This window comes from Bubalus kerabau, chromosome 4 (genome assembly GCF_029407905.1).
Source record: "Bubalus kerabau isolate K-KA32 ecotype Philippines breed swamp buffalo chromosome 4, PCC_UOA_SB_1v2, whole genome shotgun sequence".
In the NCBI taxonomy this organism is placed as follows: domain Eukaryota; kingdom Metazoa; phylum Chordata; class Mammalia; order Artiodactyla; family Bovidae; genus Bubalus; species Bubalus kerabau.
This window is the reverse complement of record NC_073627.1, coordinates 147,463,703-147,607,881: the sequence shown is the minus strand read 5'-3', so window position 1 is coordinate 147,607,881 and position 144,179 is coordinate 147,463,703. Positions and strand designations below refer to the sequence as shown.

At 40.5% G+C, this 144,179-nt stretch overlaps 1 protein-coding gene, 3 long non-coding RNA genes and 1 pseudogene across 6 annotated transcripts; 3 read left to right on the top strand and 2 right to left on the bottom strand.

Annotated features, from left to right (window-relative positions):
* The first annotated feature begins 45,318 nt into the window (after nt 1-45,318).
* LOC129651919 (uncharacterized) lies at nt 45,319-45,421 on the top strand (annotated as a pseudogene).
* Nucleotides 45,422-54,191: 8,770 nt separating this feature from the next.
* On the bottom strand, nt 54,192-80,273 carry LOC129650467 (uncharacterized). 2 transcript variants are annotated; one of them, XR_008713779.1, is made up of 4 exons: nt 75,528-80,273; nt 74,048-74,112; nt 58,521-58,674; nt 54,192-54,458 (listed from the first exon to the last, which is right to left on the bottom strand). It is a non-coding gene; the product is annotated as an uncharacterized LOC129650467 (long non-coding RNA). The 2 variants fall into 2 exon arrangements; XR_008713780.1 differs by lacking the exons at nt 74,048-74,112; nt 75,528-80,273 and adding an exon at nt 71,402-74,041.
* Nucleotides 67,631-69,675, bottom strand: LOC129650466 (uncharacterized). The gene is made up of 2 exons (XR_008713778.1): nt 69,435-69,675; nt 67,631-68,174 (listed from the first exon to the last, which is right to left on the bottom strand). It is a non-coding gene; the product is annotated as an uncharacterized LOC129650466 (long non-coding RNA).
* On the top strand, nt 70,465-86,825 carry LOC129650465 (uncharacterized). Of its 2 annotated transcripts, none has more exons than XR_008713775.1 (4): nt 70,465-71,506; nt 82,852-82,940; nt 83,134-83,242; nt 86,689-86,825. It is a non-coding gene; the product is annotated as an uncharacterized LOC129650465 (long non-coding RNA). The 2 variants fall into 2 exon arrangements; XR_008713776.1 differs by having other exon boundaries at nt 86,680-86,814.
* An 8,866-nt stretch (nt 86,826-95,691) lies between these two features.
* Nucleotides 95,692-96,998, top strand: GAS1 (growth arrest specific 1). Its single transcript, XM_055578981.1, has one exon. It carries the CDS (start codon nt 95,703-95,705, stop codon nt 96,744-96,746), a length of 1,044 nt encoding a protein of 347 aa, XP_055434956.1. The 5' UTR covers nt 95,692-95,702; the 3' UTR covers nt 96,747-96,998.
* Nucleotides 96,999-144,179: the final 47,181 nt, after the last annotated feature.

Here is a 144,179-nt window from a genome sequence, read left to right as displayed (position 1 = left end):
TTGCTGGGCCTGAAGTTGAGTTATGTTTCCTAAAGGGAAAAGAAAGTTATGAAATAAATCATCCCCTCTTTAATTAGCAGCTTTGGCTAGCCGACTTGAAATGACTGAGCAAAGTGGGAAAATAAGCCAGGAGTTTTGTCAGAAACCCAAACATGGGTCTCATTTGCTGCTCACTGAGAGATTTATGCAGTTTGGGGTGAACATGTTGGGAGATCCGAGTCAGTTACGTGAAGCACTACAATGAAATGCTCTCCTTCTACCCTGGATAAACCTTAAGTGAGGTTTCTTTCCATTTAATTCCAGTGTTATGTTAAGAATGAAAAAGGACCAAGAACATTAGGGAGGAGAGGCAGCAAATTAGCACATCTTCCAATATTTTCCAACACCCTCCTACCTGCTTATCTCTACCAGTAGGTTTTCCTCCCATGTATCACTTTTACTTTCTCCTCCAGAATGTGTTTTCTCTAATCTCAACAGCACAGGCTGTTGGCCGTCACTTCATCTAAGCCATAGGCATAGCACTCTGTATATGATCAGTACATTGAAAACACATGTCATTTCAGCTCAGGTCAGTTTCTGCAGAGCCTTGTAGAACGTGTCAGGTACTGGGCCAGAGGGATATGAAAACAAGTCTGTGATGTAAAGGGTCACAGATTATGTTAGAGGAGAAGAATTTTTGAGCATTCATGGGAAAAAAGAGAATTGATTTTGGACAAATTTTGACTTGTTTACCATGCTAGTTAGAGTACATTTACATTATTTTCTTCACTTCACAGTACAGATCATGCTCAAAAGCTCAAAACAACTTTGGCTCATTGCCCCCCAACTACCTGCACTTAAAAACTACACAAGTGAAATGAACATGTTCTTCGTCCTGATATTTCTCAGCAAAGCCCAGTCATGCCCTGGGGCTGAGTTTGAACCTGGCCCTCCTGGGGTTAGTATCCACCTTCTGTGGCCTAAAGTGGTTTCCTGCCTTGAAGAAAAATGACTTAACAAGCTTTGTGTACATGACTGCCCAAAACATTTTGGTAAGCTAAACGTGAAAGAATCAAACACATATGAATTACACTTTCTTGAACATACATGTGATTTTAAGAGAAATGAATTTGTCCTCAAGCATTTTGTTCTCCTGAACTTTCTGTCTGGACTCCAAACCTTACCATGATCCCTGGAAGGAGAGAGTGCAGCCTGGTATTTCTAGGCTGACAGTGTGAATCTATTAGAAACTGTAACTTCTTTCCTGCCTCCTGTTGACAGATTTTTGTGAGGGATCAGCCCAAAGGAGCCCACACTTAGCTTCTAAATCATCCTTCCCCGGAATGGTTGTTCTTCACTGCTCCCACCCAACCCCCACCGCCGAAACTCAGAGTAAGCAAAGATTTCCCATACTTTCCTGGAGAGTGCTCATTCCCCTAACTCAGGCCTCAAAGAAAAAACTTTACCCTAACAGCCCCCATTTTAGAAAAATGAAAAGACAAAGGATCTGAGGCATTTTCTCCGGCTGCAGAGTTGTCATGAAGTCTGTAGGTCACATTTTTCTCTTTACACACATCCTGTCCACTTTGTCAGCTAGTACTTCATATTCATGAAATTCAAACCGTGATATTCCAGGCCCTTCCATGCCTTGCTTTGGAAGAAACAAACTGCTTTCCCAGAGGCCAATGTCTCTCCCACTCCCTTGATTAAGGCTGCTATGCCCACCTGCTGCCGAGAAAGCAGAGGTGATTCAAACATGGGCACGGCCTCCTGGAGCTGGGGGCCAAGGGCTCATTTGAGGAAGAACAGACCACTAATAAATTGCACGGTCATTACCCTTTATGCATACTTGTTCTAATAGGTGTCGCAGATTCCTGCCTCCTAATAAGGAAAGGAAGTTGAAAAACACATAAATTCTCTCAAGGGAGTCAGACAGCCCGAAGCCACGTTCAACAGCTGCGAACGTTACCATGAGCACAAAAGCAAAACAGGGCTTAAAAAAGTGATACATTGCCAGGGATTTTGGCAAGATTTCCTTGGATCCAGACTATGTTTTGCGCTGTTTCAGTTGAAAAGAAGAGCAGCGCGCCTGCCTGCCACATGTGACGGAATTCAGAATTAAATAAACAGTGGTATTAATTGATCTAAAAGGGAGTCATTGAATGCAGCCCAATGTTTGCCTTTACACCAAAGATTTGTTTGTTTGCTTATTTTAACTTTTTCTTTTCTCTCTCTTTCTCTTTTTTTAAGTCTCAGGAGTTCATGTTTTGGCACAAGATGGAAGTTTTTTTCTGTTTGATTGGTTGTTTTTTGCTTTTTTATTTTTGTCCAATGCCACAGTGTCCCTAACTCTAAATTTTGAATGTTTGAAGGTTTGCTTGGGTCATGGTTCTTTCTCCTCTCTCCTTTCTTCCTTTCCTTCTTTTCTAGGATTTAGTTTCTCTAAGATGATCTAGAGATTTGCTAGAGATGTGCTTTGCTTATTTATGGTGATGGCAAAGGGGAATTCAGATGCCTCTTTAAGAGGCCATTAGTCTACCCCCCTGAGAGTTTATGGGCTTAAGAAGAAAATCCATGAGAATATATAGGACTGGAGTTCAAAGTAGATTCCAAAGTCCAGGGCAACAGATATGAATTTCTTGTGTATTTTAATTTGGTCCAAATTTGCTTTTGAGTTTTGTTAAGACCCAGTCTTTCCTATGAGCTACAATTTGTTTTTCACAAAGGATGTGTTCCAAACTTTATTTCATAACAACTATTTTGTTTCATCTAGTCTTGCTCACTCTGACTTTGAGAAGTTACTTTTGAGAAGAATGTGTGATTCTGATTTTCTTTTAAAGTGATTTGTTTCATCCACTTTTGTACAAAGTAATATTGGGGTATTGAGTTCCTGGAAGGTTTCTTATCTGAATACAGAACCCCACAAAACTGGATCACTTTCATTTTTTTCCCTCTGTTACTTCCCAATTTTTTTTAATGGTTGTTCTGAAATGCAGAATAAATGAAAGTCTCCTTTTACCCCCTTCTGGGGACCATTTTTCCTTTGCCAAACTAGAAAGTAAGTCCAAGAAGATAGAAGTCAGGCTTATACTCAATTCACTAGTATCCAGCCAGGCAGTTTGTTTATTTGTCCATTTTTATGTCATAGACAAAGAAACTAAGATATTTTACAGAGCTCTACATTTAGCTAAGGACACATAGGCAATCATGGCAGAAACATAATGACTAAAATCCCAAGGCCAGTAGTCTTCAAAATATTCTAGAAAATTAAAGATTTTTAAATAGTGTTTCAGATGTAGAAACCTTCAATTCCAAATAAATAGCTTTTAGACAACTATCTGGCAATATCTATTAACATAAACAATACATGTAGGCTTTCTATACATGCACACATCATCTTTCTACACACATATGTAATCTACACATGTAATCCACACAGTACATGGGATCTTTTGGCATACACACGTTCTTTGCTGTTTAATGAATCATTCAGTTCTGTGGTGTTCTGCATAAATGAGTTAGGCATAAGGCTTAATTAGAGAAGAAAGAAAAGTCACGCCAGGTGGTGACCCCCTCAGAGAAGGAAGGGTGTAGCAGAGCAAGGGCTATGAATATCTCATCTGTATTTGTAATGTTTTGTTTCTTCAGGTGGATGGTTAGTACAAGAGGATCATCATGTTATTATTTACACTCTTATATGTCTGAAACATTTCAAAAAGGCTTAAAGAGTATTGAACTTGACAATGTTTTGAAGCCTAGAGGTTAGTAGGTTACTACAGAGTAATAATTCCAGTGGGAACCACTGGGTGATAGAGATGGAGAACAATATTCCCAAAGATGTCACACTTACCTTCCCACAACTGGGCCTCGCAGCTGCCCTCTGTACGAAAGCATCATGACATTCCAAAGAAGAAAACATTTTAATTTTTGAATACATGATGGTCCATAAATCTTTATAGTATGTGAATTAGCACTGGCATAAATTGATCAAAAAGAGATTTGATTACAATTATTATAAAACATAGGTCATGTTTCTATTTGCTCATGTAAACTTTCTAACTGTTAGTCACAATAGAAACTACAGTGAACATCATCTCATAGAAAATCTGCTGTCACTACTGATAATCAGGTCAATTAGATGTGCTGTCCCCCTAGCTCTACCATAGCGACCAAGTAAGCACTTAACCACGGACTTCAGGAGTAAACAAGATGCCAGAGTCATCTGGTATAACCCTTTGCTTCTGCAGGGATTTTTAAGGAAGCAGATTCAGAGAGTCTGAATGCCTCTTCTCCATTCCTACCTTCTGCATTTTGGACTGTATCACACCTGACACCATAAATCACAGGATGTCTTCCCAACACACTTCAATTAAACCATCATCCTAAAACATCAGCTTGCTTAATTATATTTAATTCCCTAAACTTTCTCCTGTGGTAGGACATGAAATGCAACTGGATATTGCTTTCTCTTATAAATATTTGGAAGAGCTGTACTGGAGTGTTAGAGTAAGTATCTATTCCCAGTCAGGGGAAGCTGCCTTTCCGTGGTGGTGAAGCATGGCCACTTGCCACCAGAACCAGGCATCTATCTCTTTACTGCAGAATGAGCTGTAGCATCTAGAATGTGCTGCTCCTCTGAAGACTCAGAATATTACTCAGAAAGTTACTTCAAATACAGTTTATTGTCATGGTCAGATCAACTCAATGTGGCTACATATAACTGCCAGGTTATTTCAATCTTTGTTTACATATAATGACTTATTTTGCATTAACATGGGTGTTTTGTGTTATAAAATGCTCTGACTTCTGACAGCAGCAGGAAAGGGAGCAATACTGTGAAGTGCACTAAAGCTGTCCCCAGGAGGGAGGTTGAATAGGAAACACTGAGGCAGACATGCTGGCCTCCTATGTGTCTACTCTCAAAGGGAAAGGAAGGCAGGAAGAGGAAGCTGGCCCCTAAAGACAAAAAAGAGAGGACCAAGCAAGGCTGGATACAGCAGGCTCATGGAGAAAGGTCATTCGATCAGACAACTCAGAAAGCGTGATCCAGGAGCTTTGACTGTTGGCGAGATGTAGACCTGTGTTTGCTTGTTTTCTTTTATCTCACAAGACCTCATTCTTCTCAGCTGAGGTGGAGCACAAAGATTAAGCAGAATTAAGGCAAGAATAATTCTAGGATATATATGCAATGACAAGTTGGTTTTATGTTTCTTCCTACCTGTGTGCAATGTATTTGTTTACTTACTTTTGGAATGGAATACAGTAATTTGTCATATCTTTAATGCACAACTAAAGTCATCTTTTTCCTCCCTGAACCAGCATCTCCCCTTGAACCATCATCTCCTCTTTAATCACTACCCTATGTAGCAACGCCCTCCAACCCATAACCATTGAAACTCAAGAACTATGATCCTGCTCACTCCCCAACAACACCACCTAAGCATTCCTTCTTGAGAAAATAAGATATGATTGGCTCAAGAAGCAATTATTGGTTTTTATAATGTCAGTTTATTAAGATACATTTACATATGTTGTATATATACATATACTTTATATATAGATCTATCAAATAAAATTCACTATTTTTAAGTGTACAATTCCGGAGTGTTTAAAATACTCACAGAATTGTGCAACCATCATCTATTTTTTTCACTGTACATCTTTATCACCCAGAAGTGAAAGCCTATGACATTTAGAGGTCATTCATAATCCATCCTCAGCAACCACTAATCTATATTTTGTCTATGGATTTGCATATTATGGATATTTCATATACATGTAAACATACAACATGTGGACTTTGGTGTTTGGCTTCTCTCACTGAACATAATATGGTGAAGGTTCAATCATGTCATAGCATGTATGAGTGCTTCAGTTCTTTTTCTGGCTGAATAATATTCTACTTTATAGCTATACCACATTTTGTTTATCTACTCAACAATTGATGGATGTTTTTATTGTTCTACTTTTTGGCTACTGTGAACAATGCTGCTGTGAAATTTTATTTACAAGTTTTTATGTAGACATATGTTTCAGTTCTGTTCGGGATACACCAAGGAATAGAATTGCTGAGTTATAAGGTAGCTCTATATTTAACATCTTGAGATATTTCCAAACTGTTTTCCAAAGTGGCTGCACCATTTTACAACCTTACTAGCAATGCATGGCCCTGAAGGAGGGCACGGCAACCCACTCCAGTATTTTCCCCTTGAGAATCCCATGGACAGAGGAGCCTGCTGCTGCTGCTGCTGCTAAGTCACTTCAGTCGTGTCCAACTCTGTGCGACCCCATAGATGGCAGCCCACCAGGCTCCACCATCCCTGGGATTCTCCAGGCAAGAACACTGGAGTGGGTTGCCATTTCCTTCTCCAATGTATGAAAGTGAAAAGGGAAAGTGAAGTCGCTCAGTAGTGTTCGACTCTTCACGACCCCATGGACTGCAGCCTACCAGGCTCCTCCGTCCATGGGATTTTCCAGGCAAGAGTACTGGAGTGGGGTGCCATCGCCTTCTCCAACAGAGGAGCCTAGTGGGCTACAATCCATAGGGTCACAAAGAGACATGACTGAAGCAACTGAGCAGCAGCAGCAGCAATGTATAAAGGTTCCAATTTCTCCACATCTTTGTCAACATTCTATGTTACCTATCCCTTTTATTTTAGCCATCCTCATAAGTGTGAAGTTATATCTTGTTATGTTTTGATTTGCATGTTCCCTAATGATATTAAACATTTTTTTGTGGGCTTGTTTTCCATCTGTATATACTCTTTCCGGAGAAGGCAATGGCACCCTACTCCAGTACTCTTGCCTGGAAAATCCCATGGATGGAGGAGCCTGGTAGGCTGTAGTCCATGGGGTCGCTAAGAGTCAGACATGACTGAGAGACTTCACTTTCACTTTTCCCTTTCATGCATTGGAGACAGAAATGGCAACCCACTCCAGTGTTCTTGCCTGGAGAATCCCAGGGACGGGGGAGCCTGGTGGGCTGCTGTCTATGGGGTCACACAGAGTCAGACACGACTGAAGCGACTTAACAGTAGCAGCAGCAGCAGCAGTATACTCTTTCCAGAAATATCTATTCAAAAAAATTAGTTATTTTTAAATTGAGTTATTTGTCCTTTTATTGTTGGATTGTGAGTTTATATATTATGCATTCCCATGCTTTATCAGATATATGATTTGCATATAAGATATAAGTATTTTCTCCCATCCTGTGGATCATCTTTTCACCATCTTGATGCTCTTATTTGTAGCATAAAAGTTTATAATTTTGATTCAGTACAGTGTATAAATTTTCTCTTTCATCACCTGTGCTTCTGGAGTCATATTCAAGAAACCATTGTCTAATGTAAAGTCATGAAGATTTATCCTTTTTTTCCTAGGAGTTTTACAGTTTTAACTTCTACATTTAGGTTTTCAACTTATTTGAGTTAATTTTTATATGGTGTGAGGTAGGAGTTCAACTTCCATTTTGTACATGTGGGTATCAAATTTTCCCAGCACCATTTATTGAGAATTTCCCCCATTGAATTGTCTTGGTACACTGTAGATGATCAATTGACCCTAAATATTAGGATTTATTTCTGTATCTCAATTTTATTCCATTGAACTATATGCCTGTTTCCACACCAGGACAACACTATCTTACTATCTTAAAGACCCTGATACTGGGAAAGATTGAAGGCAGGAGGAGAAGGGGACGACAGAGGACATAATGGTTGGATGGCATCACTGATTCAAAAACGTTTGAGCAAGCTCCAGGAGATGGTGAAGGACAGGGAAATCTGGCATGCTACAGTCCATGGGGTCACAAAGACGTGGACATGACTGAGTGACTGAACAACAACAAAGTAAATTTTGATGTCAACAACTTTAAGTCCTGCTACTCTGTCCTTTTTCAACATTGTTTGAGCTATTCTTGGTCCTTTCTATTTCTGTGTAAAAAGAACTTGGCTTACCTTTATCCCTAAATCCTGGGTGGTAACCTCTAAACCCTTGGAATTTATTGAGTGAAAGAAGTATCTTTTATTCACGTTGAGTCCCTTGGACCACAGCTGATAGTTTGTGCAAATGTAGTGACTTATGGTGGTCCTCTAGATAGTTTATGCTAAGGAGATGACTTGCGATGGGGATCAGTCATTTCAGAGAGACCAACCACGTGATTACAGTGTCGGGGCTTCAAGCCACATGATACAGCACAACCTCTGGGAAGGGGAGGGGAGCAGAAGATTGAATTTAACCACAGAGGCAATCATTCAATCAATTTTGTCTTTGTAATGCCTCCATAAAAACTGAATACTGGAGCTTCCCTGGTGGATGATGCTCTTTGAGTATGGTCACTCTTTGATGTTAGGAGGGTGGTATATACCCAGGGACAATGAAAACTTTCCATTTGGAATCCTCCCAGATTTCACCTGATGTGTCTCTCCCTTTAGCTGGTTCTGATTTGTGGCTGTGACTTAAAAATAGTACTTCCCTGAGTCCTGTGAGTTGTTCTAATGAAATTATCAAACCCCAGTATGGTTGTGGGAACCCCTGAATTTGTAACCAGCTCACCAGAGGTGGAGAAGGAAATGGCAACCCACTCCAGTGTTCTTGCCTGGAGAATCCCAGGGACAGGGGAGCCTCATGGGCTGCCATCTATGGGGTCGCACAGAGTCAGACATGACTGAAGTGACTCAGCAGCAGCAGGCCAGAGGTAAGAAATCTTGGGGATATCGGTCACAAGTCCAGGGATCCCCAAGACTATCCAACGTGGATGTATTTTAATTTCCATTTCTTTTAAACAACTCTGGCTAGAGCTTCCAGTACAATATTGAATTGAGGTCCCAAGAATAGACATTTTTGTCTTGTTTCTGATCTTCGGAGAAAGCATTCACTCTGGCTTTTTCATAGATGGCCTTGATCAGCCTGAGAAAGTTTACTTCTCTTCCTACTTTGTTGAGTCTCTTTATTAAGGTGTTCTAATCTAAATAGGAATTAAATAAGAATCGAGAAAAGATCAACTTCAGGCTACAGAAAAACAACATATTCTTAAGAGGGGCTGAAAAGGGATAGGGGGAGAAGGCAATGGCACCCCACTCCAGTACTCCTGCCTGGAAAATCCCATGGACGGAGGAGCCTGGTAGGCTGCTGTCCATGGGGTTGTGAAGAGTCAGGCACGACTGAGTGACTTCACTTTCACTTTTCACTTTCATGCATTGGAGAAGGAAATGGCAGCCCACTCCAGTGTTCTTGCCTGGAGAATCCCAGGGACGGGGGAGACTGATGGGCTGCCGTCTATGGGGTCGCACAGAGTCGGACACGACTGAAGCAACTTAGCAGCAGCAGCAGCAGCAAGGGGATAGGGAAGAAAATTCAGGAAAAACAGAAAAATATGCTTTTCCTTCTCTAGCAACAGGAGCACTTGGCCAGTTCACTCGGCACCCCATTGGGGCCTAGCTGAGGAATCCTGGTGTGGCATAAAGTCTGCACCACTGGGATGAAAACCTTCAGCTGGCAGAGGACCCACTGCAGGGCCGAGTCTCACTGAGTCCTCGGAAATTTTGACATGTTCCTGCTGACACAACTGATGATATACTCACGGGCTTGCTTGACATGTAAACTTCTTGAGCTTTTTTTCAACATTTGTGAAAGAGTGACTGAATTGGCTTCAGTTTCAAAATGAAAAAGATAGAGATTAGGTGCTCTGTGTTAACTGTCCCCAGTCTGAGGCTGAGCTAAAAGCTCCCAACTTTCAGCTAGAAGGAGCTCTTGATTTACAATCACACCAGGATGGATTACCTGAAAAAAGCAACCTTCAGGCAAACTGTGATTAACTTGACCAAAGACATCTGGGAGAGCCATCGATGGCCTGAAATTATGACCTTAGTATTCTGGCCTGAAACTAGACACCACTGGAATTGCCTTCCTGCAAGACTCCAGCACAGGGGCCTTTGTTTGGTATTCCAACAGCTTTTTTTTTCTTGGAGCAGTTTAGTAAAAAAACACCTCCACAGGGACAGTCCATGAAGAAACAATCACGACTTCCCAGCTTAGCAGAAGTTGCTTTTCAGAAAACAAACTGCAACTTGCTCAAACCATGGGAGCAAAACAATGAATGCCTTGATGATTAGCTACTGCTGAATTTGTAGGTTTATCAGAGCAGTGAACTAAATATAAAATTTGGTGCTTGAAAAAAATCATATGCTCACAATTAGCTGGGCTTTCCTGTTGGATACTGTAAAATCGCAACAGGCTGTCAGGATTCATTTTCAGTTGCTGTTATCAGCCGTGAATAAAGTTTGGAGTGAAATGTGAAACAGACTTACAGGTGCTAACACCAGTAATTTATCAGCATGAGGCAGGCTCCTTTTTGTTCTCTGAAAAGCCCTGGGAACCTCGGTCCCTTCTTTTGTGTTGGGGAGTTGATGACCCAACAACAGTCACACAACTAGGACTTGGAAAGAAACTAAAGAAATAAGAAAAAAACCCATGAGTCCTCTCCCACAAAGATGCCTTTCAAGAAAGTATTTGGGCTTAAAACTAAAGTTTTAGAGATCTACCAAATATTTCCTTCTGTGCTTTCTTCTCTCTCCTGGCTATTGCTGTGCCCTCTTATCTGGATCTTTTGGTCCTCAGGGGATTTGAACTGATTTTTGTCTTAGCAGGGTATAAAACCTCATGCCAGAAAGGGCAAGAGGCCTGCAAAGCATGTGCCCTTGGGCTGAGAGGATTGTGCTTACTTTCATAGAACAAAAATCAACAAATTCACCCATTCCCTTTCTAGTTGGGCCGCCTTGAGGGCACTGAAAATGGGTGAAATGAGAATATCTAAATTTATAAAATTAAGTCAGTGTTCAAAAAAATAACTACAGAGCTAATGAAGCACATAAAAAAAAAAAAAAAAAAAAAAAAACTATTTGTGTCCATTAACTTTCCAAGAAAACTGCTATGCTGGATTTTCACACTTAAGAAACCAGAGGAAAATAAACATAAATTAGGGGATTATACTGATCTCAGAAGAATAACAGAGAGTATCAAGTAGCTTTGGAAACACTGAAAATTTTACTAGAGTTTAAATCCCTGAAATGAATAGAAAATCTTTTGTTTTAATGAGAAACAACAAATGGACATGGTTGGTAACAGATAGCCTCACTTCTTGGATGAAGTTCTCATATAGGAAGGGACAAGGGAACAGGTGTAGAGAGATGAGTTTTCAGTAGCTCAAAACTGTTGCGAAGTAAGCTCATCAATTTAGTTTTTCCCTCAACTTCCCTTAATTTTCCCACTATTTCATTCTTAGTATACCTTTTGTAGTACTTAAACTTCCCTCCCTAAAGATTTTAAACATGAAAATCATTTTTGAAATAGAGATTTGTTTTTCTATGGGATTACGAAGATTTTTGTGTAAATCATCTAACTGAGAACCCCTTTAGTTTGAACCCTTAGAGGTTTCAGTAATTTACAAGGAATGGAGAATATTTTCCTAAACGAAAATCACCATTGAAATATAGGCATACCTCATTTATTACATTTTGCAGATATTTAATTTTATAAAATGAAAGCTTATAGCAACCCTTTGGCATTGAGCAAGTTTATTGGCACCATTTTCCAGCAACATTTGCTCATTGGGTGTCTCTATCACATTTTGATAATTCTTGTAATATTTCATCATTATTACATTTGTTATGGTGATCTGTGATCAGTGATCTTTGATGTTACCATTGCTACTTATGGAAGGCTCAGATGATGGTTAGCAATGAAATATTTTTAAGTTAAAGTAATACATTGTTACAAAGGTCTGTCTAGTCAAGGCTATGGTTTTTCCAGTGGTCATGTATGGATGTGAGAGTTGGACTTTGAAGAAAGCTGAGCGCCAAATAATTGATGCTTTTGAACTGTGGTGTTGGAGAAGACTCTTGAGAGTCCCTTGGACTGCAAGGAGATCCAACCGGTCCATCCTAAAGGAGGTCAGTCCTGGGTGTTCATTGGAAGGACTGATGCTGAGGCTGAAACTCCAATACTTTGGCCACCTCATGTGAAGAGTTGACTCATTGGAAAAGACCCTGATGCTGGGAGGGATTGGGGGCAGGAGGAGAAGGGGACGACAGAGGATATAACTTATTGAACACTTAATAGTCAACAGTTCAGTGTAAGTATTACTTTTATATGTACTGGGAAACAAAACAATTTATGTGATGTGAATTATCATGATATGAGCTTTACCACTAGGATCTGAAACAGAGCCTGTAACATCGCTGAGATATGCTGGTACAAAACTGACAAGCGTAAATATGTTTCCAGAGAACTTTAATTTGTTGGATATATGTTAGAAGTGCTAACTTCAAATTACAGATTATCAGTAAATTTTGGTGATGTTTCAAAAACATATTCAGGCATCATCCTCTGAGGTTTATTTTCAGGACCACATGTTAAGATTTTTCCAGTCTTAGAGCCTCTTTAAAGGCCCCAGTATCTAAACTGACTTCCTCATCAGCCCCTTCCCTTTTCCAGTCCTGTGGGCTTCCTGAGCTGGCAAGGGTAAAAAATGGGAAAGAATCCTTGGAAGAAAAGTGTTTCTGCAATTGATTATGGTTGCCCCTCATTCTTTAAATAGCTTAAACAATATTATTAGGCTTTTAAATCTTAGATAATTTCTAGCTAAAAATGTGTGATTCATTTGGCATAATGTTAAAAGAGCAAAGCCAGGGGTGGGTTTTGTTTTAAATCACAGATTCATTGGGCAAGATACCATGGTAGCAACACTTTGCTCATCTACAACCTGGGGATAATACACATTACATCACAACATTGTTGTTGGAACCCAAATAAACAATATTCATTGGAAGGCACCTCACAGAAGGTAAAATGCCTTCCAAACAGGAGCTGTTATCAGAGCTATTTGTGTGAGGCAAGTGAGGGAAGTATATCAGAGCTCACTTGTAATAGAAATGAGCAAAATTTGCAAGTTGCATCAGAGCTCCAGACTCTTCTTTTTGACTGTCACTGGATAACTCCAGCTCTTACCATGGATACAAAGGGTGGTTCCTACAGACATGATCTGCCTCTTTGGTGATGAAGTGACACACAGATTTCCAGCAAATGTTCAGTTAGGCCTTTATTTCAGGTTCATGTGGTCTTTTCTTAACATACAAAGTCCACAAAGGATGCAAGTCTGGTCATCTTTCTCTAATCCATTCAGCTCCTTCCCCTGATTCTTGCCAAGAATGTGGCAGGACTGGCAGTCAATTGGCACACACTGGGAAGGCCATACTGGTTGTTAAATATTGAAATGCTGACATAATGGTTGATAAATAATGGTCACTTCCTTGAGCCCCACAGAGTGCTCCCTTGATGCACAGACCTGGAAGCCCAACCATCCCTGAGGTTTGACAATTAGGATGACACTGTTATGGTTGAGTGAGTGAAGTCGCTCAGTCGTGTCTGACTCTTTGCAACCCCATGGACTGTAGCCTATCATGCTCCTCCATCCATGGGATTTTCCAGGCAAGAGTACTGGAGTTGGTTGCCATTTCCTTCTCCAGAGGATCTTCTTGACCTAGGGATCAAACCTGGGTCTCCCACATTGTAGGCAGATGCTTTACTGTCTGAGCCACCAGGGAAGTCCTACCTGTTACGGTTGATCAGGACCAACTGGTTAAATTTTTTAACATGAACTGTGGGGTGAAAGACCTTAGTCTTTGACTCTTGGCCTCACCATTCCCAGTCCTACAGCTGGCAGTTCAGTTCAGTCACTCAGTCATGTCCGACTCTTTGCGACCCCAGGGACTGTAGCACACCAGGCTTCCCTGTCCTTCACCAACTCTCAGAGCTTGCTCAAACTCATGTCCATCAAGTCGGTCTTGCCATCCAACCATCTCATCCTGTGTCCAGTGTCTGTCCTAATCCTCAGACCTTATTCCTTATTCCTCCTCTCAAAGGTCCAGCCTCTTTGTGTCTGGCCTTCGTAGTAGGTTTTTTTCAGTCATTCTCTGTTTAGTCGGATTCTACTGATGAATGGAGGACAGGAAGAGAGAGAAGGAGGTGAGAGTCAGAAGCATTCTGCAGAGTAGCACCAGGAGGAGCATCCAAAGTCAACAAGATCCCATGAAAATCAAAGACTGAGCCTCTCAAGGTTACAAATATTTTAAGATAACACTCAAAATACTGCTGAAAGCAGCTCTTTTTGCCCCTTTCCTATTTTCTCATTTCTGTTCCCCTCTAAGCTTAAAAGAAACTAATTATAGAGATTAGATCATGAGGTACTTTAACCTAACTCCTGACTTATGCTCTCCTGAATGCACAGCACGCCTTGCCTAACCTGTGGATTCTTTCCCTGGGTTAAAAGAAGTAGGAATGAAGGATCAAGCAGTTAAAGAATGACTAGCTGTCTACCCTCAACATTGCCGTTAACAATCCTCAAGAAGATCATGTGGGCAAAATAACATCTGAAGCAAGAGTCAGCCAGTTTGCACTCAATGGAGAACAATGCAGAACCTAACCTCCTGCCTGGATGAGTCACTGTGATTCTTCCCCATTTTCCCCTTTAAAAACTGCACTACACCGTAGGTTCTCATTAGTTACCTATTTTATACATATTGTCAATGTTGTATGTATGTCAATCCCAGTCTCCTAATTCATCCCACTGCCCCTTCTTTTCCCCTTGGTATCCATACGTTTGTTCACTACGTCTGTGTCTCTATTTCTGCTTTGTAAAAAAGATCGTTTATACCTGCTTTTTCAGATTCCATATATATGTGTTAGTATGCTAAATTTGGTTTTCTTTTTCTGACTTACTTCACTGTACGCAATGCTCTGTGGTGACCTAAATGGGAAGGAAATCCAAAAAAGATGGGATGTATATATATATATATATATATATATATATATATATATATATCTTCCTATAATTGATTCACTTTGCTGTACAGTAGAAACTAAAACAACATTGTAAAGCAGTGACTATACGCCAATAAAAATAATAATATTTTAAAAATACAGAAACTGTTATGGCTGAGCAGAATCTTTGGAGTTGCTCTCAGGACATGAGTTCACCTTCTCTCCAGTTTGCTGGCTTTTCTAATTAAAGCACCTTTCTTTTCTATTAACACTTGCCTTTCAAATTATTGGCCTTTTGAGAGGTGAGCAGGCAACCTGAGTTCAGTAATAATGTGTCTCCTTCCTCATCTTCTGCTCTACCTGAAAGCCTTCATTCTATTTCCTTGGCTGAAACAGATTTAATGAAGGGATAATGGAGGAGAAATCTATGTGGAATAAAGATTTGCTTTCCCATGGAATTGTGAAAGTTTTTATATGCATAACTCAATTTAGGACACTTAGTTTGGACACTGAGAGGTGTCCATCACTTATAAGAAATGCTCCTAAAAAGAAAGCACTGTGGAAATACAAAACCTGCCTCGCTCCCCTTATACCTGCCTAACAAAAAGTCATATACTGTTGAAGTTCAAGTACAAATCAAAATTGTAAGTCTTTACCTGGATACATTTGATATCTTCCTATTTATTAAAAGAATACTCTTATTCATCAGAAAGTTTTCTTAAGTTAGTAAAACATTCCTTCCCTCTTCTGTTGGATCTAATACAACATCAGACTTTTTCACTAGGAGGCCCCTATGGAAAATGTAGGGGTAAAGGAGAAGAAGGGAAGCAGGAAGTGTTCTTGTTTGTGGCCATTTGTAGCCACATGGTAATGCTCTTTCTCCCAGCTCCCTTTCCTCTAACTCCTTCTGATCAGTTTGGGGGCAAGGAGAGAGAAGGAGGACTTTGTTTCCTTTGTGAGTGCACAAGGTGGCTCCTGACTACTCTTGTTCTTGCCACTGATGCATGGATGAGTGCTTTTCTGTGACTAATGAGGACATGGTAAAGCTGGAAATCTATAAATTATCTTTTTATTTTGGTTTCTGTTATATGATAAAATAAGTGTGGTAGATATAAAATCATTTGTATAAAATCATTATGTAGTTCCAACTATACAAATATGTAATAGCTATTAACGGTAGTATTGCCATTCTTAGAAAGCTAAAGATCCATTACATTTGAACAAGATAAGATCTAACTAATGATATTAACCAAGCCGAACATTGATGAAGCCCAGGAACCTCTCTGTCTTTTTCACCACTCTCAGTTTACCAGAGTTCTTCATGTAGCAGAGCTCAATAATTGTTGCTGTTGGATTAAGGGACTAGAATTTAAGATGAAGGCCACATGATAATGTGTTTTTTGTTTTTTTTTTTTTGGTTGTTTTTTTCAGAAAATAATGTTGGCTGTTCTTTGAAGAAAATAAAGTTACTTTCATACCTCATACTATATAAAAAGTATTCAGATGAATATACCTCATACTCGGAGAAGGCAATGGCACCCCACTCCAGTACTCTTGCCTTGGAAATCCCATGGACGGAGGAGCCTGGTAGGCTACAGTCCATGCGGTATCGAGGAGTCAGACACGGCTGAGCGACTTCACTTTCGCTTTTCACTTTCATGCATTGGAGAAGGAAATGGCAACCCACTCCAGTGTTCTTGCCTGGAGAATCCCAGGGACGGGGGAGCCTGGTGGACTGCCGTCTATGGGGTTGCACAGAGTTGGACACGACCGACGCGACTTAGCAGCAGCAGCAGCATACCTCATACTATATAAAAAAAATTCAGATTGCCAAATGTAAAAACCAAAATTATTAATTTATATATAATTTATATACATAATTATAAATTTACTATAAGAAAGTAAAGGAGAACTTCTGTTTTAAATTAACTGCTGTGACTTTTTTTTTTAATTGAGTGTACAAAAATGGGATAAATGAGTGCATAATAAAAAGTTGAAGAGTTCTAATATTTAGTTGAATAATCTAATAGACATAAATATAATTAAATAGCATAAAAGTAACTTAGCAAAGGGAATAAAATCTGAGGTCCCTCTTAAGGAAAAGCTCTTTACAATCTTCATATGGAGAAGTTTTCCTATAGAAGATTAAAAAAAAAAAACAACCAGAACCCAGAAAGGAAAATAAAATTGGATTTGATGACTTAAAGAGGAAAATATACCACAAAAAGATACCACAAAAAACATTAAAAAAAAAAAAAGTGAAAGTGAAGTCGCTCAGTCGTGTCCGACTCTTTGTGATCCCATGGACTGTAGTCTACCAGGCTTCTCTGTCCATGGGATTTTCCAGGCAAGAGTGTGGAGTGGGTTGCCATTTCCTTCTCCAGGGGATCTTCCTGACCCAGGGATCAAACCCAGGTCTCCTGCATTGCAGGCAGATGCTTTACCCTCTGAGCCACCAGGGAAGCCAAGCAAATTTTAAAAGCCAACTTGGGAGGAAATATTTGCAAAATATACAACTGTTAAAGGAAAGGCAGACAAATTTACCCAGTAGAAAAGGGGTCAAAAGATATGAGTAATTAATGCAAAAAAGAAAATACAAATGGCCAGGCCTTCCCTAATGGTCCAGTGGTTGAATCTGCGTTCCAATGCAAGGGACACGGGTTTGATTCTTGGTCGGGAAGTAAGATCCCACATGCCACAGAGCAACTGAGCCTCTTCACCACAACTAGAGAAGCTTGTATGCCACAAAGAGCCAATGCAGCCAAATATATAATTTTTTTTAAAAAAGAAATACAAATAGCCAGTGAACATTGGACTGAAATGTTCTGTCCAGTCCAATGAACATTGGACTGAAAACAGACTCAGTCTCACCAGCAGGGAGAAAAATGCAGATGAAAAGAAAATGAGATGCTGCTTCTGCCTACCTGGCAAAAAAGGAACAGATTGTTAATCTCTAGTGGTGGCAGGCTGCAGCTTCCCTTGGAGACCGCTGCACGGAGTGCACATTGGTAAACTTGTGTAAATAAATATTGAAATGTAGAACATGTGAGTCACTTTGTATCAATAGACAAGCACCTATAGCAAGGCGCTCAAAAGCATCTAGGACCTGGGTGCTTCTTAAGGAGTAGGAAGAGTCCAGAAATTATGTAGGATGATGAGTAAGAAGCACCAACAATGAATGGGACCAAGAGAGGGCTGTCGGAAGAACCAAAAAGTTAGCAGAAGGGGGAGCATTCAAATGACCAAGAGAAGGTCCTAATGGGACTACTCTGATGCCCAGGCCAGGGACTGGAGAGGAGTTCATGAGTTCTGATCAGAGCACATGCATGTATAGCTTATTCTACGTACATTTCCACACAGCAGCAATTACCTGGGACTCTGGTTTGCTGCATCAACACCAATTACTCTATTGTTTACACTGGCCAGTGTCGGGCACTGATGTTACTGGACGAGCCCCTTAAAAAGCTTCAAAAGTGTTTTTCCCGTGTCCTCTGGATTAAGTCCATGCTGCCTTGCAGCAAGAGAACAAGATAGTTAGAGCACAAGTGTGAACTGATCTTCTTCCCCTTCCTCCATCTATCTCTCTGGACTTGCACCTGTTGAAAAAGTATCCTGTGAAAATCAGATGATAAAATAATATCTGACTACAGAGGAAGAAGGGCTTCCCTGGCAGCTCAACTAGTAAAGAATTCGCCTGCAATGCAGGAGACCCCGGTTCAATTTCTGGGTCCAGAAGATCCCCTGGAGAAGGGATAGGCTACCCACTCCTGTATTCTTGGGCTTCCCTGGTAACTCAGATGGTAGAAAATTTGCCTGCAATGTGGGACACCTGGGTTTGATCCCTGGGTTAAGAAGACCCCCGGAAAAAGGAGCAGCTGCCCACTCCAGTATTCTGACCTGGAGAATTCCACAGCAGATGACAAGGTTGAACATTGACATCTTTGGGATCAATGAACTGAAATGGACAGGAATGGACAAATTTAATTCAAATGACCATTATATCTACTACTGTGATCAAGAATCTCTTAGAAGAAATGGAGTAGGCCTCATAGTCAACAAAAGACTACAATAAATGCAGTACTTGGGTGCAGTCTCACAAATGACAGAATGATCTCAGCTTGTTTCCAAGGCAAACCGTTTGACATCACAGTAATCCAAGTCTATGCCCCAACCACTAATGCTGAAGAAGCTGAAGTTGATCGACTCTATGAAAGCCTACAACTTCTAGAACTAACACCAAAAAAAGATGTCCCTTTCATCATGCCTGTGTGCATACTAGGTAGCTTTTCTCGTGTCCTACTCTTTGTGACCCTATGACTGTAGCCCACCAGGCTTCTCTGTCCATGGGGTTCTCTAGGCAAGCATTCTGGAATGGATTGCCATGCCCTCCCTCAGGGAATCTTCCTGACTCAGGAATCAAACCCCTGTCTCCTGCAGCCCCTGCATCGCAGGCAGATTCTTTACCTCTGAGCCAACAGGGAAGCCCCACTTTCATCATAGAAGATTGGAACGCAAAAGTAGGAAGTCAAGAGATACCTGGAGTAACAGACAAGTTTGGCCTTGGAGTAAAAAATGAAGTACACCAAAGGCTAACAGAGTTTCATTAAGAGACACACTGGTCATAGCAAACAATCTTCTACAACAAACCAAGGGACGACTCTCATATGGACATCACCAGATGGTCAATATCAAAATCAGATTGATTACGTCCTCTGTAGCTGAAGATGGAGAAGCTCTATATAGTCAGCAAAAACAAGACCTGAAGCTGACTGTGTCTCAGATCATGAACTCCTTATTGCAAAATTCAGGCTTAAATTGAAGAAAGTAGGGAAAACTACTAGGTGATTCAGGTATGAATCAGGTATAAATCAAATCCCTTACAATTATACAGTGGAAGTGACAAGTAGATTCAAGGGATTAGATCTGATAGACAGAGTGCCTGAAGAACTATGGGCAGAGTTTCATATCATTCTACAGAGGCAATGATCAAAGCCATCCCCAAGGAGGGGAAAAATGCAACAAGGCAAAATGGTTGTTTGAGGAAGGAAAAAAAACAGAAGTGAAAGGCAAAGGAGAAAGGGAAAGATATACCCATCTGAATGCAGAGTTCCAAAGAATAGCAAGTAAAGATAAGAAAGCCTCCCTAAGTGAACAATGCAAAGAAATAGAGGAAAACAATAGAATGGGAAACACTATAGATCTCTTCAAGACAATTGGAGATACCAAGGGAACTTTGCACGCAAAGATGGGCACGATACAGGATAGAAATGGCAAGGACCTAACAGAAACAGAAGACATTAAACAGAGGTGGCAAGAATACATAGAAGAACTGTATGAGAAAGATCCTAATGACCCGGATAACCATGGTGATGGTGTGGTCACTCACTTAGAGCCAGACATCCTGGAGTGTGAAGTCAAGTGGACCTTAGGAAACATTACAACAAATAAAGCTAATGGAGGTGATGGAATTCCAGCTGAGCTATTTCAAATCCTAATTCAAAAGATGATGCTGTTAAAGTGCTGCACTCAATATGCCAACAAATTTGGAAAATTCAGCAGTGGCCACAGGACTGGAAAAAGTCAGCTTTCATTCCAATCTCAAAGGTCAGCTTTCATTCCAATCCCATTCTTTGAGAATGGTCAAACTACCATACAGTTGCACTCATTTCACATGCTAAAAAGTGTATGCTCAAAATCCTTCAAGCAGTACATGAACCAAGGACTTCCAGATGTACAAGCTGGGTTGCAAAGAGGCAGAGGAACTAGAGATAAAATTGCCAACATTCATTGGATCATGGAGAAAGCTAGGAAGTTCCAGAAAAATATCTACCTCTGCTTCATTGACTACACTAAAGCCTTTGACTGTATAGATCATAATAAACTGTGGAAAATTCTTAAAGAGATGGGAATACCAGACAACCTTACCTATCTCCTGAGAAACCAGTATGCAGATCAAGAAGCAACAGTTAGAACCTTACATAAAACAATAGACTGTTTCAAAATGGGAAAGGAGTATGACAAGGCTGTACATTGTCACCCTGTTTATTTAGCTTACATGCAGAATACATTATGCAAAATGCCAGGCTTGATGAATCACAAGCTGGAATCAAGATTTCCAGAAGAAATATCAACAACCTCAGATAAGCAGAGGGTACCACTCTAATGGTAGAAAGTGAAGAACAACTAAAGAACTTCTTGATGAAAGTGAAACAGGAGACTGAAAAAGCTGGCTTGAAACTCAACATTCAATAAACTAAGACTCATGGCATCTGGTCCCATCACTTTATGGCAAATAGAAGGGGAAAAAGTGGAAGTAGTCACAGATTTTTTTTGAAAATCACTGTGGAAGGTGACTGCAGCCATGAAATTAAAGGACGCTTCCTTCTTGGAAGGAAAGCTATGACAAACGTAGACTGTATTGAAAAACAGAAATATCACTTTGCTGTCAAAGGTCTACATAATCAAAGCTATGATTTTTCTAGTAGTTGTGTACGGATGTGAGAGTTGGACCATGAAGAAGGCTGACTGCCAAAGAATTGATGCTTTTGAACTGTGGTGCTGAAGAAGACACTTAAAAGTCCCTTGGAATGCAAGGAGATCAAACCAACCAGTCAATCCTAAAGGAAAAAAACCCTGAATATTCATTGGAAGGACTGGTGCTGAAGCTGATGCTCCAATACTTTGGCCACCTGATGCAAAGAGCAGATTCATTAGAAAAGATCCTGATCCTGGGAAAGACTGAAAGCAAATGGAGAAGGGGCCAGCAGAGGATGAGATAGTTAGATGGCATCACTGAGTCAAAGGACATGAATTTGAGCAAATTCCAGGAGATAGTGGAGGACAGAGGAGCCTGGCATGCTGTAGTCCATGAGGTCACAAAGTCAGACATGACTTAGTGATATAACAACAAAAATAACAAATGAAGTTTACAAGACACTGGTCCCTGTCTTGCAGAAGTTTACCGTTGAGTCTCTGAAACAGAAACACAAACTCACTGGAAGGCAGCCCCACCTTTCACATCGCTGAGCTGGCGAGTCCTTGGACGACCTGGTTTGTCTCCTGTCTTCCCCTCACACCTGCCTCCCATCCATTAGCAAGCCCTGTTAGCTCCACCTGGACAATAGGGTCAGTCTGACCATTTCCCATTGCCTCCTCTGCCACCAATCTGCTCTAAGCAGCTCCATCATAAGCACGCTGATTGCTTCTTATCTAGTATCCCTTCTCCTAAACTTGCCCACTTCAATCCAGTCTCAATATTGCAGCCAGGGTGATCCCTGGAAGTCAGGTCAAGTCCTCCTCTAAAATTCTGCAATGGCTCCCCTTTGAAAGGAAAAGTCAAGCTCTCCGTGGTGGCCTAGGAGCCCCTACACAATCTCTAACCCCTCCCCCACGCTCTCTCTGAGGTCACCCTCCATACCAGCGCCCCTGCCCCCTCTCTCTCCAGTTGCACCGCTGTCCTGTGCCCAGCCCCTTCTCCCTTTCTCCTCCGCTTCTCAGGACTCTTGCACCATTTATTCTGCCTGCCTGGATCACTCCCTTCTTTTGACTAACCTGCTCCCCTTTGCAAGTCTTTACCTAAAAGTCACCCTCTTAATGAGATTGACCCAGATCCCCACCCCCCCTTCCCCATCTCAAGTTGCTGTCTATTTTCTCCTCGTCTCCCCTGTGCTATTCTGTTTTTTCCATAGAACCTATCATACCATATATTTTACTTATGTATTATGTTTATTCTGCACTGACTAGAATTTAAGCTCCATAGTGACATTTTTGTTTGTTTTATTTTCTGATGTAATCCAGAAAGGTTAGAATGAATGAATGAATAAATGACTAAAATGGTCATTAACAAAGACTGTTTATTAAATCTTGAGGCATAGATTAGTGTTTAAAAATTAACAAAATGGGGGTCTCATGTTTTCTTAAATAAATGTATATCAACAAGGTACAAGAGGACTTAATTTGGGGATCATTTCGGCCCTTTCAAGATGAATTCAGACAGTTCAAGGACAAATGTGTGCAATTTAAAGACTGAGCTCTTCAAAATAAAAGACAACACTCAACTTTCTGACCTTCTCCTGAACTTTGGCATTTGTTTATCCAAGCAATCAATCGGCTCTTAAGTATTTTGAGTTCCACTTCAGTAATTCATAAATGCTTTTGATTACTGTGGTGATTATTTAAGGACAAGAAAATAAAATGCCCCAAAAAAGAAAATTAAATAGGTATTAAGTACTTTTGAACAGTGGATTCACATGCTGTCAGATCTAATGCATGTCAAGTCATGCATTTTCCAGCTGTTTTAAGTCTCAGAGCAGAGCTAACTCTGTCCTGAAAACTGTGTTCTTACAAAGAAGATAATGAGCACCAATTGGGAATACTCAGGTTGGCTCCAAACTAGCTAATCTCAGAGCTGCTGCTCCAGGAAAGACTTTTTCCCATAATTACAGGAGATTGCAACCATGGAAAAATAAAAGGCAGGAGAAATGGAGAAGTAGATATTCTGGAAATATAATCTTGGTTAAAGACAGAGAAACAACTGACACAGCAGGAAACAAAGTTATCATGTCTCATCCACAAAAAGTTCAGTCCTGCTAGTCTATTCTGTAAATATCTGAAAATGATAATAGCTCACATCTTTAATTTGAATTAAATTATCTTTTGTGATTTCTGACAACCTTGATTTGTTTGGGATTTTTGTACATAAGCACATACTTAAAGTATTTTACTGTGTTCAGGTTTTGGGTACATATTTTAACATTATTTTTAGTGGTTTTTAAAACACATGCTTATTGTAGAGAATTTTGCCAAGAGTAAAAGGAGATCACCTGAAATTTCACCATATAGTTAAATTTTCTACCTTATTTCTCTTCAGCCTTTTTTCTGTGCCTGTGTAGTGACTCCAGCTATCCAATCAAACTGTTAAGAGGTTGTCTTTCTCCTCTTTCCAGAGAACTCCAAACCTTCTTGAGGTGACCAAGAGGTCAGGCCCCTTTCATTGTCCCTTGAGGGACAGAAAACCAGGAATTTAAACCATTGACTAAAAGGCTCCTTTTGGGGGACTGTTGCTTTTGTTGTAGCCAGATTCAGGAAGTCTGGAGCCAGGCCAGTGCAATGCAGAGACCCTGCAGGGAGAGAAGCGGGGGCCTCAATCAGGTAAGTGTGTCTGATGGTCTAGACCATCCACCACCAAAGGAAACATGAATCTCTCTACCATGGTCACTGCCATTCTGGTGGAAGCTTCTCTGGAGGAGAGCTCAGAAGCAAAGGAAGCCTCCTTCACTGGTATTGCTCAGGCCATGCAATTGCAGCCTGGAGTCCCCTAAAGTCATGTCAATCTTTCTATTGACACCCACATCCCCACCCCCACCCCAAGAGATACACTGTGTTTCTTTAGAGGCCTATTCATATGCAGCAGCATTTGGTCAGGAAGAGGCAAATATCAGCTACACACTGTGTCTCCTCCTACTGGTCTGTCTCATCCAGGACTACAACTCTGCTACTGGGCTCAGTCTCAAACATCCAATCTAAAAACGGTCTTGTTTGCTCCAAACAGCTTATCAGTGGAACCCTCTAGTGGGAGTAACAGAGGGCTGCCCCACCACATCCCTAAAAATCTGACCATGCAGTGAGATATTATAACACTGGAAATAAAGGAGGATGGCTTCCCCACTTGCCTTGTAAATATCATTGACTCCTAGTTTTCAGAGAACTATAGAGACAATTCAACTCTTCTGCTGTCTTGATTTATCTGAAATGATTCACCCCAAATTGCTGAAAGCCAGTTACTATAAATTGTTTTTCACTTATTAAAAACAGTATCAAAGATCATATTATAATTGAAGGCCATTTTTAAAAGAACCAAAAAGGCAAGCAATGAGTGAACATCATTGTCAGCACCAATGGTTCGTTATCAAATGCAGTTTAGCTGTGGGTCATTCATGATGGTATAGTGTCTCTACTCTGTGATTGTGCACTCTGAGCAGAAAACCATTTTGAACATCAACAAATTACACTTACAAAAACCACTGAACAAAAAACTTGAGTGTTTTGAAATATATACAAAATATATATATATATATATAGAGAGAGAGAGATTCATTTTGAAAACTACTTGCTAAAGAGTATACTTTCTACCTTTAAATAGGTTACAACTGAACATGGGCATTATTGACACACAAGAGAATATTTCTACAGAGAACATCTAAGCCATGCATGCAAACAACCAATACCTATGAATAAATAATAAATACACAAGTAGGGTAGGAACACAGTTTATGTACAACATTTGATTTCATATCTGGAGGTTCTGTAGAAGAAAAACAATAAGGAGGAAAAAAGCTTTTATTATTCAGGGAAATCATGGTGCTTCAAGAAACATGTGAAAGGAGGAGCGGAAGTGCTGGACAAAGCCTTGCTGGGATCAAATTCCTGACATGAGAGAGGGTGGGTGAAGACTTGGTCTTGTGAGCGAAAAACCACATGAAAGTGTAATGCAAACACCAGATGGCCTGAGGTAGGGAGAGTGATTTCGTAGGTTCTAGGAAGAGAAAGGATATTTGCAGGACACTTACGGCCCATCATCTTTCTAGATTATTGAGGAAAACAAGAGCCAAGTCTCAATCTATATTTACTCTTTATAGAGATCCTTCAAGTTATGCTGCCTCAGACTAATTCTCCCAGAAGGAATAAATGCAAATTTGCTGTCCAGTAAAGTTAACTGTATTTTTATCAGTGACTTCCTTGCTTTGAGAGGAATAATTATCCTGGGAGTTAGAGAGCACAGCACCGTGGTATGTGAGGCATTAGTAACTTTGCAGACAACTTGAGTTTTCACAATACGGATAGACGGCATCAGGAGGGACCTTTTAAAATAGTTGGGAGCAAAGTTGGGAATTCCAAATCAGGTTTTTCTACTCTAAATTTATGAATCCTTCTTCTTAGTGTTAATTGCTCTCTATCTTTGGTCACCACTGAATATGTTTATCCCACTATCATAAAATGTTCTTGAAAATTATTCCTGGAGGCATCACTCCTCCTCCATGGCTCTACCCATTCCCTTTCCCTCTTCATGAGAATCCAACCAGCATGGTGACCTGCAATGAGGTTTATTGGTCCTCCAGAGGGCTCTGCAGGAAGGGCACAATTCCACTGATAACACACTAGCTCCATCAAACTTCTGGAACTTTTCCCAAAATGTCTCCACTATAGGCATCTGGAGCATATTGACTTTCTCTCTTCAAATGTTTAAGTTTTCTTCTGCTTGGTGGCTTCTTTCTCCTCCTCATTTCCTGTCTTAGGTCAAGATAAATGAATTTTTCACTGGGAAAGCCATTTTGATCTCTGAGGCTTTAACTCCTAATTCATGTTGTCTTTTGGAGAAGGCAATGGCAATCCACTCCAGTACTCTTGCCTGGAAAATCCCACAGAGTCGGATACGACTGAAGCGACTTAGCAGCAGCAGTCCATTGCCTTTAGGTTTTCGCCAGCTCACTTTACCCTTGTCTTGACTGTTGTCTTCTACAGTTTTGTATCCGCCCAAGCTAGAAGTCTTCTGAAAGCCCCTCCTATGTGAATAGCTGTCTTATTGTACCTCTTCAATATTCACTCCACAGATAGAAAATCAAATGGTAGGAACTTCTGACCAAGCAAAGAAGAGAATAGATTATATGGGAATTAATTATGTACTTATTTATTTTATTCTATAGAACATGCTTTCTGATATTAAGCCACTCTGCCCCATCATCCATGCAAAGAAAGGATCTTTCAAAGACACTGTAGGAAGGTTTTTAATCCTCAGTCCTGCTTTAGATGTAAGAATATGACAGAGTGATCTGAGCAATCAGTTTCCAATATGATAGGATCTGTGGGTTTGAAGAGGTCTTGTTTGTCTATCCTAGTCCTTAGAGTAGTGTCAATAAAGATTTATCCTTTTGGATTAACTTTATCATGATAATATATTTGAAACCTAAAACTGGGTTTCGAATGACACACAGGGACAGAATAGATCACGTTCAGATGAAATGCTCAAAGAAATGTATGTCCTTATTCTGTAAGTATGAACAAATTACTTGAAGAGGTATTCCTCGAAATGCTATCAGTCATTCTTACCTTTCTGTGAATTAATCTTGCTATGAAATTACTTTCCTGCTTTCAACTACTCACAATAAAGGGAAGAGCATATTTTTTTAAATGAAGATAATCATGAAATACAGAGTTTTGTCCCCCAGTAGACTTACCTTGGCAGAGAATATAGTCACCTGGGTAGATAATGGTTAGGAAGTCAGGAGGCAGGCTCTACCAAAATAGGCAAACGGTGCCTTCACGCCTGCAGACAAAAACCTCCAAAGATCAGGAAAGCTGCTCCCCATGTTGTTTCTTCCCCAAGGAAGTACTCAGGGTATAGCCTTGTATCCATTTCATCCATAGTCTTGGTCAAGAGCAACAACCTCTGAAGAGTACTTCCTGTTTCAAGTGACTATTGCAGACAAAAAGCTGAAAACAAATAACATGGAAACAAATAAAAGGGGCCACTGACTCAGGAAGCAAGACACTAGCCAGCTCCCCCAACAAACCAATGGTAGGTTAATAGACTTCTTAAAAATCACTTCTTTATGGGATTTATTTAATAAAGATGAAAACACAGTACACTTATACAAGGCGTTTTTTCTTCAATTGTGTCATTTACAGTGCTGCTTAAGTCGCAAACTCTTTTATATTCTTGCCAAAAAGAAAAGTAGGGGGAGGACTAAGAAAGAATGTTGTATTTTGGATTCTCTTCTGGAGAATCCAAAATGAAAGAATTGGCAAAATGTTCTGAAATAATGGCAGATAATTCTGCTGGCCCCATATTGGACTTCATCTTGAAAAGACTGTGTATTAAATTATACAGGGCTCTTAAAAATTCAAAGAACTCTTACTTTGACAAAACATTTTTCTATCATCTGGTTAGAATTCTTGCCCAGTTAGCTCCGATCTGCTATTTCCTCCCCATGTGTTTTGCAAACCATGGGAAGAAGGGGTCATTTTTTTTTTTTGCAGGAGTCAGGAATGAGATGCAATTATGGGGGCCTGTGTACGGGATGGATGATATTGTCCCCCAAGCCAGCCAACATAGAAGACCACTTGTCTGCATGCAGGGACTGCTGATTGAATTTGGCCTGATGTACCTATAAAGGGCCTTATTGACCAGCTCTCCTCTGTTTATTTAGAAAGAAACCATTGTGTGATATGGTTGTTCTAACAAGGACTGCAGAGCAAGTACTGCTTTTGACATGATGAATCTTCAGTGTGCATGTGTGTACGCACGTGCACGCACACACACACAGTCCCAGAGGCCCTCCTGCCTGGTATGTATGGAAAAGCCTCAGATCGGAGCTTACATATCTGAAGCTCCAGCAGACAGATTTGCAGTCAGTCAGAGGATTTGCTATCCTCAGTCTTAACCAACAATATTTTGGGGGGACAGTTTATATTCAGAAATCCTGTGTGTTGGAATGCTGGAATAACAGCAATTTTTGGTAATTTGCCTGGGTTTGCATTTGTGCTTTCTTTGGCCTAATCTGCTTAATTAAGACCTGAACTCTGGCTGGCTGCCAGCATTCACAGAGCATGTAGGCACCAGATTGACTTACCTATATTTCTGTCGGCTGAAAAATGACATTCCTTCTGCTTTGTGAGCCTCTCACCCTGGGGAAAGGCATATATTGAATTCACTTGCCTGAAAAGAAAACTTTAAGTAAATAAAGATACAAAGTGAATATACCCATTTTTCCATTTATCCCTCACCCTCTAAAAATCAAGATGTGTTAATAAGGACTCCATCTCAAATGGAAACCAGTAGTGAGCACAAATTAGTTCTTACCGAACAGATGAGAGTTCACTTGGAAAGAAACATTCAGGCATATGTTGACATATCTGCTGAGCAGCCCCCATGTTCAAGCACCGATGGGAACTCTAGACAAAGGTCCAGAAAGGGACAGAGATGTGCTCATAGCAAGCTCTCACATGAGCCAGCATGGAAGAAAGTCTGTTTTGGAAATGTAAGCAATGTGCCCAGAAAGGGACTTTGTTTTGTTCTGGGAGGTGGGGTTCCTGTAGAGGCCTCATCTGAACTGAAACTCTTTCCCATCAGTAGCAGTCACATACATATGCCCTGACATGGAACAGCACAAAATGAAACACACTTTCCTTCCCAGTGATTTGGAACATCCATATGTATATGTATGTCTATACATATGTGTTTATAGGTGTGTATGTTTGTGTGTGTGTGTGTGTGTATTAGTCATTCAGTCATGTCCAACTCTTTGTGACCCATTGGACTGTAGTCCACCAGGCTCCTCTGTCCATGGAATTCTCCAAAAAGAATCCTGGCATGGGTAGCCATTCCCTTCTCCAGGGGATCTTTCAAACCCAGGGATCGAAATCTGGTCTCCTGCATTGCAGGTGTATTTGTATTCTTTACCATCTGAGCCACAGTGATAAATTATGGAGAAGAAAAATAGTTGATAATTTTTGATGATATATATATTGCCGCTGCTTCCCAGGTAGTGAAGTGGTAAAGAATCTGCCTGCCAATTCAGGAGACACAGAAGACGTGTGTTTGATTCTTAGGTTAAGAAGATGCCCTGGAGTGGGAAATAGCAACACATTTCAGTATTCTTGCCAGGAAAATTCCACGGACAGAATAGCCTGGTGGGCTACAGTTCATGGGGTCGCAAAGAGTCAGATATGACTGAGCTTGTATGCATGCACAAATGTTGCCTTAACTATTTTTCTATATTCTAAATTCAGTTCAGTGCAGTTCAGTCGTTCAGTCATGTCCGACTCTGCAACCCCATGGACTGCAGCATGCCAGGCCTCCCTGTCCATCACCAACTCCCAGAGTTTACCCAAACTCAAGTCCATTGAGTCGGTGATGCCATCCAGCCATCTCATCCTCTGTCATCCCCTTCTCCTCCCACTTTCAATCTTTCCCAGCATTGGGGTCCTTTCCAATGAGTCAGTTCTTTGCATCAGGTGGCCAAAGTATTGGAGTTTCAGCTTCAACATTAGTCCTTCCAATGAACAGTCAGGACTGATCTCCTTTAGGATGGACAGGTTGGATCTCCTTACAGTCCAAGGGACTGTCAAGAGTCTTCTCCCAACACCACAATTCAAAAGCGTCAATTCTTTGGCACTCAATTTTGTTCATAGTCCAACTCTCACAACCATACATGACTACTGAAAAAACCATAGCCTTGACTAGACGGACCTTTGCTGGCAAAGTAATGCCTCTGCTTTTTAATATGCTGTCTAGGTTGGTCATAACTTTCTTTCCAAGGAGTAAGCGTCTTTTAATTTCATGGCTGGAGTCACCATCTGCAGTGATTTTGGAGCCCAAAAAAATAAAGTCTGACACTGTTTCCACTGTTTCCCCATCCATTTGCCATGAAGTGATGGAACTGGATGTCATGATTTTAGTTTTCTGAATGTTGAGCTTTAAGCCAACTTTTTCATTCTCCTCTTTCACTTTCATCAAGAAGCTCTTTAGTTCTTCTGCACTTTCTGCCATAAGGGTGATGTCATCTGCATATCTGAGGTTATTTATATTTCTCCTGGCAATCTTGATTCCAGCTTGTGCTTCATTCAGCCCAGTGTTTCTTATGATGTACTCTGCATTTAAGCTAAATAAGCAGGGTGACAATATACAGCCTTGACGTACTCCTTTTCCTATTTGGAACCAGTCTGTTCTTCCATGTCCAGTTCTAACTGTTGCTTTCTGACCTGCATACAGGTTTCTTAAGAGGCAGGTCAGGTGGTCTGGTATGCCCATCTCTTTCAGGATTTTCCACAGTTTATTGTGATCCACACAGTCCAAGGCTTTGGCATCGTCAATAAAGCAGAAATAGATGTATTTCTGGAACTCTCTTGCTTTTTTGATGATCCAGTGGATGTTGGCAATTTGATCTCTGGCTTCTCTACCTTTTCTAAATCCAGCTTGAACATCTGGAAGTTCACGGTTCATGTATTGCTGAAGCCTGGCTTGGAGAATTTTGAGCATTACTTTACTAGCATGTGAGATAGTACAATTGTGTGATAGTTGAGCATTTTTTGGCATTACCTTTCTTTGGGATGGAAATGAAAACTGACCTTTTCCAGTCCTGTGGCCACTGCTGAGTTTTCCAAATTTGCTGGCATATTGAGTGCAGCTCTTTTACAGCATCATCTTTCAGGATTTGAAAGAGCTCAACTGGAATTCCATCACCTCCACTTGCTTTGTTCATAGTGATGCTTCCTAAGGCCTACTTAACTTCATATTCCAGGATGTCTGGCTCTAGGTCAGTGATCACACCATCGTGATTATCTGGGTCGTGAAGATCTTTTTTGTACAGTTCTTCTGTGTATTCTTGCTACCTCTTCTTAATCTCTTCTGCTTCTGTTAGGTCCATACCATTTCTGTCCTTTATTGAGCCCATCTTTGCATGAAATATTCCCTTGGTATCTCTAATTTTCTTGAAGAGATCAGTAGTCTTTCCCATTCTATTATTTTCCTCTATTTCTTTGCACTAATCACTGGGGAAGGCTTTCTTATCTCTCCTTGCTATTCTTTGGAACTCAGCATTTAACTGTACATATATTACATATATGGTGGTGTTATTGGTGCTAAGTCGCTTCAGTCGTGTCTGACTCTTTGCAACCCTATGGTATGTAGCCTGCCAGGCTCCTCTATCCATGGGATTCTCCAGGCAAGAATACTAGAGTGGGTTGCCATGCCCTTCCCCAGGGGATCTTCCCAACCCAAGGATCGAATCTGCATCTCTTATGTCTCCTGTATTGGCAGGTTGATTCTTTATCATTGGTACCACCTGGGAAGTGGGATCTGGGTGGGCTATCATCCATGGGGTTGCAAACAGCTGGACATGACTAAGAAACTAAGCACACAAATATATATACATTATAAGTTTACACAAACATATATAAGCATATATATATGCAATTATTGGCTAAGTTCCTATCTTTTTAGATGTCTAAATTACCTGTTTTATTCAAGAATAATTGACAAACAATACTATGTTAGTTCCAGGTGCATAATAAAGTGATTCAGTATTTCTTTACATCACAAAGTGATCATACATGGCAGTTACATGGCAAGCGCAGAGCAACCAATCATAATGGAGTCTAACTTTTCTTGTTCAAATCCTGGCTCTTCCCCATCCACCATGCCTAATCATGAAGTTACTTAAAGTATTAATTTTATCCTCTACAAAATAAGGATGATGACCATACCTGTGTCATGGGATTGTTACAAATCTTTAGTGAGACGATATATACAAGACGCTTAGCATATTCTTCGGTACGAAGTGTCATTCAATAATGTCATAGACTATGATATACAAATGAAATAAATACACACATCATGCAACTTAGACAATAGAATTGGTTTCCTTATAATTAGTTTACTGTATTTCACTAACCTGTATAATAATTGAATTATTAAAATATCATAGAGAAAGCAATAGGCCAACACTTTCTTTTCTACTTGTATTGATTTTTCTTTCCAGATCTGCCATAATTCAAGTCATGTTCATGTAAATGCAAGGGGATTTGTAAAGGTCAATAAAGGTGGTGATTCCCAGTTGTTACAGCTCATCAAGACAGACTTAACATCTATGAGAACTGTATTTTGAGAGTCCTGTTATCCATAGTGCCTCTGTGTGATGAATCGCCACAGATAGGTCCTCATAACTATAAAAGGCATTCTTGTTAACACAACAGAATCAGGTCATTGCTAGATATTTTGGTTTGTAACTCTTCCTCACAAGACTGACCTTTCTGAAGATGGCCATATTTATCACAGCCTCTCCCACAGCAAATGGCAGCACATTTGGCTTATCCAGGACTGTTGCTGGGCTTCCCAGGTGGCACAGTGGTAAAGAATGTGCCTGCCAATGCAGGAGATGCAAGAGACACAGGTTCCATTCCTGGGTCAGGAAGATTCCCCTAAAGTAGGAAATAGCAACCCACTCCAGTATTCTTGCCTAGAAAATCCCATGGACAGAGGAGCCTGACATGGGGTTGCCAAGAATCAGACATGACTGAGCAACTGGGCACACACAGAGGACTGTTGCTGTGAATAGGGAAGAAACAAACACCTCCTTATTTTTTAATGTAGGGCATATGACATGTGACTTCATCAATTTGATTTAATGGCACAAAACTACGTGGCCTTTGCCTGATTACAAATCTTCAAAGACTATCTCTAACCAAAGAATCACATTCAAAATTTTAATCTGTGTAGGAAATGGAAGATATATGCAGTCTTTCTGTAAGAAAGTATGTTAGGTTCTGAGAACACAAATGTTAGCTACTCTATTTATGTTAAGCAACAGTGTTAGTGCCACAGGGCTTAGGAATGTTATCTTATAGAAATTTGTGAGAAAAAATCCAGAACTTTAGAAAAAATAAAAAGCATAGACACTTAGGCCAGTGATGATAGGGATCATCTTCTTGAGAAGTGCTCAAAAAGAAATTGAAGTATTCATTTATTAAAATTTCCATTCAATACTAGTTTCAAGATATTCCCATTTACACAATGAAGATTTTCTTGATCACCCTGGCCACTGATGAACCAATTCTCCACCTTCTAAATTTCTAGAGCAATGGCTGTTTGTGTGCACCTCCTGCCATAGGACATGGTAGAGTATAGAGCTCATAATGTTTTCTGTGAAAATTCACCAGCTCCCAATCTTGATTCTAAGCTGAGTCCAATCCTGAGCTCTATTCCCCTGTGACTGATCATGACTTAATTAACACAATTCCTTGCCAATTGAATACTTCATCCAAAGTAGGATGCTTACAGATTAGAGCACTTGATATGTGGAGTTTTCATGTTTCTTCACTTCTTCAGGAAACACTGAACTTTATTGCCATGCAAGAAATTCCCTCAATGTAGGTGAGTCTACTTATGCTGTATGCCAGACAAGAATCACTTGAGTTACTTGAGCTGAGTTACCAGCTGCCCAGGGGTTAATCTGAGTGGGAGTGTTCCCAATTTATGTTGTATGTCTGTGTAAAGATACTGGGCCAATCAGAAAGTAGATAATAAAAATAAGTGAAATTAGTAACATAAGTATATAAATAACATATTATGAATAAACCAACATACCATAAGGAGATTTCAGAAAGACAAATGTGGGTTATTTGAAAATACTAATAAAATTAACAAACCTCTGGTAAGATTGAACAAAAAGTTTGTATAAAAAAAAAAGAAGAATTTTCATACTTCCATTCCCAGCCTAGATGGAGTATGAGGAACAGGATCTACAAAATCACCTGAAAAAACAAACAAACACAATAGAAAAAATATTTGAAACAATGGTTTTCAACACTTTGGACATCAGAGACAAAAGACAGTGATCCTTAAGAGACACAGAAAAAACAAGATAAGGCCTAGGATTGTTTCATATTTGTACCTTGCAAGAGATTCTAAGCCACAGCATGGGAATGGAGAGCACAGGCAGGTCCCCAAATCGAAGAGCTGAAGATAAACATCTGGACAGGGTAAGGTGGCTGGAGTTCACAGGCAGCATACAAAGAGGGTAGCTACATAGACAGAGAACTCCAGAGTTCTCTAGAGGTTTCCTTTATGTATTCAATATAGTGAGCAGTGCATATCTGTGAGGAAACTACTCAAGTCTGGGGAAAGATCTTCCCCAAAGACTCAAATACAACAGTACTTGGCACGCACATAAGACTGGCAGCAGTGTCTGTTACCACCAGGAAAACAATATAACTTGTCTAGCATTGAATAGAATATTCAGAAATGGGGATTATTAGCACTAGACTAAACACTACCCTGGTCCCAACTGACGGATATTAAAATCAATCTGCCTCCAAGTAACTCAACAGCATCCCATAGAAAAAAATAAAGAATATTTAAAAGAATTCAAGAATATCCAGCATCTTTGGCATCCAATCAAAAACTACCAGGCATACAAAGAAGCAAGAAAATGCAAGCCATAATGATGAGAAAAAAAATCAATCAAAAGATTATACATTGCAAAAGGAAAGAACAGTTGACTTGAGAACATAGCAAGAGACACCATCTAAAGTCAAATACAAAGGAAAAAGTTTCTCAAAACAAAAACAAGAAACAGAGCTTCATTAAGTTGTGAGACCACATCAAGTGACCTAATATGCACAAAATTGAAGTCTCCAAAGGGAAGGATGCTGGAGAAGACTCTTTAGAGTCCCTTGGACAGCAAGGAGATCAAATCAGTTAATCCTAAAGGAAATCAACCCTGAATATTCATTGCAAGGATTGATGACAAACCTCCAGTACTTTGACCACCTGATGCAAACAGCCATCTCACTGGAAGAGACCCTAATGTTGGGAACGATTGAAGCCAAAAGGAGAAGTGGGAGGAGAGGATGAGCGGTTAGATAGCGTCACTGGGTCAATGGACATGAATCTGAGCAAACTCTGGGAGACAGTAGAGGACAAAGGAGACTGGCGTGCTGCAACCCATGGGGTCACAAAAAACTGGACATGACTTAGTGACAGAACAACAACAACAGAGACCCTAGCCAATCACATGTTGACTTCTTAAGTGGACCATCAGGAGTAAGAGATCCACAGCCAAAAAAGTAGAGAATATGTGAATCGCACCCAAACTTCACCCAGTGCCTGGCACAAAGTATATGTTAGTTCCTGGCATTATTATTACTCTTATTCCCAGCCATCCTAAATCTTAGTAGCAATTCTCCCAAAAACTTCTTCCAGCTGTACACTCTGCTTCATCTCTGTAGATGGGACCAGTGTTCTCTCTGTGAAGGGATTGTCACCAGGTCATCACCAGGACCTTTAGAATATCTTTGAATGGTATCTGAACTGGGCTCAGTTCGTGGCTTCACTACATAGTAAACATGTCACCTTGGACAAATTACTTAAATTCTCTGGCTTCAGTTTCTTCATCTGTAAAATAAAAATGGTATTTATCTCAGGGTTGTAATGAGGATTAAATTAGTTAGTATGTGTAAAATGCTTAGAACAGTGCTTACCACATGGTAAAGTATAAATTTTAGTTATCATTACCATCAACAATTTAAGATTATTCTATTAACATCCAAAATTTTAATATTGCTTCTTGTCGTTGTAGAGACTGCCTCCCTTAGAACTGAAGAATTATATGATACAGTTATTTCTTATCTATTATATAACTGGATTTTTAAAATCCAAAGATATAACCTAGTATAGTTGATTTAAGTTTTATTTTCATGTGATTTACTTTTCTCTCTGCCCGCTTCATTTCTTATTTTTCTATTATTGTTCACTACAAGTATGATAAAAATTAACCACATCTGTTATTTATCTTTTCATCCTGGGGCAAGGCAAATGTGTATAGTTCCCTCAGCATAACAGGAACCATATGGAGCCCATGGAATTATATGTATTATCAGTTTACAAATTCAAACTTTTCCAAAGATTGTCCACTAGCAGCACAGGGTTCTTGGGTGCAAGAGTTTGCACTGTGATGTTTATACTCTGCAAACATGTTGGTATAAAACATGCTTGCAGCTGGCGCCTCATCAGAGTGATGGGGCTTAAAAGTGGTTTCCAGTGGTTCTCAGACTCTGCTGTGCATTAGAATTGCTTCAGGGGCTTTAAATTCCCTGTTCTCAGGCCACACCTCATACCAGTTAAATTAAAATATGTTGGGTAGAATAGATTGGCAGTGGCATCAGTATTTTTTTTTCTTTTTAATTTTCAAGGTGATTCCAATGTGCAAGCAATTTTGAGAAGCAGCAAGAGCTTTAAAAAAAAAAAAAAAAACACTAAATTATTTAGTCACTATAAGGGGAAAAACCAAAACACACTTTAGCTTGATGCCAGTTGTTGCCATCCTCCTTAGGTGATGCACATGTCAGGGTAAAAATTTCATCTCAAATCCCAATTAGTACCCCTGAAGTGCAGCAGCTCATGAATATCCTTCTCAGAAACAGCAAGCACTAATTGACTAGGCCCAGAGGATACAATCTTGCTCTATTAAAAATAAGAGAGAAAGAGAGAGACTAAGAGAAGAAACTTAATCCATTTGTCCAATTTTCAAGTCAATTGCTCTTCACTCAACAAGTTACATCCGGGCCTTAACACAAGCTCTGTGTCTGTTATGCTTAATCACATACAGTTGGCCTTCAGACGGAGATCAGAAGGTGACATACAAGGTACGTTCCAGGCACCAGCTGGCTCCAATTCAGTGTCCTGGAAAGAGCTATGCTGAACAGTGGGTCACTTTTCAGAGGATGGCCCACTGGACGCCTCTTAGAAGACAATGTGCTTTGATCTCGAAGGGCATGTTCACTCTCATGAAAATCTCTGGGTCCCACAGCTCTCTACAATGGGCTCAGTGTCTACAGAATCCTTTCCCAAGTTGTCTTCTTGTCGCAGAGAAACAATGAGGCGCTTGAATTTTCTATAAAAAGCTGTGCTTCCATCAAGAACTGGATCCCTCATCTTCATTTTTTTTCAATAGAAATAAAATTTCAAACAATAACTCTCCTTTGATATATAAAGTTGTCTTGCTCCATAGAACTGACCTCTGATTGGTTTGGGTTAGAGATTTTAGTGATTATAGATTATCTGTAAAATGAGAGACTAGGCACTGAAATGATATAATCTCTGAGACTACTTCTGGTTCTTAAGTTTAAGGTTATCTGATTCTGACCATCTAGAGGTAGCTTCGTATAGTTAAAATTAGACAAAGGTTAAAGTACCAATTTTCCTATTTATTTTAGGCAAATTACTTATTCTTTCTGGACCTAAACTTTTGCACTTCTGAAAGGTGTTTTTCATTATATTTGCGCACTCCCCCCCGGATCTAGAGAGACAGATGGCTTAAAGCATGTATTCTAGAATCAAACTGCATACTCTGTACCCTAGCCAAGCACTCAGCTATGTCATTTTGAATAAGTTATTTAACAACCCCATGCTTTACTTTCTTTCCTTATAAAACTGGAATGTTTACAATTAATATTTCATTCAGGTATGACCTAAATCAAATCCCTTATGATTATACAGTGGAAATGAGAAATAGACTTAAGGGACTAGATCTGATAGATAGAGTGCCTGATGAACTATGGATGGAGGTTTGTGACATTGTACAGAAGACAGGGATCAAGACCATCCCCATGGAAAAGAAATGCAAAAAAGCAAAATGGCTGTCTGAGGAGGCCTTACAAATAGCTGTGAAAAGGAGAGAAGCGAAAAGCAAAGGAGAAAAGGAAAGCTATAAGCATCTGAATGCAGAGTTCCAAAGAATAGCAAGAAGAGATAAGAAAGCCTTCTTCAGCAATCAATGCAAAGAAATAGAGGAAAACAACAGAATGGGAAAGACTAGAAATTTCTCCCAGAAAATTAGAGATACCAAGGGAACATTTCATGCAAAGATGGGCTTGATAAAAGACAGAAATGGTATGGACCTAACACAAGCAGAAGATATTAAGAAGAGGTGGCAAGAATACACAGAAGAACTGTACAAAAAAGATCTTCACAACCAAGATAATCACAATGGTGTGATCATTCACCTAAAGCCAGACATCCTGGAATGTGAAGTCAAGTGGGCCTTAGAAAGCATCACTACGAACAAAGCTAGTGGAGGTGATGGAATTCCAGTTGAGCTATTTCAAATCCTGAAAGATGATGCTGTGAAAGTGCTGCACTCAATATGCCAGCAAATTTGGAAAATTCAGCAGTGGCCCCAGAACTGGAAAAGGTCAGTTTTCATTTCAATCCCAAAGAAAGGCAATGCCAAAGGATGTTCAAACTACTGCACAATTGCACTCATCTCACACGCTAGTAAAGTAATGCTCAAAATTCTCCAAGCCAGGCTTCAGCAATACGTGAACCGTGAACTTCCAGATGTTCAACCTGGATTTAGGAAAGGCAGAGGAACCAGAAATCAAATTGCCAACATCCGCTGGGTCATCAAAAAAGCAAGAGAGTTCCAGAAAAACATCTATTTCTGCTTTATTGACTATGCCAAAGCCTTTGACTGTGTGGATCACAATAAACTGTGGAAAATCCTGAAAGAGATGGGCAAACCAGACCACCTGACCTGCCTCTTGAGAAACCTATATGCAGGTCAGGAAGCAACAGTTAGAACTGGACATGGAACAACAGACTGGTTCCAAATAGGAAAGGGAGTACATCAAGGCTGTATATTGTCACCCTGCTTATTTAGCTTATATGCAGAGTACATCATGAGAAATGCTGGGCTGGAAGAAGCACAAGCTGGAATCAAGACTACCAGGAGAAATATCAATAACCTCAGATATGCAGATGATACCACCCTTATGGCAGAAAGTGAATCTAGATCATCAAAAAGCCTCTTGATGAAAGTGAAAGAGAGTGAAAAAGTTGGCTTAAAGCTCAACATTCAGAAAACAAAGATCATGGCATCTAGTCCCATCACTTCCTGGGAAATAGATGGGGAAACAGTGGAAACAGTGGCAGACTTTATTTTTTGGAGCTCCAAAATCACTGCAGATGGTGACTGCAGCCATGAAATTAAAAGACGCTTACTCCTTGGAAGGAAAGTTATGATCAACCTAGATAGCATATTCAAAAGTAGAGACATTACTTTGCCAACAAAGGTCCATCTAGTCAAGGCTATGGTTTTTCCAGTGGTCATGTATGGCTGTGAGAGTTGGACCGTGAAGAAAGCTGAGCGCAGAAGAATTGATGCTTTTGAACTGTGGTGTTGGAGAAGACTCTTGAGAGTCCCTTGGACTGCAAGGAGATCCAACCAGTCCATTCTGAAGGAGATCAGTCCTGGGTGTTCTTTGGAAGGAATGATGCTAAAGCTGAAACTCCAGTACTTTGGCCACCTCATGCGAAGAGTTGACTCATTGGAAAAGACTCTGATGCTGGGAGGGATTGAGGGGAGGAGGAGAAGGGGACGACAGAGGATTAGATGGCTGGATGGCATCACTGACTCGATGGACGTGAGTCTGAGTGAACTCTGGGAGTTGGTGATGGGCAGGGAGGCCTGGCGTGCTGCAGTTCATGGGGTCACAAAGAGTCGGATACGACTGAGCGACTGAACTGAACTGAACTGAACTGAAGGTGATCACAGGGATTAAGTATGATAACGTGTGTTAAACCTAGCACAAAATCTGACAAATAATAAACAATTAAATATAAAAACCATCACTATCATTATCATATCATCAGTGTAAAATGAGACTGTATGAATAGCATAATTATAGATACAGGAGACATGTACATTCCCATCCCCCTTGTCCTCCCTTATTTCCAAGAATCCTCAGTCCTGAAAGCTTTCTTAACACCCAAGATCAAAACTGTTAGAGCCTCAGTCTCAGTTGAAGAAAGAGGGACAAACAGAAAAGAAACTCTTCATACGTCTGGTTCCAATTCCTTTCTTATTTCTTCCTATTTCTCAGAAACTCTGTATTAGCAAAATAAGTTAGGGAAAATCTAATTTTTTTCTTTCTTTACTTAAACCACTCAATGCCTAATAAAATATTCCTCAGTTTTCCAGAGGTAAAATATAAATTTCCTCTGCAGGGATGAACAAATGGAAATAAATTACCAGATTTTTAATTGACATATAGTTGATTTACAATATTATATTAGTTTCAGATGTGATTCAATACTTTTAGAGATTATACTCCATTTAAAGTTGTTACAGAATAATGACTATATTTCCCTGGCTGAACAATATACCCTTGTTGCTTATTTATTCTACATAGTAGCTTGTATCTCTTAATTCTGATCTTTGTATCTCTTACTCTGATCTCCTCCATTCCCATTTCCTTCTTCGTACTGGTAACCACTCGTTTGTTCTCTATATCTGTAAATCAGTTTGTGTTTTGTTATATACATTAATTTGCTTTATTTTTTAGAGTCCAAATATAAGTGAAAGCATAAAGTATTTACCGCTGTCTGACCTATTTCACTAAGCATAATACCCTCTAGGTCCATCCATGTTGCAAATGGCAGAAGTTCATCTTTTATGATGATGAAGTAACACTCTAACAGGGTTTTACCAAGAGAATGCACTGGTCATAGCAAACACCCTCTTCCAACAACACAAAAGATGACTATACACATCGATATCACCAGATGGTCAATACCAAAATCAGATTTACTATATTCTTTGCAGTCGAAGATGAAGAGGCTCTAGACAGTCAGCAAAAACAAGAGTGGGAGCTAACTGTGGTTCAGGTGCTTTTGCAAAATTAAGAATCAAATTGAACAAAGTAGGGGAAAAGACTAGGCCATTCAGGTATGATCTAAATCAAATATTTTATGATTATACAGTGTAGGTGACCAATAGATTCAAGGGATTAGGTCGGATAGACAGAGTGTCTGAAGAACAATGGACAGAAGTTTGTAACACTGTACAGGAAGTGATGACCAAAACCATCCCCAAGAAAAAGAATGCAAGAAGGCAAAGTGGTTGTCTGAGGAGGCCTTACAAATAGCTGAGAATAGACTAGAAGTGAAAGGCAAAGGAGAAAGAGAAAGATGTATCCATCTGAATGCAGAGTTCCAAAGAATAGCAAGGAGAGATAAGAAAGCCTTCCTCAGTGATCAGTGCAAAGAAATAGAGGAAAACAATAGAATGGGAAACACTAGAGATCTCTTCAAGAAAATTGGAGATAGCAAGAGAACATTGCATGCAAAGATGGGCACCATAAAGTACATAAACCACAAGGATCTGACAGAGGCAGAAGAGATTAAGAAGAGTTGGCAAGAAGGCACAGAAGAATCGTACAAAAAAGAGATTAATGACCCAGATAACCACAATGATGTGGTCACTCTCCTAGAACCAGACATCCTGGAATGTGAAGTCAAGTGGGCTTTAGGGAGCATTACAATTAACAAATAAAGTGGAGATGATGGAATTCCAGCTGAACTATTTCAAATCCTAAAAGATGATGCTGTTAAAGTGCTGCACTCAATATACCAGCAAACTTGGAAAACTGAGCAGTGGCCACAGGACTGGAAAAGTTCAATTTTCTTTCCAATCCCAAAGAAGGGCAATGCCAAAAACTGTTCAAACTACTGTACAATTGCACTCATTTCACATGCTAGCTAGGTAGTGCTCAAAATCCTTCAAGCTAAGCTTCAACAATATATGAACCAAGAAATTCCAGATGTACAAGCTGGATTTAGAAAAGGCAGAGGAACCAGAGATCAAATTGCCAACATCCAATGGATCATAGAAAAAGAAAGGTAATTTCAAAACAAACAAAAAAATCTACTTCTGCTTCATTGACTATGCTAAAATCTTTGACTGTGGATCACAAAAAACTGTGGAAAATTCTTAAAGATATGGGAATACCAGACCACCTTAGCCGTCTCCTGAGAAATCTGTATGCAGGTCAAGAAGCAACAGTTAGAACCAGACATGGAGTAACTAATTGGTTGAAAATTGGGAAAGGAGTATGACAAGGCTGTATATTGTTCCCCTGCTAATTTAACTTATATGCAGAGTACATCATGTGAAATGCCTGGCTGGATGAAGCACAAGTTGGAATCAAGACTGCCAGGAGAAATATCAACAACCTCAGATATGCAAATGACACCACTCTTATGGCAGAAAGCAAAGAACTAAAGAACTTCTTGATGAGAGTGAAAGAGGAGTGAAAAAGCTGGCTTAAAACTCAACATTAAAAAAACTAAGATCATGGCATCTAATCCCATGACTTTATGGCAAATAGGTGGGAAAAAAGTGGAAACAGTGACAGATTTTATTTTCTCAGTCTCCAAAATTACTGCAGATGGTGACCGTAGCCATGAAATCAAAAGAGGCTTGTTCCTTGGAAGGAAAGCTATGACAAACCAAGACATTATATAAAAAATCAGAGATATCACTTTGCCTACAAAGGTCCATACAGTCAAAGCTTTGGCTTTTCTAATAGTTATGTAAAGATGTGAGAGTTGGACCATAAAGAAGACTGAACACTAAGGCTTTTGAACTGTGGTGTTGGAAAAGACTCTTGAGAGAGTCCCTTGGACAGCAAGGAGATCATACCAGTCAACCCTAAAAGAAACCAACACTGAATATTCATTGGAAGGGCTGATGCTGAAGCTGAAGCTGCCACCTGATGTAAAGAGTCAACTCATTGAAAAAGGCCCTGATGTTGGGAAAGACTGAGAGCAAGAGAAGAGGGCAACAGAGGATGAGCTGGTTGGATGGCATCACTGACTCAATGGACATGAGTTTGAGCAAACTCAGAGGCATAGTGAATGACAGGGAAGCCTGGCATGTTGCAGTTAATGGGGTCACAAAGATTTGGACATGACTTAGCAACTGAACAAGAGCAACAACAACATTCTATTGTTTCTATGATTCTTCCACAGCTTCTTTCTCATTTGTTCATGAGTACTCAGGTTGCTTCTAAAAATGGGCTATTGTAATGCTGCTATGAACAGCGGAGTGCATGTAATATTTTCAAATTAGGCTTTTCATTTTCTTGAGATAGACACCCAGCAGTGGAATTTCGGTGCCATTGCTGTAGCTCTTTTAGTTTTTGAGGAACCTCCATGATGTTTTGTGTCTGCACCACATAGTGGCTGCACCAGCTCACAATACCATCACTGTACTAGGGCTGCCTTTTCTCCACATTCTCGCCAACATTGCTATACGTAGACTTCTTGATGTTAGTCATCATTTTGACACTGTAGCTTTGATTTTACATTTCTCTGATGATTGTTGTTGTTCAGTCACTCAGTCATGTCTGACTCTTTGCGAAAGTTTCATTTATTATTTGTAAGTGAAAGTAACTGAAAGTCATCTTCAGGAGTGAAAGGCTTCAGAAAACATTTAATACGTATACTCTTACTTTAAAAGTTGCTCAAAGAATGCTGCAACATATTCAAGAATGGGGAAGCGATAATGTTTTCTTCAAATACTAGTGGACAATGAAATTAAAAAATCCACAATTTAGACTAGAAAGTTAATGCATATGAGGTATAACATGAATGTCAACAGTATGTCTAAAAATAGAAAACTATTGATGTATTGTAAAAAAAAAAAAATAGCAATCTTTATCTTAAATCCTAAACAATATCAGTTAAAATGAGAAAGAAAAGTCTACAGAGGAAAGAAAAGTATATCAAATGTGTAATCTTTCAGAGAGGAAAGTAAGAGCTCTTATTTTGGCTTTCACACTTTTTTGAGATAAAATTTACATAACTTGAAATTATCCATATTAAAGCAACAATTTAGTGGCATTTAGTACATTCACAGTATTGTGCAGCTACCACCTCCTAGTTCCAAAGCATCTTCATCATCTCAAAAGGGGAATGGGAGCAATTGATTAATGGCTATGAAGTTTCCTATGTGTATGGAGTTGCCTGTTCTGGATATTTCACATAAATGGAATAATATCACACTTTAACTTTTGAAGTTTGTTTTGAAATTTGAAATATAAAAGATGCACCTAAAACAATATGATTTATAAATTAACAATGAAGAGATGAGCCAAAATGTTCTAGGCAGAGAAATTCTGTTTTGTTCTCTTAAGCTATCAAATTGCCTATGGAACATTTGCTAGACTACCAGGGAACCATCATCTGTTAAGTAGTTTTATTGGGGGAAACTTTAAAATAATAGGAAGAATTAAAATTAGCCTCTCAATTCTATGTCTACCTGATGTCCAAAAACCTGGACTGACTAAAAAAATTTGATAATTACTTCATGGAAAATTATGGCACCACTCAATCAAGGTATATGCAAAAGAACAGAATCAGATATGACTAAAAGAATTTCTTGGTCTTGGATGTCTGGTTAGGAAACTTCCTTACAAGTGATTTCAAAAGTATCCAGGTTCCCTGTCTCTTTCATATGCTGAACAAATAGGTTCAGACATCTCCCCTTCTCTTTGAGTGTTTATAGTGTTTCTGTGGTCTAATGTAGACAATCACAATAATTTTGTACTCATAGAAAACCTTTTATTCATGAAATTTCAAGTACTTTAGCAGAACAAGCAGTCCCAGGTCCCTGAAGTCCCAATTACATTGGAGGTTTGCAGTTTTCCAGGGGTGCTGGGCCTATTCAGATACCATTCTGCCTCCATCCTTTTTTTTTTTTTCCTCTCTCACATTAGAAAATATGCTATAGGACCATGGACCACATATTTGCTTCTGAGAAGTCTTTTTCTAGGAAGGAAATGTCCACAGGGGGTCAACTCTTGTTTGAAGCCTTTTCTTATCCTTCCTCCCTCCCCTGCCCCGACATGACTCAGCACTGGCAACAGAATTAATTACTTTTTGCATTTCAATCTCCATTTTGGGCTTCCTTGGTGGCTCAGACAGTAAACAATCTGCCTGCAATGCAGGAGACCCGGGTTCACTGTTTAAACCTCTACCATGGTTTAATAAGGTCTATGAGCTTCATGATTTAAGAAGTCCTAGATATGAATTCTAGCTCCTTCCACTAACTAGTTGTGTACATTTGGGTCTCAGTGTGTTCTTCTGTAAATTGGACACAACAACCAGAATGATCAGAAAGAATTTTTATGCAAATCAGAGCAGATAAGCTGCAAATAGCAGCCTCCTAGGTAAGTGTATGCAGCCTGTTGCCTGTACAGGTTGCCGTAAGGGACCTTGAAAACAGTCCTATATAGTGAACATTCATGATTGGCATGCTGTCCTCAGTCTAGGCTCCAGACAGGTATGCAAGGTACCTTTGGAGAGTCCCAGGGCACAGTGGCCAGGGTCTACATTGGCCAAGTCATAATGTCCATTTGCACCAAACTGCAGAACAAGGAGCATGTGATTGAGGCCCTCTGCAAGGCCAAGTTCCCTGGTCACCAGAAGATGCACATCTCCAAGAAGTGGAGATTTACTAAGTTTAAGGTGGATGAGTTTGAAAACATGGTTGCAGAAAAGTGACTCATCCCAGATGGCTGTGGGGTCAAATACATCCTTAATTGTGGCCCTCTGAACAAATAGTGGGCCCTGAACTCATAAGAGCCTTACCCTCCTTACTCACACCCACCAATAAATCCTACTTTCCTGTCAAAAACAAAAAAAGAAACAGTGCAGATAAAGAAACTTGAGACAAACCTGGTACATAGGAAGTGCTCAGTCACTGGTAGCAATGAATAGCAGTGATCCCAGTGGTCATCCTGATTTCAACATCACTGTATAAATACAGTTTGGGCCATATCAATAGATTTTTTACATACACTTGCTCATATGTCTTTCATCCTAGATTGTCTAATCCCAGAATGACAGGCCCCTGGCTTGTTTGACCTTGTTTTCCCAGCACCAAGCACAGCAACTTCATAAAAGTTGATTGAATTTGTGAATGAATTACTTTAGCCCATGATTAACATTTCAGTCTTTTTTTTTTTTTTTAACTTTCTAGACAACTTATAAACCTCAAACTGTCAACAAATGGCAGTTTAGACTTATTTCCAACTGTCCTTCCCTTGCAAGCTATTTATCCAGTCAGTAACACTGACAGATTTGAAATTCCCCTCTGGCTAAAAAGATAAGCCAAATGAGCTCACAGGGAGGAGAAAAGAAGTGCTTGGAAGGAGAGCCTTACTTATGGTTAAGTAAACTCACCCATTCCTTAGGAATGAGAAGGGTTTGTTTAATATTGTTTCTTCTTATCTGACTTGCAACACTTCAAATTCAGTTAATTTCAAAATTTTATTTGTGCCTATTGATAATATCTCAGGGAATCTCAAGGTGGTGGGGTGAAGACCCTTAATAGGCTTGATGGAATGTATGAATTTTGTCTGTTACACCAACGCATGCTTAAAGGAAGCTTCCATTTGTCGAGGACCCCACTGCTCCCCTAGAAAGCCTGTATATTAACAACTATAACAAATGTAAGCTATATGATTGCCAGCTGTTTACCAAGTGACAGGCACTTTCTAGATGCTTTACCTCTGTTGTTCATAATTCTCATATTAGTTTTGAGAAGCAGACATCAGAGAATTAATAACACTTGTAGTTGCAGATGAGAAAATATTTGACTTAAAGATGGGCTCAATAAAGGACAGAAATGGTATGGACCTAACAGAAGCAGAAGATATTAAGAAGAGGTGGCAAGAATATACAGAAGAACTGTACAAAAAAGATCTTCATGACCCAGATGATCACGATGGTGTGATCACTCACCTAGAGCCAGACATCCTGGAATGTGAAGTCAAGTGGGCCTTAGAAAGCATCACTACAAACAAAGCTAGTGGAGGTGATGGAATTCCAGTTGAGCTATTTCAAATCCTGAAAGATGATGCTGTGAAAGTGCTGCACTCAATATGCCAGCAAAGTTGGAAAACTCAGCAGTGGCCACAGGACTGGAAAAGGTCAGTTTTCATTTCAATCCCAAAGAAAGGCAATACCAAGAATGCTCAAACTACCGCACAATTGCACTCATCTCACATGCTAGTAAGGTAATGCTCAAAATTTTCCAAGCCAGGCTTCAGCAATATGTGAACCATGAACTTCCAGATGTTTAAGCTGGTTTTAGAAAAGGTAGAGGAACCAGAGATCAAATTGCCAACATCCTCTGGATCATGGAAAAAGCAAGAGAGTTCCAGAAAAACATCTATTTCTGCTTTATTGACTATGCCAAAGCCTTTGACTGTGTGGATCACAATAAACTGTGGAAAATTCTGAAAGAGATGGGAATACCAGACCACCTGACCTGCCTCTTTAGAAATCTGTATGCAGGTCAGGAAGCAACAGTTAGAACTGGACATGGAACAACAGACTGGTTCCAAATAGGAAAAGGAGTTCGTCAAGGCTGTATATTGTCACCCTGCTTATTTAACTTCTATGCAGAGTACATCATGAGAAACTCTGGACTGAATGAAGCACAAGCTGGAATCAAGATTGCCGGGAGAATTATCAATAACCTCAGATATGCAGATGACACCACCCTTATGGCAGAAAGTGAAGAGGAACTCAAAAGCCTCTTGATGAAAGTGAAAGAGGAGAGTGAAAAAGTTGGCTTAAAGCTCAACATTCAGAAAACAAAGATCATGGCATCTGGTCCCATCACTTCATGGGAAATAGATGGGGAAACAGTGGAAACAGTGGCAGACTTTATTTTTTTGGGCTCCAAAATCACTGCGGATGGTGACTGCAGCCATGAAATTAAAAGACGCTTACTCCTTGGAAGGAAAGTTATGACCAACCTAGATAGCATATTGAAAAGCAGAGACATTACTTTGCCACAAAGGTCCGTCTAGTCAAGGCTATGGTTTTTCCTGTGGTCATGTATGGAAGTGAGGGTTGGACAGTGAAGAAAGCTGAGCACTGAAGAATTGATGCTTTTGAACTGTGGTGTTGGAGAAGACCCTTGAGAGTCCCTTGGACTGCAAGGAGATCCAACCAGTCCATTCTGAAGGAGATCAGCCCTGGGATTTCTTTGGAGGGAATGATACTAAAGTTGAAGCTCCAGTACTTTGACCACCTCATGCGAAGAGTTGACTCATTGGAAAAGACTCTGATGCTGGGAGGGATTGGGGGCAGGAGGAGAAGGGGACGACAGAGGATGAGATGGCTGGATGGCATCACTGACTCGATGGACATGAGTCTGAGTGCACTCCAGGAGTTGGTGATGGACATGAAGGCCTGGTGTGCTGTGATTCATGGGCTCGCAAAGAGTCGGAAATGACTGAGCGACTGAACTGAACTGACTGAACTGAAGCATTAATTATCCCATACAACAACAAATATGAAGATGGATGGCCAAAGACTCATTCAGCAACTCCATAATGTTACCAAGAGTCCTTCAAGCTCTTTCCACCCATTCCTCCACCATTTTCAGCACATTGGTTTCATCCTTGTGACTGACACCTCATGGATTCAAGATGGCTGCCATTTCTCCAGGCATCATGCCCACCAGTGGCCACCTAAGTGGTAAACAAGGAACAAATTCCCATTTCCTCTTGAGGCTCTGACTTAAGAATTTCCTTACCACTTCTTTAGGTAGAAGTTTACATTATTTTTGCTCATCCTAAAAGCACTCACTGGTGAAGTATGGGGTTTTCATTGCTGTCTTCTATCAGAATTTGTCTACTGGGACTGGATCTTCCCTGAGTTTGAGAGATCTCTGCCAGTAATCTGAACCCAAAATCTAGGTTCCATTGACACCAATCCCAAATGGAATAGAAGAGTGGAGAGTTCTGCCAAAATATGGTCCACTAGTGGAGGGAATGAGAAACCACTCCAGTAATCTTGCTGTGAAAACCCCATGAACTGTATAAAAAGGTAGTCTTCAACACCACCACCAAATTAAGAATGTTTGAGGCTTGCATTAAAAAAAAAAAAAAAAAAAAAAAGGAAAATCCTTAGGACCCCAGGACATTTCTGAAAAAGCAAATAAGAAGAGTAAAGAGAAATAGTATTATTTTTTTAATACCTACTATAAGCCAGGAATTGTGTTATTTACCTTGTCTCAATAAGATTTAGAGCAATTGATTTTTCAGAGAAGGGTCCAGAGAGGTTAGGTAATTAGCCCAAGATCACACAGTATTTCAGTGTGATACAGTAATTTGAAACCAGGTATTCTAATTCCACAGCCCATGACCTTTGCATGTAACTGCCCTGATCTTTTGTATAAACACACAAAATGAGATGTCTGGAATAAAAATGTATACTGGGAGGTAGAAAGTCTGAAATCAAGCAAAGGTTTGCTGGGGGAAGGGAAGTAGAGAGTAGGTGGTTGCCCAAGAAGCTCTTCATTCCTCTAATTGCCTGGGCTTATGTTTGCAGATTGCATCAGTTGTCTTACTGCCCACTGATTGGTCCCTCAGAATCATCTCTGCTTCTGACAATTTCCCATAAATCTGTTCAGATCCAAATTCTTTCTTATTTAAAAGGATCCACACATTTACAGCCACGTGAACAACTTGATGGCCATGGGATGTGTGGGGACTGGTAGAATAACTGAGATCACCTATATAACTGGTAGAATAACTGAGGTCACCTACATTCTGTGTAATTACCTACTCTCATCTTCTCACCTGACAGTATCCTTTTGAGATGTCATCTGGATTTGAAAGTGGAAATTAATTTTGAGCTGAGGTATGTTACAAATGAATTCTGCAAAGCTCTTATTGCCATATGTAATTCTCTGCGTGGGAATTCTCTAATACTAGGGACAATATCAGAGAAGGCGATGGCACCCCACTCCAGTACTTTTGCCTGGAAAATCCCATGGACGGAGGAGCCTGGTGGGCTGCAGTCCATGGGGTCGCGAAGAGTCAGACATGACTGAACAACTTCCCTTTCACTTTTCACTTTCATGCATTGGAGAAGGAAATGGCAACCCACTCCAGTGTTCTTGCCTGAAGAATCCCAGGGACGGGGGAGCCTGGTGGGCTGCCGTCTATGGGGTCACACAGAGTCGGACACAACTGAAGTAATTTAGCAGCAGCAGCAGGGACAATATAAGTGATAAAAAGTTCCAAAGAGCAAGCATCAAAGTATCTTTTAAGAAGTTTCAAGACCCATTACTTATCAAAGCTGTGTAGATAACTAAAGCTTCAGAGGCAGGCAACTTTGGTTTGGTTTGCCAGCTCTGCCACTCACTGGCTTAAGATGATCGACTTATTTATCTGACATCCTTAATTGTCTAAACGAGACTGACGAAAATTGACCTCTCAAGTGTTTGTGACCATAAAGTAAGGCAAAATTCAGCACACTGCCTGGCACACAACAGGCACACACAGTTGTCCCCTTCCCAATTTCCCTTCTGAATTGGCACATTTCTGCCCACTCAGACCAGGACTAAAGAGCCAGCCTGCCCCAAGGCTGAGAATCAGATGAAGAAAAATGAGTAAAACCAAAGCCCCTTTCAGCATTTGGTAGTCATCAATTAGGAGCCCCTCATGTCATAGGTCAGAGCTCGACATTATGGCTAAGGGAAGCCAGTTGGCCTAGAAGTGGAAAAACTGTCTAGCAATTAGGAAAATTTATAGATATTTCTCAAAACTCCTTGAGTCCTGGGCTGGGGAAAAGCGTAGTGGTATGTGTTTTATCAAAGGCTCAAATAAACCCAGGTCCCATCAGAATCACTGCTTAAGAGATGTAAGAAGACAGGGAGAGAATGAAAAGCAATGAAAAGACAATGGAAAAAATATTTCACAAGTTTTATTAGTTGGGATGGTGGGCAGGCATGTACTCTATTTTTCTGTCTGCTCAGGCAAGCCTCTGCAGACCAGAGGGAAATTCATCCTCCCCTTGTTTGTTTTATCCACAGCCTCCAAAGGAAAGATTTTAGAGATCTTGCTTTTTCACAGATGTGGATACTGTCTCACTCTGTAATCCAGAAAGCAGATGTTTTCAACTCGCCCTTGGAAATGAGAAGTGAATGCCATTTCTTTTTTCTTTTCTTTCTCTCTTTCTTCATACAGAAATTTTTGCACAATTTAAATATATTCTATGCAGAGAGTATTTCAATTCAGGGCTTCATTTTGGCTTTTTCTTTATTTGCATAGATTTCCAATTTAGTAGGGATACTGTAACACTTTGGCACAAATAGCGGGAAAAAAAAGTTCTTTTCCAGGACAAAGTTGTTTCACTTTGTCTTGATGGTGCCACCTGACCCCCCTGGGAAGGGTTGGATTTCTGCACATCTATCACACCCACAGCGGCTGTGTCAAAGCCCAGCCCAACTGCTCTTTTGCACATGTATGGCTGGTTATTCACTACATGTAGGCTGAAGATGAGAGCCTGAGGTGGAAAAAGTGGATTCCTACCCAGCCACTCAGGACACTGACCCTTTTGTGAGCCAACTCTCCTTTCTTGTTTCTGTAACTATGACATTCCAATCCTGTGCAGAGCTGTTTCAAGTGTGAGCGTCTAAGGTATCACTTCTCCAAAAATTCTAGCCCATAACCACTAGCTTTCAGATATGAGGAAAAAGATGTGTGTAATGAAGCCAAACATAACAATTAATGCATCAGGGTTCCTAAGTGCATTTTGCAATAGCAGATTGTGTTGCAGCTGATGTCAGAGCTGACGTGTTGTTAATCCAATAAAAGTGCACAGGGATTTCTCTAAACCTTGGCTGGGCACACGTGAAAATGCTATCAGACCATTTGACATTTTGTTTAAGTTCATTGTCTATCATCTTGAAAGTAGTCCAGCTTGATTTATATACATACCCTTTAGAAAATTCTTCCCTTACCTGTTGAAGTCAGTTTTCTATAAATTCTTAAAGAAGCAAAGGTTTAGCTGATCAGAATGAGAATCATAAGTAGATCTGGAAATTCCCTGTGAGGCACCAATGCCAGTGTTTCTTGGTCTTGCTAAGAACTTGGATGGAATGGAGGAATGAATCAAACTATTGGGATTTTTTGTCTCTGAAATCAATGAAGGCATTCTTTGCTATCATGTATGATAAAAGCATTGAAAGTGGCTAGATTCCCTTTAGCACCTTTCCATAATTAAGCCGGTTCTGAAATGTGTATTGTACACAAGCAGAGTACCAGGGATTGCATACTGGTCCCTTTGGGCCGTGTGGTAGGGTGACAGGGAGAGGGTGTGAGACAGTAGAGTAAAGCATATGGAGCCAACAGTGTGAGTGTGCTGTCTAAAGAGCAGCCACGACTCCACTCCCACGGGATTCAAGCGTGGCAACATTTTCTGATTTACTTTTTCCAAGAAAAGCCAGAAATCCTGATGCTTAAGTGGAATGGTTAGGGGAAACACTGAAGCCATCTGCGCCATACCCAGGCAAGATAGTAGCCACTTGCAAGAGCTGTCTTAACAACAGGAGGTCCTGGTAAGGATCATGGGACTAACAAGCTACCACGAACCAGCCGAATTCAGGAAATGTCAAAAGGAGACTGGAGACAATAATCCATGTGTCCTACCAACCTCCCAGAATCCTCCTTGATGGAATCCATCTTGGCTGAACAATGCATGAACCAGCAGGAAGGACCCTGTATTAGAATGATTGGCCATAAAACTCAAGACTGTGAGCCATGTGGCAGAGGAGTCCTCCTGGGTTCCCTTAGCCGGTTACTCTCCACCCAGGCACCCCTTCTCAATAAAGTCTCTTGCTGTGTCAGTACGTGTGTCTCCTCAGACAATTCATTTCTGAGTGTTAGACAAGAGCCCACCTCTCTTGCCCTAGAAGGAGTCCCTCTTCCTTCAAGAGAATCTTTAAATGTTGGAAACTAATTCACATTAAAAAAACAAAAAACAAAAAAAAGATTCTATGTACGAGTAAAAGCATCTGAGTGCTGAACTCGGCTTGTATGATATCAGTTTTAACTTTTGCAACGATTAGGATTTGGGCTTTTGTCCCATATAGCCCAGCAGTCTGGGGCTCCATGGCTGGGGAGTCACAATGACCTTTGCCCCACGACATCCTGGAGTCTGTCAGTTAGCCTTATTCATGGAGCATGAGCCAATCAGAGGGCTGCTTTCCCACAATGCATCTTGTGGGCTGTCCACCACAGACAACAGGACATTGACTAATTATATAATTGTTTGTTTCCTGTGAGAGTTGTAGCAAGTTACCACAAATTGAGTAGCTTGAGACAACACAAATGAAGTCTGACACATTTCTCACAGGGCTAAATTCAAGACAGGGCTATGTCCCTTTCTGGGGGCTCTTGAGGATAATGTGTTTCCCTGCCTTTTCCAGTTGCTTGAGGCTCCCACCTTCTTTGACTCATGGCCCTTTCATCCATCATCAAAACCAACAGTGACGAGTGGAGTCCTCAGGTCATATCACTCTGACTTTGCTTCCCTCATCACATCTTCTCTGACTCTTAACCCTCTGCCTTCCCTTCCATTTCTGAGGATCATTCTGATTATGTTGGGCCCACCTTGCATGCATGCGTGCTCAGTTGCTTAGTCATGTCTGCCTCTTTGTGATCCCATGGGCTGTAGCCTGCCAAGCTCCTCTGTCCATGGGATTATCTAGGCAAGAATACTGGAGTGGGTTACTATTTCCTCCTCCAGGAGATCTTCCCAACCCAGGGGTTGAACCTGTGTTTCTTATGGCTCCTGCATTGGCCGGTGCATTCTTTACCACTGAGCTATAAGCTTCCTATTTTAAGGTCAACTGACTGGCAATTTTAATGCCCTGAAGGATGAATATGGAACCAAATGTTCTCAATGTCTGCTTTAAATGTTTGGTTTTCCAGAATGTATACAATGGCCCTACTCACCTTTCACAACTCCTGTACAGTAAGTCCCCTACTTATGAACAAGTTGAATGATTTCTGTTCTGAGAGCAGTTGTAAGTCCAATTTGTTTGTTGGCACAACAAATTTAGCCTAGGAATTCAACTAGCACAATCTGCTATATAGTACTGTGCTGTAATACGTTTACAATACTTTTCATACATATAGTACAGAAAAAGCAAACAAAAAATAAAGAAAACATTTTTAATTTTACAGTACACTACTTAGAAAAGTATAGTTGTACAATACAATAGCTGGCATACAGGGACTGGCATCGAGTGAACAGGCAAGAAGAGTTACTGCCTGGAGGAGGGAGAGGAGGTGGGAGATGATAGAACTGAATGATCCTCAGCAATGAAAGATGGGAGGGCAAGTTGCAATTTCACTCGCTCCTGTCGTTGATGGAACGCAGGTTCGACTCCAACTCTTTGAACATTCTCAACCTGAGGGTTAGTTCCCCAATGGTTCAGCGATAAAGAATCCACCTGCGATGCAGGAGACAGGGAAGAAACAGGTTCCATCCCTGGGTCAGGAAAATTCCCTGGAGGAAGAAACGACAACCCACTCCTGTCTTTGGCCAGAAAATCCCATGGACAGAGGATTTTGGCAGGCTACAGTCCACGGGGTTGAAAAAGAGTCAGACTAGACATAGCAACTGAACACACACTCTCACACATACACACACACTGGCCTGAAGGGGACTTACTGTATCCCACAGGGCATTTCAGGATGACATTTATTCAGTTATTTTGCATTTGAATCACAGGAAATTTTCTTCAATTGTGTTTGTTTTCCCTAATCTTTTGAGGCTCATACCTCACCACTTAGCCACTTGCTTTCTCCTTTGCATGAAAAAGAGAAAAATTTCAGGTAGTAAATGCCATTTCCTGTCACTCACTTTAAATTCTAAAACCAATCAAAGACTTAGTTTTAATATTTTTGCCTTAAAAATATTAATTTACTACAACTTTATTGAATGGCTTCACTATCTATAACACTGTTAGGTCTGGTATGGGCAGACTAAGAGGATATTCCAAAATGAATAAAATTGAGGCCCTCTGGTCCTCAATTCCCTTATCAAATATATCAGTTGAGTGGTAGAGGTGACAAAGGAGGAAGGAAGACTGGATGTTGGAGAACAGAGAGTGCTCCACAGGAGATGCAAATGAGACATGAGTTTCAAAGTGCCAAATGGAATGTTGCTCTTATTATCTGATTTTCTACCATTTCAGTGCTATGATGGAAAGGAGAGAATATTCCAAGTTGAGTGGCAAGTTGAAACCAGGATGGGAGGTCAGAGTCAGTACTGCAGGTGAGGACAAGGGGACAATCAAGGATGGGGCTCTCTTAGATTTTATCTCATTTTGCCCTGTTTTTGGCCAATGCATGCATGCATTTCAGTGGTCCTCAAAACTTTTATCATGATCCTGTGTGCATGTGTTCAGGCCAAGTCACTTCAGTCCGACTTTTTGCAACCTTATGGGTCATAGCCTGCCAGGCTCCTTTGTCCATGGAGATTCTCCAGGCAAAAATACTGGAGTGGGTTGCCATGCCCTTCTCCAGGGGATCTGCACCGAGGGGTCAAACCCATGTCTCTATGTCTCCTGCATTGGCAGGCAGGTTCTTTACCACCGGTGCTACCTGGGAAGGCCCTATCCTGGTCCTAAATACACGATGGAATACAACTTGTAAAATTCAAAAGACAAACATAGCCTATCAAAAGAAAACCACAAAATGATTAATGTTGGTTGTCACTTTGCAAATAGCTTATTGTATCAAAATTATTTGAAAAGAAGTCTGTTTTCTTCTCTAGGAGAGACTTTGAGAAAGAAATGGATTCTGATTTACCTCGTGTTTCCAAACTTGAGTCATACTAAGCAACTTAGCACCTGTTTAATATGGGCATGATTTGAATTCTATTCTGTACTCCTTTGCTTAATATCATCAAAACACGTTACTAGATAAGACTTGGCTCCCATGAATTCTACCACCTTGGGTTCTGCCTGTGATTGTGTATAAAATTAAACTTGATAATCAGCTGACCTTAAGATAAAGGAGAGTATCCTGTATTACCAAGGTAAACCCAAGGTAATCTGGTCCCTAAGGGCAGAGGGGAAGACAGAAAGATGAAGCAGAAGAGACAGAGGGAGAAGAGATGGGCAGCCTGAGAAGATTGATGCCATTTCTGGTTCTGAAGTTTAGGGATCATGTGTAAGGAATGGAGAGAGGCTTTTAGAAACTAAAGGTAGCCCCAGCCAACAGGCAGGAAGGAAATGGGGACCTCAATCCTACAACCACATCGTACTGAACTTTGTCAATGATGTACATGAGCTTAAAAGTGGATTCTTCTCCAAAGCTTCCAGAAGAAACACAACCCTGCTAACATCTCAATTTTAGTCCAGTGAGACCAATGTCAGACTTCTGACTTATAGAACTTGAAGGTAATAAATTTGTCTTAAGTCACTAAGTTTATGATTATTTTTTAATGGCAGCAATAAATAACTAAAGCAAACACCAGTTGTAGCTCCCTCAAAATCTTTTCATAACTATTATACTCTTGGTCTTTCTAAAGAGAATTGCTCTTTCCCTTATCTTGGCAATGGAGCATCCCCTCATCCTGCACTCATAACATGAGATTCATAATAATATTAGCCCTATTTCCTTGTCAATATCTTACCTAAAACAGTTGATTGTATGTTCCTTGAAAGTAGGGAACAGGTATTAGTCATCTTTATCTCTTGTTTCATAAGGCTTAGGAAAAGTTGTTTATTTCTACCAAAGAGATATTTGAAACTCATTGGAGGGAGAGGGGGAAATAGACCCAATCAGAGGCGATGCTTTTCAGTCTGGGATCTACAGTGGGAAATCTGACAGTCAAGTGGGAGTGCTGAGCTCCAATCCACTTAACCCAAAGGAGAATAACTACTATAGGAATGTAGAACGACTACTATTGGAATGTAGACAGCTGGATTCAGGGAGTGAAGACAAGAACAAGCATCTTGGGAGCAATGCGAGAGAGATTACCTAAAATATCTGCTGGTGTGAGATTCACCTGTTGAGCCCCCTGGGATGTGACTGGCCTGACTTGAAGGATCCAGGGCAGTGTGGATGATATGTGTTTAGAGAATGATGCTTCCCTAGCTGGCAAGTGATATACGTTTCTGGACCACTATTGAAATACAGCTTCCAGCCAAGGTATTATATCTGGAGTCCTAGAGATTTAATTACAAAGGATTCTAGAGCCAGATTTATAGTGGGCCTTGTATTACCTTACTTTGTTCCATGATCTAAGTCTAAAACTTCAAAAATAATGTGTCCTACCCCCTTCAATCCCCCCCAACTCCCTCACTCACCCCACCACCACCACACATGAGCACTTGATTTTAACTTGGAAAGTTCTATTGTAGAGCCCACCTTCCTTTTGGATCTCAGCTAATTCCAAGAGCCCTTTTGGTTCTCTCTCAGAAATGCAGATTGCCACCTAATCAAACTTTTCAGCTCACCAATTCCAAGTTAGCCTCTCCAGCCAAGTTATCCCTGGAAACGTATTTTAAACTCTTTTTAGCAGAGAGAAATATTTGGATTTTTGCCTATTTTGCAAAGGCTGAGAATCAAATTACAGACCCAGAGCTTCTGTTTTTTTAATACTATGTGTCTGTATTATTTAAACATACATGGAAAATAGTATTTTTCCTTAACAAACTAAAGCTCGCAGGCGCCAGCACTGCATTGGTGACTGTGACCATTGTGTGGGTCGTGTCACCGGGATGCAGTCAGAGTGCACAGAATGGAGCCACATTGGGACATGGAATGTGGGCCTTCCCTTTGCTTTTCTGGAAAGGGATAATTACCGACTATACAAAAACTTTCCATTGATTATTCAAATGTTGCATCTTCTGTCTCAGTGCAGGTCATGGTAGGCTCTCAGATACTGAAATGTTATTCTCCTTATATTGGCGGAGATTCTTTTCAATTAAAGGACTTTTCCTTCCTCTAATCTTTTTTTTTTTAACTTTAAAAACATTCTTAGCTCGTGTATCTAAGCCATGTAAGCACATGTGTTTTGTAATGTTCCATATTTCAAAAGGAAAAGAGTGAGATCCTTTGAACATATTTTCCAAGCATCTCAACTGAGTAACAAACTATTTTATCTTCCATGTCTGTGAATATTTTGCAAATGAATGAGTCTGTTACCCCTAAATGTCTTATAGCATCATTAGCATAGACTTCACTTGGGAGTTGGTTAACATTTGAGCAGCAGCTGAACTGGTTTACAGTTCCACAGTCCAGAGAGGAAAAGTTAGCTAAATAAATTAATAGTGTAAAAAAAAAAAAAAATCAGACACTTTAAAACCAGTTAAGAAAACAAGCTATTCACAATCACTTTAGATGAATCATTAACATTCTAAATTCTAATAACAAATTTATTAATTTTCTTCATTAAGGCAGACATTTCAATTTTCCCTGCTAGAAAGCTCCTTATTAACATAGGTCAAGTTACTATGTTTACCTCAGTTAAGTAAAATTATATATCTTAAATATTTCACCTCACTAATGATGCTTGACTCCATCTTTTTTCTATTTTTGTTGTTTAGTTGCTCAATCATGTCCAACTCTTTGCGATCCCATGGACTGCAGCACACCAGGCTTCCTTGTCCTTCACTATCTCCTGGAATTTTCTTTTTTTTATTTGAAGTATAACTGAAATATAACATTATATCAGTTGCAGGTATATAACATAATGATTCAATATTTGTGCACACTGAAATGATCACCACAATAAGTCTAGTTACCATCTGCCACCATAACAAAGTTAGAACTTTGTGTATGTGTGAATAATAAAAACTTTACGATATATTCTTTCAGTTATTTTCAAATATGCACTGCAATATTATCATAATGTACACTATGCTATACATTACATCCCCATGACTTATGTATTTTATAACTGGAAGTTTGTACCTCTTTACCTCCTTTACTCATTTTGTTCCCCACCAAAACCTGCCCCTCTGGCAAGCATCAGTCAGTTCTATAAGTCTGGCTTTGTTCTGACTGTTTGGTTTGGTGTTTAGAGTCTACATATAAGTGAAATCATATAGTATTTGTCTTTCTCTGCTTTATTTCCTTAGCATAATACTTCTAGGTCCATCTATCCAAGTTTCCATAAATGGCAAGATTTCATTGTTTATGGCTAAGTAATATTCCATTGTGTGTATATAATATTATATATATATATAAACATAGGGGTGCATATATGATTTCAAATTAGTGTTTTTCTTTTCTTTGGATTCCACCCAGACGTGGAATTGCTGGATTTTCTGGTGGTTCTCCTTTTAACTTTTTTGAGGAACCTCCATACTATTTCCCATAGTGGCTGTACCAGTATACATTCCCACTAACAGTGCACAAGTGTGTCCTTTTCTCCTCATCCTCACCAACACTTGTTATTTCTTGCCTTTTTGATCTTAGTCATTCTAACACGTGTGAGGTGATGCCTCTTTGTGATTTTGAATTGCATATCCATGATGATTAGTGATGTTGAACATTTTTAAATGATCTATTGACCATCTGTATGTTATCTTTGAAAAATGTCTATTCAGATCCTCTGCCCATTTTGTAATCAAATTGTTTTGTTTTCACTTTGAATTTTATGTGTTCTTTATATATTTTAGATAATAACCACTTATCAGATAAAGGATTTGCAAATATTTTCTCCCATTCAGCAGGTTTTCTTTTTGTTTTGTTGACAGTTTGCTATGCAGAAGGTTCTTATTTTGATGTAGTCCCATTTACTTATTTTTTCCTTTGCTTTTGGAATCAGATACGAAAAATCTTTGCCAAGACCAATGTCAAGGAGTTTACTGCTAATATTGACTTCTGGGAGTTTTATGATTTCTGGTTTTATATTTAAGTCCTTCATCCATTTTGAGTTAATTTTGCACATGGCATAGGCTAGTAGTCCAGTTGTATTCTTTTGCCTGGTCTGTCACCAGTTTGCAGAACATAATCTATTGAAGAGACTCTTTTCCCAACTTTATATTCTTGCTCCTTTGGCTATGTACTCGGCCATATATGTGGGGATTTATTTGTGGCCTCTCTATTCTTTTCCATTGAGCTATATGTCTGTTTTTATGACAATATCATGCTGTTTCAATTACTATAGATTTGTAATGTAGTCTAAAATCAGGGAACAATGATGCCTCCAGCTTTGTTAATCTCTCTCCATATTGCTTTGGCTGATTGGAGTCTTCTGTGGTTCTATTCAAAATTTAGGATCTGTTTCTCTGAGAAATACCATTGGATTTTGATCAGCATTGCATTGAATGTGCAGATTGCTTTGGGTAATATGGACATTGTAACAATATTGATTCTTCCAATCCATGATCATGGAATATCTATTTATTTGTGTGTTCTTCAATCTTTTATAATTTTCAGTGTACAGGCCTATTATCTCTTTGGTTAAATTTATTCCCATGTATTTTAGTCTTTTTGATAAAATTGTAAATGGAATTTCTTTCTTAATTTCTCTCTCTGAGTTTGCTGAAAGTGAATATGAGAGATCTTTGTATATTGATTTTGTACCCTGCAACTGTATTTAATTTGTTTATTAGTTCAAAAAATGTTTTGGTATAGTCTTTAGGATTTCCTATGTATAAAATCACATAGTCCACAGAGAGTTTCACTTTGTTGTCCCCGCCCACCCCCCCCCCCCCCAGTTTTGATGGAAACTTTCTTTCTTTATTGCTCTGGCTAGGACCACTAGTACTATGTTGAAAAAAGTGGTGATAGTAGGTATCCTGGTCTAGTTTCAAATCTTAAGAGGAAAACTTTCAGTTTTTCATTGTTGAATATGATGTTAACTGTGGACTTACCACATATGGCCTTTAATATGCTGAGGTACGTTTTCTCTATTCCTACTTTGTTGAGAGTTTCTATCCTGAATAGATGTTGAATTTTCTTAAATGATTTTTCTGCATCTATTGAGATGATCATATGATTTTTTATTCTTCATTTTCTTAATGCTTATTACATTGAGCAACTTATGGATGTTAAATTATTCTTATATCCTTGGAATAAATCGCACTTGATCATGGTGTACAACCCTTTTAATGTACTGATGAATTCGGCTTGCTAATATTTTGTTGAGAACTTTTGCATCTGAGTTCATCAGAGCTATTGGCCTGAAATTTTCTTTTTTTGTGGTGTTCTTGTCTGGTTATGGTATAAGGTAATGCTGACTGGAAAAGATCAGTTTTCATTCCAATCCCAAAGAAAGGCAATGCCAAAGAATGCTCAAACTACCGCACAATTGCACTCATCTCACATGCTAGTAAAGTAATGCTCAAAATTCTCCAAGCCAGGCTTCAACAATACATGAACCATGAACTTCCAGATGTTCAAGCTGGTTTTAGAAAAAGCAGAGGAACCAGAGATCAAATTGCCAACATCCGTTGGATCGTGGAAAAATTAAGAGAGTTCCAGAAAAACATCTATTTCTGTTTTATTGACTATGTCAAAACCTTTGACTGTGTGGATCACAATAAACTGTGGAAAATTCTGAAAGAGATGGGCATACCAGACCACCTGACCTGCCTCTTGAGAGACTTATATGCAGGTCAGGAAGCAAGAGTTAGAACTGGACATAGAACAACAGACTGGTTCCAAATAGGAAAGGGAGTATGTCAAGGCTGTATATTGTCACCCTGCTTATTTAACTTATATGTAGAGTACATCATGAGAAACACTGAGCTGGAAGAAGCATAAGCTGGAATCAAGATTGCCAGAAGAAATAGCAATAACCTCGGGTATGCAGATGACAGCACTCTTATTGCAGAAAGTGAAGAAGAACTAAAGAGCTTCTTGATGAAAATGAAAAAGAATAGTGAAAAAGTTGGCTTAAAGCTCAACATTCAGAAAACTAAGATCATGGCATCTGGTCCCATCACTTCATGGCAAATAGATGGGGAAACAGTGGAAACAGTGGCTGACTTTATTTTGGGGGGCTCCAAAATCACTGCAGATGGTGATTGCAGCCATGAAATTAAAGGACACTTACTCCTTAGAAGGAAAGTTATGACCAACCTAGACAGAAAATAAAAAGCAGAGACATTCCTTTGTCAACAAAGGTTCATCTAGTCAAGGCTATGGTTTTTCCAGTAGTCGTGTATGGATGTGAGAGTTGGACTATAAAGAAAGCTGAGTGCCAAAGAATTGATGCTTTTGAACTGTGGTGTTGGAGAAGACTCTTGAGAGTCCCCTGGACTGCAAGGAGATCTGACCAGTCCATCCTAAAGGAGATCAGTCCTGGGTGTTCATTGGAAGGACTGATGTTGAAGGTAAAACTCCAGTACTTTGACCACCTGTTGGGAAGAGCTGACTCATTTGAAAAGATGCTGATGCTGGGAAAGATTGAGGGCAGGAGAAGAAGGGGACGACAGAGGATGAGATGATTGGGTGGCATCACCAACTCAATGGATATGAGTTTGGGTAAACCTTGGGAGTTGGTGATGGACAGGGAGGCCTGGTGTGTTGCGGTTCATGGGGTCGCAAGAAGTCAGACACAACTGAGCAAATGAACTGAACTGAACTGAACTGAATGCTGGTGTAGGAAAATAAGTCTGGAAACATTCCCTCTTCCTCAATTTTTTGGAAGAGTTTGAGAAGGATAAGTGAAGCCATCTGGTCCTGGACTTATCTTTATTGGGAGATTTTTGATTACCGATTCAATCTCCTCACTAGTAATCAACCTATTCAAAGCTTCTATTTTTTTTTTTTAATAATTCAGTCATGGAAGACTGTATGTTTTTAAAAATGTATCCATGTCTTGTAGGTTGTCCAATTTGTTGCTCTCTTATTGTTCATAGCAGCCTTTTACAGTCATTTGTATTTTTGTGATATATTTGTAATTTCTCTTTTATTTCTGATTTTATTTGAGGCCTCTGTCTTTTTTTCCTGGTGAATCTAGCTAAAGGTTTATCAGTTTTGTTTATCTTTTCAGTGAGCCATCTGTTAATTTCATTGGTCTTTTCTATTGTCTTTTTAGCTTCTATTTTAATAATTTTTACTGTTGCCTTCCTTAAGTATTGCAAAGCTTGAATCCTTACTTAATTCATCTGTACCCCACGTCCTCACTGACAGCTGAGTTGTGTTTCATAGGATGGTTGTCAAGAAGGGCAGTAGTAAAATTAACTGGCAAAATCTTACTATGCATGCAGGTCAACCAAAGTTCTCATAAAGTAGGCCTTACTTGTTTCTTCACAAGTAGAGGAAAGTGTTCCTATTTTTTGCCCATGTGCTCCATGCCAGGCTGTTCTAAGTACCTTAAATGTATTACCTTATTTTATCCACCTGTGATGAAAGTACAGGTCCTGATAATTTCCTTCTCTATTTAGAAAACTAGGGATTTAGGCTAAGAATCATGTTATTCCAAAGATTATGAATATATGTAAGGGAATCTGTTTCTTAAATCTAAAAAAATATCCCATAGAATATATTTTTAAAAGAAAAGCAGAAACATTTCACAAGCCCAGCACTTTAGTGGAACTGAATTTATTGTTCAATTTAGGGAAACCTGAATGGCTAAGTCCATGGAGTCTCAAGAGTTGGACACAACCGAGCAACTAACACTTTCACTATCTTACAACTAGTACTATAAGCAATAGTTGTAGTAAATAGTTTTGAGGAAAATGATAATGGCGTTGAAAATCCTTGTAAACTAAATATTTTGGAGATAGTTCACACGGAGATTAAGAGAGGGGGTTGTTTCTCCTTTCTCTTTTAAGAGTCCCCCAGGGAGAGTCATTTTCTGATGAGTCCCTGTAGGCGGTGGGATGGTGAGTTGTTGCTATGTAAGACCAGCTGGGTTGGTGCTAGCAGTGGGAGAATAGCATTGTTAGAATCTTCTTTAAAAACTCAGTTACCTCCAGCCTCTCTCCCACCATTCCACTCTTCTAAGCTGAGTAACAGAGATAATACTTCAGCACATTCCCGATGTCATTCCCTCTGCCTGGAGAAGTCACCTCAACTTTCACCTCAAGTGTCACAAAGCATTTTTCTCCAGAAGGACTTTCCTGCCTCCTTGAACATGACTTCTCTTGTTTCTGTTCTATTCCCCATCTCCATGTCTGCCGCATCAGGGCAGCTGCCTCCGTGCACTGGAATCCTTGTTCAGTAAGTTTCCTTCTCACTAGATGTCAAATCTTCTATGGGTACTCACTGTCTTTACAGCTTGGCATGCCCATGGCTTTATTAAGTCATTTTGCATGTTTTGGGAATGAATGACACTCACATGAACCCGTTATGAGATCTATAAACCTATGTTTAAGCAATAAAAGTGAAAAACAAAAGGGCAAAAATGTTACCCTCAGGGACTTGATTATTAATTGGCTGTAGAGCTTTGTGTTTAAGGGCCTCCGGTTCCTCATCCATAAAATGTGAGAGTTGAAATAATCAACTCTCGGTAATATTGCCAACACCTAGAAATAGCTAGAGTCACAGGCTGATCCTCCATATGGATTCAGTCCAGTTTTCCTTATATCACAGGTCCTACCAATGGAATCTTCATACCCTAGCTTTGACTTTGTAGCCAAAATCTTAGCAATGTGAATTTCAGGAAGGCCATTGAGCCCTAAATCTCAATTTCAACATTTCTCACTGACTTTGTTTGAAAGAAATGAGCACCAGGAACATTGCAATTCAGATATGAAATCAACAACCTCAGATATGCAGATGACACCACCCTTATGGCAGAAAGTGAAGAGGAACTAAAAAGCCTCTGATGAAAGTAAAAGAGGAGAGTGAAAAAGTTGGCTTAAAGCTCAACATTCAGAAAACTAAGATCATGGCATCTGGTCCCATCACTTCATGGGAAATAGATGGGGAAACAGTGTCAGACTTTATTTTGAGGGGCTCCAAAATCACTGCAGATGGTGACTGCAGCCATGAAATTAAAAGACGCTTACTCCTTGGAAGGAAAGTTATAACCAACCTAGATAGCATATTCAAAAGCAGAGGCATTACTTTGCCAACAAAGGTCCGTCTAGTCAAGGCTATGGTTTTTCCAGTGGTCATGTATGGATGTGAGAGTTGGACTGTGAAGAAAGCTGAGCGCCGAAGAATTGATGCTTTTGAACTGTGGTGTTGGAGAAGACTCTTGAGAGTCCCTTGGACTGCAAGGAGATCCAACCAGTCCATTCTGAAGGAGATCAGCCCTGGGTGTTCTTTGGAAGGAATGATGCTAAAGCTGAAACTCCAGTACTTTGGCCACCTCATGCAAAGAGTTGACTCATTGGAAAATACTCTGATGCTGAGAGGGATTGGGGGCAGGAGGAGAAGGGGACGACAGAGGATGAGATGGCTGGATGGCATCACCAACTCGATGGACGTGAGTTTGAGTGAACTCCGGGAGTTGGTGATGGACAGGGAGGCCTGGCGTGCTGCAATTCATGGGGTTGCAAAGAGTCAGACACAACTGAGTGACTGAGCTGAACTGAACTGAATGGTAGAAAATAAGAGGGACAAAAAAGCCTCTTGATGAAAGTGAAAGGAGAGTAAATATGTTGGCTTGAAACTCAACATTTCAAAAACTAATATCATGGAATCCAGTCCCATCACTTCACGGCAAATAGAAGGGGAAAAAGTAGAAGCAGTGACAGATTTTCTTTTCTTTGGCTCCAAAAATCACTACAGTGACTGCAGTCATGAAATTAAAAGACAGCTTGCTCCTTGGAAGGAAAGCTATGACAAACCTAAACAGCATATTTAAAAACATATCTCTTTGCTGACAAAGGTCTGTATAGTCAAAGCTATGGTTTTTCTAATAGTCATGTATGGATGTGAGAGTTGGACCCCAAGGAAGGCTGAGTGCTGAACAACTGATGCTTTCAAATTGCAGCAGTGGAGAAGACTCTTGAGAGTCTCTTGGACTGCAAGGAGATGACATCAGTCAATCCTAAAAGAAATGAATATTCATTGGAAGGACTGTTGTTGAAGCTGAAGCTTCAATACTTTGGCTACCTGATGCTAAGAGCTGACTTATTGGAAAAGACCCTGATGCTGGGAAAAATCGAAAGCAAAAGGAGAAGAGGGCAACAGAGGATGAAATTGTTGGATAGCATCACTGATTCAATGTACGTGAATTTGAGCAAACTCTGGGAGATAGTGAAGGGCAGGGGAGTCTAGGGTTCTGCAGTCCAAGTGGTCACAAAGAACCAGACATGACTTAGTGCCTGAAAAACAACAACAATAACACGTAATGCTGTCTGATAATGAAGACATAGATTGTGTGATACTGAAAGTAATGAAAGGAACTTTCTATCACAAACTATGGTCATCTGTGCTCCAAAATACTCAAGATATAAAACGATATTGGTGAATAAATATCCACAATATCCACAGAATTCAACTTTTTTTTCAGAATATAACTTTCAAGATTTAAATTTTATTTTAGTAAAGGAAATAATATGTGATCTTAAGAAGAGTCAATGGTTATTGACAATTAGATTAACATGTTATGTGACAGGTAAAAGAATGAATTCCACCTATAAATCTAAACACAAAGAACAACAAAAAAACTGAATTGCAAATGCATTGGATTCAGATAGATTTCTTTAGTCCAGTTTTACCTTGCAAATAGCAGGAAGAAAAATTTTACTTCAGAGCATATTCAAAGGAAAGTCTTCCTTCCATGTAAAATCAAACCATCTTACAAATTAGAAGATATTGTAACTCTCCCAACTTTAGGCAGATAGAATTTGTACAGTACACAGCTGTCCTTACATTGCCCTTTTGTTACTATAAAGTATAGTAAAGAGACTGATCCCTGCAGGAATGAGATATGGCCTTTTTTTGTTGAAGAGAGTTGCACTTTCATGATTTCCTACAAAACAGCTGCAAAAATACCTACAGTAGGGCATCTGGAATTCTTAAAAGTGACTTGAGGATTTGTAGCTAATGAAACATTGTGAAATAACACTCACCATGTTGTAAAAAATACCCTTAACCATTTATTAGCATTCTTTAAGACAAAAATAAAAGGTACCCTAAGCACATTTGCCCAGCTTGATTAGAAGAAAATGCTAAAGTGACAAAGAAATTGTGTAAATAGATGCCTTGCCAGAAACAGACCTTGACATCATAAGACATTTCTATCTCTTTTAACAGTTATGAAGAACAGTGTGGTAAAATCCCACCGTGATGGCTGCAGCTTAAACTGTTTGATCAGATTCTGGAGCATCATCAGTAATAACTTACATGTTCTTTAAAAATGTGGTTTCCTGTTGAGACCAAGCACTGTTCCCAGGAAAAAAAGGAATTCTTTTAAAGATGTTTTTCATTTTTACCTCTCACAAAATAGGACTATCAAAGTGAAAGCAATGGCCTTTCCATGAGAACTTGGGTCAAATAAACCATGTATTGTTCCATCTTAAAATGAAACATCTGGCTGACTTAAGAAGAAAACGAGCTTAATTATTTCTGAGTATCTAGCAGAGAGAGGTTAACTTCAAAATCTATACGTCTTTCCAAGATGGACATGGAAGGAAAAGAAAAAAAAAAAAAAAAACTATGAAGTTATTTTTGACTCAGGAAAGTAGATCTGGAGGTAATTTAGTGAACACAAATTACCACTGACAAGGGAAGAAATAATTTATTCTCCTGGTGAGTCTTTTTATATGAGTGGGCAGCATGGAGCTGTCAGCAGGGAAAAGGCATTTGGATGGATTTCAAAATAATTTAAACCAAGTCTAATATCCTATAAGATATCTAGGACATCATGTGAAGTTGTGGGACTTCTTGGAGAAGTTTTATTTCTAAACTGAAGCTTGAAGATGAAACTATGAGATATAAATTCAGGTGGAGGAGAGCTTGGAGATAATATATTTCTTAAAAAATTCTTCTCCCTCACTTTTGTTTTTTCTTTTTTCCTGGGTCTTCAATCTAATAGTCTCTGCTCATCAGAGTGTTTATGGATGTCTACTTGGAATGCTCCTCCCAATGGCTCCATCCTTCTGGGAACCTTGGTTTCCTGATGGTCACTACCAGGTATAATCCGCTGGAAGGGTGTTGTCCTTTCTCTGCTTGAACCATGGCTCCTGGTTGGGCTAGGATACTGATTGGATACATGTCCATGCTTTCCCTCATTTTCCTATTTCCTCTTCTCCACTTTGGGCATCACTTAAGACTGAAGGGGTGATCAGACTTTCCTGAAGGTATAAAGGAAGGAGATGCAAGATAACTATATCCTAGAAGAGAAAAATTATAACTGTACTCTAAATCCATTTTCTCCCATAGTTTAAGGAGAAAGCACACATAACTGGAAGGAAAAGCATCTTCACAAAGGGTATCCTTGGGGACATACTCAACCTTGGCCCACTAACTTACACCTCTCTCAATGATTTCTTCTCCTAATCTCCATGGTGTTAAACTCCACACACTTTGGGGGAAACCCATCTTCCTTACAGGCCCCTCCTAAGGTCTGTCCTCTTTCCCACCCAGCACTATATTTCCTCCAATTCAGAATGCTCTCTGGCAGGAAGGGGGCACTAGGAGGGAATCGTGATCGCTGGCCTTTGACATTTTAAGTCTTGTAGAATATAGCTCTCTAGCCATCTAGCCCTCTTCACACGATGGAGGCACACTGAGTTGAACTGACATGTATCACAAGGACATACCTTAAGCCTCAGAGAGAGTATCACCTAAACTTACAAGAAATAAGAGGAATAATGATCAGACTGCCTCTCTCACAGTGGACTTTCACTTGCCACACAGAGCACTAAGACTTCCACCCCTGAATCCCAACTGCCTCCTCCATTGTCCTCTCTACCATCTGCAGAAATGACCATATAGCTTTGGTCAATTCACTCCTTTAACTCTACACATTTTTATCACCCAATTTGATATGGCCAAATAATTCAAATTCTTATCCAAGAATCATCTAAGATGGTCCCTTTCCGGGATAAGAAAGTTACAGTAATATCAGGAAATATTTTGTTGAAGATTCCATATCCAGTCATCATTCATCTAATTAGAGAAGTTAAAAATTTGAAAATTGACCAGAACTCATAGGAAGTACTGGAGCTCTATTCTCTAAAAACCAAATGCAGGTGGTGCTGAAAAGAAAAGCAGGTTTTCAAGAAGCCTCCAAGCAAAATCCATGCTTCTGCAAATTGAAGTGATTGGCCTCATTGTTTAGAATATTCCGAGACTGCGACTCTTTCTCGGGAAAGGTGTGTGTGTGTGTGTGTGTGAGTAGTAGCAGTAATAGAAGGAGTAGTAACAGCAATGGTAGATGTGTGGGCTGAGGCGGGGTGGTGTATACAGGAAAGAACCACCAAATGCTTTTCATGGCAAAACGGTCTAGGAAAGGAAAATTTCATGTGGAACCAAGAATGACTATAGAAGATCTCTTGATTCCTTACCTACACCAAGAATGACTATAGAAGATCTCTTGATTCATTACCTACCGTATAGAAACCTTTCAGTACTTTTAGCCTTTTGTCTTCCCAGGAATCAGTTGTACAAGTTATTTGCTCAGTAATCCCACAAAATTAGGCAATCATAAAATTCACTCACACTAACTACATTTTCTCACTGTAACTTCTTGGGTTCACGCTCCTGCATCTGTTTTTTAAACAGGTGTGGGCAGGGCAGAGGGAGTGGGAAAGCCTGTCTGAGAGCTTCAGCCCAGGTGGAGGGAGTGGAGCCCGGAATGAGCTGCTGAGGGTCTCATTTCAATCACGATATGGAGGCAATTACCTGCGCAGATGTGACCCACTTGGTTCACACCAGGTCGCTGAGAAATGAGTCTGCATTGGTAGGGCTCTTGTTTTCAAGGCTATGTAAATATACCATTTAGGAAAAATAGATAGTTAACCTTTAAGAATAAACCAATAATAAATTCATAAATTAGGCTTCATTTTGAAACATATTATGAAAGATAAACAAATTATATAACTAAACAAAGACATTTAACTCTATTTCAAAACCTGATATGAGTGGCTCAAAATATTGACTAAAATGAATGCAAAATAACCAGGTGACTTTAATATTCTGCTGGCCTTTGGGTACTTTTTTTTCTTTTAAGGATAAGAACATCACTTCCCAGCCAAGATTTTGAGTTGTTTTGATAGTTCTCTGATCATTCCCAGAACTGTGAAGGAATTCTCAGCTTTAAATCCTCTGAAAAAAATACAGGTACTCGTAATCCAATATTTGATTATTTTAATGGGGCATCGAAGGTTTAGGCGGAGTCATGAAATCCAAACAAACAATTGAATGTTGCAACCCACTTAATAAAATTAGTTCCAGGACACACAAATCACTCAGTTGGAAGAGAGTCTTCAAGAAGAGGTTATAATTAAAGTAAGAGGGTTTCTCATCAAGACAGAGCCTTAGGACTTTGGCTCTGAGGTATATAAGCTTTGCACATTCTTTGAACCTGTCCTCACTGCTTGAAAAGAGAGGGAGAGGGGGAGATGGAGCCAGAGCCTAGAGCCAGAGAAAGAAAGGAAAGGAGGGAGAGAATTTTAAGGAAACTATGACGCATAAGGGATAAAAAGAAAAAACATCTGCTGGATAATTAGCAAATTCCTTCACAAAGAGAACATTTAAAAGTTTAAAGTTTTCGACACCAACTAGACCACACTGTTTCCAAAGTAATGCTTACTATTATTTTCTATTCTAAATTCAGTCAGTTCAGGAAATTCTTTAAAGAGGAAAGTAGGGGAAGAAGTGGAAAGGAGTGCCCTCTTCAGTAACTACCAATTGAAATCTCAATCTGTTGTGAAGTTTTGGTATCTTGTGTCACCCAAGAGGGGGAAAGAGCCTTAAATATCATTTCCAAGCTGGCTCAATATTCGTTTGTCCTCGATTTGAACCAAATTAATTTGATATCCAAATGTGCTACTTTTTAACCAAGTGCTGTGCTATGCTCAGTCACTCAGTCGTGTCTGACTCCGCAGTCCTTAGGACTGCAGCCCGCCAAGCTCCTCTATCCATGGGATTTCTCAGGCAAGAATACTGGAGTGGGTTGCCATTTCTTCCTCCAAGGGATCTTCCCAACCCACGGATCAAACTCAAACTTCCTGTGTCTCCTGCACTGCAGGTGAATTCTTAACCTGCTGAGTAATTTGGGAAGCCCAACAAAACAAGTAAACTATATATTTCAACTTCTTCAGTTGCTGAAGTGGGAAGGGGTGAATTGTATTTTTAGCTGAGCAAACATAAAAGGGAGCTGGAAATGGTTTGAGTCCCATAGCCAGTAAGGAAAATGGAGAACTGGTGGCCAATCAGTCTACAAAATTGGCTGAATTTCAAGAAGAAAAATGGTGATGAGAAAGGTTTTCATATTTAACATTTTAAAAATAAAAGTATACTTTAAGTACAGAAGGATAAGGATAGGTAAGATAAGGAAGTGAAGCTTACTTCCTACCTGAGCAAGGAGATGAAAACAAATTCAGAGTCCTTCAACCCATCCTCACAGGGCCAGGGCAACAAGGAGGGCTGCACAGGGCAATAGGAGAAGCAGGAAATGGAGGTAAGCAGGAAGCGTTCAGGCAACAGCATCTGGAATGGCTGTGGCCTTACCCATTACAGTTCCTTGACGGTTTGTTACTCTGTACTTCCACCCCTCCTCTTTCTTTCTCTTCTAGTCCTTCCTTCTTTTCATGCTCTTCTCTACTATATTGGGTCTGCTACATCTTCTAGCCTCTTCCTCTCTGAGGCTAATGCAAGGAGGAGGTCTGAATAAAAGCAAGATTCTGGCAGTATCAGGGAAGAGTGGTTAAAGATACTCCAAGCTCTAACTTCCACCTCCCTGAGAAATCGGGTGATTTTAGTCAGTGAAAATCCATGATTTCTTGGCATCCCTCAATATATCATGATTTATAATATAAGAATTTGCATGCATGTTCTTTGGTAAATAAAATGCACAAAATTAGTCAGTCAACACAGTTTATTTGGGATTATCCTAACCACTAGCTTATTTGCTCATTTAAATGTCATGAAAAATTACAAAGGGCTCTTCTCATGCCTCCCTTATTCTGTCTCTTGCCATCCTTACTAGTAAATTTATCTGGTGGGTGGACCTCATAGGCTTCATAGATCAATGACTGATGATCTGGAAGTTCTTAATGGCCCATTGGGTTCAATCCTCATGTATTTGTATTGAGGGTGGGAGGAAACATGGGTACCACCCTCCTTTCTGAATATGATCCTAACTTTTCCTGCAAGATAATCAGTATACATTACAGTTTGGATGAACTTGCTCACATTCTCTGAGAACACACACCAGTAGGCAATCTGATGACACCATCATAGAAAAAGCCCTGACTTTGACACAGTTCAAACAGGAACATTCATAAATGTTTCCATCTCCAAGTATCTTCTTCTTATATGCAGGCAGAAAATTGATTGAGTCAATTATATTCCACTGACCTGAAAAAAAACTTTTTGCTGATCTCAAATTTTTAGACCCTGACTGTGTAACAATCAGTAAATTGTTACCTATGTAACCACTTTGTACATAGTAAGAACCCACAGAACATTTGTAAAACTGAAAGACTCCCATTCTAGATCTTACTAAAATCTTATATCAAAGGCAATTCATATACATATAAAACAAATTCTGAATAAAAACTATATCTGTCAGGGTCAAACCAGGAAAACAAACCACTCTAGGTATATAAAATAGAGGAAATGTAATTCCTTCCACAGATGATAAATGGAGATGGGGATGGCAACCCACTCCAGTATTCTTGCCTGGAGAATCCTATGGACAGAGGAGCATGGCGGGCTATGGTCCATGGGATCACAAAGAGTTAGACACAGCTGAGCAACTAACACTTTTATACTTTCAAAGATGATAGAAGCTAAGAAGCAGAGCCCACAATGGTGGTACAACCCAGAGGCTGGCAAGAGCCAATGTGATACCCTCTCTGAGGCTGGAGGAATAGAGAAAAAGATCACCGTTACCCAGATCTGGCACCATGGCAGAGTGTTAGCTTAGTTAATATGAACACTGAGTGCAAAATAAATTCAGGAAAAAGTATTGCTCCTGACACATTATACCATGAGTGCTCAATATATATTTATAGGTCCCACACATACATCAGGATGACTCAAAGAAGTCATCAACAAGCTTTTATGCAAAATTGGGAACAGAGACATTTGAGATAGCATCAAATAATTATTTCTTTTCAGTTATTTATTTCCAGTGCTGCCTACACATGCAAAAAGAGTCACTTGATACATGTGAATTTATTGGGATCATTACCCTGAATCCAAGACAGCCAACTACTTAGTTTTCATTCTCTTTGAGAAAGCAAAGCTTGGCAGGCCTGGAAAACCCGCAGTCTACAGGTCGCCCATTTCTCTCCAAGCCTTTTGCCCAGCCTTTTCACCAGTCTGAGAGCCTATGGTGTCTGGCTTGTGGCTAGACCACAATTCTGAGGCAGTTGGCAAGTGGGGGCTGTGCCAGGCTGACTTCACCGTGATGGTATCAAAGTTGGGCTTGGATTGCCATCTCAACAAGCTGATATCAAAGTCAGCCCCCTCCTCCAACCTGCTTGGTTTGTCTGCTGGAATAATTGGCCAACATTAAGCTAGAGACTACAAAGACGAAAGGATTATTTAAGACCCCAGTAGACCAGTTTCCCGATACCAACTGTTCCAAGTAAGCATTGTGTATCATGTCATGTAAAATAAGGTAGATTTTGGAGTCAGCTAGACCTAGCTCCAAATCCCAGTTCTTTTGCTTACTCAGTGTATGGCACTGACAATCTCAACCTTTCATCGATAAAATAGGAAGGATGAGGTAGGATTAAGGGCACAATGCACACGTAAGCTCAGTTCTCCATGTAACATACACTTTATGTTCAACCAATGACATGTACTGTAAATGTGAGTGTTTAGTAAAAGCTATTCATTGATAATGGTGATAATCCATGAATTGCAAGATAGAATATTGGGCAAGCCACTGAAATAAAGTTAGTGCAAGTAGCCAAATCAATTGCATATGGATGTTTAGTTGATGTGTGCTCTCTCTGTTTGAGACAAAAATGTTCTCTAGGCTGCTTACCTGAAACTTGAGATCATGCTTCCCACACTCATGATGGTGATTCTGATCCATAAAGTCAACAGCCCCTGCAAAGGAACATTCCAAACTAGGTCAATACATAGGAACTCATAAGCAATACAATTACCCCAGACTTCATTTTGACTGAGAAAAACCAGCCCTAAATAATTTTCACTTTGTATATGTAGATTGTTCTGTACTGACTGTAAATGTAAACAGAAGCACTAATATTTGCTGTAGTAAAACTGTGGAGACTAGGAGTTTTCAAAGGAGAGTACCGTTTGCTGAAACCATCCACACTCTCTATCTGTTCTCTCCCCTTCCTTTGTCTTTCCTTTGCCCCTCTGCTCCTCCTACTGGCATTTCTTCCCTTTCCTGTCTGCCCTCTCACCCACAGGGACTGCTCGCCATAAGATGAGACACATTTAATTATTCAGAGCAAAGCATTCAACAGGCCATCTAAAAATGGGATACATCTCCAAATAATCATATTAACTATTTTGTTATTTCAAATTTAAGAAATCTGCACATGAGGACTGTCCAAAAACTAGGCAAGTGCTTTTCTTTCAGGGGGTATGTTGACATATTCAGCAAATAATTTCCAAAACACTATGTGATGTTTGAAGTTGTTTTTCTAACTAAGACAATGTGTGTGGCTTGAAAAACACATTTGTGTGGTATGTTTTTGTAGATTGGCTTGCCAGGTGACCAGAAATAAAAAGCATGTCCTTAAAATTCCCTCCTCCAAGGTCTATCTTCCCCAGTCAAGGGGGTTCCGTGCATTCCAGCTTTACATTTTTTGCTCTAACGCCCTGTGTGGCCTTGCTCAGTTTAGATTTGAACCCAGTTCAAAAAAGCACAAGTCCAGGAAAAGATTGTGCAAGAGTTTTGTGTTTACACTGCACTGTACATTCTTAACAATACTGGCTATTTAATCCATAAACATCGATTTAAATTTTATGAGATTACCAATCAGCGTCTCAGAAAATATTACAAATTTAAAAGCAAAAATAGAGAAAATACTAAATAAAGCAATGTTTTCCCAGAAGTTTATGCAAGATAATGAACACAACTGCATTGATCAAGTCAGCGAGGCAAACATCGTTAGGGAGTCCGCTTTTTTGCTGGGTGCTCAGAGGAACACAAAAGGGAGCAGGATTCTGGACCTTCTCTTGGGGAAAATTCTGTTATAGTACAGAGGGCTTTGTTTTTCTGGACCTTTATCACATCAGACTGTAAATTATCAATTTATTAGAAAATCGTTGTACAGTCTCTCTCTATCTGAGCTTGTAAGGACATTGATCTTGGGGAGTACAATATAACTTACAAACTCCTTAATTCTGCTCCAAATTGTCTTATGAAGTTTTAAAGATGAATGAGAGAAGAGCATTTTTATTAAATAATTCTTTGAATTTCCTATATTTATCAGTGGAAATTTTATCACAGTAATGATAAAAGCTACCACTGAGGAAGGGCAACTTACAATGTGGCTGGCACTGGTCTAGTTTTAAGCATTTTTACATACAATCATTTCTTTAGTTCTCAGAATAGCCTTTGAACTGGGATTCAAGTCATCTATCACTATGTAACTAACTAGCTTAAATTTAGTGGCATTAAAGAATAACCATTTTTCTATGTTCATAGATTCTGTGGATCAAGAAATCAGATGGGGCACAAGAATTCAGACAGGGAGGACTAGGTTTCCGCTCCACAGTGTCTGAGATCTGGGTGGGGAAGACTTAAGCAGCTGGAGGGGGCATGACCAGAGAGCTGGGGGCTGGAAGCACCTGATGCTGCTTCCTATATATCTGACACCTGGCCTGGGATGACTGGAAGACTGACTCAGGTGGAACTATGGATTGGGACACCTACTCGTGTAATGTCTCCTTGGAGCTTGAGAGTCCTTACAGCACAGCAGACTTGATCTTCTTACTTGGCAGCTTTGGACACCAGCGAGCAAGGCAGAAGATAGACATGAATGGGTTGGCTGACCTTGAGTCAGATGTTTATATTTGTGGCCAGTGAAAATAGGACTATGTTTTCAAACTTGGACATCCGGGCTCACAAGTCTGGGTATTTCCCAGTGAAAGGAACTATTTTACAGTAAAATTCAACCTAGTGGAAATTTCTGCAGTTGCAAGTTGCAAAGAAGAAAGTTTATGTTTTCCTTATAAACACTTACTAAGAATAAACTTTATATATGATGATAAGTAAAAATTAAATAAACAGGAATCAAATACACGGGAATGAAAGCAATGAGGTTGAAAAGAAGAAAGACGATTGAAATGAAAAGGAAAGGAAAGAAAAGGTACAAATCAAGAGGAAAAGAACAGAATTCACCAAATGAAATGTTTCCCTGAGTTTGTGTGTGCGTATGAGACCAGTGGATCAGTAAGAAAAAAAATGAATCAGGGTTTTAGGGAAACAAAAATGCAAAACGGAGAAAAAGAGGGGGTGGGATATTAGTTGGATTATAGCCAGTTTTCCAGCTCCAAACATCTGGAGCCAAGACAAGGAAAGGTGAGGCCCTGTCCTTTGCTGCAACACTTGCCTCCACAGGGGCTGGTTACTCAGGATATTTACATTAAATTAACGTGGCTGGCTATGGCTGTGTTCAGCACTTGGATACGCGGTTAAATAATCAGTGTGGTTTGGCTGCTGGTTTCTTTACTGTGGTTGAATAATTGGTGTTGTCTTGGTTGCTGGCTACTTAAAAAATGTATATGTGCACTTGTTTCTCTTTTTTCTTTCTCTTGAGCAATTTTGACAAGCCCTTGGCAGAAAAGTGGCTGACCAGCTTTCAAACCGGTGCTTTTTCTCCTTGTCATTTATGCTTCCCCCAGATGGTTTTTAAGGACTTGAGAATCTTAAAGACTTTTCTTCCTGGAATCTAGACGATGTGCTCTATGTTAGGAAAGAATTCAGCTCACTTCTTTTGTTTGTAGCAAAGAGATAAGGCTGAGTCTAAGGGCAGCTGTGGTTTACTAGAAATGGATGTTTCTTTTCTAGGTATGATTCACTAGGTCCTCAGATCCACCATAAGAATAGGGAAAGACAATTACAATGACCTTTGGATAAAACAACCCTGCGTTGGTGCTGTGCTTAGTCACTTAGTCGTGTCTGACTCTTTGCGACCCCACGGACTGTAGTCTGTCAGGCTCCCCTGTCCATGGAATTCTCCAGGCAAGAGTACTGGAGTGGGTTGCCATGCCCTCCTCCAGGGGATCTTCCTGACCTATGAATCGAACCCACTACTCTTATGTCTCCTGCATTGGCAGGTGGGTTCTTTACCACTAGTGCCACCTGGGAACCCCAAAACAACCCTATATGCAGGCATATTTCCCATGCTAGTCATTTGCTAGATCTTTAAAACGTAGAACAGTACTTGATACATAGTAGGGGCTCAATATTTGGTAAATAAAGGATAATAACTGAAAATTTATAATTCAGGATTGATAGTACTTCTATTCCAGAAAGTTTGCTTCATTTAGTCGCTTTGTTGATTTGCTTAACAGTTGTCAAATTTCCACAAGCTGTTCTGCCCTGGGAAACCCACTCCTCCCCAGATGGCTCTGTCTTTTCTCATATTCCAAGACCCAACCCTGACTTCAGGCAAATGATGATCAGGGTGAATAATCCTCCTTCAGCAGCAAACTGGGACAGGAGTATCAAGAGACAGCACAAGTCAGGGACAAACCTCCACCTGCCAACAAACTCCAATGATATATGCATATACGTCATGAATGAAGGCAAAGTCTTTAACTGCTACTCAGAAACCACAGGTTCTCAGGGTCCCAGAGGATAAGGAAACCAAAGGTCCAAGTTTGAAGTCACATACAGAGAGGAAACTAGTGTTTCTGAGTAGGAAGTGGAAAAGAAAGAGCGTTTTTTCAAATATGTGTCATCAGTATTAGGATAAATTCACCTCTCCTAGAAGTCTAGAACATGAATTTTATGTCAATCATTGTGGTTACTCAGATTCAGGATAGATTGGAAAGTATCAAGTTTCTTAATATTGATTCAGATCTATCTCAGGGTAGAGGTGAGGGTGAATACCTAAGATTTTAAAGGGATTTTGGGAGGATTCTTTAGAATTCATTGATCTTGCCATTTTAGTAAGGAGTTTTATTTCCCTTTATAACAGGCATTCTTCAACACCTTTTTTGAGAACTACTAAGACCAAGGATAGGAAAACTCCCAGGAAAGGCAAACCTTTCATCCCCCACACTGTGCTGGGTGCTATGGAAACAAGGTGAAGTGGTGGCCAAGGTGGCAAGCTTAGCAGATCACTTTCTGGGCATTCTCACTTATTAGGTGCTGTTGGATCACTTAACTGCCTTCAACTTAAATGCCATCAATCTTTACCTTATTAATTTACTGAAGACATAAATAATAATGTTTGTCTTACACATAATAAGAGAAATTAAAATTAAAGCTACAATGAGGTATAATTTTCATCTATCAGATTGGCAAAGATCCAAAAGTTTAATAACATGTTGTGCTGGTGATGATGCAAGCAGACAACACTCCCATACGCTGACACAACTTCTATGGGGAATGGCTGACCCATTGAAACAGCACATAAGCCAGCAGAAACTGGTTTTGCCTCCTTAAATAGGTTGATTGATTAATCAAAACTTGAGTTTTTTAGAGAATAGCACTGCACCTGTGCAGGTTGGAAAACCATGTCTCCAGGATGACCTCGGAACTAAGAACCCCCAGCCCACCTAACTCAAATAGAAATGTTGCCACCAGAGCCCTTTGTGAAGCAAGAAATTGGTCAATATGGAAAATCTGACTTCCATCATCAGTCCATACATCAGTTCATAGCTTACATGAACTGATTCAAGACTAGCCAATCAGCCTCCAAATTTGAAACTCCCCAACCTTTTAAATTTCACCCTGAACCATGGATCATGGAGGCAGATTTGAGTCCGGCCTCCTGTCTCTTTGCTGGTCAACCTCACAATAAAGCTCTTCATTTTCTCAAAAGCTGGTGTCATGGTATTGGCTTCTGTGTACATAGGGGCAGTGAACTTGCTTAGTAACACTATCATAAATAGAACAGTTGATCTATCACAGCTTAAAATGTACCTCCTCTTTGATGCAGTAATGTGACTTCCTAAAATGTATCCTCTGGCTGTATTAAAGTACTTATGAAAAGACAAATGTGCAAGGTTACTCACTGCTGCATTGAAACCACAAAAGATGAACTTTGTTCATCAGTAAAGGACTGGCTAAATAATGTATGGAACATCAAAAAAAATGGGATACTATGCACTCATCAAAAGGATAAGCAAGTAATAGGTCAGTGCTTGGAACAGCGTCCAAAATATATTATTAAGTGAAAAAAAGGCAAAGATTATTATTTTAAAAGATTTATTTTGTATATGTATGTAACATCTCTGGGGACACATATAAAACTTTGATAACAGTTGTTGAGGGAGGTGAGTATGTGGGTGCAAAGGTGAGTGGAGTCTTTCTGGACATGTGAATGTTTTTATACCTTGTATGTTTTGCACTATATACATATATTTCCTATTCAGAAATGCATTTGAATAATAATAAAAATAAAGTGACAAAGAAAACATGGTGAAAGGAGCTTTGGTAATTAAATGTATATCTATGCATGAAATGAAGCTCTATGGCATAAAGCCACCTATCACAAGCACCTCTAATCAAAAGACTGTTGGAACGGAGTGCTGATCCAGGTAAGAACTCAATAAATATATCTGAGGTGGGTAACTGAAGTATATGAAAGATTCTATCAATGTAAATGGTTAATCATTTAGGGACATGTGTACAAATTTTGGATTCAAATGGTATGTATGGCCTCACTATTTTTTCAACAGAAGAAAAAAGAAATACTGGACTTCCCTGGAGGTCTAGTGGTTAAGAATCCTTCCAATGCAGGGGAAACATGTTCGAGCCTTGGTCTGAGAAGATTCCATATGCCTTAGGGAAGCTAAGCCCGTATGCTGTAACTACTGAGCCTGTGGTCTCTCTAGAGCCCAGGAACCACAATACTGAAGCCTGCATGCCCTGGAGCCTGTGCTCTCCAACAGGAAATGCCACCACAAGAAGCCCATGCACGGCAACAAGCGAGTAGCCCCCCTCACTGCAACCAGAGAAAGCCTGCATGCAGCAACAAAGACCCATTGCAGCTAAAAATAAATAACATTTTTTTAAAAAGAAATACTAAATGTGGAAACTTTAAATAATAAAGCTATAAATGAAAAGATTCAATTTAACATCCATGATTCAATTTAACATCAGTTTTAGGTTAAAACAGAAAGTTTCTAGCGGGTTTGTCAGTACAGTCAAACTATCCTGTATAATAATGGTATGATACAGACTGGTCAATATATGAAATTATACGTTTGTCAAAACCCATAGAATGTACAACACAAAGAGTGAACCCTAAGGTAAACTATAGGCTTTAGTTAATAATAACTGTTGATATTTGTTTATTAATTGTACCAAATGTATCATACTAATAAAACATGTAAATAAAATGGGGAACAAGCCAGGGAAAAAAGGGCAGGAGATACATGGGAACTTGATACTTTCCAATCAATTTTTCTGTAAACTTAGCAGTACTTATAAAAATAAAGTCTATTAATAATAACAATGATAACAGAACAAAGTAGAAAGTAGGAAGAGTCTTTTTTAAAATGCTTCAGCTTTCTGACATATATAATTAAGCATTCCATAAATACCTGTTGGCTTCAACTGAATCAAAGTCAGTAACAAAGGAGCAGGTAAATATGAAAGCAGCTTTAAAATGTAGGAAGACTATGAACTTATTTGTGATACATTTGATACAGTCCTGGGATTCACATTTCAAAAGAGCCTTAGACAGTTTGTCAACTATCAGTCAATAAGATCATAGATTTTTCCCAAGATACTTTATGATAATTATATATATTTAGCAATAAAAATAGAAGCAATTCTAATGCCCCTCTCCCAAATTCTTTGAGAAACATTAACCACACACTCATAAATTTTACGTTAACTTGTTGATAGATAATTTTGTTGTTGACAAGGTTTTCTTGACGGGGGAGGATGGAATGTGGAGAGGAAGCCTATTGCCTTTGCTTAGACTTTTACAAGGGAAAAAAGCAAAATTTTAAGATAATTGAGAAGCTCTCTCACAAATTATGTTTTAATGTTTAGAGAACAGTTTATCCATATTTATGACACATTTACAAAAAGTTTCTTCTTGATATCAATAGTGAAAAACCAGATTTTACAACAACGCTTGGCACAGCTTTCAAACATCCTACCATGTCCACTAAAGAATTGGCCCGAATTATTGAAGAACTTAAGATGTCATGTCCAAATATGCATAAGGTGCTATCTTGGAAAAATTACTCATTGTAGAAAACTATACTGATGGCACATTCAGAACTCAACTCAACATTCAGAAAACTAAGATCATGGCATCTGGTCCCACCACTTCATGGCGAATAGATGAGGAAACAATGAAAACAGTGAGAAACTTTATTTTGGGGGGCTCCAAAATCACTGCAGATGGTGACTGCAGCCATGAAATTAAAAGACACTTGTTCCTTGGAAGAAAAGCTATGACCAACCTAGAAAGCACATTAAAAAGCAGAGACATTACTTTGTCAACAAACGTTCATCTAGTCAAAGCTATGGTTTTTCCAGTAGTCATGTATGGATGTGAGAGTTGGACTATAAAGAAAGCTGAGTGCCAAAGAATTGATGCTTTTGAAATGTGGTGTTGGAGAAAACTTTTTGAGAGCCCCTTGTACTGCAAGGAGATCCAACCAGTCCATCCTAAAGGCAATCAGTCCTGAATATTCATTGGAAGGACTGATGGGGAAGCTGAAACTCCAATACTTTGGCCACCTGATGTGACGAATCAACTCATTGGAAAATACCCTGATGCTGGGAAAGATTGAAAGTGGGAGGAGAAGGGGACAACAGAGGATGAGATGGCTAGATGGCATCACTGATTTGATGCACTTGAATTTGAGTAGGCTCTGGGAGTTGGTGTTGGACAGGAAACCTGGAGTGCTGCAGTCCATGAGGTCACAAAGAGTCGGACACAACTGAACTGACTGATACTGACTGCCAACTGCATGTCAGGGAAGGTAAAACAGATTATGCTTCAAATGGTCTATTTGGACTTTAAATTTGTTTCATTAATATCTGTCTTTCATAAAGTTTGAAAGTCAAGTTTCATGAGAATCGAAGTGCCTGCTGATTCAGTGGGATTTCCTCTTGTTGACACACAGCCAGTATCTTGATCTCACAAAGCAATAGTGTGGAGTACACTTCCCACCCCCAGAGAACAGCTGCTCTTGTCTGCTCTATGAGGAATCAGAAAATCTGGGTTGTGCTGTCACTTGGCATCCTGTAGCTATTAATGACATTCTTTGAAGAATCAGAAGTTTGTTTCCTACATTTTTATTAATCTTCAGACATTGGTGAGCCCTTAAGTTCCTACAACTAACAACTTATTTGCCTCAAAAACAAGAGAAAACAGCTAGCATCAACATATAGCATAGAACTTCTCCAACAATTTGTGGTGAAAGACTGGGTTATTTTTCCATCTATCACTTAAAAATAAATAAAAATATATTAATAAAAATAAATACAGAGGCATGGTCTAAACCATAATCTTGAGGTCCCAGTGTCTTTGTGGATATCTTCCTGAAGGGGTGGGGCAAAATCAGCTCTATCCTTTCTTTACCAAGAGGGTTTTGTAAAGACAGTGTGAAACGACAGAAGTTCATTCACACTTTCTTGCAACAAATTAATTGATTGTTTCTATTCAGGGTTGGAAGAGTCACTTCATAAGTACAAGCACCATCCGTATCAGGTCCCCCAGCATACTGTACTGCTGGCAGGCATTTATCTGCTCAAGGTGAGTGCTTTTGGTCTCCATACACTGTAGCTTGGCAAAGTTCCTATCTGCAGAGAAGATACCATATCACCCAAATGAAATGATACCTACAAAGTGGAAGCCCCCAATTTTTATTGGTCAATTCAACACGTATAAAATTATCCTTCCAAATTATTATAAAAGAATCCAAATGCTTACTCCTACCTTCTCACAGGGCACATGGACCAGGGCCGACTTATGGAACACCTTGGTGGAGGAAATTTTTCTTCTAATGACACCCTTGGTTTTCCTTCAGGGAGCCTACTCTCTCTCTCACTCCTAAGGTACATGGGTGCATTACCTAGACCAAATGAGGTTCTAGCACTTCGTCTAGAAATTTTGGGGGAAAAGAAATTATTTCTATTGAGATTGCTAGGATAAATAAACATAGCATTCTTTCTTTTGTAGTTTTTTTTTTGGGAGGGAGTGTAGGGTAAGAGTCTCAGAACTGGGCGGGGCCGAGTGGTTGTATTTTACATTTATTTTACATTTTAAAGGTGTAGCTAGATCTGCTTCCAAAAAGAATCTGCATTTCCATCAGCAACATTGATGGTGCATTTCCTTCAGAGGTATCCTAAGGAGACCTACTGTCACAGAGCTTCCACAATGTTTAGCCTGTCTCTTGGCTGTTCAAGTAATATCTCATTGTTTTCTCACTTCCTTTGATCTAACTACTAATTAATTTAAATGTCTTTTCACTTGTTTGTTGACATTTGGGTTTGCACTTCCATTTGTCTAGAACTGTCTATTTACATCTTTCCCCTTTTTCTCTTAGATCATCTTTTGCTTCTAAGAGCTCTTTGCTTACTAAAAAAATTCGCCTTTTGTCATCTCCCTCATAAACATTCTTTCCAGATCTGTGGTATGTCTATTGACTTTGTCTCTGGTTATCTTTTCCATACACAACTTCTTAATTTTTTATATAGTCAAATATGTATGTTTTTGTTTGATAACTTCTGATTTTACAGTCTTGGTTATAAGAGTCTTACTAAATTCTAGGATATATGTCATAGCCTAGATTTTCACATTTGGTTTTTATTTTACTTTTTATATTTAAGCTTCTAATTTTTTTTTTAATTTTTACATTTCCTCCTAAATGGATGACCAGTTTTCCTAGCATCATTTATTTAAGAGACCATACTCTTTCCACTGATTAAATCATAAACTTTGTGAAATAAATATATGACAAAGGTTATGGTCTAATCAGCACCATATTGCTTTAATTATTAAGGCTGTATCATATGTTATTGTTAGGGGAAGCACACTGACTGAAACCGCCCACCCTGGTCAGGCCCTTTAGTAACCATTCGCATGAGTTGTTTTATGACAGGACATCCTGGTAAGGAATACGGAACTAATAAGCCACCACCAACTGAAAGAGTTCGGGAAAGGTCAAAAGAAGACACCATGTGTCCATCCACTTCCCAGAATCCCTCTCGCTAGCATCCATCTTGGCTGAGTGATGTGTGCGCCACCAGGAAAGACTCTGAATTAGACTGATTAGCCAAAGACAACCCGGAAACTACTGTGAGCCACGCGGCAGAGCAGCTCTCCTGGGTTCCCTTACCCTACTATGTTGGGAGCCACGTTAGGCATTACTGACAAAATGGAGGCACGGCCCCCAACCCCCTCTCCTCATCTCGCAGGCACGGTCCCAGGATGAAGGGGTTAGCTCTTGTGATTCTGACTTGTTTCTTCCTTTCTTCGATTGAGTTGGCTGGAAAGAATGTTAAAGTGCTTATTGTTCTTGAGAGGAGAGGGAGAAAGCACAAAGCCTTCTGCAGTTGTGCCCAGAAAATAATCTATAAAATAACCATTGACATTTGTTCAAGGATCTTTACAAAGAATGTCCCAGGATGAGCATGCAGGCTGCAGCTTGAGGCCATAGGAAGGATTATTATCTGAGACCTGTTTGTGAGGGGAATGTTTATGGCAAAAGAAGTTTGCTGAGTTTAGGGTTTAGGAATAATTAAGAATAGCTAGAAGCCTTTTTAGGAGATAGTGATCTTAAGATGCTAGGAGCAAACAGGATTTAGAAAGATAAGAAATAAACTGAGGAATGTAGCATGAGTTACAATGTAATCACAAGTTAAGTACAGGACACATAAGAGAAAGTAAATAATAGATAGTAAAGCCGATTCTGAGAGAATCGCTGAAGCAGGAACTCTGTTTGAAGGACAACAATGATTTCTGGAGACAGTAAATCTGGGTGGGGGAAACTAAAAATGTCAAACCTCTGACCTAAAGCTTTTGTCAAAGTATAAAAGAAAACCTGAAGCTTGAAATAAACATGTAGTTCCATACTACGAGTCAGAGGCTACATCATTGTCCGCCAACAGTGCTCACCCCTTCAGGAGGATTCCCTGGCTGCCGGAGCTCGACTCCAGCACAACTGCTCTCCACCCGGGTGCCCTTTCCCAATAAAATCTCTTGCTTTGTCAGCACATGTGTCTCCTCGGACAATTCATTTCTGAGTGTTAGACAAGATCCCAGTTTGGGGCCCTGGAAGGGGTCCCCCTTCCTGCAACAAATGGCGACTCTGATGGGACTCTTCACTGAGACTGACATCCTGACCACTCAGGGTACTCAGGGGCCAGCTTGCCTGCCAATGGACCAGACTCAGCGGCTGCAACTGGGACCTTTTTGTCCCTGGTCTCCTCCTGATGCAGACAACTGGCCAGAGTGCCCTGACCAGTAAGGAACAAGAGACTTTATTGACCTCTCTCCCCTTCTCTCTCTCTTTCCTCTCCTTAACCCTCCCTATCTTCCCCCTTTTTTCTAGTCCCCAGGTCCTGGATGCAGGAATCTGGTCGAAGGGCCTCAGCCTGAGCTGAGGATTGGAGACTGATCACCTCCTCTTGGCAGAGAACTCGAATTCTGGTTCTGTTCTGGTCTGATTTCTGGTAGAGCTGAGTTCCAGTCCTCCCTTCTCTGGAGCCCAGGGTAAAGTCCCATAATGCCTGGGTATCTGCAGGTGGCAGGAGATGTCTGTAAGGCCACCTCTTTGGCGCCCCCTCTCCCACCTCCTCCCCCTTCTTCTTTCAACCTGGCTTCCTTTCCTCCCTTTAAAATCTTTGAAGACCTGAGATAGTTTCCTTAAAGTGTTAGTACTTGGATCTGAAGTTCTGTGTCTCTATAGGAGGTTTTCTGAGAGACTGTATTTTTGTATTTAAGGGAGTGTCTGATGAGGACTGCCAGGTTTATATGTGTATGTTTTAACTTTGTGTTCTGTGTTGTAATTTTTGATGGACATTTTGCTTTGTCTGGCCACCATTTGGTTTAGACCTGCCGCCATTTTGTTAGAACTTGATTTTCTTTCTCTGTGCCTTGAGACTGGGGCTCTCAGGAACAGTTATCTAGACCATCTCTAACCCCTGACACTGAGGAAAAAGGGAAAAAAAGCCTTTAAAAGTTTTATTTATTCCAACTGTTTTTTATAAACTAGTAAAATTTATATTAAAATATCTAATTCATGACTAAACTTAGAAAATGAAACTAGATCTTGCAGTTGTGTCTGGCTAAATATGTCTCAGTATGTATTTTTCTCTGGATAATCTTTTTGGGATTAATTTGTAAATAAGCTCTATTTAATTGGCTTAAAGAAAGATAAGCGCTTACAAATCAAATAATTCTAAATTAAACAATAAATTCCAGGTTCATGTAAACTGGTAAATATTCAGTATTAAATACCTGATATTAATTTAGTAACCATTTGCATGAGTTGTTTTAGGGCAGGAGATCCTGGTAAGGAATACGGAACTAATAAGCCACCACCAACCGGAAGAGTTCGGGAAAGGTCAAAAGGAGATACCGCGTGTCCATCCACTTCCCAGAATCCCTCTCGCTAGCATCCATCTTGGCTGAGTGATGCGTGTGCCACCAGGAAATACTCTGAATTAGACTGATTGGCCAAAGACAACCTGGAAACTAATCCCATCACCATAAAACCTGAGACTGTGAGCCATGTGGCAGAGCAATTCTCCTGGGTTCCCTTACCCTACTGCTCTCCACCCGGGTGCCCTTTCCCAATAAAATCTCTTGCTTTGTCAGCACACGTGTCTCCTCGGACAATTCATTTCCAAGTGTTAGACAAGATCCCAGTTTGGGGCCCTGGAAGGGGTCCCCCTTCCTGCAACATTATGATACCTCTCATTTGAGTTTTGTAATTTTCTTAGGTATTTGTAATCAACTATCCTATATGAATTTTAATATAATTTCATCCAGTTCTAAGAAAAACCCTGTTGAGATTTCAACTGGAATTGCATTAAATTTATATATTATTTAGAAAAATTAGCATTTTATTTTTTGAATACCTTATCTATATATTCAGGTCTTATTTTCATTCTCATTGTAATATCTTATAACTACTCATGCATCCAAAGTCTTCCTTATAAAATTTATTCCTAAATGTTTTATATCTTTTGCACAAATATACACAAATATATTTCTCCAAACTATTACTAATTGTAGTGATAGTAATGACCTTGGGCATTTTCCTAGAGTTGCAGTTCTGTGTTTAGTTGCCCATGTCCAACTCTCTGTGACCCCACAGACTGTAGCCCACCAGGCTCCTCTGTTCATGGGGATTCTCCAGGCAAGCATACTGGAAAGAGTTGCCATGCCCTCTTCCAGGGGACCTTCCCAACCCAGGGATCAAACCCAGATCTCCCACATTGCAGGCAGATTCTTTACTGCCTGAGCTACCAGGGAAGCCCAAAGAAGTACTGGAAGTCTTTAAGTGGAGTAGTGATTTGGTCAGACTTAGCAGCAGCATGGAAGATTACTTTAGAGTAGTGATTCCAAAATGCTGACTGAAGTCGCAAAAACTTCTGAAGTTTCCCTTGTGTCATAACTTTCTGGTAAAATAAGAAAATATAGAACAATGTATTAAGCTTTTTAAAAATCTAAATGCATTCAATTTAAAAGCTTCTATTCTCAAGAATATTCGACTGAGCAACTTCACTTTTTCACTTTCATTCTCAAGTTATTCCCACACTGCTTTGGGGGTTTCAAAGTTGTCTTTATTTAATAAAACACTAAGGTTAAAAACTGGTAATAAGGATTTTTTTATTTGTTAATATCTGACAGAATTCAAAAGTTGGTATCTTTTTTTCAAAGACAATCCAATTTTTTTAAAAGTGAACCGATCTACGAAATTCCCACATCTGGGAACCACTTGCAGGGTTATTTGACCAGAAATAAACCTTTGTAATTTTTTTTTCTCAAAATACACACTCCTGGGCCCTTAGGGAAGAATTCAAGTGTAATAGAACTTATATGGGTATATGTATTTTTAAGAAACCTCCCAAGTGATTCTGAGACACTTCCCTGGTTAAGAACCTCTGATTTAGAGAAAGAGTTAGGAAACACCTAGTGGTCAGCAATGGTGAAAATTTCTAAGAAGCCAGGGTAATGGGAATACAGAAAGGTTGGATGAGAGAGACTTTTTCTTAAATGAAATCAATAAGACGGTCAATAAGATGGTCTTTGAGGGGGTTAAAAGGAAAGATGAAGTTTTGGAGAAGGCCCCACATCTTCAGCTGTGGGAATAATCCAACTTTATTGTGCATGAATGGGATTCCCATCCATATGAGATTCCCATCCTATTTTGTTCCCAAGAATTCATTCTTTAAGAAAGCAATGGAGAGAGACAAAGAAGACTTTTAGGAAGAAAGGGGTAGACATTCAGGATGTAAGGTAGCATATAGAATTCTAGAGTAGATGTTGTTGGTTTCTACTGGATGTCTGCTACCAAGTATTCACATTCTCTACTTATAAAAACAAAAATAAATTAAAACAGGTGAGTGGGGACCTATGACTTAAGCCTTCAGCTAAGAGGTAAGCATCCTAGACACTCCCCAATGACATATTGCTAAGTCCCTGAAAGGGCAGAGTTCTGCTTCTCATGGCCTTCTCTCTGCCATATTGCTAAGCACCAACAGGTAGGTGATGCTTAACATTGAACCTTTTTTTCTTACACTGAACCACACAGCACTCTGGGAATATCATTTTGTATTTCAAGACTTCAGAACTGATTCTTTTAACTTTTCTGGGTCTCTGTTCTCTTTTCTATAGTATAGGTGGTTTAGAAGTTCTGAAGTTGGCTAATTTAGAAGACAAGCAATAAGTTTCTGATTTTCACACATTAAACCCATCAAATATTTTATTGACTGCCTTTGATGGGTCATCAATTGGATGTGGGATGTAAAGAAAAGGGAAGAATCCAGGTAAATCTTTGACCCAAGCAATTGAGTATGATGGCAAGTGTATATATGATTAACTATTGGTGAATGACAAACTACCTCAAAATTTAGTGGCTTGAAACAACATCTTGGGTTTTTTCTTATGATTCTTTGGGTTGACCAGGGTAAGCTGCACGGTCCATTCATGGGGCAAGATCGGAACTTGAGGTGAATGAAGTGTCTAGTGTACAGGATGTAAGGGTCACTCTCTCAAAGTCCCTGCAGCATCACTATGAAAGTGAACACTTCCTTAAATTTTGTATCTGGCTGCTTTACCTCCCCTTATCCTACTAATGACCTTGGGCTGGGATTTCTCTTATATGCTTTCCATCACATGGCAGCTGTGGCTAGAGTCATCTAAAGATTCCACAGGGCTAGATATCCAAGATGGCCTTTTAACCCACACATCTTGTACCTTCTCACTCACATGGCTGAAAAAGCTGGGAGCTCCCCAGTCATCTCTTTGTCTCTCCATGCATCTTCTCTACATGGCAAGCCTGGCCTTCTTCACAGCATGGTGGTCTGAAAGTAGTCAGATTTCCTACACAGTAACTGGCTTCTCCAGAGCAAGCATTCTGAGAGGCCCAGGTAGAAGCTGCAGGGTTTTTTGGTGCCCTCATTGGATGGTCCCAGAATGTCAGTCACCAATATTGCATTACATTGGTCAAAGTCATTAATGTCTGCCCAAGATTTAAGGGAAAAGAAATTAGACTCTGCATCTTGATATAAGTAGCACAGACATAAAAGGATGGAGGACATTGATGGAGATGAATTTTGGAGAATACAAGCCATAGAAAGACCAAGCAGCAAACATGTTTTGGGGATGGAAAAACAGAAGTGCTCCTGGAGCAAGCTAAGTTTGTGATGCTCATTAAGCAACCAAGTGAATAAATATACATGGGAATCAGAGGAAGACTGGGATTGAAATGATCAAATCAAGGGATGTAACTCGGCATTTCGGCACTGGATGAGATTACCTAAGGAGTGAGTTTCGAGAGAGAAGGAGCCCCCCAGCCAGTACAGTGGGAAACAGGAGAATGCAGAGTCTCAGAAGCCAAACAAAAAAGTACTTTGAAGAGAAGGGTTATCATCATGTCATGTGGTACTGAAATGTCAGATAGAATGAGGACTGAGAAGTGATCGTTGGATAGAGCAAGATTTCAGTCATCCTTGATGAGAAAAATACTGGGATGAATCTTGATTATAGTGAATTGAGGAGAGAGCAGAGCAAGTGAGTAAAAGCAACCTTTACAAGAAGTTTTAATAGAAATGGGGTAGTTACTGAGTGGGGAGTTGTGGTCTAGGAAGGGTTTATTTTGTTAAGATAAAATGAAATATAGCCTATTGCAAGTGGATGGGCATGATACAGTAGAAAGTGAATTAAGAAAGCAGCAGAAGTAATTACAAAGAACATTTTGAGCAGGTGAGAAGTGACAACACTGAGCCAGACTGGAAAGACAGGAGTTGGTAGCCAGCGAAATGACATTCCAATTACAGATTTGGAACTGGAAACTTTCAAGGTGACACAGTTACGGTAATGGTTAGGCCTAGGATACAGTTCTTGGAGAAGGAAATGGCAACCCACTCCAGTGTTCTTGCCTGGAGAATCCCAGGGACGGGGGAGTCTGGTGGGCTGCCGTCTATGGGGTTGCACAGAGTCGGACACGACTGAAGTGACTCAGCAGCAGCAGCAGCAGGATACAGTTCCCAGAGAAGGCAATGGCAACCCACTCCAGTACTCTTGCCTGGAAACTCCCATGGATGGAGGAGCCTGGTAGGCTGCAGTCCATGGGGTCGCGAATAGTCAGACACAACTGAGCGACTTCGATTTCACTTTTCACTTTCATGCATTGGAGAAGGCAATGGCAACCCACTCCAGTGTTCTTGCCTGGAGAATCCCAAGGACGGAGGAGCCTGGTAGGCTGCCGTCTATAGGGTCACACAGAGTCGGACACGACTGAAGTGACTTAGCAGCAGCAGCAGCAGGATACAGTTCAGAGCTGTTGCATTTATGTGAAGAAGTCAAGGAACTCAGAGGTCAGGTTTGTCGTGAAGAGTAGACTGGAGACAAACCAGTGAGTCAGATGCTGAAACCATGAGGAAATGTACCCCTGAGGAAATTAAGCCTGAATGCCCAAATGCACCAGGAATGGTTTTATACCATGTCTGCTGAGCTGACATGGAGCTATGTTCCCAGAATTCCTCCCCCCACACGGTTCCCTGTTGGTGTCAGCCATGAGGGGAATTTTGCACCAGATTTGGAAGAAGGAAGTGAAGCAGCAGCACCACAGTTTTTATAGACTCTGTGGCAGGTGGCATCCTTCCTTGCTGATTTAAATCTCCCCTTGGTTGGGATGGGTCAGCACCTGACCTGAGCTTCCCAAGCTCCCGCCACTCTCTTACTTGAGCTTCTCTGAGTCCTGGACAAAGTGCGTATCAGCTCCAGGTTTGAAGGCACCACCGTCCCCTACAAGTTACCCCCTGAGGTACCAAGACTGGAAGTGATGAGGAAAACACTAGTTCCAGTTCACCCTGACTGGTTCCAGCTTTCCTCACAAATTGAAGTCCCAGTTTTCCTTTCCAACCACCAATCTGGCCAACCCCAGTGAATTCAGGCTGAACACCAGACACAGAAACAACACACCATACCACCCACTGCCCAGCTATCACCCTTGTGGGAATTCTCCTCTCCATAGTAAAGAAAATGACTATGGGAGTGCAGATATCTTTTCAAGATACTGATTTCATCTCCTTTGGATAAAGTATTCCAAAGTGCAATTGCTGGATCATATGGCAGTTGTATTTTTAATTTTTTGAGGAACCTCCATTCTGGTTTCCATAATGGCTGCACAAGTTTATATTCCCAGTAACAGTGCATGAGGGTTCCCTCTCCTCTATATTCTCACCAGCAGTTTTTATCTCTTGTCTTTTTGAGGAGAGCCATTCTAACAAGTGTCAGGGGATAGCTTTTGTGGTATGATTTGCATTTGCCCAATCATTAGTGACACTGAGCATCTTTTCATGTATTTGTTGGCCATTTGTATGTCATCTTTAGAAAAATGTCTATTCGAGTTCTCTCTCCATTTTTTAATCAAATTGTTTATTTTTTTGTTATTGAATGGTATGAGTTCCTGTTATATTTTGCATATTAATCCTTTATCAGATATGGGGTTTGCAAATATTTTCTCCTATTCTGTATGTTCCAGCTGGTTTTAATTAGAGCAAGAAGGTGGAGACTCAGCTCAGAAAGCAGCTTGGGAATATGCAAGATTTTGCTAGGAACAAATTGAGACTCCAGTTGAAGTGGGATTTGAGGGGGTGGGGTGTGGGGGTAAAAGCTCAAGATGGGAATCATGACTTAAGCTTAAGTCAGCTTAAGGGATGTACAGAGTGATATGGGGATTAGTGTGGGGGTGATGAGACAGGGCTTGGAGGTCTGGTGGCTGTGGCTATCAATGAAAACCTGGATGTGAGGCAAGGTGGTACTCAGTCTCTGGGGCCGATGGGGGAGGGGGCTCATTCCTCCTTCTATCTCATCATCATAGCCTCCTTTTCAAAAGTTTGGTCTTTCCAGCTGCTGAAAGCCATGCTGGCCTGAAATGCCATGAGGCAGAGGTGCTGAGGTGATTCCCCCAAAGTTCTCAAAGCTCTTTGCCTTTCTGAAATCCCACTGAGCTCTATCAAGGCCAGGATGGGGGCTACTTTTACAAAAAAAAAACAACAAAACATGTGGACCTCTAGAAAGGGTGTTCTCAAACGTTGGTTCCCAACAGGCAGCAGCAGGTTTCCCTGAGAATTTGTTAGACATGCAGAGTCTTGCTCCCCACCCCCACCCCAGTCCTACTGCATAAGGAACTCCAGGAGAGGACCCAGCAGTGTGGCTTTAAACTAGGCCACCAGGCGAGTCTCAAGCTCACTAAGGTTTGAGACCCACTATTCCAAAGGAGCTCAACAAACCAAACATCAGTTTAAAATGCAGCTGACTGCCGACCTTGTTCTTATGAGCCTAAAGTCACAGCGCATTAAACGTGAAAAGACTTCTTCAAGGGTCCAATCTGGCCTTGTACCTTACATGTGAAAGGTCCAAGTCAAGGGAGTGTGACTTGTCCAAGCCCTCCCGGCAGGACGGATATTACAATTCCAAATAACCAAAACAAAATAAAAACAAACAAAAAATGCCCTAGAATCTGGGAAGTGGTTGTTCCAATGGGCCATCCAGTTGCAGACTTAATATATTTAAATATAGATTGTTATTGTTGTTTGTGCGTTCTCCATTATTCAAGTCAGAGCAACGAGGTCTGTCTTACTTCACCCTGGCTTTTTAAGGTTTATTTGGGTTCGTTTTGTTTTGGGGAATTGCTGAAATGCAGCTTCCTAATGCAGACACTGAGCCTCTGAGGAATGCAGCAGGCTCCGCAGGAACAGGAGGCTTTCTGCAGCCTGATAAGTCTGCAGACGCTGTGTCTCTATTCTAACTTTTGCCATTTCCAACTCACCGGGACCCTGGGGAGAGGTGGACAGCCGAACGCTGTGTGTACTGGAGCCCCGGCTGCCTCGGCTTCACCAGAGGAGATTTAGCTTGAAGTTTTGTGACAGATGGAGTTGATAGTCTCTCCACGGAAAGGGGAGGAAAAAAGCGCCAGTTTTTGACAGGCTGCAGACGCCCGGTGCCTCTGGTGGTCGAAGGCTGCGTTGCGCTGCAGTTAAGGTAGTTTGCAAACTCCCGCGCCTGGATCGCAGAGGCTGCTGTAGGCGGCGGTTTCCCTTAAACCGAGGGAGACTGAAACATACGCTTGAATAGAAACCTTGGAGGATGCCAAGCTATCCCCTTCCTCTTATGTTCTGACTGCGGCAAGAAGGTACTGCGCAACATCCCTAAATATTTTTAATGTATTGTTTTTTTTTCATCACCGTCCGTTAGAAACTTTCCTTCTTAAAAAAAAAATTAATTTGACTTATTGGATTTCTGTCTTGAAAATGACAACAATGCCTGGCTCCAGGGCCATACCTGCCAGATCGGTAAATGGGAACCAGGGTGCTGAGTGGGGGCTGAAAAGGGTGGTGAATATTGATATCCCCCTAGCTAAAGCATTTGCCTCTTTCTTGTGTGTGTCTGGATTTTTTTTTTTTTTTTTTTTTTTTAAGTTTCAGAGTTCCACATTAAATTCTCTGGGTTCTCTCCTCCCCGCCGTGATGATCCGGCAAAGATGGGGAACTCGGAAAACAAACTGAATTTTGAATTCAGTCGAAAGCACAGATGAGGGCCAGGCAGAATTAATAAAAGTACCAAATAAATAAATAAAACAGAAGAAGAAGAAAGGAAAAAAAAGAAGAACCAAACAAAAAGGACCGTGGCCAAGCCGGATGCAAACAGCTGCCCCTGAGCCCGGCCCGCTGGTTCCGTGCGCGGGCAAGGGCTCCACATCCGAGCCTCCTTAAGAGTAGGAGGAGCTCCCGGGCCTCTGTCAGGCTCCTTAAGCCGTTCCTTTCAAGCCCTGAATGCCTGAATGTGAGCTGCCCACCACCCTCCCCGCCCTCCCCCACTCCGCAACCCCACTCCAGCGGCTCGTAAAAAAAAAAAAAAAAGTTTCAACAACAACAGGCGGGACCAATAGCATCTCGAAAAGCCGGGAAAGGGGGCCGAGCAAAGGGCGAAAGAGAGTGGAGAAAGGAGAAAGCGGGCAGGCTCGGAGCGCGCGGGGCCGGGGCTCGGCGAGCCGGAGGAGCGTTGCTAATGTTTTTGTTTGTTTGCTTTTCCATGCATGCATAATGAGGGGGCACCGCGGCACCACGCGGGGGCTCCCGGCCCACTTTTGTATTTAAAGCCTCGCAGCGAGCGAGTCTGCAGCCGGGCTCAGCGGATCCGCTCCCCGGGCTCCTTGTCACCCGAGAAGCCGCCGCCGAGGGAAGCCCGGGAGCCGCTGCTCTCCCGCCGCGCTGAGTTTCCCGTTTTCACCGTGCCGCCCGGAAAGAGCTCCCCGAAGCCGAGGCCGGGGTCGCCGCGGGCGGAGGGGGAGGGGACGCGGGCGGCCGGGCCGCGGGAAGGCGGGCAGCGCCCGGACGCGAGCCAGGAAGCGGCGCGATGCGAGAACCCGCGGCGGCGGCGCGGCACTGAGTCCGGGAGGAAGGAGCCGCCGCGGCCGCACAACGGATCTGCAGGGGCAAAGCAAAATGCACCCGCGGCGCCGCGCGGTCCCGCAGCCCCGCCGCGGCCCCGCGGCCAGCAACCTCCGAGGGCGGCAGTGAACGCCTCCCGCCACTGCCGGGGGCCGACCGGAGGGGCTCTCCACGGCCGTGCACTTCTAGGAAGACCCCGCAGCCCAAGCGAGAGCCGACCTTCTGCAAGCAGTGGGGCAACAGCCGGCGGCGCGCATGGATTTATGAAAACACTCATGCAAGAAGTTGGCAGGACTGGGGCAAACTTTTCCGCCGGCTCTGCGTCCGCCGCTCCCCGCTCCTCGTCTCCTTTCCGCTCCTCGCCCGGCGGCCGCCGCTGCCCGCGATGGTCACAGGGCTGCTGGGCGGCGGCGGCGGGGCCCGCAGGGGAACCGTGCCGGGCGCCTGGCTGTGCCTGATGGCGCTGCTGCAGCTGCTGGGCTCGGCGCCGCGGGGCTCGGGGCTGGCGCACGGCCGCCGCCTCATCTGCTGGCAGGCGCTGCTGCAGTGCCAGGGGGAGCCGGAGTGCAGCTACGCCTACAACCAGTACGCCGAGGCGTGCGCGCCGGTGCTGGCGCAGCGCGGCGGGAGCGACGTGCCGGGGGCCGCCGCCGCAGCTGCAGCCTTCCCGGCCTCGGCCGCCTCCTTCTCTTCGCGCTGGCGCTGCCCGAGCCACTGCATCTCGGCCCTCATTCAGCTCAACCACACGCGTCGCGGGCCCGCCTTGGAGGACTGTGACTGTGCGCAGGACGAGAACTGCAAGTCCACCAAGCGCGCCATTGAGCCGTGCCTGCCCCGGACGAGCGGCGGCGGCGCAGGCGGCCCCGGCGCGGGCGCGGGCGGGGTTTTGGGCTGCACTGAGGCCCGGAGGCGCTGTGACCGCGACAGCCGCTGCAACCTGGCGCTCAGCCGCTACCTGACCTACTGCGGCAAGCTCTTCAACGGGCTGCGCTGCACCGACGAGTGCCGCACGGTCATCGAGGACATGCTGGCCATGCCCAAGGCGGCACTGCTCAACGACTGCGTGTGCGACGGCCTGGAGCGGCCCATCTGCGAGTCGGTAAAGGAAAACATGGCCCGCCTATGCTTCGGCGCCGAGCTGGGCAATGGCCCGGGCAGCAGCGGCTCGGACGGGGGCCTGGACGACTACTACGACGAGGAGTACGACGACGAGCAGCGCACCGGGGGCACGGGCGGCGAGCAGCCGCTGGACGACGATGACGGGGTCCCGCACCCGCCGCGCCCGGGCGGCGGCGCTGCTGCGGCAGGCGGCCGCGGGGACTTGCCCTACGGGCCCGGGCGCAGGAGCAGCGGCGGCGGCTGCCGCTCGGCACCCCGAAGCGCCTGGACCCTGTTCGCCTCCATCTTGCTGCTCCCGCTGCTCTTTTAGCCTTCGCGCCCCCCGCCGTCGGCCACGGGAGGGTCGGCGACGGGGCACCTGTGGCTCGGGGACAGAGGGGTGGTCGGGGATTTTTTTCCAAAACGTTTTCTAAAGGTGGCTTCTGCCTAGCTGATCTCCCGCCCTCGACTTGTCTCACGATTCTTGCCTCCTCTCCGGAGCAGGAGTTTTTGGACATCCTTCCCTGCCCCCATTCCAGGCTCCAGAAACTCCCCGCAGAAGCCGGCCTAGCTCCAGACCCCTGGGATGAAACGGGCCTGGCAGGGGGACAGAACCGTAGTCCTGGACTCCGAAGAGAGGATGATGACCAGTGGGGCCTTAAGAGTTTCAAGGGACTGGGTTTAGAGCGGGAGTTTTGAAGAAGGATTTATATTTGCATAGGGACTGTTTATTAGTATTTTTTCTGGGGGGGGGGGTGCTGGTATCGACTTTTATTGTGGCCAGTGAGGACATTGCAATCGTAATTGATTCTCGTTTACTCTTGGTTTCCGCGCCCAGAATTGGTTTTGTAAGGGAGGGGGGGGGGGAGGTGGCGGGCATGAGAAGGGTTAATTTTCCTGAGTTTGGATAGTTTTGAGCCCTTGACTTTAATTTCATTGCCACCACTCAAATCTCTTAGCACATTGCTTAGGATTAAGGATCCAAAAATGCTATCTAGAGAGTTGCTAGTGGTGTTGAACAATGCAAGTTTTTATTTAAAAGAGCTCTGCACTGCCATTTATGAAAGCCTCTTTATGATGTTTGTTTTGTTGTCATTTTTGTTCTTTACACCAAGAAATTGTATGTACAAATATGCAGAGAACATATATTGCCTCTGCTTTTATCAGGGCGCTCACCCCTGGTACTTCGTATATAAAATGTATTAAAACTGGGATTTGTTACCAGTTGCTGTATTTTGTATATAGAATTTTTATAAATTGTATGCTTCAGAAATAATTTATTTTTTAAAAAGAAATTAAAAATTTTAAATCCACATCCATGGTACACCTTTCTTGCCTGAAATGTAAAGAATCCATTTGTCACCAGGGATCCAGAACCACCATCAATTGTGAAGTTTGCTCTATCTAGAACAGTTTAAAAATGTACAGTGTATTTTATAGATTTGAAGTTAACATTCTTATTTTCAAGAGAATTTATGAACATTGTAGAAATGTATAAATGCATTTCCAAACTGCCTTAAACATTGTATTTTTATAGACTTAAAAAAAAAATCCTATGTTTTAAGTAACTGTGGCTTTGTGTAATTTTTTTTTTTTTGGTTATTTGATTTTATTAAAATGTGTACATCAGTAAAGAGTTTTAAATAATGAATATGGTGTAGTTACTTTCCAGAGTCACATTGTGGTTAACCCAATAATGGGTGAGAAGCAGGGTGGAGGGGCCACTGGGAATCTATCAACCATCAACTGAAATTAAAATACAGTACAAGACTAGAAATGAGGGCTATTATTTCTGCCTTCAATTTAATGAACAATTAAACATCTGTAAATGAGGCAGCTAAAAAGATATAATTTGACTGGTCTCCATTGGTATTTACATTTGTGGAGAGGCTTGGCATAGTTTGGGGCTAACCCACACATCTCTTTACCCTCCCTCCTTTCCACTGGGACCCCCCCTCCTCACCCCCACCCTCTGGAGTCTCCTCTCTGGCTACTAGAAGTCCTTGTCCTCCTATAATCAAACATGCCAATAACATCTGTTACCAATAGATCTTAGGAAACCTGGGAGATTCAACTTCAAAGTCATTTTCACACTTTGGGTGAAAAAGTACAAAATTTTGTTACAAAACATTCAGGCGGGCAAAAGTAAACATACTGGGGAGAGGAACAATTACCAGAACTTGTAATATTGTTGTGAGGAGTTGTTTAGCAGTGGGCTGAAGGCTGGGTTCCTGCCAGAGCTACTGATCTACACTCAAACGCCCTTAGATAAATAATTACACTCTTAAGCTGTGTCGAGTGCTGATACACTTGACCTTGTAAATAGAAATGTTTGCAGTAGGAATAAACTCCGGCATTGGAAAATCTTTTAAACATTAACACAAAAGAGAGCGCTCTGTCCTCTGGGGATTTGAGTCTGAACCTCGCCAAGCTAGGCACTTGCAAGGGGGAAAAAAAGTTTATTTATCTTCTATTCCTGGTGTTTATTTAAAGCTTTTCATTTTAAACTCGGTGATTGGAAGGCAAGTCAGGAGTTTAAAAGTCACCACAAATAAACTTTGTCTGAGGGGTCGACAGATTAGCAAGATCTCGTGTCTCTTTATATGATATTAACATGTGCTGAGAAAACATAACCAGATTTCTCTGCTGCCTGAAGTAATTAACAAAGCTATGCCCCCTTCCAACTTCCTCCCACTCACTCCCACCCCTACATTGGAAGTTTCTTTTGCCTCTATCTCGCTGGGCTTCGAGGCATTTCTTAGTGCATCTAAAACCAAGATTCATATATGCATGGCATTAGAAAGCCTGAGATAGTTGTGGTGTCAGGTCAGCCCAGGAGAGTGGTGTGTGGCTAGAACCGGGTCACCTGAATGGTTGAGTAAACATATTGTTAAAATAAAGCTGAAAGCGTTGTTTCTTTGGTAAGTGAACAAAGAGTATTCCAAGAGACTTGTAAATGAAATCAGCTTTCTTTACAAAACCAAGAGTTAGCAAATGCTTCTGCATTTGTCCTTAAATATATTTAAATCATCTCCTCCTGTTATTTTAACACATTCTTGACTAAAAGTTAAGTCTTTGTCCCAGTAAAAGGCCCAGTTTTCCCCAGTACGAAGTAAAAGGCATTAGCACTAGAAAAGGCCTGATAATTAACTGCTACAATAAACTCACGACTTGATTTTACAGGGTCCTGTCAAAAGCATCTGCCTGGAGTAAATCAACACAACTCGCTCTTGGGGAGCACGAGGACTCGAGGCTTTTTGCTTTCTTCTTTGGAGAAAGTGAACATTGATCGGTGGTCCATTTTAATTTAAACAGTTCTACACTGGAGCCTAGGAGCCCCCCTCAGCCCTCTGCAGACCTAGTGAATTCCAGAACAGGTTGCAGAGATGTTAGGTTCCTGGATTATAGGTTGCCATCTGCTCCTGGGCAGAAAAGATTTTTACAGATGTTGACATCTGTAATATCTCACGCTCTCAGGGGAGCCTTTGGAATTTTGGACATTTGAGAAGGCCAAATGTCTCATGGAGAATGCCTGGAAGTACCATTACTGAAGGCAAGGGAGCCTTGGCTTTTCCAGGGTAGTGTTAAAAAGCACCCGACTTCTAACAGAAGTCTTCCAGGGTGAGAGCAACTGCTTTTTGGAGTTCATGGAAAATCTGTGTCCTCCCGGCCTCTCCCATTTCCCTGTTAGCAGGTTTGCATTCTCCGTGACAGTTGATTTGTCTTTGGAGGCACTTCAGTGACAAATGTTTAAGGGAGTGTGGGACAATGGTGGAGAACAAGGGGGCAGTTCATTGAGCTGACAGTGACCATACAGTAAATGGAAGGAGGTTCAGGCTTCACTGCTCACCCAAGCACACGGCAACGCTTTTGTGTATGACCACAATGGATATAACATAAGGTCTCTGTTTATTTTCAACAATATCTAGCAATGTACGCAGGCAATACACGTGTGTCAAGTGGGAAATGGCCAGAGGGAACTAAATTCTTGCACTAAGTAGCAGGATATCCCTTAGCGTGGGCAGGGTCCTGACAAATGTCCATAACGAAGGAAACCACACACTTCAGGGACCACCATGCTCTGACACGTCTGGGGTGCACTGCGGCTCTCCCAGGGGAGTCCACAAGGGTGAAGACAACTTAGAACCAGTGGTCTCTCTGGATTGAAGAGTCATGAGAAACCATGTAGAGTGGGAGGTTCCTTCCTCACCACTTCAGCATTTGCACCCCGATTCCTCCCAGCAATGCTGTGTTATATAAAATGAAAGCAGAGGAATGTGCCCTGAGAACTTTCCAAGACTGCAGACTCAGCACTGAAAATCTTCCCACTTTCAACTTTGCCTTTGCGTGATTAGCTCACAGGTTTCAACAGTGGAAGTTCTCCAACTTCCTCATGTGACCCTTTTTGATCCCATAAAAAAGAAAAGCACACATGATTTGGTTTCTGACATCTTACGCCAAGGACCTTCGGAAACAGGGTCAGTTGACCTGGTCTCTCCCAGCTCCCCAAGCAAGGTTGTTGGGAAGCATCTTGTTACAATGCCCATGGCCCAGGAACAGTTCCAGGAGGCTTGGGCTTCCAGTGGGTCTAGCAGCCTTGTGAGTTAAGTAAAGTCAGAAGTTACTGTATTCTATTGGAGAGATTGCTTCTGCTGGACAGTTGAAAAGCTTCACCCTTGACTATTTGAATGACATAAGTAATGTGCTATTAGCATAAATACCTTCTAAGGCATCCATTTAATCAATTTCTTAAATAACAGAATGATCTACTACAAAATAGTGGACTGTATACACTATATTTTGGCACAAAGATGGTCATTCTCCCACTAGTAACCAGGGGCTCTAAATAAATGATTTCAACAATGTTTTATTAAAGGACGACAAGAGCCCTCCAGCTGCATTAATCGGGGAGAAGTCGAGTGGCACTTTTGTTATGGAAATGTTAAGCACATAATAGCACGCCAAACAATGTGCAGCCACTTCATTCTTTCAGCCATGCTGACACCTCTTAAAGAGGAACTGCAGGGAAGGATGTGGGAAAGATTTGCTTTGCGAGAAAGCTTTCAGCTAATATTTTGGAGGGCTACCTCCAAACCCTGTGTAATATGCATGCCATAGAAGCAAGAAAGGCTGCTGACATATTGCAAGTTTCCTTACCTTATTTCAGGAGCTTCGGTTCCTTAAGAAAATCATATATCTACATTTTTTTGACATGGCATTTGTCAAACTTAGATTTGGGTGAGTTGGTAGTGCTGCAAGTCCAGTTTTAGAATGTGAATCAAAGACAGTTTCTCTCGATGGTGCTGATATATACTGTAGTAGCTTTACCGAGTTCCCCTTAAGCAAGCAGGGTAAGTCTGCAAACAGGTGTAAACACACGTCATCAAGGACATCTTCAATCTATAACCAAAAAAATAAGTCCTATTACCTATTTCCAGACTTTATGAACACCTTTATATTCTCTGGTTATCACTATGAATTTTTCTGTTTATTTCTATATTTAAATAGAAGATATTTGTGGGTTCTCGGGTGCTAGAATGGAGTCATTTTCTCACAACTACCAAGTATCATAATAAGGAACATTTCAGTGAGATTTGAGGACTTTTTGACAGATACGTCTTTTATGAAAGTGCCAGTCATCTAACCTTTAATTTTAACCCTTGTCTCCTCTTACCTGTCAAGTAGTTATGCCTGTTTGGCGCATCCTTTTATAGCGAACACTGATGTAAGCTCTTAGGATGACCAGGCCGAGACCTATGCCTGTAATCCTGAACAAGTGAGGGTAGTGGAGGGTGAACAAAAAGAATCTGCTTCAATGTTACAGATATCTGTTGAGGAGCTACCATTGTGTGTGTGATGTACTTTCATCCCTGGACAAGCTGGCAGTCAGGATGGGGATACAGACACCCATGTCCTTTCAACATCACATGGTGAGCATAGAGGAGGATGATCAGATGACTTAGCCTGGGTTTAAGGACAGCCTGGAGAAAAAGACAAGCTTGGAGCTAAATCTGAAGACAGGAATGGACATTAGCAAGAATGGTGGAGAAGACATTTCCATCAGAGGGAACCACACGTCCTAAGGCATGGAGGGACTGAACAACAGCATGCACACGTGTGTGTGTGTGTATGTGTGCACATGCATGCACATGTGCATGGTTGCATATGTTTATATGTGTGATTGTGTCACCAACAAAATGTAAAGTGGGAAGTAACAAGGATAGGGCTTGAAAGAAGGGCTAATACCAGGTCATAGGAGCCTTGAAAGTCATTCTAGGCATTGACTTTATCCTGCCCAGTGTCCATTATAGGAAACCTCTACAAATTCCCAGCTGAAGGCTCTAGAAGTTCACCTTCTTGAACAGAGTACATGGTGGTTTTAAAGCATGAAGACCAGAGACAGGGACAACAGTTACTGCTAGGTCCAGTTAAAAAAAAAGTCAGATCACTGTGATGGGTCAAACATGGAACATTCAGGGAAGAAGACCAACTGCTGGACTACTAGGTTTCAGGCTAGCAGTCCTCAGGAAAGAAAGATTCAGGGGCTAGTTGTGTTTGGGGATATAAGGAATATCCATTTGGCAGCGCACTCCAGAAAACCAGCTTCAGGGCTGAAGCTTGAGGCAGGAGTCAGACTTATAGAGTGGTCATCGTTAAGACTCTAAGAGTGATGCACCCAAAGAAAGTATAGAGAGAAGAGGGCAGTGGGCAGAGGAACAAGTGCCCAGGAAAGGAATCTCAGAAGGGAAAATAGAAGGGCAGAGGCATCGTAATAGAAGCAGAAGCATGGAATGATAAAGCTTCTGGACATGGACACCTAAATATGAAAATGCTTGAGACCAGTGCATGCGTGTGTGCTCAGTATATACAATCTAGGTCTGCTTGTGTCAAGAGATTGAAGTAGTACTTTTTGTATCACACTGATTCTCAAAATGTGGCATTGCAGGTAATTATAACTTTCTTTCTTATATAATTATTGTTGTTCTTGTGCAATCACTAAGACGTGTCCAATTCTTTGCAACCCTATGGCTTGCAGCAAGCCTCCCTGTCCCTCACTATCTCCCAGAGTTTGCTCAAATTCATGTCCATTGAGTCAGTAATGCTATCTAACCATCTCATACTCTGCCCCTGCTTCTCCTTTTGCCTTCGATTTTTCTCAGGATCAGAGTCTTTTCCAACGAGTCGGCTCTTTGCCTCAGGTGGCCAAAGTATTGGAGCTTCAACTTTAGTATCAGTCCTTGAAATGAATATTCAGGGTTGATTTTCTTTAGGATTGATTAGTCTGATCTCCTTGCAGTCCAAGGGACTCTCAAGAGTCTTCTCTAACACCACAGTTTGAAAGCATTAATTCTTCGGCACTCAGCCTTCTTTGTGGTCCAAATCTCATACCCATGAGTGACTACTGGAAAAACCACAGCTTTGACTAGATGAACCTTTGTTGGCGAAGTAACATCTCTGCTTTTTAATATGCTGTCTAGGTGTGTCATAGCTTTTCTTCCAAGGAACAAGGGTCATTTAGTTTCATGGCTGCACTCACCATCTGCAGTGATTTTGGAGCCCAAGAAAAAAATAAAATCTGTCACTATTTCCACTTTTTCCCTTCTATTTGCCATGAAGTGATGGGATCAGATACTATGATCTTAGTTTTTTGAATGTTGAGTTTTAAGCCAGCTTTTACACTCTCTTTCACCCTCATCAAGAGGCTCTTTAGTTCCTCTTGTTCCTTAGTATGGTAAGGCAAAAAGAAATGACACTGGAAGATGAACTCCCTCCTGACCCAGGTTGGAAGGTTCTGATACACTACTAAGGAAAGCAGAGGGCAATTACTAACAGCTCCAGAAAGAATTAAGCAGCTGGGCCAAAGCAGAAATGATGCTCAGTTATGAATATGTCTGGTGGTTAAAGTCTGACGCTGTAAGTTCAGTTCAGTTCAGTTCAGTTCAGTTGCTCAGTTGTGTCCGACTCTTTGTGACCCCATGAATTGCAGCACGTCAGTCCTCCCTGTCCATCACCAAGTCCTGGAGTTTACCCAAACTCATGTCCATTGAGTCAGTGATGCCATCCAGCCATCTTATCCTCTGTCATCCCCTTCTCCTGCCCCCAATACCTCCAAGTAAGAACAATATAATTATATGTTTCTCAGATTTTATCAATGAATATATATTACTTATTTTCAAATTTGAATGTTGTTTAGTAATATTCAGAACCCTATAGAAGAAATAAGAAAGAGTAGTTTCACACCTTTGATAGCTAGCAGTGTTACCTATGTTTCAGAGGACTATGACCTCCCTACCCCTACGCTCAGTCTACCTCAAATTCTCATGAAGTGATCTTTTTCTAAGGTTAAAATAATTCAAACTATAAAATTACTCTGTTTCAAAAAGCAGAGTAATTTGTCCAATGGGACACATGACAAATGAAAATAAATCATAAAAACATTGCTTCTTGTTAGAACAAGAACTGTCTCAAGAGATCCTTTATTCATTCAACTCAACTTTTATTCATCAACTCATTCACTGATTGATTCATCCATTCATTCAATCAGTGTTTATTGAGTGCTTACAATGTGCCAAGTGACACTCTAGATACAAGGTATACAGCAGCGAACTAAAAAGTGAACCTTCCTGCCCACAAGGAGTGTGGGCCAACATATAAACCTGTTTTCTGAATCTTGTTCCCTGTGCTTTGCGGTCTTGTAACAAAATCATTCTTTCTGTATTAAAGAATGACCACACCCTCTTCTTTCTCTATACCTGTTCACTAAGCGTTTTGTTTATCTTTCCCTTCTTAAAATGTGTTCATGCCTCACAGATATATGTGGGAAAATATAAACTTTTATATGTATGACTAATCATTCTGGGGTTTTTTATGTGTTTTACAAGTGGAAGAATTAAATCCCATAATTTTCAGTTCATTGTATGGTTGTCTTCTTCTAGCAAAGTTCTGATAGAAGAGTTAAGCCAAAATTTATTACAGCACTTTTAGGAACTAAAACATACCTTAATTCTTGACATGTGCCTAAATGAAAACATATGATTATATTCTGGCAGAACAAATTATCTGCAAGTAAATTAATCAATCACAAACTTGCATACTACATATTATTTTTTAAATAACCATAGTAAGCTCTAGAAATAGACAACAGATACACATCACTTAAATGGTCAAATGAAGCCCCTTGTCTCATTGTCAATTGACATTTTTTTATTTTTGCCAGAATTAATCTACTGTAACAAATAGTATTTTTTTCAAAAGGGACTGCTATTTAGGGTGCTCGCAGGAAACTGGTTCTTACATGGCTTCTGTTCACAATAGACCACCCCAAAACTTAGTGACTTAAAGCTGTTATCATTTATTTGCTCATGATTTTGTTGGTAGGCAATTTAGACGGTGGACTCAACAGGGCAGTTCTTTGCTGACCTTTTCTGGGCTCTCTTGGCTGTGGTTAGCTGGGGATCAGATAGCGGGAGGGTATATTCCTGATGGCCTCATTCACATGACTTCGAATTGGCTGGTGTGATGGAGGCAGCTGAGACATGTGTTCCTTACATCTAGCAGGTTGGCCCAGGTTTCTTAATATGACAGCTGTACTCCAAAAGCAGCAAGAGAAGAAAGCACCCAAGTGCAAGCACTTTTCAAGCTGCATCACATTTGCCAGTGTCCCATTGGACAAAGCAAGTCACAAGACCAGGCCCAGCTTCAAGGGTAGAGAGGTAGACGCTGCGTCTTGATGAGAAGAAAGGCAAATTGCCTTTTAGGCTCCAATTGCCAAGGAGCATGCACTCAGAGATGGGAAGAATTATGGAAACCAATTTGTAAACACTCCCACAGTTACAAATGTGGCCCTTGAGTTCTGCAGGAATGATAGGAAGAAAGAAAGGTTAGAGAGTAGTTTATAGCTTTAATTTTCAGAATTTATAGAATGTTAGATCCAAAAGGCAAGAAAAGACCTGAAATACCAGCCGACTCTTTTATTCACAAAAAATTTACAGTGTGATATGATACATAGTAGGGCCATTATTTCACTTTCTTCTGCTTCAAAATGTTTTACTTTGCATAATACTGTACTTTTTGCCTTCCAGAGGAAATTTAGAATTAGCTTCTGATATTTCTTTCAAAAGCTTTCATTGAAACTTTGGGATTGGGTGTAATTCATAGATTGATATAGAGACAACTGGTAGCTCTATAATAGTCTTTCCATCTTTCCAGTTAGATAAATATTATATAGATCCATAAACAGATTTTACTATACATTTTTACCTTCTTTTTTTATTCAGGTTTTACTTCTTTCTTTTTTGATTTATTTCTAGGCACTTCGTAGTTTTTGTCGGATGATGGTGATGATGATGATGACATTGCTTAATTCATTATTGCTGGCATGTAGAAAACTTGAGGTTTGAACATTGATCTTGTATCTAATCACCTGTTGAGCTCTTATGGGCTTTAGTTATTGGGAGAAGATGCTCCTTGATATTTTAAACATATAAAACTGTATTAATGATTATCAAACTTTCTGGTCTAAGGAAGATTTATACTTTTAAAAATTACTGAGATTTTTGTCTATGTGGATGTGAAGAGTTAGGGGGGCACAATTTCTAACCCTGCTCTGATTTCTGATACCAGTTGCAACTTTGAGGTTCAGTAATTCACTGGGAGGACTCACAGAACTCACTGAGGGCTGTTATACTCACAGTTTCTCACTGGGAAAAAGTTTATAGAGCAGAAACAGGGCAAGTCGTCAGCAGAGCTTCCATGCTCTCTCTTCATGGGGTCAGGGTATATGTGAAAATGCATGTAGATTACAGCCAACCAGGGAAGCGTGCCTGAGCCCCATGTGCATAGTTTTTATTGGGGCTCCATTATGTATACATGATTGCTTGATTGATTGCCCAAATGGTTGATCTCAGTCTCCAGGTCGACTGATACCATGTGACCCATGAATCACATTATTGGCCTTTCTTGTAAAACCAGCTCCTACTATAAGATGTGGCTAGATCCCCAACTTAAATAACTTCCTTACTTCCTGTTTAATCCAAGACCTCCAAGCAAATAAAAACCTCCAGAAGCTGAGGGCAAAGGCCAGACCTTTTTTGGGCAAACCCCGTGGGCTCTGTACATCCATATTTGCTGTTGTGCTGTTCTCAGTTGCTCAGTCCTGTCTGACTCTTTGCAACCCCATGAACTGTAGCCTGCCAGGTTCCTCTATCCATGGGATTATCCCAGCAAGAATATTGGAGTGAGCCGCCATTTCCTCCTCCAGAGGATCTTTCTGACCCAGAGATCAAACTTGCGTCTCCTGCGTCAGCAGGCAGATTCTTTACCACTGAGCCACCTGGGAAGCCCCATACTCATATTTACCATATTACAAATAAAAACAAATGCCTTTTAAAAATGAAAAATAAGTAATTAAGCATAAGAAACTTATACATGTTAAGATAATATATTTTAATGGAAAATGTCTTTTTTTAAAAAAGTAGTGAAAAGGTAGCTAAATTTCTATATCTGCTTCTACATTCAATCTAATCTTATATGATATAAGAGATACACTATATATATATATGTGTGTGTATATATATGTAAAGCAGGGATAATTTAATTGTCTTTTCAGATAATTATGGACATTCTTCTTTGATATACTACAATACTCAATAAGTGGTAGATTTTTAAAGCTTAATTGTTAGGTAGAATCTGAAATCATATCCATAAATATTTCATAATCTATGATAATTCTTCTATCTTGCCATTTTAATTAAACTTTCCTTTATGCATGATTTTAAATTTATTTGATTTTTGAAAAATGAAAGTGAAAGTTGCTCGGTTGTGTCCGACTCTTTATAACTCTTTCAACTGTATAGTCCATGGAATTCTCCAGGCCAAACTACTGGAATGGGTAGCCTTTCCCTTCTCCAGGGGATCTTCCCAACTCAGGGATCAAACCCAGGTCTCCTGCACTGCAGGCAGATTCTTTACCAACTGAGCTGTCAGGGAAGCCCCTTTTGAAAAATATTTGTTACTGAATTATGAAGATAATTCAAATATCAACACATACTAATTTATAGTATAAAATAAGCAATGCTTGTTAATATCATCACCAATCTCATCATAAAATTCTCTAATTAGTGGAAATATATTAGGTTCATAGTGAGAGATACAAGTTTTCCAAAATTCTCATTTTTGCATGCAAGATCTAATGTTATGTTGACAACAAATCCTGTTATTTTCCTATGACTGTGTTTATTTCCAACAAAAATATTTGCCAAATATCCAAGTTTGAATAAAAATAGTTTCTTTCATTCTTTCACATAAAAGCAGTATTTAATGGAAAATGACTACTTTAGTTCACATCTCAAACAACCACACAAACAAACAGGTGTTTTTCCTTGAGTAAAACATTTAACGAAGCAAAAATACATGGTCTCCCCATTTTGTCATGCAGAATGTTAAAAAGACGTGTACTGTAGTGTTGAGTTTAAGCAAAATTTCTATTGTTTCACTGCAGAGATTCTTAGGTGGCACTGTCAAATTTTTTTAGTGGTAGTGCAAGGCGGTGAGGACTCTGACTACTGGTAGAGTTTGGTGCTATTGCCTTGACGTATGCCAATCAGTATCAGTTTTAGTCACCATTGCCCTTGCTCCAACAGTCAAATGTCAATACAGTGAAAAAAGAAAATAGTGCCTAGGGATTATTATGAAAACAATTTTTACCTCATCGAAACCTTGAAAGTTATTGAGAGCCCTCCAGGAATTCATATACCACTTTTGAAAACTGCTAATACAATTTTTTCCTTTCTGCACTGTGATGTGTTTAGGCACTCAGTGGTGTCCAACTCTTTGTGACCCCATGGACAGCACCTCTGTCCATGGGTATTCTCTAGGCAAGAATGGAGTGGGTTGCCATGCCCTCCTCCAGGGGATCTTTCCAACCCAGGGATCGAACTCAGGTCTCCCACACTGCAGGTGGATTCTTTACTGTTTGAGCCACTAGGGAAGCCCTTCTGATATTTATAGTATTTATGCCTCATAATTAATTTTTATGTCATATTTCCCTGGCTAGAATTGCCAGTATAATGTTAAATAGGAAGGCATGATAAGAGGTGGCCGTTCTCCTTGCTTCCTGACATTAGGAGAAATAGTTCTGTTTCTATTATGATGCTTGATATAGGTTTCTAGGACATACTTTATGAAATTAAGGAAAAGTTTTTTCACTTTGTTTTTTGTTTATTGGTCTACTGAGCTATTGTTGGTGATTTATAATTTTACAAAATAAAATCAATTTAACCTAGATTTCTAAAACATTAATATTGCAATATTGCATTGTATAAATTAGTCCCTTTCAGATTTTTAGTCTCTAAATTTTATATTTATGTCTTCCTTCTTTCTTTATCTTTTATGTACCTTGTTTCTTTTGATGTTTTGCTCATATTGTTATTTTTTTCAAACAATGTTTTCTTGAGTTTCATCTATGAAATTCATGCTGGGATTGTGTCTTCTATTGTTAATTTTTGCTGTATCATTGTTGGTTTCTTACTTCTACTTTTTTTTTCTTTCTTACTTTTTTGGGTTCTTGAACTAAATTATTAGCTCACTTTTAAAAAATTTGTTTTTCTCTCTGCTGGGTGGTCATTGCTATGTTAACTTTTCCCTAGTTGTGGACAGTGGGGCTGCTCTTTATCTGTGGTGCACTGGTTCTCGTTGTGATGGCTTCTCTTGTTGCACAATTTTAGGGCATTTGGGCTTCAGTAGTTGCTGCTCCTGGGTCTAGGGCACAGGCTCATTAGTTGTGGCACACGGGCTACATCCCCAGCATGTGGGATCTTCCTGGATCAGGGATTGGACCTGTGGCTTCTGCACTGGCAGGTGGATTCTTTACCACTGAGCCACCAGGGAAGCCCTATGTTTTAAATTTGCCGCGTGTCTGTCATTTTTCTGTGTGCCCCGCCTCCCGCCCTAACTCTCCTAATTGAAAGTTATACATTTCATTTCTATTTTTCCTAGTGTTAATCTTAAAATTTAACCCATATATTCATTAGTTTTTCTCAATGTTTAAAGTTAGTCTACATTATCCTCCTAAAGAAAAAAAAAAAAAAATCACTGTTCCTAACACTTTCTTCCCTCTACCACTTCCAAGCTGTGTCATAAATCATTTGCTCTGTTTTGCTACTCATATCTTTCTTTTCAATCCATCTTTTCTTAGAATTAACAATACATACCACTGGCTTTTGGGGGAAAATAGAAAAATTGAGGTAATCAATTATATCTACCATTAGTGAATTGCTATGAAATAAAAGCAAAGTAAGACAACTTATTTTTCCATCTAGAACCAAAATTCCTCTTAGGAAAGAAATGGCCTATTTAGGGAGAACTGGGATAAGTTGTTGGGTAGAATAAGAGGCTTCAGAATGGAAAGCTTGACCTGAGAACATAAAAAGGTAATTCAAATGTTTTTTATGAGAAGTAACCGTAATGTGTAGTGAGGAAATCAGAAGTTAGAGGAGAAGAGAATAAGAAAGTGGAGGCTGAGGTAAGACACAGCAGCATGGCAAAAGATGGAACATGGTGTCACAGAAATAGTGGATGGAATTACAGACAACAAGGAATATCTATTATTCATTTTAAATTCCGTGGTAGCTTAGCTGGTAAAGAATCCGCCTGTAATGCAGGAGACCCTGGTTCGATTCCTGGGTTGGAAAGATCCCCTGGAGGAGGGCATGGTAATTCATTCCAGTATTCTTGCCTGTCCGACTCTTTGCGACCCCATGGATTGTAGCCCGCCAGGCTCCTCTGTCCACGGGATTCTCCAGGCAAGAACACTGGAGTGGATTGCCATTTCATTCTCCAGGGGAATCTTCCCAACCCAGGGATCGAACCCTGGTCTCCTGCATTGCAGGCAGACGCTTTACCCCCTGAGCCACCAGGGAAGCCTAATATACTATAGATGCTCATCAAATCTGAAGTGCTATATTATGACTATTGGACCCACAAACCAGGCTACCCAGTGGTGGGAATAGAGTCCATTTCAAATGTATCAGGTCTCTAGAACTTCCCCTTTCCACCTTCGGATATAAACATTGCTCACTGGGAAAGAGGCAGCTGTAGCTTTCATTAGTGATAAAGTTGAAGGATTCTTTATATATGGCGCTGACATTTAGTCTCCCTTGGTGAGTTTCATTTTAAACATTCCCTTTTCATTTGGGGTTGTATAAAACATCCCAGAACGAAGCCAAACCTTTTGGAATACATATATTCTTTTTGTCAACTAAGCACATTCCAGGCATGCCATCTGACTTTAATTTGTTTGTGATGCCACCAGTGAGAATGTTTTCCCCAGGAAACAAACATACTTGGTCTTAAGTGAAGTCTTAGCCCTTTTGGGCTATTTATGCAACAATAAATATTAAGTGTCTCTGTGCCAGGGACTATATTACATATTATGAAGACAATGTCACAATCGTCATTGTCCTCATCATTGGTCAACAATGAATAGCAGAACAGAGGGATGGTCAGGAGGTGGTGTGAGTTACCCCACAGCTCTCTCCCAACTATCCAAAAAAATATAAATATGAGCTATGTGAAAATGAAAAGGTACTTGCTAATTCACCACAATTTCAAGGCAAATTTCCCCATCTCCCTCGTCATTGGCACCCCTAAAGTTCTAGATCCAGAAATTTGGAGATGTCATCGGTAGCAGCAATTTCTCTGACTTCCTCCTTAGTTCCTCTGGTTCAGTCTTTGCTCCTCTGCGCTCCATAATTCCTCTTCCATTGACTCCATTCCCCAGTGATGGCTGTTCCCCACCTGTTCAGTCTGTGATGCTGTTGGACAGTCTGTCCCACTCTTGATGTGGTTCCCATTGCAGGGACACTTCTGTGCATCCAGGCTGTGGAAGGTGACAAGCTGTCCTGGGCCTGAGATGGGCCCCCCAAGTTTAAGTGTTCCTGGTGCCTACTTGTCCAGGATGGGAGGTGTTATGGTTGAATTGCTTTTTCCGTAAATTCATATGTTGAAATCCTAATCCCAAGTCCATTGGGATGTAAAGCTTATTTAGAAATAATGTTGAAAAAAAAAAAAAAGAATGTTGTTGCAGATGTAGTGAAATTAAATGAGATCATACTGGATTGCACTGACATACCTGGTGTCCTTATAGAAATGGAAAATTTAGATACAGGCACACCCATACAAGGAGAGCATGTGAATATGAAGGCAGAGATTAAAGTCATGCTACCACAAGCTAAGGAAATCTGAAGATTGCCAGCAAACCACCAGAAGTCAGGGGAGAGGCATGGAACAGACTTTTCCTTACAGCCCTGAGAAGGAACAAGCCTGAAGATACTTCAGTCTCAGACTTCTAGCTTCCAACTTCCAGAACCCTGAGACAATTTGTTGTTTAAGACACTTATTTTGAGGTCTTTGTTATGATAGTCCTAGCGAACTAATACAGGGTATTTGAAAAGGAGCTGAATTTAATAAGAGGATACAAACTTCCAGCTGTGAGATGAATAAGGCCTGAGCATCTAATGTAATGGTGATTAGAACTGATAACACTTTTATGGTATAATTGAAATTTCATAAAAGAATAGAACTCCAATGTTTTCTTACAGATATATACATAAAGGTATATCCATGAGGTAATGGATATGTTAATTAACTGAGTGAAGGGAATTCTTTCAAAATGTGTCTGTATATCAAATCACCAGTATGAACATTGCAATACTTTATAATTGCAATTATCAATTATATCTTAATAAAGCTGAAATTTTAAAAGAAAGGAAGCTGCATTTAGAGAGGTGACAGGGTTGTGGTTAAATTTTTTATTTCTTTTGTTGAGAACTCTGGTATAGTTGCTAAACTCTTTAGTTAGGCTTCATTTTAGAGAAAGTCTATTTCCTCTGACACAAATATCATATCATATCATGATACTACATTATGCATGACGGCAGCTCCTTCCAAAGTTTTGACATAAACAGGTGTCAAAGCTCATCTGGTGTTCCCCAAACCTTTGCATGCATAACAATTATGTGGGGGAACTTGCTTGAAGTGCAGATTCCTGGGCTCCACTCTTATACTGACCCAACCAGAATCACTGAAGGCAGAAGAATGACAATCTGTGCTTTTGACAGGCATCTCTTGACTACATTCTGAGGAACATAAATATGAGTTGAAGGAGTGATGGGACTTCATGCAAAATCTACTGAATGAGGTAGAGGCATCTTCTGGTGTAGTTTTATGGAGAGTACTAAAATTCTCACTGTAGAAGCAATAACAATTCTAGCTAACATCTAAGAGAATATCCCCAAAGTGCTTATTATGCATCATTAGTTAAAATGATCTTGTTGTAGACCTCCTCTCCACAAAAACCACACCATTATAATTTAATGAAGGAGAAAATTACTTCTGATTGGGTTTATTTCCCCAAGTAAAGGCAAGAGTCAAGAAGAGCCAGAAAATTATTTCACTGATTCAATGAGTACTTGGCTCCCTTCTAGGCATAAGAGAAAAAAGCAGTGATTGAACTGTCCCTGTCTCTACTGAGCTTATACTCTAGAAGGGAAGGCAAAGAAGAATATCTAAGAGCAGACGAGAATTCTAGCCCCTACTGTCTCTTACTCTCTTATACCATGAGTTTCAATTTCCTCTACATAGAAAATGGTTACATGAGAATATTTTAAAAGATTTCTTAAATTTATGAATATGTGTAAAACTCATACAGTTTTTGAGAACAAATAGATGGCACGGTGATTGATTGACTCAATGTCCTATTATAGATTTAAAGCTATAGTATTACTCTGAAAAATTGTGCTGCTAATATTCTGTGATTTACCCATTCTTTCATAGACATTTTGTCTGTGAATCCTCACTAAAAAAGGAAAAGGTTTGAAGATTGGATGCTGTTAATTGCTTCTTTTAACAGGCAACACCAAGGGCAGAGATGTGTTTCTAATTTGCTCAGTTATCCTGACATTTCTAGAAGGGCCACAGAGATCAAGTTTCAAAAAAAAGATTTGACCATTGGTTTTTCAAACAAGATGGAAAGGTGTTAATAAAGGAATTAACATTTCAACCACATGGAAAAGTAAAAAAAATAAAAATTTCTGTTCACAACAATTACTATTAGTTTTCCACGTTATTCAATAAAGTTTTGGAGACCATCAAATAGCAGGTAGAGAATAACACAGGCTGTATTTTCAATTTAAATCTAATTCCATTTTGATAGAAGTTACCACAGTTTAAGTTGCCCAGACCAGCACTGTCACAGAATCTCACACAATTACAAACTGTTTTGTAAAATTGTTTTTTTAAATTGTTTTATCAATGTTTACAGACATTTTCTTTTAATATCCATAAGTATGTATTGCTCAAAACCCAATACTAGACTTGAAAATAGAACTCTGAGACTAAAACAGCAACCATGTACCACCAGGCATGCACTCCAAACAGGAAGATCCAAACTATATATAATTTAGCAGCCAAGCTTGCTTTTCTTCTAAGTTCCCAGCCTCTTATTTCAGGGTTTTGTGTGGAGTTTTAGAAAGAATATTGAAGACACGGTTCCTAAATCACGGCCATTTTAAGAGGATACAGCATGCCTATTAATAATTGTATTACTCATCTATTATTGCTAGGAATAATGATGGACTGCAAGCATTGGCCCCCGAGTAGAATTTATCCTGAAATGTTTTCAATTAACTCTTGGCACTGGCAGGAAAGCATCAAACCTTTCCCAGGCAGAAATATGGAAAATCTGCAGGGAACATCTCAGCAGGAGAGGAATTTCATTAAAATGAGCACATCATAATCCAATGACTTCTGCTCTCCCTCTAAGCCTCCCTATTGATAAGGAGTCTGAGGTGATTTTTATGGATTTGCAAAAAGAAATGATTTCATAAGATCTTTTCGAAGAGGTTGCTTTGGGCCGGGCCTTTGAATGATTATATGCTTGCTGATGAAAAAATGGTCAGACACTGAGTTGACTGTGATGCTGGGTATGAGTGTGGACAGAAGGGTGTTGAGCCCAGATTCAGCCTGCAGGGAGTGGCTTTCTGCAGACGCCCTAGGATCTGACACGGCAACAGCTTTCCTAGGTCTCCGCAGAGCATGTTCTGTTACAACGTGGACTTTGAATGACCTGTTGGAGAAGTGAGAAGCAGACGTCTAAAGATCAGCCATCATACAATCTACCAACTTTTAAAAGTGTGAACCTATCAGAAAAGGTTCAGTTGCCTTCCTGGATTGGGAGGAATTGGAAACATCCAGAAAAGCAGTGCAGGGTAGTAAAGGTTTGTTCACCAGTTTTAAAATTGTACATTTCTGTCCTCAACTTCCTATCCCAACTCATCTTTGTTAAATGTTTCAAGAGAAAGAAAAACCTCAGTTTCCCCACCTGCAGAATCATGACAATATAATACTACACAGACAGGAAGTACTGTGAGTACTAAGAGATATCACATGGAGAAAAATGTTTAGCAAGTGTTATGTTAGAATTTTTTTTTTTGCCATGTTAAAAGTAAAACATCAAAATACTTGACCAGTACTCCCTTAGAACTGTCAAAGTCATCAACACCAGGGAGACTCTGAGAAACTGTCACAGCCAAGGGGAGCCTATGGATACATGACAAGTAAATGTAATATATCCTGGATGGGATCCTGAAACAGAAAGAAAACATTAGGCAAAAACTAAGCAAATCGGAATAAACTATTGTTGTTGTTGTTTAGTTGCTAAGTCATGTCCAACTCTTTGCAACCCTATGGACTGTAGCCCGCCAAGCTCCTCTGTCCATAGGATTCTCCAGGTAAAAATATTGGAGTGGGTTGCATGCCTTCCTCATGGGATCTTCCCAACCCAAAGATTGAATCCACATCTCTTTCACCTACCTTGCACTGGCAGGTGGGTTCTTTACCATTAGTGCCACCTGGGAAGCTCAAATAAACTATGGACTATAATTTATCCATGTTGGTTCATTGATTACAACAAATGTAATACAAATGTAAGATGTCAGTAAAAAGGGAAACTATGAGAGTGGGTATATGAGTAAAATTAAATTGTCTGTTTAATTTTTCTACAAATCTAAAATTGTTTTAAAAAATAAAGCCATTCAAAACAAGAAAGTCAGTACCATTTGAAATTATAAGGTAGCCTTTTATAAATAACATTCCATCTTAATAAAAGTGAGACCATGTATGCATTTTCATATTGTTTAGTGGCTAAGTCATGTCTGACTCTTTGCACATGAACTGCAGCACAGCAGGTGAATAAAGAACTTTTGCCTTCCACCAGACACACACGTGCAAGCATGCACACACAAAATACTCCCACATGTGCGCACACACACACATGCTCACATGCACACATGTGCACTCACATGTGCACACACGAAACATGTTCCCGTTGCAGATCCAGAATTCTGGTTGTCTCACTGTGGCCTTTGTGAAGATTTAGTACTCTTGTCACTCAACCACCCATGTGTCTCACATACTCAATCAAGCCTGCTGGTTGTGTTTGATAGCTACTGGTCTATACCTGCACACTTTACTTTCTCAAGGTCCAATCACTTCTTAAATCCTTGAAGTTGACTTCTACCTACCTCATCACTTGACTGAAATAGTTTTCTTAACACATGTATACCTGTGGCGGATTCATTTTGATATTTGGCAAAACTAATACAATTATGTAAAGTTTAAAAATAAAATAAAATTTAAAAAAAAGTTATCAGTGATTTGCTCATGAATAAATCCAGTGACTTTTCTTACTGATCACAGATTCCTCCTTGTTACTGTCTCCACTCTTGCCTGTCTTGTCACATGTTCATTTTGATTCTCTTATGGGTGTACTATTCTGATTCTTCTCCATTCTCTCATCCTGTAGTGTAAATATTGACCAAGACCCCAATTTTAGCTTTTTGCTTTTCACTCATTATTCACTCCTCTTCAGAAATTTCACCACCTTGCATTCCCTCAATTCCCATCTCTATGCAAGTGATTTCCCAAGCTACGCCACAAGCTTAGACTCCCTTATGACTGCCACCCCCACTTCTATCTGCCCACTGGGTGTGTCCAACTGAGTCAACATTTCTAGAATCCTCCTCATCACCCTCACATAAAAAACTTTTCTTCCTCTTATATTTTTTGCTTATATTAAGGCTGCCACCATTCTCAAAGAAATCTAGTCACCTGGTCTTTGATTCATGACATCAATAAGCTTCAATTTTTTGGTCTGCCCACACCACACATCTAAGACTCTCACTAACATTGGAATTCACTAACTCTCACTAACATTGACATTTCTAAGGACTCACTCACACTGTACACCATCCATTTGTGTTGCTGTGATTCCAACTCAGACCTCATCATACATTGCTATTGCCTCATTGGTGTACTGGATTCAAATGCATGCTTATCCAATCCTTCCCATAAACCAAATGCTGATGTATGTACTGGTAGATACAGATGTAAAATGAGACATCTCTACTTCATTTTAACCAGAGGATTTGCAGTAAGTTTCCTTAATCCATAACATGAAAGAGAAAATGTAAAGGATAAAAGTCAGAATCATGGCAAACAGACATGAGAATGGAAGATCAAGATCTAGGAGAAAGCCATTGCAGAAATGCAGGCCATGCATTTAACCTAGTAAAAATCAAATGACAGTTTGCACTTTGTGTCCTGGGAGCCAAATAGAAAAAGAAAACAATCAGATGATTCCCTTCTCTATAAAGACAAAACTGAATAGTTTCTCAGAAGCAACAATGTCTCTGGCACTTCATTTGAGAATAACATTTCCAAATGAAAGTTCCTTAAAGGGAACAACGTTTTCTAAAACATAGCTCCAATCACAATATTTTTCTGTTTAAAACTTTAAAAACTATCCTCCCATAAATTGAAAAACGAATTCCAAACTTCTTAGACTGCAACCTGAGCTTGGGGGAATGGCTAAATGCTGTGTTATCTTTCAGTCTTTCCTCTCATCCCTCCCTCGAATGTTCCTTGCATTTCAGGCAAACAGAATTACCCCCCGCATCTCGGGTCTGCATGCATCCCATGCTTGCCAGGAATGCCTCTCCCCAGCTGCACTGCCATCTCCTTAGGTCTCTCCCTAGTTCCCTCTTCTAGTTTGCTCTCCTTTCTAATTCTCCATGATTCTCTGAGACCCTCGGGTTGATTTTGATGTCATTCTACCTCATGCCATGATGTGTGTATCTGCCAATGGACCTTCAACTCTTCCAAAGTGGAGGCTGAGACTGCTTTAGCCTTCCTCCGCAAAGGCTGTTCTGTTGAAGACCCATTTACTAAACACTTAGCTCAAAATATGAAATGTGCAGAAACAGATGGAGTTCTGAAAGGGCCTGTTCAATATGAAAATGTAAATTTCCCAGCAATGATGAAAAATGCATTCATTCATTCCATTATATTCCAGACAACATAGGAAACATTAAATGGGTCTTGGTGAGTTTATTCTTCTAGGAGGAGAGTCAAGAAACTTCATTTTGGACATCTGCCTTAGGGCCCACAAGTTAAAGTCATCTTACTCCTCAGCAGCCCACCTAGGTGCCTAATGAGTAGCTTCAAATGAGTGAATGGTTTCTTTATAAACTCCAGATTTTCTCAGGAGTGACATTTGCAAAGTCACATGAGAACAAAGCTATTTGACTAGTTTTTTCTTGTACTTCTTACCATTGTTTTTAACAATATGGTAACATGGAATAATCTAGGATATGGACAAAGAAATACTTTCCTTCTCTTTGCTAGAAATGTCTATAGCTGATTAATGAATGATATTAATGTACTGAAGTCACTCCTCACCATCACGGTTTGTTTCATAATCTCAAATGATGTCAATTTGATGCAATAGCTTTCTCTCTCGGTCCCTCCAACATCTTCTTACCTCTCCTCTCCCTCCCTCTTCTTCCTTCTAACACTCAGAGATTGAGCAGTACATTCTCAGAATCCATATCCATCCCATAGTCCACTGAATTTCACTGTTTGTAAGTTTGTATGTGTTTTATTAATTCATTTCATTGTTGTAACAAGCTTGTGAAAGCAGCCCTACTGTGATTCCATTTTACAGAAGACCACACATTGAAAGGTAAAGTTACTTGCTCTTTATCATTGTGAGTCAGTAAACACAGGCGGCCTGGCCCTAGATTTCATGTTCTTGACCTCAACACTCTACAGTCTAAGATACACCTAAAAACATTATGTGGTGTCCAACTCTACCTAGTTGACCATTGCTTCCGCCCTAATAATCTCATTCAAGCCTCATAGCAACTCTGTATGACCTGAAGAATGGATGTTACTAGTAGCCCATTTTTCAGATAAGAAAGCTGAGTCCAAGAGAGAAAAACTGATGGCCCTAAGGTTTCAGGTAAGATTGATGGTTGAGTTGAAATGCAAGCTAAGAAGCTCCTTGTACCTGGTATTTTTCCAATATATATGTATATACATTTCTCAGTAAATACATTGTTTCATATATATATATATGTATATATATGAAACATATATATAAATAGCTTTATTAAGACAATTTACATATCATGAATTCACCTATTCAAACTATACAGTTTAGTGGCTTTTAGTATTCACTGAATTGTGCAACCATCATCACTATCTCATTTTAGAACCTTTCATTACCCTAAAAAGGAACCCAGTACCCAGTAGCAGTCATTCCTTATTTGCCCCAACACTCCCTTTCTATCTGGTCCTAAGGAATCACTAATATACTTTCTGATTCAATAGATTTACATGTTATTGACTTTTCACACAAATGGAATCATATTATATGTGACCTTTTGCGTCTGTCTGCTTCTTTCATTATATACATATACCCAATTTTGTTTACCCATTCATCATTTAGACATTTGGGTTGTTTCCTTTTCACTTTTGGGCTATTACAAATAATCTTGCTATGAACATTCACATACACATTTTTTGTGTGGATATAAATTTTCACTATGGGCTTCCCTGATAGCTCAGTTGGTAAAGAATCCTCCTGCAAGGCAGGAGACCCCGATTTGATTCCTGGGTTGGGAAGATCCATTTTTGTGTGAATATATATTTTCACTTGTCTTGGGTGATAAGTGGAGTGGAAATGGTAACTCTATGCTTAACTCAAACGGTAACTCTATGCTTAGCTTTTTTAGGAACTGTCAAATTGTTTTCTAAATTAGTTGTACCACTTAACATTTAGACCAGTGATTTAGATAGTTCCACTTACAGTACATCCTCACTGTCACTTGCTATTATGTCTTTTTTATTTTAGTCATGCTAATGGTATGTGGTATCTTACTGTGATTCTAATTTAATTTCTCCAGTGACTAGTGATATCAAGCATCTTTTCTCATGTGTATTGATCATTTTTGTACCTTCTTTGGAAAATATCCATTCAAATCCTTTGCCTATTTTTAAATTGGATTATTTATCATTGTTGAGTTATGGATTCTTTATATATTCTGAGTACAAGTCTCTTGTGCCTAGATTTACAAATATTTTCTCCCATCCTGTGAGTAGTCTTTTCAATCTTTTTATATTATCATTCACAGCACAAAAGTTTTAAAAATTTAAGTCCATTTTTTTTTCATATTGTTGTAATATCTAAGAAACTATTCCTAACCCAAACTCATTAGATTAACTTTGTTTCCTTGTAAAAGTTTTATAGTTTTAGCTATTACTTTAGATGTTTAGTATACAGTCCCTTTTTGATTTATGTTTTGTGTATGGTGTGAGGTAGGGATCCATCTCCAATCTTTTACAAAGGATATCCAATTGTGTCAGTACCATTTGTTGAAAGGCTATTATTTCCTCCATTGTGTTATCTTAGAACATTTGTAGAAAATCAATTGACTATAAATATATGAGATTATTTTTGGACCCTCAATTCTATTCCATTAATCTATATGTCCTTTTTTATGTCTTGATTACTACAGATTACTACACCAGGCTTCCCTGGTGGCTCAGTGATAAAGAAACCACTTGCCAATGCAAGAGACTCAGGTTCAATCCCTGGGTCAAGAAGATCCTGTGGAGGAGGAAATGGCAACCCACTCCAGTATTCTTGTCTGGGAAATCCCATGGACAGAGGAGCTGGCAGGCTACAGTCCATGGGGTTGCAAAAGAGTCAGACAAGGCTTAGTAACTAAAACAACAATAATACTAAGTTCTGGAATCTCTCCACCTTTGCCTTCTCAATATTGTTTTTGGCTATTTTGGATTCCTTACATTTCCATGAAATTTTAAAAATCTGTCAATTTCTTTTAAAACAAAGTCAGTTGGTATTTTATAAGAATTGTACTGAATCAGTAGATCAGTTTGGGGGAGTATTCCTGTTTTAACAATAATAAGTCTTCTGATCCATGAACATGTGTGTCTTTTCATTTATTTAGATCTCTTAATTTATTTTAATAAATTTGCATATTTTGGTGTGTAAATTCTGTTGTTGAATTTATTACTAAGCATTTTATTTTTAATGCTATTGTAAAGTGAAATTATTTTCTCAACTTCATGTTTCATTTTCAGAATGTTCATTAATACTGAAGAAAAATACAATTGACTTTTTTCACATTGACATTATAACTTGCAACCCCAATGAAATGCTATTTTTGTGGATTATTTAGGATTTTATATAGTCAAGATTATACTTTCTATCAGTATAAATGGGTTTACTTTTCTCCAATCTAGATGGACTTTATTTCTTTTTCTGGCCTAACTGTCTGGGCTAGAACCTGTAATACAATATTGACTACATGTGGTAAGAACAGATATTTTTCTCTTGCTCCTGATCTTAGAAGAAAACATTCAGAACATATACATTAAATATCATGCTAATTCTGCACTTTTCATGGATGGCCTTTATCAATTGAGAAAGTTTGCTTCTATTCCTAGTGTGTCCAGTGTTTTATCATGAAAACATGCTGGATTTTTCTCAAATGCTTGTCCTTCATCTATTTAGATGATCATGTGGCTTTTGTTCTTTATTCTATTGATAAAACTAATTTTTCAGATGTCAAACAAACCTTGCATCCTGAGATAAATTTTACTTAGTCATAATGTATAATCCTGTTTAATATGTTCATGGATTCAGTTTGCTAGTTGTTGAGGATTTTGGCATCTATATTCATAACAGATATTGGCCTATAGTTTTCTTCTGATGTCTTTGTGTAACCTTAGTATCAGTTTAATACTGACCTCATAGAAGGAATTGCTGCTTTTAAGATTTTCTTTTACTTTTGGCAGTTTGATTATGATGTGTATAGGTACAAATATACTTGTGCTTATCTTGGGGTTTTGAGCTTCTTAAAAACTATTCTTTTCATCAAGTTTGAGAAATTTTTGACTATATTTCTTCAGATATTCTATCTATTTCTCCTTTTCTTTCAGCTCCTTCTGGGACTACCATTATACATATATTGGTATACTCAATGATATCCTACAGGTTTCAGTTATTTTTACTCATTCTTTTTATTTCTCTTCATTAGACAAGATAATCTCAATGGACCGGTCTTCAAGTTCTCTGATCTTTTTTTTTTCCAGTTTATCTTTGCTGTTGAGTCTCTTTAGGACATTTTTCATTTCTGTTATTTAGATTTCAAGACAAGAATTTCTATTTGGTATTTTTTAATGTAATTTCTCTTTGCTGATATTTCTGCTTTGTGAGACATTGTTGTCAAACATTCCTTTAATTCTTTAGACATGATTTCTTTTAGTTCTTTTAACATAGTTATAATAGTTCATTTAAAGTCTTTGTCTAGTGAGTCAAATATCTGGGTCTCCTCAAATGCACATTCTATGGTTTGTTTTCCCCTGCTCCCCACCCTCCAATATAGACCAAACTTTTGTCTTTCTTTGCATGTCTTATAACTTGTTGAAAACTGAACATTTTATTTTATTTTTAGAATTTGTTTTATGATTGTGGTGGGTTTTCATTGCTGTCCACGGGCTTCCTCTAGTTGTGCTGAGCAGGGGCTACTCTTCATTGTGGTTGATGGGCTTCTCATTGAGGTGGCTTCTCTTGTTACAGAGAATTGGCTCTAGGCTCACAGACTTTAATAGTAGCTCAGTAGCTGCAGTTCACAGGTTCTAGAGTACGAGCTCAGTAGTTGTGGCATACAGACTTAGTTGCTCCTTGACATGTGGGACCTTCCCAGAGCAGGGATCTAACCTGTGTCCCCTGCATTTGCAGGCAGATTCTTAACCACTGGGCCACCAGGGAAGCCCCTGAACATTTTAAATAATATAATGTGGCAACTCTAAAAATCAGATTACCCCCATTCCAACCCACGCTGTCTTATTGCTTTGTTGTTACTGATGCTGCTTACTCGCTTCAGTAAGTAAGTAATTTCCTAGACTAATTCTGTAAAATTTGCATTCTTTGTAGTGTGCAGTCACTCAAGTCTTTGCTCAGTTAGCTTAGTGGTTGGATAATGATTGGTTAGAGATTTCCCTGGAGAAGGCAATGGCACCCCACTCCAGTACTCTTGCCTGGAAAATCCCATGGATGGAGGAGGCTGGTAGGCTGCAGTCCAAGGGGTCGCTGAGAGTCGGACACGACCAAGTGACTTCCTACTTTCACTTTCCACTTTCCTGCATTGGAGAAGGAAATGGCAACCCACTCCAGTGATCTTGCCTGGAGAACCCCAGGGACAGGGGAGCCTGGTGGGCTGCCGTCTATGGGGTTGCACAGAGTCGGACACGACTGAAGCAACTTGGCAGCAGCAGCAGCAGCAGCAGAGATTTCCCTAGAGACTCCTTAGAGCCTTTTAACCAATAAATCTTCCATTCTTTTCAAAGTGTGTGTGTTGGGGTATACCAATGATGTCCCAATATTTTTATAGCTCTGCCTTAGCCTTCACTTCCTGCTTATGTACAGCTTCAAGATCAGCCAGAGTGAGAGTGTGGGGCTCCCTCAGGTCTTTCTTGGTCATGAGCACAACCCTACAGGCTCTACATATTTACAGCCTTGTAGATCCTGGGAATATGTCAGAGCTTTTCAAAGTCCACTGTGGATGTCTCATCCACAGCCTCTTCACAGCTGCCACCATGGTGGTGAATCTGTTGGTTTTAAGGCTACTGTGGAGCTGGGGAGAAGGGAATGACAGTAAGTCAAATTAAAAATAACACAATCTCTGCTGTTCTTAATAATGTTTTTCAGTTTTTCTTGAATAAACCCTCTTTAGATTTTTGCAGCCTTTGGTTAATTTCCAGGGTTATGAAAATGTTGATTTTGACAAATTTTGCCAGTGTTTCTGTTACTTTTATGGAGGAACATTCTGTAAATCCCACTGTCCACTGAACTTCTGAAAGTTGTTCTTTCATAATTAAATGGAATTAAATGAGTCAGAGACAAATATCTGTAATAACCAACCAGTTTCTGGGCACTGACATTCTCATTTTTTAAATTATTTCCATAAACAGAGTTCTCCAAAAGTGCTAGATTGTTCACTTCGTTCTTATGTACCAAAATTGGAAATAACTACAAAGGATATCACCTTCAGTCCACTTACCACTGTGAACTAAAAAAAAAAAAAATCCTAAATCCTTGAAGACCATAGCATTACTTTGGAGCCACTTGGGTAACTCATTAAACAGCTTTGAAAGTTAGCACATTCCTATTTTCCTTCCATTGAAAGCAAATTAGACAGTAGAACTAATTCAATTCAGGTAACAAAGAATAAATTTAGCATACTAAAACCTGTATTTTAGAGTAATGCTTTGTCAGGATGTGTGTTTTACTTTATGTACCTGTGATAGATACATAAAAGATAGCCAAGATATTCTCATCCTAATCCCAGAATGTGTTACTATTTACCTTAGATGGAAAAAGGGACTTTGTAGATGTGATTAAGTTAAGGATTTTGAGATGGAGAGATTATCCAGGATTATCCAGATGGGTCCAATATAATCGCAATGGTCTTTATAAGTGAGAGAGGAGGCAGGAGGGAGAGAGTCTGAAAAGGAGGTTGAAATAATCCAATTGCTGGCTTTGAAGATAGAAGGAGGTGGGGCTATGAGCCAAGGAATGCCTACAGTTTCTAGAAGCTGAAAAAGGGAAGGAAATAGAATCTCTCCTCCACCAACTAAATGAAATCTTATTATTAACTTCATGAGATTCATTTCAGATTTCTGACCCACAGAACCATAAGATAATAAGTTTGTGTTGTTTTAAGCCATTAAATTTGTGAAAATTTGTTGTAGCACCAATAGAAGACAGATTACAAACATTTATGTCATTTGCTTTATGCAGGAAATTCTAAATTTACCTGCTTTACAATAGTTTTTGTCCCATATGCTGGTAATAAAATAACTGTAGGGGAAAGCAAGCATGAAAGGGAGAGCAGAGAGTTGAATGACTTGTAAAGGCAGCAAGGATGAAAGCAGATTGTAGAGTTTAAATGCATTCTTTTTTTTTCCTGGTAGAGTATTGCTTTCAATAACCTCTATTTGTTCAAGGTATATATAGAACAAAGTGTGAACTTACAATTTATAAAATGTACAGAGGTACTTTATTTACATCTTGGTGGTTTCTTATGCCTATGTATAAGAATCCTGCTCAGGGATTTCTGCATTCACTTGCTAACTCTGAGTAGCAAAGCCACTTTGGGTCGCTGCTTTCTGTTTCACCAGGAATCATACCCACCACTGCCATCTTGCTCTCCTCTATTATCATTTCAAAATTTATGCAGAATATTGAACCAGATTTTTTACCAATACCTTTTCCATTGCAAATACTGTGTAGAATTTGCCTATTGGCAACAGTAGAAATCGCCAGAGTTTTTGTTAATATTGTGCGTGGTGTAGTAGGGGATGGGAGACTATGCAGGATACTTCTGCACCATCCCAGAGAGACAGGGTTGTATGCACATTATTAGTGAGACATAATTGCCCCAATTCAATGGAAGAAGGTGAAGTCCCTTTCTAAAGAAATCACTCTGCAACTTTTAAAGATTTAGGCTTTAAAGACCACATATGTAGGCTGTCTTCATGTCCCACACTGCATTTACCATCTATCATTGGACCACTTTTTTGTTTTTGTTTTCTCTCCTGTGCCTATTTGGGGTATTAGTCACTAAAGATAGCACACAGTTAAGAGGAAGGTAACTTGAAGTACAAAGTCCTGAGAGTAAATATCAGGGCTTGAATAAGAAAAAAGGAGAGATAATAGAAAAAAATGGCTTTTGCAGAAGGAGACTCTGTTCTTTAAAAGCTTACACACTTTTTCACCTTCCAAGCTAAGAATTATAAAAACATCCTTCTGTATCCTTCTGTTAAGCAAATAACCTGATACTTACACTTATCCTCATTCTCAACTTTTTTTTCCACCCCCTCCTTCTCTCTGCAAACAGACCTCCAGTGAAACACACATATAAATACATGGTCACTCCACATTCGTACCTCTGCCAATTCTTCCCTCACATGTAAACTTTAGGAAGTTCCACTCTAAATAGTTTTCAAATCCAAGCTGCCACTTTGATTTCATCAAATCAAGCCCTTGTTGAGATCAAACCTTTGAAATGAGAGAAGATTTTTAATCCATTTACACCAGATGGAGTCCAACTCTCACAGTCTTGAGAGCTGCAGGATTAGGATTTCTCAAACTCTTTCCATACTCTTACCTCCCACATACCCAGCATATTTTACAGCTACTTTAATCAAATTGTATCAGCACTTGCATTTGAACAAAATCAGGGAAAGAATGTTTTCTGTAAACCAGCCTTGCTGTAACTATTGGTGTACTTTAGTGACAAAACGCTGCCTTTCTCTACCAGGATCAACAAATAGAGATGAAAACAGGGCTTATTGAAAATAAACCTGAAGCTAAGCCTTTCAGAGAGGGGTGACAAAGTTGTTTTTTTTTTTTAATGATTGAGATTATAAGAGATATTTTTGTAATAACTTAAAACATTTATGTGAGAATAAAAGAATGAAAATGGCAAGCTTCTTCAACCATAGCTAGTGAAATTCTGAATTTAAAAAAGGCTTTGTTTAAAGTTACATTGTGTTCATTTTCTCAGTAAGACAGAAATATCGTTCGTCATATAATTTGCCTTTGATATTAGTAGCTTACTAATGGCACCTTAAAGAGATGTTAAATTTCTGGTAGCTGCCACTTACTCTGCAAAGTCACTTCCCTTTTCTTCTGCTGGCACTTGCCAGAGAACAAAGGTGGTACTTTATGTTCTCTGATTCAAATTACAACCCATAAGGTAATTTGTGAAGTTATGTGCTACACAAACAAAGCCACATAATCTAGGCTTGGGAGCAAAAACCGATGGGCATGAGGAGTCTGGGTGTTGTTGCAGGTGGGCAGCATCGCAGTCACTCAGAATCTATGTAACAAGCACAGGTGCGTCTCCAGAGCCTGTTTTATGACTCCTGAGATGTGATCAAAACAGTACCTGTGAGAAGGAGCCCTCGGGTGGTGAAGGCTCTTTGTCATTTGTGACATTTACAGACGAATGTCTTCCAATATCATCTTAAGCTTAAGCAGATATATGCTAGATTTAAAACATTTAGTGTTTTAGGATGAACAGGCAGTTGGGAGCTTATACATAACAGGCAATATATGAAAAATATCATGCCTTAGAAATGTAGAACCTTGTCACTTGCTGGCTAAGCAGAACAGTACAGAGGGGAGTGAAGAGTTAAGCAAATAAGTAGGGAAGAAAAAGGGGTGATCAAAAGTATCACTGAGCAGTTGAAAGCTTAGGTTTTCATTAGGAAAAGAACCCTGAGGAATTTTATCCAAGTGAGCTTCAATCCCCAAAAGTCTGTCTCTTGGAAGGTCAAGGTGGATGGGAGATTGCAGCCGACAATCTCCACCAGTGACAAGTCCACCAAGTGTCTCCTCAGCCTCCTCCATGTCAAAGTACTTCAGCCTGACACCCAGGGCAGCACCTTGCTGGGGAGCTGCTGGAACCCACTGAGCTTGGTGCCCTTTAAACATGGCACAGAAATGTGGGTCATGAGTAACACTATCCTTTCTCCCCTTAGTTGGGGTCATTTTGCAGTAGGTGTTTTATATCATTTCTAGAGCCTTATGATGAGGTTATGAATCAGTTATCTTTGGTATTAGCTGACTTACTAATGCAACCTTTTGTGGGTTCCTTCCCTTTCCTGTGTCACCTCCCCATGCCTGTTGCATCTCTTTACATCTCAAAAAGTCAAAAACAAAAACTATATGCTCTTAAACCACATCTCAGGTTCTGCTTCTCAGAGGAACCCAACTAATAGCTGAGAAACTTTTAGAATCATTGCAAAGGGGGATTTGGTTCCCTAGTCCTCAAGTGGTAACTTGAAATGGGATATAAAGAAAGGTAAAAAATGAAGAAGATTAGAAACAAATTGGGGACTGGAGGACTGGGTTACACCATGTAGGGGTTGTGAGAAAAAAACCTTTCCTGAGCTAAAACTCTACATGTATTCCTTACTAGGCAGACACCATGGGCAAAAGGCTCCTTTACCAAGCTTTCCTTCTAAAGTGTAGACAGTGCCTCTGCTTGGGAGTCCTTAGAAAACATGTGTTCACAGGGAGGGTGACTCCCAGTGGGTGTGCCATACTTGATGCCCCTTCTCCAGCACACTCTACACATCTGGATGGTTGCTCTGGGCTCCCCCTGGTCCATGATACCTTTCTTGGTGAATGCCCAGCTCAGAAGAGCAGAGAGACTAATACGTGAGAGATACCCTTGACCAGTGGAAAAGATGGAGCCCACGGATCAATGCCCCTGTCTTCAAGCAGAAGTACCTGGGACACTTCTCAGGAAGTCTAGGTGGAATTGATCTACATTGCCCACAATGGTGACCTTGACAATTCATCCTTATGTTGGCCCTCCTTCTGAGGGTCACACCTCAAATTATCTGCTTGCACCCATGTCCTTCAGGGTCTTCTATTGGGGAGAATCCACACTAATGCAGGTGAGTTGGAATTTTTTAAGGTAGCATCATATTTGAGATACTGCTATGCAATTAGTAGACTTCAATGAAATCCTGGAAGACCACATTCATTCCAACGTGAGTACCACTATGGTGTCTGCCTGAGAAGCTCCCCTTCTCTGCGTGCGCTTCTGGGTAACTCACACCATTCTTTAGTTTGATTCCCTCTTTGGAAAGCCTTCATACCTGCTTTGCAGCAGCCTGAGGATCGTAGTTGCTATTGTTCATTCACTAAGTCATGTCCAGCTCTTTGCAGCCCCATGGAATATAGCATGCCAGGCTCCCCTGTTCTTCACTATCTCCCAGAGTTTGCTCAGATTCATGTCCATTGAGTTGGTGATGCTATCTAACCATCTTATCCTCTGCCACCCTCTTCTCCTTTTGCCTTCAATCTTTCCCAACATCAGGGCCTTTTCTAATGCGTTGGTTCTTTACACCAGGTGGCCAAAGTATTGGCACTTTAGTATCAGTACTTCCAAAGAGTATTCAGGGTGGTTTTCCTTTAGGATTGACTTGTTTGACCTTTTTGCAGTCTAAGGGACCCTCAAGAGTCTTCTCTGGGACCACAATTCGAAAGCATCAATTCTTCAGTGCTCAGCCTTCTTTGTAGTCAGTGGCCCTGACCCCACAGCAGGCCACTATCAACCCATGCCTCCACCAGAAATTCCCAAACATACACAGGCAAGTCTGGCTCAGTGTCTTCTGGGATTACTGCTCCTTTCTCCTGGTCCTGGGGTTCATACAGTGTTTTGTTCATGCCTGAGATTCTCGTTTCCCCAGTCCTGGGTAAGTTCTGTAATCAAATCCTCCTGACCTTCAAAGTCAGATTCCCTGGGGATACTCAGTCCCTGTGCCAGAACCCCAGGTTGGGAAGTCTGTTGTGGGGCCTAGAACCGTCATAGCAGTGGAGAACTTCTTTTGTGTAATTGTTCTCCAGTTTGTGAGTCACCCGCCCTGTGGCTCTACAGTGGGGCTAATGGTGACCTCCTTCAAGAGAACTTATGCCACATGCTGAGCCTCCCAGGACTACTGCTGCCAGAGCCCCTGTCCCCACGGCAGGCCACTGCTGACTCATGCCTCCTCAGGAGACCCTCAACACTCGAAGTGTATATTGTCACCCTACTTATTTAACTTATATGCAGAGTACACCATGTGAAATGCTGGGCTGCATGAAGCTCAAGCTGAAATCAAGATTGCTGAGAGAAATATCAACCATAGATATGCAGGTGACACCACCCAAATGGCATAAAGCAAAGAGGAATTAAAGAGCCTCTTGATGAAAGTGAAAGAGGAGAGTGAAAAAGTTGGCTTAAAACTCAACATTCAAAAAACGAAGATTATGGCATGTGGTCCCGTCACTTCAAGGTAAATAAATGGAGAGACAATGGAAACAGTGATAGATTTTATTTTCTTGGGTTCTAAAATCATTGCAGTAGTGACTGCCACCATGAAATTAAAAGACGCTTGCTCCTTGGAAGAAAAGCTATGACCAACCTAGCCAGCATATTAAAAAGCAGAGGCATTACTTTGCCAACAAATGTTCGTCTAGTCAAAGCTATGGCTTTTCCAGCAGTCATGTATGGATGTGATAGTTGGACCATAAAGAAGGCTCAGCACTAAAGAACTGATGTTTTTGAATTGTGGCACTGGAGAAGACTCTTAAGAGTTCCTTGGAGCGCGAGGAGATCAAACCAGTCAATCCTAAAGGAAATCAGTCCTGAATATTCATTGGAAGGACTGATGCTGAAGCTGAAACTCCAATACTTTGGCCACCTGATGCGAAGAACTGACTCACTGGAAAAGACCCTGATGCTGGGAAAGATTGAAGGCAGGAGGAGAAGGGGACGACAAAAGTTGAGATGGTTGGATGGCATCACTGACACAATGCACATGAGTTTGAGCAAAATCAGGGAGATAATGAAGGACAGGGAAGCCTGGTGTGCTTCCGTCTATGGGGCTGCAAAGAGTTGGACACAACCGAGTGACTGAACAACAGCAACAGCTTTCCTTATGTCCAGCTATCACATCCATACATGACTACTTGAAAAACCATATCTTTGACTATCTGAATCTTTGTTAGCAAAGTGATGTCTCTGCTTTTCAATACACTGTCTAAGGTTCGTCATAGCTTTCCCTTCAAGGGGCAAGAGTCTTTTAATTTCATGTCTGCAGTCACCATCTGCAGTGATCTTGGAGCTCAAGAAAATAAAATCTGCCACTGCTACCACTTTTTCCCCTTCTATTTGCCATGACGTAATGGGACAAAATGCCATGATCTTAGTTTTTGAATGCTGAGTTTCAAGCCAGCTTTTAACTCTCCTCTTTCACCCTCATCAAGAGGCTCTTTAATTCCTCTTCACGTTCTGCCATTAGAGTGGTATCATCTGCATATCTAAAACTTCTAATATTCCTCCTGGCAATCTTGATTCCAGTTTGTGATTCATCCAGTCTGACATTTCACATGATGTACTTTGCATAAAAATTAGTTCTTTGGGGAAAGGAGAAGGACGGCTAGGGCTTGTGCAGGCCCCTGCTTCCTTGAGACTTAGATAAAGGGTAGGGGTCCTGGTCTGCACACATGGATGACCATGTCTCTACCCACAAGGCTGAGCTTCAGGGGACTCTCCAATGCCAGGGTACCCACTGTCCTCCAAGAAATCAGGAGTCACTTTGCAACCTTCATATAGGCTTCTAACCAATTATAATTGTTTTATGTTTGGTTCATAGACTAAGAAAATCAAAACTTCCTTCTAGTTTTAGATGTTCCCTCAAAAGCACCTAATTAAAACTAATAACAATATAAAATGTGACAGCTTTAAATGTTACCATCACAGCTGAGTTTCTATAAAACTCTTTTGTTTTTCATTGTAGGGTGATCACTGCTTCCATGTCAACAGTTTCTTTCAACTTCATGAGGTAGCTTTATTTAATTCATAGCTCTTTAGCGGGAAGAGTGTGACCCAGGTGGTATGGAGACTAAGGAGTGTGGGCACCGGGGTCCCATGGAGGAGGGGGCCCCTTAACCAATAGAAACTGCTCTCCAGGCTCTCCCTAAAATGACCGCTCCTTCCTGCCTTTCACTTCACTGGAGAAACATGATAGATCTAATTTCTCACATTGTAAATATTTCCCCCACCTTCCAAGGAGATGTTGTGAATATGCAAACAGAAGAATGTGGGTTTCTTTATTCAGATAGCATTTAAAATTATTTTTAGTAGAGGAGCCTATATTGAAATGAAGTTAGGATGTAATTTTGTGCCTCTGGATAAGAATATATACTACTGTTGAGAAGTAGAGTGCTATTGAGAGGTCCTATAAGTACCTGGTATGCGCCTTGTGCTGTGTTTACAAGTCAGGGAGTGTGAGTGGAGAGATGATGCTCAGAATTTGCTCCAATTCTCTTTACATCCCCTCTCCCGGGAAGAGAAAAGAGCAGCAGCCACAGCCATGGCAGTGGTTAACTCTGGAAGGAAACTAAGGTTTGACCACTGCTCTTGACCTGGGAGGGTCATCCGCAAGCACATGGGCTGTCCAGAGAAAGTGTGAGTTAATACCTGAGCTGCTACTGCAAACTGGGAAGTTCAACTCAGAGGGTAGGCAGGAGAGAGAAGAGGAGGAGGAAGAGGATAAAGAGGAGGGGAAAGGAAGCCAAAAAAAAAAAAAAAATGGGGGTGGGGGTGGAGAACAAAGGGCACCATTTCGATAGCTCTTCTCTGAAAGGCCCATCATCTCCATTTACTGGGGCTCAATAGCAGACCAACTTGGATCTCTCCCGGGTATGGGATGTGCACTTCTCAGGAGGACCCTGAAAGAGCAAAGAGGAAAGAGGAGGAAAGGCAGGGAGGGGGGAGGAGGAGAGGCAGAGAGAAAATGAGAGAGAGAGAGTGAGAAGAGAGAGAGAAGAGTAGGGAGAGGGACAGGGGTGGGAAGGAATGGAGAAAAAAAGAGAAAGGGCTGGGGGAGGGGAGAGAAAAGAAAGGGGAAAACCCCCTTGCTGACACGGGGCATAACTTAATTTTCACGGTGCTGGGACAGCTGTATCGTGTAATCTGCCATGGCATGCCATTAAAGCTTCAATGACTTTACTGACCCAGAAGGGAAACTCAGACCGTGGAGAGGCTTTTGAAAAGAAGTGGTGATCTTTCACGATTTATGAGCTTGTCTTAAAGAAACAGACTCCACTCACTTTAAATTAATCACCCTTTCCAGGGTGCATAGAAATCGGGGTCTCTGTGCTGTGCCTTGTAGTGGCCTTGAGAGCCGGTCCACCTCCACCCCGTGGAGGTGGTGTCGTTGATGGCATAGGTGGAGGTGATAAGAGGCTGCAGAGGTGAAGGTGGTGGAAGAGAGGATTTTCTCGGTGGTCGCTTTCCCGAAAGGAGACTGGCGCCCCCGCGGTGGCCAGGGAAGCGCAGAGGGGACGGCGGGGCTGCAGGCACTGGAACTTGCAAAGGAGGAACACAGTGTCCTTGGGAGGCTGGGAGGTCAGAGCAGGGGTAGCTGGCAGGGGGTGGGAGGAGGGCATGTGTGTGGTGGGGAGAGGCCTTATTCACGTTCTTGGACTTGCATTCATTGTGCAAGAAGAAAAAAGAAACCAGGAGAAATATAAGGCATTTCACACCCTGATGAAATGCGAGACCTCCCGTGTGATTAAACTGCTGAAAGGAAAAGTGGAGTATAACCAGACCCACTTTATCCTCGTCATTTTACATATTTCTGAGAACAGAAGGTAAAAAACCTTGTCTTAATGTGCATACATTTAGTTAAGTTCTGGCAAAGATGTATTTCCCCAAAAGGGACCTTTTGGAGAACTGACAACCCTAAAATAATTAGCCCTAATAGCCAAGTAAAGAATCCCATGACTAGAGGTTTTCTTTAACTTGATATCACCAAGCAAAGTACTGCATTTTGCCTCAAAACACCTTTGCAAATCTTAGAGTTTTCTCTGGGCAACTGAATAACCTCTGCAGAGGACAAAGGAGCCTACAGTGAGTACCCTGCACAACACTCTCCCTTGATTCCACTTGGGGGTTACCTTTTTACCTATTCTCTATGTCAGGGAGTGCTGTGTTTTAACACATTTTGGAGCCTCTTGCCTTTCTATCATTTCACCAACTGACTGCCTTCCAATGACTTCTGATGTAGTGAAAACTACTCAGCTCCTAAATGATCTGCCCCTCCATAAAACTTTTTTCTGCTGGTAGAAATCAGATCCAGCTTGAAACAATTTTGAGGACAGCAGATAGTCAATCTGTTCTCCCTATCATCAGAAAAATGTTGTATCTCGTCTCTAGACAGTGATTAGAAAAAACACCCTTCTTAAAAGTTGGTTTTGGGGCTTCTCTGGGGGCTCAGACAGTGAAGAATCTGCCTGCAATGCAGGAGACCTGGGTTTGATCCCTGGGCCAGGAAGATCCCCTGGAAAAGGGAGGGCTGAGTCCCTTGGACTGCAAGGATATCTAGCAAGTCCATTCTGAAGGAGATCAGCCCTGGGATTTCTTTGGAAGGAATGATGCTAAAGCTGAAACTCCAGTACCTCATGCGAAGAGTTGACTCATTGGAAAAGACTCAGATGCTGGGAGGGATTGGGGGCAAGAGGAGAAGGGGATGACAGAGGATGAGATGGCTGGGATGGCATCACTGACTCGATGGATGTGAGTCTCAGAGAACTCTGGGAGTTGGTGATGGACAGGGAGGCCTGGCATGCTGCGATTCATGGGGTCGCAAAGATTCGGACACGACTGAGTGACTGATCTGATCTGATCTGACCCACCCCACTATTCTTAAAAGATGGTGTTGGTCCATATTTTAAAGTTTGGTCACAGTTAACAGACTTTTAAGACTCATACACCAAGATGATGGGAGAGAACAAAAGCAGTGGCAACAACTCTTGGTCTTGTGGAATGCCCGAGCATGGTGCCACTGATAGCATAGCCCTGCATCCTCAGACATGCCCTAATGCTTCTGAGTTGTCAGCAAGGTGGTACATCTCCTGACGACTGTCATGGGTGGGGGTGCACTTCCTTCTGTCCACCACCAGTCAGGGTTCGATGATTTCAATTTTGCATTTATAAGCTCCAGTCCTATCACAACATTGATGAAGAGTCTATGCACTTTATATAGATTTCATAGTTATTCTGTTTGCATTGCAAATTAGGCAGGCAGCATGAGGGAGATCTCTGATGACAGGTTTTTATTCCTGATGGAGAATAAGACTTACTCGAGAAACTATAAATATAGAGCCTTGCCTGATCTAGACACACTGGGTTAGGTCTTTTAGGGTGGGGCCAAGGCAGCATCACTGAAAATTTTTTTAATGTACTGAGGTGACATTAACATAACATTAACCAATTTAAAGTTAGATGAACTGTTGTTCATTTAGTACATTTAGTAAGCACCACCTGTATCTAGTTCCAACATATTCCATCACTCCAAAATAGAACCCAGGTCTCATTAAGCACTTTCTCCTCTTTCCACCTCCCTCCAGCCCCTGGCAACCACCAGTCTGCATTCTGTCTCTATGGATTTACCTAGTTTGAGTATTTCATGGAAATGGAATCATACAGTATGTGATGCTTTGCATCTGACTCAGGCATGTGTGAGGCATGTGACTCACACTCAAGGCTATGCTATCCCTTCTCACATGTGAGAAGGGATGTGTTACAGCCGGAGGACTCACAATGGTCCCTCAAAAGATAGATAGAGCTTTTTCTTTGAAAAGTTTTCAGTTTGAATTATTATCAAACAACTTTACACATCAACCACAAAATAATTAATAATTCCATTTACTTTATAATCCACCTTATAGCAACAATTTAAATTTCTTTATGATCTCTGGATTTTTATACACCTATGTGGATTTAACTTACTGTAATGATAGAATAAATTTAAAATTTTGCTCTACTTGCAGATACTATTGTTTTCTATATACTTTTATGTGTAGCTAATATTTACATTTGTTTACCTCTTTCGGCTGTTTTATAATATGTGTGAATGTGTGCTCAGTCGCTGAGTCATGTAAATTTGTATCAAGGCAGAATTTGTCTAGACTAGAAATGGACCACAAGGTATTTATTAAAAAAACATGTGACCAGTGGTTGTAATCAGTCTTTTCTCTGGAGATATTGGCTGCACTATAACAGGGCTTGTCTGTTGAGGAGATAGTAATCAAAAGCATTGAAAGTTGCTTCCTTTCCTTTCAGATTTTCTGGAATTTTCTCATGCTACATAGAGATCTTAGACTTGGTGTGGAGCTCTGTTTTCACAGATTTTCTGGATCAAGAGGCAGAGCACTGACTCAGTCTCAGGAGCCCTAGAATCTCTAATATTAGCCTCCCCTCTGAGCCACCTCCTTTTGCGTCTCTGGGATAGCGCTTCCTTGGCATCTCTTGGGCTCTTTTCTCAATGACCTTGGCTTGCCTCTAGCAGTGGTTTCCAATGGCAATGGCTATGGACCCACTTATATGAGACTTTGCAGCTCCAATATCCAACACCACCCTGACTACAACTTCTGGACTTTTTAATTCAGACTCTTGGTATAAAGATGTGATGCCTGGTTCCATACAGCGACACATCACTTTGGTCTAATCTGATATGGCCAAGAATGTCACCAGGCATAAACACAGCCACTTAAGCTATCTCTTTAGCCATTTCCCCAGTGGTGTGGATGCATTGGGCAGGCATCCCACTTCAGCAGTTATTATTATTTTTTTTTTTTGGCCTTCAACTCATTCACTTGTTTATTCATTCATTCACTCAAACAAAATTTAGTGGGTATTTGCTTTCTGCAGGGTGCTAGCTGGGCTCACCCATATAGTTACAAAAATGAGTAAGACACTGGCAGACATGCACTCAACTGGGCAAGGAAGGTGACCATGGTGTAGGACTCAGATGAAGTGTGGTGGACCCATATTTGCACAGGTCTGAGGGGTATCAAACATCAAGGTATATTCTGGGTACTGTAAGCAGCCTGTTTGGGGAGCAAATGTGTGTGTTACTAGGGGAGAGCTTGAGAGGGCCAGAGCATGAGGATTTCATATGCTTTATTAAGTAACTTAGCTCAAACTTTAGCCCTTTTCTAACAGTTGGATCACAGACTCCTCCAGGGAATCAGGAAGGTGTTCCTGGAGATCAAGTCATTAAAGACTTTATACGATACATTTAAAGTTTTATTAAAAATAACCAACAAATGTGCTATTGCTTTCATTCTCTTAAAAGGGTGGTGAGCGTGACTGATAATTAGTGGAGGCCAATGACTGTGCTGAAAACTGTCACTTGGTTTGAAAGTTGTTTGGCTTTTAGTCATGCAAAGTCTATGGATTGTTGGTTTGAGGAGGAATTATAAGGAACAAAGGTATCAAAACATGACAGACTAGTGAGGAGCATAAATTTGAAAAAAATTCTCAAAAATCACCTTCAGATGATCATCACCATGTCAGTTTTTTTCGGTCTGACAAAAAAAAAAAAAAAAAAAACAACAACCCTTCAGAATACATTATGGAAAGAAGACATTGGTGTTTATATTCAATTTAGCTTTAAAGATTCCTGACACTCATAGCATTTCATTTATATACTGGTTGTAGACAGTGATCCGAGACCTTTTCTTTTCTCGTATCTTAGAAGCCAAACAGAAAAATTATTTTAAAAATCAACACCATCATAATTTTAATTGCAAAATTCAAGAGTTCCAAATATAAAGCCATTAAGAGACTTTTGGAGAAGGCGATGGCACCCCACTCCAGTACTCTTGCCTGGAAAATCCCATGGATGGAGGAGCCTGGTGGGCTGCAGTCCATGGGGTCGCTGAGAGTCAGACATGACTGAGTGACTTCCCTTTCACTTTTCACTTTCATGCATTGGAGAAGGAAATGGCAACCCACTCCAGTGTTCTTGCCTGGAGAATCCCAGGGACGGGGGAGCCTGGTGAGCTGCCGTCTATGGGGTTGCACAGAGTTGGACATGACTAAAGTGACTTAGCAGCAGCAGCAGCAGCAAGAAACTTTTATGTCAATTGTGAAGCTGTGACAAGTTAGTTCAGTTTAATCTGCAGTATAAGATGTATTTTTGCCCAAACCAAATCAAATATAGCACATAATTTAGTAATGTATTCATCAACAAACAATGTTTTTCCTTACAATTAATTTATAGTCATCTGAGGACTTGGGTCATATTAACTGGGAAAAAGTCAAACCTTATCTTAACATGCTACTGATGCTATTGAATTTTTATGTTAGAAATGAATTTTATGATTTGTACAAATATACTTATATATAAAATAAATATTTTTCTTGAGATCACTTTTATCACTTTCATAAAAAAATCAAGTAATGATTAAAAATGTTCTAAGAGGCTCTGTTAGATTACATACTAGAATGAAAAGTGTTCTGTTTAAGTGACACAAGTTGGAGCTGCTGATGAGGTTAATGGGAAGACAACAGAAATTTTAAACAGGAGAAGGATTTGACCCAAGAAGGGCCCCTGGATCCTCTCCTGGTGTTAGTGCTAGTACCCTCAACTCTGTTCAAAGGCAGATTTCAGAGCATATGCAACAACATTTACCAGAGGAGAGTCTGATATTAGAAAGTGTCCCTAGCTCCCTACTTTGAGATGGATTGAAGTTACACAATTATATGCACTTTTGTTGGGGGGAAATTGCAAGGGTACCGCCAAAAGGAACTCCTTACATTATCTTGATCCAGGAAACTTTAGCACATCTGGGAGTTGGTGTTTTAAAATGTGGGTTTGGTTGTCTTTCCGGAATGGTAAGGTCAACAGATCAGATAATGAATATCAATGGATAGATAGTTACTCTCAGTTCCCAACAGGAGAGGGCATGCCACACTACCCAGGGCCATGTGGGAAAGCACCAGGGTCAGGCTGCAGGCAGGGGAAGCAGGAGGAAAAGGTGGACAAGGACCTTCACTGCGGCTTCTGCAGGAAGGAATGGGCGAAGCAGTACAAGCAGGTTTACGATTGGCTTGTTTGAGTAATTGCAGTGGACACAGCGGGGTAGGGAGTATCTATCATTGTCCATAACCTGGCTCTGGTGTGATTAGGGAAGGGAAATAGTGGCCTGGAGTGTAAGAATCTAGTAAAGGTGGAGGTGAGGGCAGGGGTGGGAGTAGATATGGGCTCTGAATTGGTTAAATTGCCTTTGAAAGGCATTCTCACTGGTATATCCTTTACTGTCTCAAAGGGGCAGTCCCAACAGTGTCAGTCAGGCCTCATGATGTCAAAACATCAGAAATGCAGAAATAAAAAAATCATGATTAACACAGCTGGTCACTTTAAAGCCACTGAATAAATGCCAAATCTGATGACTTGGACTGACTCTGATGGTGTGTAGAAGGCAGGGGAGTGAAAGGCAGATCATGAACTGTAGTTCATCTCAGCTCCTCTGCATAATCCACCAATGGCTTCACCTTAGTCATAAATGCATATTAATCTGTATGACTGTGCCAGTCATGTGCATGACTCTGTCCAGTTTCTTTAATAGCACGGAACCCAGAATTCCTTTGTCAGATGTGGGCAGAGATTGTGCTGGTCAGAAAATAAATCTGGGCCTGCACAAGCCAATTCTGGCTGAAAATGTCTGTTATTGCCTGTTAGCTTCAAGGAGTGACTGCTCTTCCTTTAAGTCACGTGTGCTCCTCTGTAAGTGGTCGCACAGCTATAATGTTCAAAAAGATTCCTTGAAGCAAGGACAGAGCAAAAGAGAAAACATGTAGGTAGTATCTTATCAATTTCTGGCTTATAAAATGTAGATCACTCATCTTTAGCCTGTGATGCCCTCCAGGGGTCCCCTTCTGCCCAGAGCCCAGGTTCTGCCCAATGACAGAGACCACCTCTAACCAGCACTACCCAGGAGTGAAATCCTAGACATTCAAGTTTCTCAAAGTAAAAACCAAGAAAAGGAGCCTACTTTGTCCCTTCCATCTATCTTAGTCCCAATCTCCCAATTCCTGTTTCCTATCTAAAGAGTCCAGTCTTATCTGGGTGAATGACTTCATCATTAGGATGATTCTTTACTCATAGAGATTTCACCTTACTCCTGCAGGTTTCAGAAGAACAAATGTATCTCAGTAACACATAAAATTCAGAATTCTAAGCTGACCTAGTCCTCTGGTGCCATGTCCTATATCATCCCTGGAACTTGTGACTATGATGAGAAAATCACCCCATGATCGGGCTATGCGATGTAGATGGCACAGTTGGCACTAAGAAAGGCAAACTATCCTCTGTGTGCCTGACCTAATCAGGTGACCCTCAAAAGCAATTAGACTCTTCCTGGTGAAGTGTAGCTGGGATCTGACATAAGAGTGAGTCTTCATTTCTGGCTTTGAAGACAGGAGGGGCCATATGGCAAGGATTGTGAGCAGCCTGCCTGAGCTGAGAGCAGCTCCCAGTTGATAGCAATGAAACTGGGAACCCAGCCATACAACTGCAAGGAACTGGATATGAACTTGGAGGAGGGCACCAAGCTCCACTTAAGAATGCAGCCTGGTAGATACCTTGATTTTAGTCTGTGGGATTATACCTAGTCACGGTGTCTAGGTTCAAGATCTGGGAACTGAGAAATAATAAATGATAAATGTTTTAACCCTTACATTGGTAGTAACTGATTTTGCAACAACAGAAACCAATACCAAGTCCAACCTCCTTGAATGATGTGCATCTAAACAAGTCATCTCAGTTTAGTTAGTAAGTTAGCTAGTTAGTTAGTTTAGTCAGTTAGTTAGTTTAGTTAGTTAGTAATTGCTCAGTTGTGTCCGACTCTTTGCAACCACATGGACTGCAGCATGCCAGGTTTCCCTGTCCATCACCAACTCCTGGAGCTTGCTCAAACTCATGTCCATCAAGTCAGTGATGCCATCCAACCATCTCGTCCTCTGTTTTCCCCTCCTCCTGCTGCCTTCAATCTTTCCCAGCATCAGAGTCTTTTCCAATGAGTCAGTTCTTCATTTCAAGTGGCCAAAGTATTGGAGCTTCGGCTTCAGCTTCAGCATCAGTCCTTCCAATGAATATTCAGGACTGATTTCCTTTAGGATTGACTGGTTTGATCTCTTTGAGATCCAAGGGACTCTATGAAAAGGCAAAAAGCAAGTCATGGTCCACATAAGCTGTTGCCAAAGAAGAATTGATGATAGCAGGTTGTGTTGTAAATGATTCAATGTACTCTGAGATCTACCATGAAAATGACACTTGGAGTCTCTTATTTACAATACAAAATCTATTGCCTCTTCCTACAGAGTTGTTTAGATGGGTTTAAGAACAGGCAAAGCACCTGAGTGAGTATTACTATGCACCATGATTTCCAAGAAAATGTCCAGAAGGATGATAAAGAGTGAAGGGAACATCTTGAAGTGGATTGTTGATGGAGACTGTCTACAAGATTGGCTGGATTTCTCTGCTTTCTAGATAGTGAACAAAAGCAAAAGTCTTATTAAACTACTCATCAGTTGATGCCTTAAATCCACTTCTTTTCAAACAGTAATGAAATTTAGAAAGTATTCTGAGTGATGCTCTTTGCTTTTAGAAAGAAAGTGAAGTCACTCAGTCGTGTCTGACTCTCTGCGACCCCATGCACTGTAGCCTACCAGGCTCCTCCGCCCGTGGAATTTTCCAGGCAAGAGTACTGGAGTGGATTGCTATTTTCTTCTCCAGGGGATCTTCCCGATCCAAGGATTGAATCCAGGTCTCCTCCATCGCAGGCAGACACATTACCATCTGAACCATCAGGGAAGCCCCTCTTTGCTTTTAACCCTTGCCCAAATGTATTGTGTGATCTACCCAGGACCTAAGAGTTAGGTTCCTGACACTATGACTGGGGTCTAAAGACCCTGTGTCATACAAGAATAAATGGAACCATGTGATATCAATATATTGACCAGAGACATAGGATGGGGGGAGGTTCCTCTCATGTGAACTTGACAATAAACAACTGGTTATCAGTCTTTTCTAAGCCAACATGTATTGATTTGGTGATGTTCGCAGGTGTAACTTAGGTATACCCAGATGTTCTAAGCCCTATGGGCAAGGATGAGATATGTTGCGAGTTGTGGGCAGTTCCCAGTCCCAGTCCATTGAATTACTACTTTAGAGAGCCTTATGGCATTTGTTTTCAGCTAAATTTTGTGCAGATGATATCACTCTAATGGCATAAAGCAAAGAGGAACTAAAGGGCCTCTTGATGAGGGTGAAAGAGGAGAGTGGAAAAGCTGGCTTAAAACTCAACTCAAAACTAAGAGCATGGCCTCTTGATGAGGGTGAAAGAGGAGAGTGGAAAAGCTGGCTTAAAACTCAACTCAAAACTAAGATCATGGCATCTGGTCCCATTACTTCATGGCAAATAGAAGGGTAAAAAGTGGAAGCAGTGACAGATTTTATTTCCTTGGTCTCCAAAATCACTGTGAATGGTGACTGCAGCCATGAAATTGAGTAACTGAAATTATTGGTGCATGTTAAAAAATAAATGGGAGATATCCTCACCACCATCACCATCACCAACCATCACCATCATCACCACCATCACCTTCATCATCACCATCACCACCACCATCACCTTCATCTTCACCTCATCACCATCACAAGCACCACTGTCACCACTGCCATCATCACCTGTTATCACTAATTATCACCATCATAATTATCACCCATCCTCAGGCTTCACTGTCACAAGTACCAACATCAGCATCACTACCACCATCACTAAAACTATCTACATCGTTATTCAAAGTGAAAGCTTGCCACCGTTTAGTCATTTTATTTCTTCTAGCTTGAAGATTACCCAAAATGTCAGACCACCAGGAAAAAAAGGCATAGTCAATATAAAAAAGGCCTGATGGATATGGTTATTCCTTTTCTAGCTTTTCACGCCAAAGTCATTGAAAGTGAAAGTGAAAGTTGCTCAGTCACGTCTGATTCTTTGTAACCCCATGGATTATACAGTCCATGGAATTCTCCAGGCCAGAATACTGGAGTAGGTAGCTATTCCCTTTTCCAGGGGAACTTCCCAACCCAGGGATCGAATCCAGGTCTCCTGCATGGCAAGTTGGTTCTTTACCAGGGAAACCCTCCAAGGTCATTGCTATGATTTGAATGTTTACATCCCTCGGTGTGGTGGTATCAAGATGTGGGCCTGTGACTTTTCCGGTGGTCCAGTGGTTAAGAATCTGTATGTCCAACGCAGAGGATGCAGATTTGATTGCTGGTTGGAGAACTAAGATCTCATATGCTACATCACTTCAGTTCAGTCACTCAGTCGTGTCCGACCCTTTACGAACCCATGGACTGCAGCACTCCAGGCCTCCCTGTCCATCACCAACTCCCAGAGTTTACCCAAACTCATGCCCATTGAGTTGGTGATGCCATCCAACAATCTCATCCTCTGTCATCCCCTTCTCCTCCCACCTTCAATCTTTCCCAGCATCAGGGTCTTTTCAAAAGAGTCAGTTCTTCGCATCAGGTAGCCACGGTACTGGGGTTTAGGCTTCAACATCAGTCCTTCCAATGAACATGCAAGACTGATCTGCTTTAACATGGACTGGTTGGTTCTCCATGCTGTCCAAGGGACCCTCAAGAGTCTTCTCTAACACCATAGTTCAAAAGCATCAATTCTTTGGCACTCAGCTTTCCATATAGTCCAACTCACACATCCATACACGACTACTGGAAAAACCATAGCCTTGACTAGACAGACCTTTGTTGGCAAAGTAATGTCTCTGCTTTTTAATATGCTGGCTAGGGTGGTCATAACTTTTCTTCCAAGGAGCAAGCATCTTTTAATTTCATGGCTGCAGTCACAATCTACAGTAATTTTGGAGCCCCCAAAATAAAATCTGCCACTGTT

Bases quoted from the DNA above. Each gene is read 5' to 3' on its own strand.
- GAS1 (XM_055578981.1), top strand. From the start codon at position 95,703: ATGGTCACAGGGCTGCTGGGCGGCGGCGGCGGGGCCCGCAGGGGAACC.